The sequence below is a fragment of the Triturus cristatus genome, chromosome 11, assembly GCF_964204655.1.
Source record: "Triturus cristatus chromosome 11, aTriCri1.1, whole genome shotgun sequence".
NCBI classification, from domain to species: Eukaryota; Metazoa; Chordata; class Amphibia; order Caudata; family Salamandridae; genus Triturus; species Triturus cristatus.
This window is the reverse complement of record NC_140594.1, coordinates 349,196,597-349,340,775: the sequence shown is the minus strand read 5'-3', so window position 1 is coordinate 349,340,775 and position 144,179 is coordinate 349,196,597.

Here is a 144,179-nt window from a genome sequence, read left to right as displayed (position 1 = left end):
GAAAAACTCATTGATTACAGCCTGTTTAGACTTTACTTGAGCCTGTCTAGTTACTGTGGCTGAGAGAATCTCCCTCAAACAATTTTAAATTTGGACAGTGAGGGAAGCTTCAAATTACATAGATTATTCTTTGTTGATTTCTTATTTCCAAAGGTGATCTCCAAACTGAATTTTGCAAGGCGAAGCACTCCTCATCCTCTGAAAACTCTATTCCCAGGCCTTTTTTAAATAATGGATGCTACCAAATATGGCACCCTAAGGTTTCTGCCTTATCTTCCTTTTGGAAGTGCAGGTCCTGAACAGAATTTTTTGCTCTGCCTTTGGCCGTCTGTGACATCAGGATGCATCCATTCAAGCGATTTGACCTTTGAGGTGAAGGCCTCTATTCAGAGGTCCAATCTCCCTCTCTTCCTGTATGAAGAAACCAATTACTTGATATCCTGGCAGCAGCAGAAGACTTTTAGGCCCAAAAGTAAGCCAGTCCTGGGTAGTTTAATGCAGGCAGTTCAGCACTATTTTTAATTTCAAGATTTTGATTGAGATATTTTTATAAACAAAAATAAGATAAAACAGAGGCAACATCGAGATGCTGGAGTAGGCAGTTACATGGGACATAATTAAGAAAGCAGCATACTTTGGAACTGGTAATGATATGTGGGTTCTATAGGAGCATAAGATAAACAAAAGCATGAGCTCAGCCTCATAACACAATATAGAAGAGAGGGTAAAGAAATTAAAGATAGCAAAAGAAGTGAAAGAAAATAGAGGGACCCTCGTGTCGATCTCCAACAGGTTGTTATTATATCAGCCAACTAGCAAAGAGAGTGGATTAAAAAGTATAACACAGTACATCATAGTATCACCTATACAGCACCTACATTACAACATAATAAATACATGTTAATGTTCACATAAAAATTAGGATACCTATTTGGTACATGTAGTGGGTGACCTACTGTCTCATGGGGGTTTTGCCATTGGGAGGTTGCTGTCCATGGACTCCCAGATGTTGTTCATATGTGGTTTCCAAGGTGAGTTCTGGAGAGAGATATTGTCTGCTCCTCTTAAAAAAGTAATCCAGTTCAGCCAAGCATGAAAGGAGGTAGCAGCCATGTTCTTCCAGTTAGTCAATAACATTTTGCAAGCCGAGGTCAGTAGTATGTTTACAAGAAGTCTATCATTCTGTGAGTGGAACTGGTGGTCTAGGAAACACTGAATTAGGGAGAGAAATTAATTTTTAAGACGTGTCCCGTACAGAGAGTAAATAAAGTCAAAAACACTTTCCCAGAAAGGGGAGACCGTCCTGCAGAGAAAGAGTAAATGGCAAAGGTCACTCGTAGCTGCATGGCAATTCCAACAAGTTAAATAATCTCTAAGAGCCATTTTATGAAGCCGAGCCGGTGTCCAAAATATCCTATGGAGGAGCCAGTTCTTTGTTTGGGCGAGGGAAGGAGAGATCTTGTGGTATATGGTGGACTTCAAGATTAACTGCCACTTGTCTGGAGAGTGGACCCATGGCTATCCCAGTTTTTTAAGACTTCTCCCGTGGTCAATGTGTTTTTTAGTTTTAAGATGTGATAAAGTTTGGAGTACTGGTGACCTGACTTATTGAAGGAGAGCATTGGCTTAATAATGCCGGGGTCTTTGTTCGGACAACGGATCTTAGAGAAACTGACTTTGAGCTTAAGAAAGTCATAAAATCTCATAGCCTACATCACTGAGTTGAGGTCCTCAATGACCAGACACTCACAAACACCTTGAAGATCCGTTACGAATTCCTCGATTATTACGCCTCTCTGTACACTTCTAGAGTAGGGCACGATCCCACTGCACAGGAAACATACCTATCTGAGATCGCATTGGTCTATCTAGAGAAAAATATGCAGGAATTCTTGGCTGACCCGATCTCAGAGGACGAGGTAATTAGTGCCATCGTGGCCCTTCAAGGCTCCTCGGCCCCTGGTCTGGATGGATTTACAGGGGACTTCTATAATTCATATAAGGACCTACTGGGACCTCAACTGATTGAGGTATATACGGAGGCCCTTGAGAGGCAAATCCTGCCCCCTACACTTCGCGAGGCTGACATTATACTCCTTTCCAAACCTGGTAGGGACCCATCGCTATGTGCTCATACCGACCCCTGTCCTTATTAAATTTAGACTATAAAATTCTGGCCAAGATTCTCGCCATGTGCTTGTCCCTCCTGATGGAATTCATTATTTCCCTGGCCCAATCTGGCTTTGTCCCCCAACGATCCACTTCCTTGAATCTTAGGACGCTCTTTTCGATACTCCACAGGATTAACCCTGAGGTCTCAGCTTCCGCCATTTTGTTGGACACCGAAAAGACGTTCGACTCCCTAGAGTGGCCCTTCTTTGTGTCTGTCATACGCCGCATGGGGATGCCTAAGGGATTTATTACCACCACTGAATTATTGTATACCAGCCCCACAGCTTTTCTTTATCCCGTGGCAACCGACAAGGCTTCCCCCTGTCTCTGTTATTGTTTATTCTCGCTATGGACCCCTTAAACCGGCATTTTCAGGAGAAGCACTTACAGATGGGCCTTCAATTCAACACTGGCCCTCTATTGGTTTCACTCTATGCGGACAACACCATTCCTCATGTCAGGGAGCCTCACGTTAACTTGGAGCCCCTTATAATCAGATTTGGACAACATTCGGGCCTAGGCATCAACTGGCACAAGTCAGTTATATTTCCTTTAACTTCAAGCACACCGCAGTGGGAGTGTGAATTCCCCCTTGAATGGTGCACTGACTCCGTTAAGTATTTAGGCATTTATATCCATTTAGACACAGGTCATATCCTCCGCCTGAACTATGGACAAGCAATCAATGCCCTCGAGGCTCAGGTGGAAAGATGGCTGCGATTACCACTGTCCATCGCTGGTAGAGTAGCACTAATCAAGATGATTGTGCTCGCTAAATTTTGATATCTCTTCAATAATATCCCCATACCCCTCCCGAAAAGTTTCTTTTTAACACTGCGCTCGCATTTAGTCTGGGGAGGCAGGCAGACCAGCGTGCGTTGGCAAGTACTGACCCTTCCATATGAAAAAGGGGGATTTGGAGTACCCAACTTTTAACTATACTACTTAGTGGCCCAATGTAGCTACCACTTTGCTTGGTTCCACCCAGACGCTAGGATCCCATATCTCCGCCCGAGGCAGATTTTGTACTGCCTGGAAAGCTGTCTGCAGTATTACCCAGGGGCGTACCCAGAGACCTCAACGACATACAGACGGTGTCTACCACCAGTTGGACTTGGGAGAAACTGAGGCGGGTCACAGGCACTTCTACACTATACTCATCGGCCTTACCTATCCCCAATGCCCTCTGGCTGCCGATCACAGGGGAGAGACTGGTGCAGTGCACCTTGGCTAAATTCGACATCACTAAAGCGGGGGACCTGTTCCCTGGTGGACATGTCTTCTTGGTAACAGACGAGGAACATTTCTGCAATGCCACCTCATGGATCGCTTCTTTATGGTGCAAATACGCTCGGCGCTGCGGGCCTCTCTGCCTGGTTTTCCCATTGAACCAGATTCGTTCACCCCTCTCTCCATGGTCATTGAGAGTCAGAGAGGGATACAACTCGTATCTATGCTATATAAGGCAAGCTCTGATATCCTTCCGGTCACCGACGACAAGATCCGCAAAAACTGGGAAGACGACTTAGGACGCCCCTTCACGGACGACCAGTGGGTCAAGTGTTGTACAGTAACGAAAGAAGTCTCTTTAAATAGCCGGCATAAACTGCTCCATTTTAAATTTCTGCATAGAATGTACATCACCCCGGCAAGATGCCACAGGGCTGACCCATCCAGATCGCACAACTGTCGTAAAAGCAATGCTCCATACACTGATTTTTCCCATCTCACATTGATATGTCCCAAGATACAGTCATACTGGGAGGCTGTACAGATGACACTAGGAGACATAATTGAACTGACCCTCACCCCCCCTCCTGAGATTGCATTACCAGGCTATATAGTAAACTTCCCCAAGGGAATTCAGAGGTTTGCCGCCATTAGTTTACTGCTGGCCAAAAGGGAAATCGCGCTACATTGGGGCCGCAAAACAGTCGCCACACTACAAAGTTGGCAGAACAGTGCAGCATTCTGCAACACTAACAGTGAAGTTTATTCTTCCACATTGCCTCGCTCCTCACGTTCCAAAGACATCTGGGGGCCATTTAGGGTCTATACGGCGGCTTAACACTGAGCTACTGGCTCTCAACTCGAACAGGGCATAGTCCCAACCAGAGTGGGATGAGCGGCTTGTGCACCATAATCACCAATGTATTTTTGCAACCTACCGAAGTTGTTATTCTTGCTTATGTGCATATGTTTGAAATTGCCTTTTTTGCGGGAGGGCTAAATGTTGAGCTGCTGGAGGCGGACAGCCTGCTCTTGTTGACGTGGGCATGCCACCAGGATTGTATTTTACAAGCATTCATTATTTCTCTTATTTCCCTTTTGTTTCTTGACGTTTTGGCTCTTATATGGTCAACATCCTTGTATTGTCGAAATTAATGCAACAATGGCAGTGAGCACTCATGTTTGTACCATTGTAACGTACGAAAATGCTAAATAAAGTTTCACAAAAAAAAGAAAGTCATAAAACCTATGTCTAGTAGATTGTATTGTTGTTGGAGTAGTCTGAAGGAAATCGATGTATCTGGGGTGCCCAGTTGTGAGAAGTTGGCCTGGTATATGCTGTCCACTATTTATAGTGGGCACCTTGCACCAGTCCAAACAACCCTTATTGATGATAGGTTTAAAGACAACCTTTATTGAAAGCTATCCTAGTGGTAGATATGGAGAGCAGCCTTCAGGCTAAATCCTGAAGGAGTGTAAACCAGCTTGGTTTACCAGATTATAACCTCTTGAATCACTAAATGAAAGGAGAACCACACAAGGTATATATAAAATATATGTATTGAATTCTAAACACTCACTACTAATCTCTTTATGAGATTAGAGTCCAAGATACACAATAATATAGTTCTAAACGACAGTGAATAGCACAATATACATTGGGCCCTGGGGCGGACCAAACCATATATTAAGAAAGTGGTATAAGAACCAAGACTTGACTAGACACAGTGCCTAGAGCATGCAGAATCGCTGGGACCCCAAGAAACCACCCAAGGTAGTGACACAGGAGACCCACGGGGGACGCGTGCAGTGTGTGAACACAGGCGCAAGCCCCGAACTATTCTATGGGAAAGTCGCGGCTAGAATTTTAGAAGTTAAGGACACTTAGGAGAGGACTTTGAGCAAACCCCTTGAGACTTAGGGGGTTCTAGGGCCAGCACCGAGGGTGCATAGGTGTCAAATGGTGTCGGGAATCGTCGTTGATTTCAATGGCGATCTGCTGCAAAGTACTGCTGCTGGGAAGGAGAAAAGTGGCCGGTGTGATCCCAGCCTGGATTGAAGATCAGAAGAACCTGAAAGCAGAGGGGACAGAGTCTGGGTCACTTGCCAGTGACCAGGGGCACGATAGACAAATGCCCACCAATGTCGGGTGTTTCAGGTGCGAAGAGGTGAAGATTGACTCTGCAGCCACGAGGATCAGGAGGCGTCGATGACGAGGAGCTGGATTCGAGCTGTCACACAAAGGATGTTGAGTGCTGCGGTGTCAGTGCTCGGATTGAACACAACAAGCCTTGGCAACAGCAACCCACGCAGGAAGAGAAAAGATGCTTCGGTGCGGACCAGCAAGGTCCTGGGGACTCCCCAAGCGATGGAGAGTCAGTGCACATCTGGAGCAACCAGGTAAGCCCAAATAGAGTTAAAGTTGCCTTCACAGGGACCCACCAGTGGACGGTCTAAGGATCGCGAAGGGACCTCAAGAGAAAACACAAAGGGCCAGCTCACTGAACACTCGTGGAGTGTAGGTGGTGCAGATCAGAGCTTCCGAATCCCCTCAACTTCCACAGACGGAGTGATCTTACAGTCACACACGCACACACATATCACACGCTGGTGGGGCCCATTACACCAACATACATCCTACCACTCTTATCCGTGCCATGTATAAGGGGAAACACCTTCCTGATACCTATCCAATCTGCATGTACTTTGAGGGCAATAGCATCTACTAGTTGCTTTTAAATCTGACAAAAACATTTCAAATAATATGCAAATAAATTCAATAAACATGACAAGAAAATAACCACCCGACACAGAGATTCAAACAGAGTATTTTTTTATCTAAAAATTGTAAGCAAAGCCAATTAAATGCAAATTAATTTCTCTCATATTTACCTATTCTGTCTAAATGTCAGATCCTAAGTAAGAACCGGTCCTCAGTAACAGAATCAGAGTATCTGGCCGTCATGTAGAGTCACCGTCCTCTCCGTCAGCATAGGGACCTCGGATCATCAGTTCGGGAAGAAGTGGCACTAGACCTCTCTAGTCTACTAATATTTATACCAAAATTACATTACAAAATGTTACAATCCTCATCCGTTTAGCAGGAAAAGATGTCATCTTGATACATTAAGAAATTTTCCCATGTATTGATAACTTCAAATTCTGAATAGAAATTATAAGTCCATAGCTAATTCGTTACTTCTACGGATGTCTCTTTTGGATAAATTTGTATCCAGTTGTGGGATCATTACAAGTTCACAAATTCAATATTTCGGGATTGCAACAAACTGCATGTTCAGGGGCACTTGGCAGACTTCCTGGGCTTGTCATCATGATCATGGCTTTTCAGTTCATCAGAAGTGCAAGGTCACAGGCAGCGCGAAGCCTTTTTGCAAAATTTCCATCTACTCGAATGCAGGCTGCGGGTGGTAGCCATTTTCTATTAGGCCACATTGGTCAACTTAAGTGAAAATAGACATAAAACAGAATTACTGCACGGAAATGATTATACAGTGTTATTCCCCTGCTAATACCCTTATGTGTATGTATTTATATAGCCATTTGCGACAACAAAAGCCATTAATGCATATTAATTATAAGCGCAAAACACAATAAGCAACATCTATTTCTGTCAGTTCGCTCACCTACTTAGTTCACTTATTATTGTAGCCATGCAATAGCATTCCCACGTGTAATTTTCTTGTTAATAAGGTTGGTTAGACACGACTTTTGACATATCTTTAGTAGTTAATGATTAATCAATAGTACTTTTAATTATAACATGCGAAAATGAAACAGGTATTTGGGTTTAAAGAAAAAACCCTGCTCCATAAATCCCCCCTTTGGTGATATCTTATCACCACAAAAATCAAAAAAAAAAAAATCCCAAAAATCTATTTAATTTCCCCTTTTGGAAGAAATTCAAAATATCTTCTTGTTCATTTTTCAAACCCTTGTTTCCAACTCATCTTCTTTCTTAGTTTCTATATACATGCTTTCCCTCAATTCTTCTAATTCTATTTCTTGTGGATCTCTTTCTGGTTTCTTTTGTCTCTTTTTAACATTTTCTTTTATAATTTTCTTTTTATTTCTTCTATATCTACAACACATACACCCTAATCTAAGGATCAATAATGCAACAATTACACAGGTTAATGGAAATAATATCTTACCAAAAATGGTACTACCTATTTTAGCTACAAAATTCTTAATAGCAATCATCTTATTAGCCATTTTAGTCCAGATACTTTCAGCTTCAGTGGTACTAATTCTTCATTCAAATCAGTGATATTTTTGATATAAACTTTTAGATCTTTGCTTTCGTCAGGAATGTAAGTGCAACAATGTTGAACTTTCAGCATTCCACAGACTCCACCCTCTTTTGCCAAAGGGCAAGTCGATTTTGCATCGCCATAGCACGCAAAGCAACCATTTCTGTATTAACCAAAAGAAAGCCTCCAGCGGTGCTTGTTCTTTACAAGCGATCCACCACTGTTGACAGCTTCCGAATGCCAAAGGCATTCAAAGAAATTCCCACTGCTGGAATTAAAGCTCCAAAAATATCTCCTACAATTTCTGTCCATGTTTCTCTTCTATAGCGCGTTAATAGATTAGTTTGTTCAGCATTGTCTACTCTATCCATGTGAAAAATCTTTGGAAAGACCAGGCCAACATAACATGTGCCAAGCCTTGTTCCCACAAATATAATACACTCCCGGAAAAACTGGATCTTCTCCTCCTCTAAATCCCCATCCGGTTGCAATAAAGTATGTATCATGGCACTCACTAGTCCCTATGACATAATAATCATACTGGGATCTCTTCCTGGTAATGCACAGCTTGCCTTTCTGTGGGGCATCTATAGCCATAGTTGGACTGGCTCCATTTTTCAACTCCTTTTCTTTCTCAATATCCCACATTGTGTCACTCATTTTATGCCCTTCTGCTTTCTTGTGCATGTTCAACCTTCTTCTCTCAACCATGTCTAGAAAATTCTTCTCTTCTCCCTTCAAACTGCAAGTTAAATTGTTCCTAAAAACATATTCTAAGGTTAATTCTTTGGTTTCTAAAAAAATCTCACCTAAAGTGTTAGCTTCTTTTGCAGGATTCAGTGCTTTATTCATAGGCAATTGCCCAAGAATATTATCTATATTAGACATATTATAATATAATTTCCCCAACTGGTAACATATACTAATCAGCACACTACAAGAAATTCCATACGTAGCCGGAAGATGATGATAAGTCACTCCTTCCGAAACAGAGGCAGGTAATTGCATGCAAACATAGCAATCCCTTACTTCCATTGTCTTTACGTATTCATACAACAATTTAGAAAGAACATTGCTAGAAAAATCATTAATTGACCTATCCTTATGTATATGTACATTGCTAGTTCTAGTTGGTACTACCTTCTGTGAACTCTTCCCTATATTAGTTCTGCTCTCAGTATGACCTTCTAAAGTGTCTATAGTAACTCTAAATGAAATCAGTAGAGCAAGCACGCTCCAAAGCAGCATTAATAATCCTGTACAGCAGCAGCACATCTTGCACCATCTTTTCAGAAAGGTACATCTACTTTTAATATTCTCAGTGTTAGCCATTTTGTTAATTTTGACCATGTCTTTTGACTTAGCCTCTTCTACTCCTCTACCGAACTTAAGAGCAGCAAGTACCCAACAGATTTTTACAATCTACTAGTTTTAATATTGCTTCTTTTCTTTTCCCCTCCAAGGGATTTTCCTTGGATTTACTCAATTTGGATTTTCATCACTTTTCACTGTCTCTTCATCATCATCAAACTGTATCAGGTCCTGAACATCCGTCTCTTCTCCAATGTCGGACAAGATAACTCTCAGGATTCCCACAGCTTCTTCTTCAGCAACCTCTTTCATTAAAGCCTCCTCTGGACTTCCTTGACTGTCTGCCTCTTCTCCTTGTTCAGGCAGTGCTACATACGTCCATTCCGGTGACTTGTACCTCTGGTTTGGTTTCCTTATTCTTTTAGTTCTCTCAGGTATCTTTGTTTCTTCTTCTTTAGTTGGATTTTGACTTGACACTTTGTTCACTTGTTCAGCTTTCGAAGAGTTAACTCGTGTCAGTCTATACCTCAGTCTCTTTATCTTATTCGGCCAAAGATCTCCTTTAGCATTTCTCTTTTGTCTTCCTTCTTTATTGTTTCTTTCTCCAAGCCAAGTTCTCTTTCTCAGAACTCGTCCTCCATGTATCTCATTGTCACTTTCATCAGACTCTGTCTCAGTTGCCTCTTGTTCATTAACAGTTTTCTTTTCTTCGACAACTTCCTTTTCTCCAACAGTCTCTTTTTCCACCAATTGAGATTTCCCTACTTCTGTCCCTCCTCGGGTCTCCGACACGCAATCTTCTTGCTGTCTACTTGTCCCTACACCTAGCTTGTTGTTGCTGTTCCCTACACCTCCTCTGGGTTTTTCCGCAATCTGTCCCTCACTGACTTTGTCTGTCCCTTTTTCTTCAATATTTATCTCAGGTGGAACTTGTCCAATTTCCTCATTTGATTCAGGTGTTACTTCAATTGGAATGTTCTTTTCTTTTCGTTCTTTCTTTTTGTGTTGGTCACTGTTAGTTAGAACCTCAGGCACTTCTTCAGAATCTGAACTTGCCTCTGCAGTTTGCACTGTTCTTTTCAGAACCTCTTCTGGTGGGATGAAAATTTCTCTTGACTCACTTTCCCCACTTTCAGGATTCTTTTTCCTTCTTACTGTCTCGCTGTCTGCATCATCACTGGAATCTGATTCTTCAAAGTATTCTTTTCCAGTGCCGTCTCTTGGATTTGGAACTCTCAGTGTGTGACTTGCATGTATCCAATTTTTCACTCCTGCATACTTCACAGCAGTTGTCGTGGTCAATATGACTTGTCTTGGCCTTCCCCACCTTGGAACCAGGCAATTCCATCTTCTGTGGACTTTTATCCATACCCAGTCTCCTGGGTTCAGATCATGGGCTGGTTTCTTTTCAAGTGTGGTGGCGTCTTCTCCAACCTGGTGAAACACAGAATGAACTGCGTCAGCCAGGCCTTTACAGTAATCCAAAATCATGTCATCAGTTATAGTCATCAGCTTGTTGACTGGTACAAATGCATGTCTCATAGCACGTCCCATTTTAATTTCATGTGGACTCAAACCTGTTGTTCTGTCTGGAGTAGACCTAATGGTCATCAGGACTAGAGGCAAGACATCGGGCCATTTCATTCCTGTGGCTAAGCACATTTTGCCAATTCTGTTTTTGATGGTACCATTCATTTGTTCAACCACACCAGAAGCCTCTGGTCGGTAAGCACAATGTAGCTTCTGCTGTACACTCAATGCTTCACAGATCAGACTCATGATTTCATTATAAAAATGTCCTCCTCTGTCTGACTCAATGGTTACTGGGAACCCGTACCTTGGGATGAACTCTCTGAACAGTAGCTTGGCCACTGTTATCCCATCATTCCTTCTTGTTGGATATGCCTCCACCCACCTGGAGAACAAACAGACCACCACCAGGACATACCTCAATCTGTTGACTGGGGGCATTTCAATGAAGTCTATCTGCATTATTGTGAAAGGTCCTCCCTCTCTGCCTATTGTCCCTAGGCTTACCACTGTTTTCTTTCCAGGATTGAATTGCTGACATATCAGACATCTCTGACAGAGACTTTCTGCTATTAGCCTGAACTTTGGACTATACCAGGTCTGCTTAAAAGCTCTTATCATAGCATCCCTCCCCAGGTGTCCTTGGCCATGATACATCCTTGCCATTATTGACAGCATGCTATTTGGCATGACTGGTCTTCCATCCCTATAGACCCACACATGATCTTTTTCTCTAGGTGCACAACCTGCTTTCACCCACTCTTTCATTTCCTCATCTCCTGGCTCATCCTGCAGCTGCTTTACTTCCTCCCATGTTCCCACCTCATTAGTAAACATTAAGGAACAAGAAGATATTTCTCTTTCTTTACTCCGGTTAATGGAGTGATTGTTTCTTGCACAGTATTGTGCTATGTCATTTGCAAATTTATTCCCAACGGTGACAAAATCATCACCTTGACCATGAGCAGCACATTTTACTACTGCTAGTTCTTTAGGCAGCTGTATCGCCTCTAGCAGTTTTCCAACCACTTCAGCATTCTTTATGGGAGTTCAACTTGAGGTCAGGAAACCTCTTTGTAGCCATAGCTGGCCAAAATCATGGACAACTCCGAAGCCATACTGGCTGTCAGTCATTACAGTCACTCTCACATTTCTTCCAATTTTGCAGGCTTTCGTTAGTGCCACTAATTCTGCCACCTGAGCGGATTTAAATCCTTTCAAAGGTGATGCTTCCACAACTCCTGAAACCATACAAACAGCATATGCAGCACTCAATGTTCCTTCATCCGTTCTCAAGCATGATCCATCCACAAACAACACATGATCACTTTCAGGCAGTGGCAGATCTCTTATGTCTGGCCTTGGTTTTGTACAATAATCAAGTACATCCAGGCAATCATGATCAACTTCATTTCTCACTCCCACACATTCAGCATCAGGCAACAGTGTCGCTGGATTCACATTCACACATCTCTCCAGGCTCACATTGGTTGCACCAAGAATGACTTTCTCATATTTAGTCAGCCGACTATGAGACATGAACTGTGTCCGGCTCCTTGTTAAAAGGATTGCCACATCATGAGGTACGAATACCCGTACAGGATATCCCATTATGATTCCCTCACTTTGTTCCAGACTTTTACAGGTAGCAGCTACTGCTTTTAGGCAACCTGGTAAACCCACAGCTACTGGGTCAAGTGTTGATGAGAAGTAGGCAATTGGCCTTCTCAGGCGTCCATGTTTCTGGATTAACACTGAAAGCGCACATCCATTTCTCTCACTACAATACAGCTCAAATTCTTTTTCGTAATCTGGCATTCCTAGGGCAGAAGCTTCACATAGTCTGTCCTTTAGCTCTCTAAATGCAGCCATTTCTTCTGGGTTTTGTTCTAATGGGTCTTTCACCTCACTTTTGGTCAATTTAATCAATGGTTTGGCAATCATGGAAAAGTTACTTATCCACTGACGACAATAACCCACCATGCCCAGGAACATTCTCACTTCTCTTTGTGTCATTGGGGCTCTCATTCCTCTAATGATTTTAATCCTGTCGATGGTTACTTTTCGCAGGCCTTTCTCAATGTTATGTCCCAAGTACTGGACTTCTTTCTTGCAGAATTGCAATTTGGCTGGAGATACTTTTAATCCTCCATCTGCCAAGTGATTCAGTAAAACTATGGTGTCTACTTCACAGGCTTCACGGGTTTTTGATGCCACAAGCAGGTCATCAATATACTGGACCAAGACTGAATTTTCAGGCATTGTTAGACTTTCCAGAGATTTCTTCAGCAATTGATGAAATATTGAAGGGCTCTCTGTATACCCCTGTGGAATTCGGCACCATGCCAAAATCCGCTCTCCAAATCTAAAAGAAAATATTGCCTGGCTGTCATGATGCAATGGAATTGAAAAGAAAGCATGACACAAATCAATGACAGTATACCATTCTGCATCATGGGGAATCTGATACAAAATCACGGATGGATTTGGCACAATGGGACAACATGACACAACAATCTTGTTAATTTTTCTCAAATCCTGTACTATTCTGAACTTTCCATTAGGTTTCTTCAGTCCCATTATTGGTGAGTTACATGGGCTACTCAATATTTCTCTGAACACCCCCTGCTGAATCATCTTCTCAATTATGGGTGTTATTCCTTCGATTATTTCAGGTGTCAGTCTGTATTGTGGTATGTTTGGGTAAACCACTCCCTCTTTTACAGTAATCTTCACTGGATCTACATTTCTTATCAGGCCCACATCTTCTCCAGTAAAATCCCAAACTGCTGCTTTTACTGTCTGTTTCAATTCTGGGGGTAATGCATCTGGATTAAATACAGCATATGTCCCCAAAGCCTCACATTCCCTGTTATCCATGGTCATTCTGTATAGGACATCCTCATCTGGTGTTTCAAAGGTTATTCCGTCTGGAGTACAGAAAATAGTGCAATTCATCTTGCACAGCAGGTCCCTGCCTAGCAAGTTCACAGGACTAGTGTCACACACCACAAATCGGTGCATGTCTGAACATTTCCCTATCTTAACCCTTACTGGTTCAGTAAGAAGAGTTTTAATCTGTGTGTTGGACACACCAACTACTTGGATTGCTTCGTCCGAGAGAGGAAGATTCCTTACATCAGCTGACCTGACTAGAAAAGTAACACTTTCACCATTAATTTTCCCATCTACAAAAGGCCCTGCCTGGTCTATTTCTAGAGTTGCGCCAAGTACGCACTCCTCCTCCCCTCTTCGGCACCGTCAGAAGTCTCCCTCAGAATCACTTCCCTCATTTATCAGGCAGTATTGAGCTACAGCGCTTGCGCGTTTTGGCTTGATTACCTGCTCTTCATCGTAGAACCCCGACTCTTGGCTGTACTTCTGGGATCCTCTCCTCTGTGGCAAGGGTGGTTTTAGCACCTGATTCTGCTGCTTAACAGCCTTCTGCTGTTGCTGATGCTGACCACACCCCTCACTCTGCACCTGTGAATTCAATGATGGATTGTCATCATTAGTAGACGGTGGATTCTTACACTCGGATTTCCAGTGCCCTAATTTTCCACAGTTGTGACATGGGAACTTCTTCTTGGCTTCTTCAATGTTTACTTTCCCTTTTCCTGAACCAAACCTGGGTTTATTTCCTGGGTTATTTGCTTGTTCAACCAACTGAGCTTCCTGTCTTTCTGCAACTTTCACCTGTGCCCACATTGCCTTTTCTTTTAGTTTCCTCTGCTTTGCCTCAATCTCATCACTGAAGTATTTTGCATGTCTCAGAATCTCATCAATCTTCTTGCTCTGCCAGTCTACGGTATGCTGCCTAATCATTTCACTGATCTCAGGCCGCAAGCCATACACAAATCTATATACAAAATGGCTCAGGTCCTTGTCACCCAGATGTTCACCTCCACTGAACTGTTTGAAAGCTAATATTAGTCTTTCATAATATGCATGGACTGATTCTTTCAATTCTTGATGTGTTCGATCTATTTTAACCCAATCTGTTTCCTTGGCGGATACCTTATTTTTCAAGAAGGCCATTACCTGCTCGTACTTCTTCATGACCTCCGGATCTGGAGCTCCTGTCTTTGGATCTCTCGGGTATTCCTTAGTGGGCCAGTCTATGACTATTTTACATTCTGCCCACAGGTCTGCTGGTACAATTATATCAAACAGACTATTCAGATCAATCAACAGCACTTTTGACAACTTCACAAATCTGTCGACTTGCCTATACCATTCGACGGGCTTCTCCCTTAGTCGAGGAAAATCATTTGTAAATGACAAAATATCCTGTCTGGTCCATGGGACATGTACATACCCACCTCCTGGAATCTCCCTCATAGGGTAGGCTGTCACTGCTTTCTCTTTTTCTTTCAAAGGGAATGTCGAGTAAGTTCTATCTGTTCCATCCTCTCGCTTTCTGTACCATCTGTCTTTCCATCTCTCCACATCTCCCCATTTCCTCAATAAAGCAATCATCTCCTTGATCTGCCCTGTTCGGCCTGCATTGTTCAGATTCTCAATGTCCTTATCTGTAAAATCCACTCGGTAAGGCTTTTGTAAAGCTTTTACCTTATCCATGTCAATTCCCAATTCACTGGCTATTCCTTTCAACCTGTCATGTATGTTCTTTGCTCTCCATGTGATACTTTTACACAGCAAGAGGATCTCCCCTTCCTGGTAATTTTTCAGCGTTTCTGTAGGGATTGTTCATACAATCATCTCCTCCATTTCCATACGTAGCCTAGCTACATCAATTCCCTGGGATTCTTTTTCTTTTCTCTGCAAAGTCTTCAGCCAATCATTCAAATCGTCAGCAGTTATTCCCACAGATTTTTCTGCACTCCCTGGTTCTGACACTCTTTGTGGCTCTAGGATTGATCCCCTGTTCCCTTCCACACATCCAGAGTTCAAACTTGAGTTTGTCTGCACACTCAATTCTCCTCCACATATGGTATGTCTCCACTGATTTTCTCCCGTTCTCCATTGTGTTTCTCCTGCTCTCATTTCAGCCTGCTCCGGAGGAACAATCAATCTATTGCCCACATATGGTACTGTCAAACCACTTTCGCCCGTCCTCTGCTTGTCCAAAATCGGCATAACCGGACCTATTGTCACAGGTACCGTAACCGCCTCAAGATTCTTAGTCAGTTCCCTGATTTTCTCTGTCAATTCAAAGGTAGTCCTTGCTAGTTCTCTGGTCTTCTCATCCTCAATTTCATTCTCCCTTTCTATCTCTCTTTCTCTCTCTCTCTCTCTCTCTCTCTCTCTCTCTTTCTCTCTCTTTCTCTCTCTCTCTTTCTCTCTCTCTTTCTCTCTCTCTTTCTCTCTCTCTATCTCTCTCTCTTTCTCTTTCCGCCAGAGAACAACTGCTTTTCAACCCAGGAGTGGTACCCTCTGTTTTAATAATCCACAGGGTGTCTCTCAACGGGGTCACTGCTGTTCCTACCTCTGGTTCTCTTCTATACGGAGGTGGTCTTTTATAGAGCATGTCCTCTAAGACATCATCATCAGACTCATTTGCCTCATATCTCCTGGTCTCTACATTATGTTCTTTCTCTGTACACTTTCTCCCTTCTGACTCCTCTGCCGTTCTTACAGGATATAATCCCTCAGTCATACTGGCTTCACGCCACCTTCTCATCCGATCATGATGAGTTTCACGATCATACTTTCGCCCAAACATATACCTGTAACTACCCCCACCCCTCTGCTTTTCTCGTTCATGCATTTCATCTTCCCATTCCGTCAATGCCTCAAACTGCGTCGGCCTAGGCCGAGGCTCTAGACTCATCATCCGTTCCTGTAAATTCCTCAATATGGCCAGATTAAATGAGCCATGGTCCGGGAAAGCTAAAACCCCATCCTCTCTCGTATACTTCACCCAGTTATCCAACCAAATACAAGTATGATACCCATACTTCGCAACCATCAAGGATGCAGGGGTTTTTATCGGGGGCAGTAACTGTCCTTCCCTAGTCACAATATCCTTATCCTTGTCAAACCAGGTCTTAACCTTACTAAACAAGGATTTCTTTTTCTTTTCTTCAGCGTGGTAATACATTTTCTTATTTTCCACAAGCTGTTTGCTCTTTCTACAACTGTACGATCTCCTGTCCAATTGCAGCACGTCTCACACTAGCGCACCAATCCTGGAGCGTCTACGTCACTGTCTCAGTCCACGAATCCCAGCGCGACTCACACCAACGCACCAATCCTAGAGTAGCAGAGTGGCGTAGCGGAAGCGTGCTGGGCCCATAACCCAGCGGTCGATGAATCGAAATCATCCTCTGCTACCAAGAAACTGGTGCAGATCAGAGCTTCCGAATCCCCTCAACTTCCACGGACGGAGTGATCTTACAGTCACACACGCACACACACATCACACGCTGGTGGGGCCCATTACACCAACATACATCCTACCACTCTTATCCGTGCCATGTATAAGGGGAAACACCTTCCTGATACCTATCCAATCTGCATGTACTTTGAGGTCAATAGCATCTACTAGTTGCTTTTAAATCTGGCAAAAACATTTCAAATAATATGCAAATAAATTCAATAAACATGACAAGAAAATAACCACCCGACACAGAGATTCAAACAGAGTATTTTTTTATCTAAAAATTGTAAGAAAAGCCAATTAAATGCAAATTCATTTCTCTCATATTTACCTATTCTGTCTAAATGTCAGATCCTAAGTCAGAACCGGTCCTCAGTAACAGAATCAGAGTGTCTGGCCGTCATGTAGAGTCACCATTCCTCTCCGTCAGCATAGGGACCTCGGATCATCAGTTCGGGAAGAAGTGGCACTAGACCTCTCTAGTCTACTAATATTTATACAAAAATTACATTACAAAATGTTACAATCCTCATCCGTTTAGCAGGAAAAGATGTTGTCTTGATACATTAAAATTTTTTCCCATGTATTGATAACTTCAAATTCTGAATAGAAATTATAAGTCCATAGCTAATTCGTTACTTCTACGGATGTCTCTTTTGGATAAATTTGTATCCAGTTGTGGGATCATTACAAGTTCACAAATTCAATATTTCGGGATTGCAACAAACTGCATGTTCAGGGGCACTTGGCAGATTTCCTGGGCTTGTCATCATGATCATGGCTTTTCAGTTCATCAGAAGTGCAAGGTCACAGGCAGCGCGAAGCCTTTTTGCAAAATTTCCATCTACTCGAATGCAGGCTGCGGGTGGTAACCATTTTCTGTTAGGCCACATTGGTCAACTTAAGTGAAAATAGATATAAAACAGAATTACTGCACGGAAATGATTATACAGTGTTATTCCCCTGATAATACCCTTATGTGTATGTATTTATCTAGCCATTTGCGACATCAAAAGCCATTAATGCATATTAATTATAAGCGCAAAACACAATAAGCAACCTCTATTTCTGTCAGTTCGCTCACCAACTTAGTTCACTTATTATTGTAGCCATGCAATAGCATTCCCACGTGTAATTTTCTTGTTAATAAAGTTGGTTAGACATGACTTTTGACATGTCTTTAGTAGTTAATGATTAATCAATAGTACTTTTAATTATAACATGCGAAAATGAAACAGGTATTTGATTTTAAAGAAAAAAACCCTGCTCCATCATAGGCTGGCAGTCTTCAGTGGAAATACTGCTCGGGGTCAGGGCTACAAGTATTCCAAAGCTCAGCTGCAGGAGTCGCTGGAAAGCTGATGCTTTTGCAAAATGACGCGGTGTCCAGGGGTTTGGGTTGCACGGTCGCCAGGAGGGATACGGGCCTCAGACTTGCTGTGGGAACTGATCGACGTCTAAGACCACGGAAACCGACCTCCTGTGTTGCAAAATTCTTTGGAGTCCGGCGGGAGTATCAGAGATGCAAACTGGTCAGATGCGTCTTTGGTGCCTGCCTTGCAGGGGAGTAACTCCGTTGCTCCAAAGGAGATTCTTCAGTCATGTAGTTCAATGTAGATCGTCGAAGTTCCAGGATTCAGTATCAGAGTTTTGTCCAGGTGTAATCTAAAAATGTGTAGCCAGGGGTTCCTATCTTATACCCAAGGAAGGGGTTGGACAAACTCTAGGGACCCACCAACGGGAGGGTCACGAAAGAGGGGTGGCTACACCCATTTCCTTTGTCCAGTTTCGTGCCAGAGCAGGGGCTGGTAGCCCCTGCAACTGGTTTGAGCTGGACTATCCATGGGACACTAAATGTGCCCCCAATGCTGACTTCAAAGCACTCTTGAAGTGCACCCACCCAGCCCCAATACACTAAAGCCTGTCTGGGAGATGGTGACACCTCCCTGTGACAGGAAACCTATTGTCCAGGCCTCCCCTGCCAGAGTTTCGTCCAGCAGCAGGAGGGCAGATTCATGTCTGTGGCTGGCAGCATCCATTTTGTGATGCCAGGGTCTGTTAAGCTGGTACCGGGTATACCGGTGCTGTCATATCTCTCCCTCTAGAAGGGTGGGATCATACTCCCACACCGGCTACTGGTGTAGGGGTGGATTCCAAGGTGTTTGACACCAAACACAACATGTTTCCATGCAGCCATTCCAAAGTTAGCATTTACCGTTTGGTTATAATGCATGCACCACCTTACCCAGGCTGCAGTAGCAGACCTGTGGTGTCATTTTGGAAGGCTTCCCAGGAGTGGCATAATACATGCTGCAGCCCCTGGTAGGCCTCTGGGGTACCTATGCCCAGGGTACATAGTATACCATATACTAGGGACTTTTAAGGGTACCCCAGAATTCAACCTGGAGTGTACCTACAGTACTGGTAATCAATTTAAAGGGGAAAGCAGATAGGCTGGGGTCCCCAATAGCAGAATCCCAGCCAAACTAAGTCAAAAACCAGCAAAACACCAGGAAAAAAGTGGGGGCAACCATGCAGTCAGATTCAACCTTCCTACACCAGTTGCTTTATGAAGTGGATGCCTTTTGACACCCATGATTCCCAGAAAATAGTTTTCCGCCGGATTTTGATCTCTGAATTGTGCCAGATCGATATCATGTTTGAGTGATTAAGAGGAGATCTAAGATTTTATCGATTCTTCTTAGTTGTCTTTTAGTATTGTTAAAAATTATTTTACCAGAGGATGTGGGTATTCTGTTACCTGTTAAAAATGTGATAGGGTGAAGTACACCTAAGATTTCTTTTTCAATTATTAGCCAGAAGGGAGTATAGTCTGGAGGTTGGGAAAACCACAAGGAGCCTTGTCTAGTCAGGAAGGCGGATTGATATTTTTTTAATTCAGCCAGATTAACTCCACCAAGGTAAATGGGTAAGCACAGTTTTTTTAGTGATCCTAGCGCGTTTATTTTGCCAAATGAATTTTGATAATAGCTTATCCAGTTTTTGGTGAAAATCCTCTGATAGTACCAGGGGCAGCATACTGATAAGATAATTAACTATCAGAGTGACCATCATTTTGATGGTCTCAGTGTGGCCCCGCCATGTGAGAAATCTAGGATTCATGCCCTCCAGCAGAGTTTTAAACTTTTTCAATGTTAATTTTTCATTATGTCAGAGCGATTCTAATAAATCTGCATTGAATTCTAAGCTCAGGTATTTAATGAAAAGGGATTGCCAGGTTAAACCTGTAGAATTAAAAAGGTCCCTTGAACAAAGATTGTTCAATCCCATAATTTCAGAATTGTCTTTATTGAGTTTGTAGCCAGACACCCTAGCATAGTTTTCATTTGTCTCTAGCAGAGAGGGAATTGAGCGTGCCACATCCTCCGACATAATCAAAATATCGTCGGCGTATGTGGCCACCTTCATTGTCTTTTGGTTGAAAGTAACTCCAGAGATGAAAAGGTCTGAATGGATCCTGTGGAGGAGTGGCTCCAGTGTCAGGATGAAGAGGAATGGAGAAAAGGGGAGCCCTGGTTGGTGCCTCTCCAAATTAAAGGATGACAGAGGGGTTCTATACAGGGCCATGCTCATCCTTGTGAATGTCTCACCTAGGTCGTACTTCAAAAGAGTCTATCGGAGGAAGAACCAAGAGACCCTGTCAAATGCTTTCTCAGCTTTGAGGGTCACAGATACAGTGTCAGAATTGGAAAATGTGGCTTTCTCAATGATGTGACATAGGAGACGAGTGATGGCGCTGGACAGTCTTTTTTTTTATGACTCCCACCTGGGAATGGTCAATGAAGGACAGCAACAACGGTTCTAGTCTTTTACAGAGGAGTTTGACATAGATATTTGTAACTAGATTAATTGGAGAAATTGGCCTATAGTTTTTTATCAGCAAGGGATCTTTACCCTCTTTTGGAATAACTACTATAGTGACTTCGCTGGTTGAGCCTGAGATGGAACCTGAGTCTGAGGAGTGATGGAATAAGTCCAGTAGAGTAGGATTAGGTACAGAGGCAAATGTTTTATAACATTTTGCCATAAAGCCGTCAGGGCCTGGAGCCTTGTTAGATTTGAGGGAGTCAACTGCTTTGGACACTTCCTCAAGTGTTATTGGTTTACTAAGCCATATTTTATCCTGGTCTGTGATAGACGGTAGTATGGTCTCCTCCAGATACTTCTTGGACTCCTCTACTAGGGGGGGGGGGGGAATCTTCCTTGTATAGGGATACGTAGAAGTCCCTAAGGATCTCTATGATTTTATCGGGATTCGAATGGGGGACATTAAGATTGACTTTGAGCATGTTAATGCCCCTACAATTTTGTTTGTTTTAAGTATGAGGCCAGAATTTTCCCTTCCTTATTGGCTTCACAAATTTGTATTTACAAACTTGTATTTATTAATCTAGATACCCGCCCTATCACTCAGAATTCAGTTGTATTTGTTTTTTTTGCTGGAGAGAGTGGAGAGGGTTTGGGTGTCTGGATGGGAGATGTATGTTGTTTCCAGTGCGTTAATCTCTTTCTCCAAGGAATCAAGATCCCTGCTGTGGGCTTTGTTTAATTTAGATTGAATTTCAATTAGGGTACCCCTAACAGTGGCCTTGAGAGCATCCCAGTAGATAGTCGTGGAAGTATCAGGAACCATGTTTTCTTTCAGCTAGTTCTTAATCGTAGATTCAACCGTGGCCCTGGATGTGGCATCTTTGACTGACTCGTCGTTGAATCTCCAGGTCTTTTTAGTGGGTCTCATGTTGGTGCCTGTGAGCGACAGGGTAATGGCTGAGTGATCTGAGATCAGAATGGGTAAGATGTCGGACTGGTCTACTAGGTCAGTATGGGACTTGAAAATCAGAAGATAGTCAATCCTAGAGTATGAGTAATGGGGATTGGAGTAGAAAGTATAGTCCCTAGTATCTGGGTGCTGCAGTTTCCAAGGGTCAAGAAGGTTAAATCTGTTGCAGAGTTTGAGAAGCGATTTATGTGATCTGGTGGAGTGAAGTGCTGCTTTGGATTGACGGTCTATGGTTAGGTCAATGGGGAGATTAAGGTCACCTCCAAAGATAAGATTGTCAGTGGGGATCTGATTCCACGGAGTGGATAAGGATTACCAAAAATCTGAATCCTCACCATTTGGGCTGTACACATTGAGAACGTGATGGCAATTGTTATTCTTGTATAGTTTTGTAAGTATCCATCTACCGTTGTCATCTGTGGCATGAGAATCAACAGTGAGGCCGGAGTATTTAGAGATTAGCGTGAGTATTGCAGCTTTTTTATTGTTGGCCGGGGAGCAGAGGATGTCAGAAAGCCAGCTACTCCCAAAGAAGGCCACCTCTGTATGGGATACTTTTGTCTCTTGTAGAAGAATCATGCCTGCTTTTTTTTCCATTTAAACGGATGATTGAGACCCCTGACATTTCGTGACACAATTTTCAGATTCACATCAACTGGATGTTTACTCATGTTGAAGGGGACAATCAATGCAGAAGTGATGCTTGAGTGGGTTGCTAAGCGCATGGACAAAAACTGTCCGGGGGACACTAAGGTCAGCATGGAAAGAGTCATGTGAGGTCCAAGAGCATACATCTGCTAGCGGACGGAGAGCGTTTAAGACTAGCATTTGACTCCCTGTTCACAGCACAGGACAGCGTCGCATGACAAAACAGGCCCACAGATCAACCCAGGGAGTCTGTAAAACCAGGGTACTGTTTGACTGATGTGTCGAGTGTGAATCAAATGATGAGAGCACAAGATGTAAAGAAGAAAGAGTGACTGAGAATAGAACAGAGAATAAAACAAAGATGCCAATAGTAACAGAAAAGAACTCAAATCTAAGCCCAATCCCCACCCATCCCAAACATTGACAGTGAGGGTGACGAGAGCCGAGTGAAGCTGCTCTGCGGTGTACAACAGTGCTTTCAGTGTGGTGTTAGTTGGATCCTATTTAGAGTTTGAGATAAAAGGTCAGAACCTAAAGTCCGGCGTTCCTACTAGATCTTCTGCGACAAGTTAGCCTGATTTCTAGCATAATCCTCTGAGATGAAGAAAGACCCATTAAACCATTAAGTCAAAGAGTAAGTGGACCTGAACCCTCCGAGAACAAATTAATTCATAATCGGGATTGTGACCGGGGTTTATAAAGACGCCCTATAAGCATCAAGACGACTAGATGCTGGTGTGCTGGAAGGTATGTAATAGGCAAAGTGTCAAGCATAGAGAGTAGGTAGGGACGTGACTGAGTTAATGCTACAGTGCTATAGTGTATAAAATCGAGAAACTGGGTAGCAGTGGCATGGCCATGTTTGGCTGATGTAGTGTTATGAGAGTGAACAGTCGAAAACAACAGAACAGTGCTGCAGCGGGTAGCAATGACTAGAGGGCAGGGCTGGACTGGCCGTAGCGGGACCCGGGCATTTCCCCGGTGGGGGCCGGTTTTGGGGGGCTATGGGGTGCCATTTTTGTTACAGGGCCGTTTCTGCAACAGAGCTGCAATATCGGCCCCTGTAACAAAATCAGCCGAAACCGGCCCTGGCACTCCCATTCCCTAGGGGGCCGGATGAGCACTTTGCCAGGTCCGGTTGTGGTTCCCAGCCCGGCCCTGCTAAAGGGCCCAACTCGATAACAGTGGCATGGCCATGTGTAGCCAGCATAGTGTTATGGGAATGCAATGGAAAACAACAGAGCACTGTCGCAAGAGGACAGCAAAGACTAAAAGGCCCAACAAGCGCAATGTGTAGGATAACAAAGCGGGACACAAAAAGGTACCATCCCAACCTGCCCAAAAAGCAGAAGTATAAACCAGAGTTTTCAAAAATGTTCCTGAGAAAATTGAAGAGGTCAGCAAAGGCCTTTGTAATTGACACTTGGGACAGATAGTGAAGCCGGATGTTTGTCCATTGAGGTTCCTTCCCTTTTGTTTAAGAAATCTTGCAGGGCTCTATGGTCAGAGAAGAAATGTTGCTTACCATCTACTTGAACTCAAGTAGATGGTAGGCAGTTCAGCACTATAAAGCCTCTTTTGACATACAAGAGATAAACCAAATGGACTAGCATAACAATGAGTGAAACTTTACCGTGTTGTATGAGGTAAGTAGGTGGAAATAAATAAGACCGTACCAAACACGCAAATTATACAACATACCCCTTCTGCCAGTATTAGCAATTTTGTGTAACGCCATGTTGCTAAGTAATTAAGGCCTACATGTACTAATGCATTTTCCCATAGACACAGAATCGGAAAGCCTTTGATCCAGCAGGGCCTAAGCTCCTTCCTGCAAAATAACAAATTCCTTGATATTGCACGTTTCGGCCCACGTCATTTATTGGAAGCCTGGGTCATTGCTGCTGTTGATGATCTTTCATTGGCTGCAAACAAGGACAGTGTCATCAGTCTAATTTTACTCGACCCGTATGCTGCGTTTGATACCATTGGCCAGGGCCTACTGCTAAATTGACTGGAAGTGGAAGTTGGTTCTCCTCTTTTATAACCAATCGTGCTTAAACAGTTGCCTAGGCTCCTTCACGTTCAAGATTTCAATCATTACTTGTGGCATGCCACTGGGTTCTGTACTCTTGATAAAATGTTATGATTGTTGATGATGTAAGTTAGACTACATAAGAGGAAAAGCTTCTTTCTTTTCAACAGATGTTCCCTTAAAGATCTCTGATTTTTATCAACAGGTCTAACTTACTTTGTCTTCTCATTGGATTTTTAGTTGTTATAGCCACTCCTTCCCCCTCCTCAGAGCCAAGAGACCCCATGGGTGAACATGCAACATAATATAGCATAGCAGAACTCTAGTAGATGGGGCAAGGTGTAGGGATGCACAATTGTTCACTGTAGAATTGCAGTCCCATGATGTTTGGGCACTCTCACATTTCCAAGGCAAGCCAAGCATTGTTATATTATCCTAACACCACTTGTGTGGGAGATAGGCGTGCAGGTTACACTCTACTCATGGCCAAGAAATTGGTGCTTATAAGTGCACTGACGCATGCCAGGACTCACAACTTTTATTTGGGAGGAAAACCAGTCATCAACATTCATGTTTTAACTTTCTACAGATGCATTACAGTGTAGCTACAACAAATGGGAACAAAGGTTTTTGAATAGGTAAACCAAGTAAGCATTTCCGATTCGATTAAAAAATACAGTACTTAGAAAAGCGTGTTCTTATTGACACACTGGTATGCTTCAATTTTTCAGTTGAATTCATCAAAAAAGTGGGTCTTAACCTGTGGTCTGGGGACCCTAGGGGGTTTGCAACTGTTTTATTAAATTAAATAATATTAAAATTAATAAAGTATATACATAAAAGAAGCAAAATTGCTAATTTGAAAACTTGTTTACATTTAATTGTGAATTGAAATAAATATTTCAACCTAAGGTCATATGTTTGGTGTATGCATGATTTTGTATTTTTGTGTATTGTTTTGAGGTTCAAACCATAGAAATTGCTTAGGTTGGGGGTCCCTGGCTTCCAATAAAGAGACAGTGGGGAGGGCCCTAGTAATGAGTAATGATTCATTGAGGGCCCACAACAGTGAAAAGGTTAATAACCCCTGCATTAAAGTATCCAAAGTGATTATAGAAGGAGAGATGGTTTTTTAGGTCTCGCCTGACCCAGCGCTTGGGCGCTGGTCTGGCGAGACCTTAAGTGAGGGCTTCAAAAAATACTACCGCCGGCGCAAGCTGTGGCCAGCGGTAGCATTTTTCGCCCCAGCTTTTTAGCCAGCTTGCTTGTTGCTAGTGCAACAAGCATGCGCATCCCTTGCGTGTTTTAGCGCGTCATCGTGATCACTTTCGCTTTCACAGCGATCGTGATCGCGATGACTTTCGTGGCCAATGCTTGTTTCCTCCAGTTTCCTCCTTTTTAGTTTTATTTATTCCAATTCGCGTGTCGCCTCTTTCTTCCTTTGCCCATCCAACCTCCATTTTTGTTCTTCCTTTTTCATTATATCTCCTGCCCCCTTTCCACCTAGTGTGCTTTCTTCCCCTCCCTTGTTCCTCCCCTCCTTCCCACGTGCACCATGCAGTCCTTCTGCATCTCACCTCTTTCCCCACATTTCTACCTGCGCCGCCTCTAACCCTATAACCATCCTCCCCACTTTGCTGTCTCTTTCTACACGTGGTCTGTCTCATTTCCCTCGTTCTCTGACTGCCTTTGTCCCAGTACCTCCTGATGCACACCACCACACGCCCCTCTCTTAACCTCTCTCTCATGCTCCTTCTCTCCTACATCACTCCCCCTCATTATACCATGCCATTGCACCTACTCCTCTACCCCATCTCAGCCTACGTCTCACTTCTTCCACATCATTACTTCCCCAGCCCTCCCTTTGCTCCCTCTCACCACCTTTACACATCTTCAGGTGCACACTCTTAAGTGTGCACACACCCTTTTAATGCCCTGTACTCCCTTTCCTCGTGTCCCCTCTAGACCAGCACTCTCATTTAATGTTCTCTCCTCCACTTTCTTCCTTCCCATCACTTCTCTTTGCCACCCATTTCTTACAATATCCCACCCTTGAGTCCCTCCCTCACTTTTTTTCTTCCCTTATCACGCTTTCACATTTCATTTTTTCACCTCTTCCCTCTGCGCCTCACGGCCTTTCTCTTCTCCTCTCCACTATTCCCTCGGAAGCCTTTTCTCTCCCTTTTCCTATGCTCGCTCCCCCACCCTTCTCCCGCCCTCCACGCCCTTCACTTCTCCAGCCTCCGTCTCATCCTCTCATCCGTATCTCATTGTTTTCATCTCCACCGCCATCGTCTCATCTGTATCTCGTTATCTTCTCCACTCTCGCCTCATTGTCCTTATTTTCTCTCCTTCTACTTATCCGTCCTCATCTCCTTCTATTCTCCCTCACCCCTCTATCTCATCTTCCGATGTTCTTTTCTTGCCTTGTAGTGTCCTTCTACCCCTCTACCTGCGCAAAACCCTTCTCTTCTCCACACCTCTTTAATTCTCTCCCTGCTCGCTTCTAGCACGTTTTCCGTCCCCATGGCCACATATTCACCTACTCCCTTCTCAACTCTTTCTGGCCTCACCCTTATTTCCTTCAGGACAGTCTGGATGCTTCACAGCTCATCTGGCCTCGCTAACCCCCCCAACCTCCTCATCTCTTTCTTGCCCCCTCTCCAGCCTCCCTCTCCTCTGGCCTCACTTCTCTCCCTGCCCTCCACATCTCTTTCTTGCCTCCCTCCTCTCCAGCCTCCCTGCCCTCTGGCCTTGCCCCCCTCACCATCTCTTTCTTGCCCCTCTCCTCTCCAGTCTCCCTCCCCTCTGGCCTCGTTGCCCCCCCACCCTCCTCATCTCTTTCTTGCCCCCTCTCCAGCATCCCTCTCCTCTGGCCTCGCTTCCCCATCTCTCTTTCTTGCCCCTCTCCTCTCCAGCCTCCCTCCCATCTGGCCTCCCCTCCCCATCTCTTTCTTGCCCCCTGTCCAGCCTCCCTCTCCTCTGGCCTTGCTTCCCGCATCTCTCTTTCTTGCCCCTCTCCTCTCCAGCCTCCCTCCCCTCTGGCCTACCCCTCCCCATCTCTTTCTTGACCCCTCTCCAGCCTCCCTCTCCTCTGGCCTCGCTTCCCCATCTCTCTTTCTTGCCCCTCTCCAGCCTCCCTCCCCTCTGGCATCCCCCCTCCCCATCTCTTTCTTGCCCCCTCTCCAGCCTCCCTCTCCTCTGGCCTCGCTTCCCCCCACCCTCCTTATCTGTTTCTTGCCCCTCTCTTCTCCAGCCTCCCTCTCCTCTAGTCTCATTCAACTCCCATCTTTTTTTAGTTTCTTTCTTTCACATACATCCTCACCCTTATCTCAGCCACTCCCCCCTCTTTTCTCCACCTTCCATCCTTTTCTCCTGGTCCTTCTCTCCCACTCTTTATTCTCTCACCTCCCCATCTCTATCCTCCCCCCTCCCCATGCTTCTCCATTTCTATTTTCTTTTCTCTCCTTCCACAGCTTCTGCTCTTTCTGTACTCGCCCCTCCCAATCCTGCCTCATCTTATCACCTTTTAGGTCTCCACCCTCCATCTTCCTCTTTTTCCATCAATGTTTACTCGTCTCCCCCCGCCCTTTAGATCCCATTTTCCCCGATCTTTAGATCCCATTTCATCTCCTCTAGTATGCCCCACTCTCCTTCCCCCTATCTAGTCCCCTCCTAAACCTGACACCTTCCTTCTGCTGTCCTCACTTCACTTCCTCTTCACGTTCTCTTCTCTCACATTCTATCCCCACCGAACCTCCTGTTCTCTTTATCTCTCTCTTTGCCTTCCTGGCACACTTCCCACTAATTTTACATCCCCTTTCCTCTTCTTCCCTCCTTCCATTCTCCTTCCCTTTCTCTGCCCTCCCCAATCACCCCAACCACAACCACACACACACAATTACAACCACACACACAATAACACAAACACACAACCAAACACACCACCACACACAACCACAACACACAACCACACACACAACCACAACAACACACAACCACAATCACACACACACACAGAACCACACACACAACCACACACACAACCACAAACACACACACAAAACCACAAACACAACCACAACCACTCACACACACAAAACCACAAACAAACAACCACAACCACTCACACACACCACCACACACAACCACAAAAATGTAAAAAAAATGTAAATTGATACTTGTATAGCGCACTACTCACCTGCAAGGGTCTCAAGGCGCTTGTACGAATACCCCTGTGGAACCTATCCTGGCTTTCCCTGTGAGGTGTCCACTCCTGGGCACCCCCAAGGTGGAGGCCAGGCATCCTTAGCATTGTGGGGGCCGTTGTGGAGATTAAGCAAGCTATTGCCCAGAGTTGCAGAGTGGGACTCCATGATTGGAATAGGCACCGAGGCGAGAATTGTCAGGTCCGTGGAATTTTGAGCCCAAGACCCACCGAGGCGGGGAATTGAACCCTGGTCCCGGGCCAGACCTCTGCATCAGGGTCTGCCGCTCTAACCATTGAGCCACACTTCTCCACCACAACCACACACACACAACCAGACACACACAACCATACACACACACACACACACACAACCACACACACAACCACAACCACACAACCACACACAACCACACACACACACAACCACAACCACACACAACCACACACACACAACCACACACACACACAACCACAACCACAACCACACACACACAACCACACACACACACAGCCACACACACAGTAACACAAACACACAACCACACACACACAACCACACACACACAACCACCCACACACAACCAACCACACACAACCACACACACACACACACACAACACACACACACAACCACAGTTTTTTTGGCTGTCAGCATAAATACACTGTCACCAAACACGATGAACAACTCGGGAAAGTTTGGGAAGTCTCCCCCAACTTTGAAACCACTTGCTGTTGCAGAGTGTGTGCTGTACAAATGGCAATACCTTGACACAGCAGACTGTTGCAAGGAATGCTTTGAGCCTCAGAGGCTGACAGACCTCAGTCTGTGCATTAGTTCACCCTGTCTTGGCGCTGCATAAAAACAGGGTGCCTACTGTCCAGCATGAAGTGAGACATTGTGATCGAAGCTGGAGATGCTGTTTAGCATTCTGCTTAGAACATTGTGTTTCATTTAGGGCATTAAACATAAAGGAGCACTGGCAACGCTGATAAAATGGATTTCATTTTGAGTAGTGACTAAAACTTTTAAAAAGCCTGCAGTACTGAAACAAGCATTTACAATGCAATAGGTCTCGTATTTGCAAAAGCTTCAGCTATTGTCATTGGTCATGACAATGCCTTTTTTAATCTATTTTATAAAACAAACACATAAATAAATGGCATCATTTAAAATGCCAATAGCTAGTGTTGCATTATTATTAGCAATACCAACTGCTCACACTTTTATAATGCGAGACCTATTGCATTGCAAATGCTTATTTTTAGAGTTTTATATAGCGCTAACTTGACCCGAAGGTATCGGGTATCAGAGAGCTTTGGATAGCACCAGTTGCGTCACATGAGGACTCATTCATTTTGGGGGGATTAAGTGATTTGCCCAGAATCACAGGATGTTTAGCGTCATTGCTGAGACTCGAACCCGGTTTCTCAGATTCGAGGTCGACCGTCCTAGCCGTTAGGCTAGCTCTTCTCTCCAAGAAGTGCATTTGGGGTGCTAGTGAACTGCAAAGGTGGTTAGCTCTTGTGTTTCATGAACGAGATCCAGATTATGATCTAGGGGTGTGCAAAACGGTGGTATTTTATGGCTACATATTTTTACACGCTTTGTGACCTTCAGAAACAAGTTGCATGTAAGTTTTGAGGAGCAATAACGAGCTAAATCTTCTTTCACTGAGAATTTCTCTTGAGAAATTCTCCCACAAAAATAACGTTTTGCAGGACTTTCACAGTGTTCACGGCCCTTGCGACTTCAAGCTGTGAAGCAATTGTCAAATTTGCATTCCACAACAGAACTGTAACTCTGCGCATCCATCATATGAACAAATTCAGTTTGCCTTAAAAGGGTCCTGGCTAGAATGTTTTTTCCTCTCATACATCACGGTGGCATATTAGGTTTAATAGTTGAAATATGTGTTTGTTACATCAATCAAGAGAAAAAAATGGGGAACGGGGGTCAAAGGAAATTAAGTAGTCAGAAAAATCTTGCTCCTGTTGAAGCCCCATGTAGATAATTGCTGGCACTGAAACTGCAAGTCATGGCAAAAACGATGTACACTACTGGCCCTTAATTATCTACCAGCATCCTGAAAAGTGGTGTATTAGTTAAGTGTTTGTATTTTCCATGAACATGATAGCAGCGTTGTTATAAAGAGTTAGTAGTACTATTATTAAAGTGCAATAGATCATTTAAACAGGACCATGTCTTGTCCCTGAACTACAACCTGGACCATGTGAATTATGCACTTATACTTGCGGTCGGTTTTCTTCATACCATGGATTTATCCAACGTCTGTTGCATAATGTGCAGATTTGAACAAAGATAAAAAAAGCATTTCCACCTGAAACGGACCAAAAATTACTCAAAAAGGTGCCATGCATAGTGCCAAACTGTGACAGATGCTAGTTGCTATGTTCAGGTGCTAAACTGTTACTAATGTGATAAAGGCTTTTGTGCAGAGAGTAGAGATGTATGTTGAAATGATAGAAAGGCAAAGGAATACTGCCATAGAATGTGTTGCATTATGCTACATACTTAGGGCCCGATTTAAATTTCGGAGGACGGGATACTCACAATGGTGACGTATATCCAGTCCTCCGAAACCCAAATCCCGTAGGAAATAATGGCATTTAGATTTTGGCGATGGGATATCTGTCTCCGTTGTGACTGAGTAACCCGTCCACGGAAATCAGGCCCTCAGTCTTTACCTGCCTCATAATTTAGTGTTATGTGCCACATAATTTAATTTGGTCTTTAATTTCTGATGACGCTTTTTGTGAATCATGCAGTTGGAGCTCTCGACGTATGTTTCATTTAAATTGTTTATAATTGCATTGTTGCTTCAGATGCAGCACTTCCTTCAATGCGGCGCTCCAAGCGACTGCTTAGGTCAGGTATATGGAAGAGCCACCTCTGTCTAGCACGTTACCTAATGTCCCTCCGCTCTCAACATAAGGGGATATCTAATTGCAAATCACAGTCCGTAATTAGAGCAGTTCTGGACAGAATGTCACTAAATCGCCACCATTGAGCCAAGACAAGCCGAAACCCCCTGCTGAATCCTCGAGTTATTGAAAGAGCTGGCGAAGCATGTAATGGAAATCCTTAGATGCAAAAGGTGCAGGAAATTTGCAAACCTGGAAGAAGCGTCTCAGAGCCCACACCTGAAGGCACTCAGTGGCCTCATACATTGATGATGATGGCAGGATAGGCTGCCGTCTCACTCGGGCTGTAGTTCACCGATGAGTCATGGTGTGATGTCTGGGACACAGCCTGTTGTGATCTGGGAATGAAACCATTCATTCACAACAGGGCACGTGCGATGCTTTAACCATTGGTCAGTTACTCTGCTGTACCTTCCCCTCCAGGACACTGCAGGTAAATATTATACTTAAACATTGCAGGTAACTGCAGCCAGTCAGTCAAAAACAAAACAGCAACAGGATTTATCATCCAAAATGAGGAGCAGCGCCTGTGATGCAAGAGGTCTACAGAATGTTATGTTATGTTATGTTATATCCATTTGTAAAGCGCAAAGCTGCCCCAGCGAAGAGGCGTCCCGGCGCTAACAGAAATTTCCAAGGAGAGACGGGTTAGATTGTAGGACATAGGTGGGTTTTAATGGCCTTTCGAAAAGATAAAAAACAGTCTAAATGACGAATTTTCATAGGAAGGGAATTCCACAACTTGGCAGCTAGGAAACGGAAAGATTTTCCCCCTGCCCTAGTTCGTTTCACACGAGGAACAGTAGCCAGGATCTGCTCAGTCGAGCGTATCTGGAGAGTAGGGACATAGGGGAACAGCAGATTGGATAGGATCTCGGGCGTAGAAAGTTTTAAAATTTTAAAAGCTAGAGACAGAGTCTTGAATTATATCCTCTTAGAGATGGGTAGCCAGTGAAGGCGGCGTAAGGCGCCCGACACAGAACACATTCTCGGAAGTCTAAGCAAGACTCGTGCGGCTGTATTTTGAACACGTTGAAGACGGTTCACTTCCGCTTTATTGTCACCTAAGAGAAGGGAATTGGCATAGTCGAGTCTTGATAAAATAGTCGCCTGTACTATTATTTGACGTGTGGCTGAATCAAAAAACCCTAGTATAGGCCTCAGACCCCGTAGGAGTCCGAAGCAGGTGCCAGTGATTTATTTGGTGTGATCTTGAAATCCCAGAGCGGAGTCGAACCAGAACCCAAGATTCTTTACCACCAGCTTAGGGGTTGGGGCAATGCCCAAAGATGAAGGCCACAACTCTGTGCTCCAAAGCCCCTTGTCCTTCCCCACCAGCAGCACCTCAGATTTATTGGCATTGAGCTGGAGGCAGTTCTTCGTCATCCAGCAAGCAACTGCCTCTAGACCATTCTGAGTAGCATCTTGAACATGATCATCAGAGAGGGCTACCACCATCTGGGTATCATCAGCATAGGAGACCATGGTCAAACCATGATCTTGCGCGACTTCTGCCAAGGGTTGGACATAGAGGTTAAACAAAGCCGGACTTACTGTCGAACCCTGGGGAACCCCTTGCTTGATGTAATGAACAGAAGAAGCAAAGGGGGCGGCAAAGACCTGAAATGATCTATCGGACAAAAAAGACCGAAACCAGTCCAGTGCCAAATCGTCAACCCCTACCTCTTCTAGACGGTGCAGTAGGATCTGGTGGGAGACCGTGTCAAACGCGGCGCTCGGGTCAAGCAATATGAGCGCCGCCGTCTGACCTTCATCCAGAATGGTCCGCAGGTGTTCACTCACTGCTAAGAGCGCTGTTTCGGTACTATGACCGGGGCGGAAACCATTCTGAGAATGGTCTAGAATCTTGTTGTTATTCAAGAAGTCCGAAAGAACTTTATTGGCATGAGCCTCCGCAATTTTGGCGACCCAGGGCAAAAGAGAAATGGGCTGGAAGTTTTCCGGCTCAACAGGGTCCAATGAAGGTTTTTTTAAAAGGGGGAGCACCATAGCCTGCTTCCAGGCTAGAGGGACCAATGCCATGCTGAAAGAGGAATTCATTATCTGCCGTAAAGGTGTAAGCAGCATGGAAAGGCAGTTTCTGAATTGGGCCGGCCTCATAGGCTCGTGAGGAAAGCCCGATTTGACTTTAGTACTCAAGGCAAGAAACTCGTCCTGAGAAATGGCAGGTATTACAGCCAATGTGGTGTTAGGCTTAGATATTGAAGAGGTCACCAGGTCCTTGGAGCGATTCGGGAAGGATTTATAAATAGCTTCTACCTTTTGAACAAAATAGGTGGCCAGATCCTCGCATTGTTGTTCTGATGTAATATTAGAGGTGGACGGATCCTTCCTTCTTTTTAAATCACTGAGTATTTTAAAAATGCATTTCATGGGGTTTTTGCTAGATGCCATCTCGTTGGTGAGATAGGCGGCTCGGGTCTCATGTATGGCTTTATGGTAACACTTGATAGCGTCCCGATACCGCTTTTTATCTGTGGGGTCATAGTCTTTTCTCCAGGCTCCTTCTAGCTGTTTACATGTTTGCAAGAATCGTCTGGAAATGCTTCCATAACTTACCGGTAATGACATTATTGCTAGTCCTTCTCCCTCGCCTTCCTTCCTTACAAATGAGGCTTCTTTGCTTCCAATCAGAAATCCCCATACCAAAATAAAAGCTCCCTCCACCCCTTCACCTGCTGTACTTCAACAAACTGAACCAAAAACTCAGTTGTTCCCCTGCAGGAGGGCGGAAAGGAACATGAAGGAGGGCGATGGAGAAGGACTAGGAGTAATGCCATTACTGGTAAGTAATGGAAGCATTACCTTCAAGTCCCTCCCTTGCCTTCCTTGCTTACAAATGAGACATAGCAAGTAAAGAACACGGACAACTGAGTTGTAAGAACACCCAAATTCAATTTAAAAACATAGATCACATAACCAATACATATCTATTTCTTCATAGAGGACAAAACTCTGTTGCCAAAGAACAAATATCAAGGCGCTCTAGCTCAGCAACCCTGTAATGATGTACAAAAGTGGATGGGCTAACCCATGGATCCGCCCTACAAATATCCACAATTGAGGTCCCCTGTAATTCAGCCATTGTCGTAGCCATACTGCGTGTAGACCTGCCCTGAATCCCAAGAGGGGGAACCACACATGTCACCTCATACGCCAAGAGAATCGAAGAGCCTGTCCATCTACTGAAAGTAGCTGTGGATGGATTCTTCCCTTTTCTTGCTGGACTAAAATTTACAAAAAAGGAGTTCCCTTTTTGAAAGGTTTTCACCTGATCTAGATACTCCAGGTGAGATCTCTTAATATCCAAACAATACTACCTGTGATCCTCGTCCAAGGAAGAAACTGGACAAAATTCAGGGAGAATAACTTTCTGCCTTGAATGAAAAACAGACTTGACCTTCGGAGTAAAATAAGGTACAGGAACCAAAACCATTTGATCCAGGAAAATCTTACAATATGGATATATGCTGGATTAAGCCCCTAATTTACCTACATGTCTAGCAGAAGTAATTGCCAGTAATTGCCACCAAAAAACAAACATTGATTGTCAAAACCTTCAAATCCAACTGAGCAAGAGGCTTAAATGGGGAACCAGTCAGGTTATTTAAAACCAACTGCAGATTCCAATAAGGAAAGGAATGGACAGGTCTGGGAAGCAGATTAAAAACCCCCTGGAAGAATCTAGGTATCAGATTCTTCTCATCCTTTGAATTCCTCCTTGAGCCCTGTAATGCTTATATAGCAGTCCACTGAACCCTCTGAGTAGACACCGTCAAACCTAAACTAGCCCCATCTTACAAGAACTGCATAACTTGAAAGAGACTATCCGGGATAGGATCCACCTGCTTTACTAGGCCGAAAAAACCCTCCAATGCCTAGTATAGGAATGGAGAGTAGAAGACCTATGTGATGCTTGCCAAGTCACTGCCAACTACTCCGGTACACCCAAGACAGCTAAACCTCTCTGCTCAGCCTCCAGGCTGTCAAGTGTAACTTCCTCAAAGACCCCAAAGGGAATGACGGGAAGCTGAGATGAGATGGGACAACTGGGAAACTCTGACCCCTCTTCAACAATTCTATGAGTGGAAACCAAGTCCCTGGAAGCCATCGGAGAGCAATCACCAGCCCCCTGTCCCTTTTGACCCTCACCAAGAATGGCCCAATCAAAGGAAAGGGCAGGAATGCCTAGATCAGAGATAGATTCCAAGGACATGTCAGTCCCTCCATTACCCAAACGTGAGGACAACTTCCCCTTGTGGAAAAGGTGGAACCTTAGCATTCTCCGAAGAAGCAAACAGATCCAGCTCCGGCTGACCCCACTTCTGAACAATGAGGGTGAATAGAGCGGGGAGAAATTCTGGGAACAAGGAATCTCCCTGCTCAGGTGATCTGCCCTGACATTCTACTCCCCCTTAATATTGAGCAACAAAAACGAAGGCACATGTGCCCAATCCAGGCTCTTACTGACTCTGTCACAAATCATCATCAGCACTTCTTAATAGAGTTGAGCTCTGCCATGCAAAGCCTCTGAACCGGAAGTACAGTCCCAGCAGCAAAGGACCGCCGGACTCTGTTGCTGTGCCTGAACCCCTGCTTGGAAACTTTGTCAACGACTACTGCATGCTGCAAATGAACTCAAAGATTCCCATCCTACTGGACAGAATGTGAAAATGAAGAGCGACATCCCCTAGGCCAACCATGTGCGAAAAATAGGTAAGTCTGCTAGAGACAAAAAAGAACAGTTCGGGCTTGGTCTCTTTTTCAGAGCTCAGAATCCTGTAGCTGGGCAAGACTGAATGTTGTATCTGTCCATGAGTTCCAGAAGACCCTTCTTGTAGGATACCTTCTTGCAGAGGGTCTGCTGAAACAGATTTGCTGCTGCAGAGAATGTCCAAACATGAGCAACCTGTTTCTTCAGCTCTACTAAATCACAACTTGGCCATAATGAGGGTTGGTTTGTCAGACTCTTGGTCCTCTGTTGGCTGGAAGTTCATTTTTTTTTAAGTCCTACAACTTTTCAGATATTGTAGGAGAAGTCCAGGTAGACAGAGACACAGGTTCCAGGACCTCAGGGACAGCACTTAAGGTTCAGGACTCACTCGAGCAGAGTCCACCAGCAGGCTCTGTCCAGGTCCAGTTACAACTTGTCAGGTAGGGACGTCAGGAAGAAGGTCTCTTGTAGCTTGCTGTGTTCATGTATCCACACAGAAGGTTAACCAACTGACCATTGGAGCCCACTTGGTTTGTCCTGGTACAACAGGGAGCAAGGGTAGCCCTTCATGTCTCCTCACAGGTCTCCAACAGCAGGTGTAGTCCTTCATCTGTTCTTTCGCAGTTCCAGAAAGGTTTCTGAGGAGGGTATGTTGTAGAAAAAGAAGCCAATTTCTTCAGGAAATGCAGGCAGTGTATTCAGGCAATAACCCTGTGGCATTCTTAGGCCAGGCACCTCAGTTCCTACTGGCGAGGACAGTTCCAAGGTAAACAAGATTGGGAATCCATGACACACATGACCAGGCACCATAGCTCCAGCTGGTAAGGCCACACACATGGAATCTAATGCATAGTAAATTCTGCATGTAATTATAAAATGGTCTCACATTTATGGTTGGCCCTAGCTAGTAGATGGTGTAACTACTTGCAGCTCACAAAACAATAGAGTAAAAGTTTCATGGGGCAACCCTACCCACTTTTTCAGCAGCACCAGTTCGCCTACTGCAAACAATCTCATAGTGCACCCTACTCCTAAAATCCAAGGTGGTAAAACCCTTTCACCCATGCGCTGTGCAGAGTTTGTGTGCCCAGGGAAATGAGTAGCCCCCTCTTTAGTGGTTACTCAAAAATAGACCCGGGGGTTGTTTTTCTCCCACTGAGTTTGGAGCCAACCTGGCTAGGGCAACAAAGGTATGCCCTCCCCAGGTCTACCCTTACTTTTACCTGTGAAAGGATGGCCCATTTACAAGTTAATGAAGTTCCTGGGTTCATTCTATCTAGTATTCTAGCAAAGGGAAGAAAACCACCCACAAAACCAAGCATCTTGCCCTGCTATGGTAGCAGTTTTCACAGCACATTATGGTCAAGCACTAACAGGATAGCTGCTAGTAGGCTAATGCAAAATAGCCTTTAAGAGCTTCTGCAGGGAAAAGTTAACTTTATAAAAGTTACTTTTCCAAAATACTTATTAAAAATCTATCTTCTAATTGAAATTGATTTTTAATAAGTGTTAGGAAAAGTGGTTGAACTGTTTTTTCGGACTTTTTCTGTTAAAATATATTGACTACTGGATGACATGTGACTCCTACACATTGTAATCTTTATTGTCTTATGTAATATTTCCTATAGACTAATTTGCACACTTATTATTCGTTGTCTCTGTATAATGTGCGTGAGGCATAAAGCACTCTGACACCCTACACCGATATAAGTAATGCTATAAAACAAAATACATGTGAGAGTGGTTATGGAGAGATGAGGGGTACTATTGGAGGGTGGTAGTGAGGGAATCCGTGGAGAAGGAGGTCATGGGGGTGGGGGCACCAAAAAATATTGTCGTAATAGACGCCACCAGCACTAAAGCCGGCCCTGTGTGGTAGAGTTACCAGTATGGGTAATATTAGCACGTTTCTAGATGGGATTTTTAAGAGGAAAGGACGTTAGGCAAAGATATTAAAGGACAATTGAATACAGTTGTTTTCCATGGAGATGAAGAATTTCTTGAGAGTGCAGCATTTTTTGTAAATAAGTCTTTTATATCAACTCGAAATAAATTAGGTGGTGGAGAGATTTAATGAATTATAAAAACAGAATATATAGCAAGATGTTGTGGTTAGAGTTGGAAAGAAGAGTTACAGAAAACAATGGATGCATAATACATGTCTTTCCAGGCAACTATGAGTGGAAAGAATAAAACTGAATACTATATTATGTCTATGTTGAATGAGATTGGGAAAGGGTGAGGTCAGTGAAAGTAAGAGTGATGAGACTTGAATAAAATTAGGAAAAGAAAGTTGGAATATCCTATGATAAAATCAGCCATCAACACTAGTGTGAGTAGGGCAAACGTGAAGGTAAAAGTTCATGTGGAAAAGAGTGACTGGTCTAACTTCACTAAACTTCCAAGACTAAACAAACTGTAAAACTGCAGTGAAAACACAAGATGAGAAAACCTGAAATCCTAATTGAGGAATGTTGGACTTGGCCCTTTTTGCAGGGTCATCCCAGAACTTTTTGCCTTCCTCCTGTATTTTTTTCTGACCGGTTGTTGGCGGTTTTATGACTCTGGGCACTTTACTTCTGCTGATCAGTGCTAAAGTGCATATTCTCTCTTTTATAAATTGTGTTATGGATTAGTGTTTCCGTGATTGGCTATTTGATTTACTTGTCAGACCCTAGCACAGTGCACTATGTGTGCCCAGAGCCTGTAAATCAAATGCTGCTGGTGGACTTGCAGCACTGATTGTGCCACCCACAGGAGAAGCTTGTACATGTGACTCAGGCCTGCCATTGTAGAGCCTGTGTGCAGTCTGGGACTGCCATGTCGACTTGGCAAGTGCACACACTTGCCAGTTCCTAAACCTTCCCTTTTCTACATGTTAGTCACCACTAAGGTAGGCCCAAGATACCCATGTGGGCAGGGTGCATTGTATGTGAAAGGTATAACATGCCCTGATGTGTGTGGTAGGTCCTGATAGTGAAATACCGCGAATTTCATTTTTTCACTATTGCAGGGTTAGCTGTTCCCTTAGGACAGAATGGGGAGTTTGTTTATAACATCTCAAAAACATAACTGACCCTGGGAACAAGATAGAAATATAAAGTTTAGTATGCCTGAACTCAGAATGTTAAAGTGCATCTTTTAGTGAGGGTGATTTTTGCATTCTGTTTGAAAATACCACTTTTAGAAAGTAGGTATTTTCATGCCTAACCATCCAGTGTGCCTCTGCTAGGTTTGTGTATTGCATGTCTGGCTTTTTGATGACAGGGGCTGGAGAAGGGCAGCGGCTCCAGAAGTCTGACGAGTCAGGGCTGAGCTGAATATGCCTGGTCTGCACTTGGAGTGGTGGGAGGAGTAGCACCTTCACCTGAATAGGGCTGTGCCTGCCTTCCACAATGGTGGCTCCGGCAATGGTGTGTCTGGAGCCAGGGCTCACACCGACAATGGAGGTTGTTGTGCACTTCCAAAGTGCCCCACAGAACTGGTTACAGACACTCTCTGCCTTCAGAGAACAAAGGATGTTGGTGTATAAAAAGAGGGGCTCAGACCCCAGACTTTTAGATCACTTCTGGGAAATCAAGAGGAACCTTTGCCAAGGAGAAGAGACGGATAAGCTGAGGAGGAATACTGCCCCTGTGCTGGTTGCTGTCTGGGGTTGGCCTTCAGTGGCAGTGCTGTTTGCTTTGTCACCTGCTTGAAGAAAAGATCTGCAAGGGCTTGAAACTGAGCTTGCCTCCTATTCTGAAATCTCAGGGACACAAAGACTTCACGACCCTGAATTTCCTTGCTGGGAATTCCAACATGCATAGAGATGCCTACTGCTGTTTAGGATCTCTAGAGACTGTTTGTCGCTGGGAGCTGGAAAATCGTCGCAACATCGAAGAAGCATGCCGCATCCTCACCTGTTTTCCGACACATCTCCGAAGAAATCTTCACAGCACCTGCTGCGGCTCTAGAAATCACCGCACAATGCATCGGGTGCAACGATCTCCGAAGTCCGAGATCAAACCGATCCCAACGCATGCCTGCTGTGCGGCTGCACGAAACCACACATCCTACCGGATCGACGCATCTCATCTAGGCGCCAAGACCGTCGAATCGTTGGGGATTGCAGTAACAAACAAACGCATCAACTCTCCATACAGTAAGAAAACGACGTATCACCACTTCTCCAGTAAGGAACTAACGCATCAACTCCCCTGCGCTGCAGTAAGGAACCGACCCATCAAATCCCCCAGAGCAAGGAATCAACGCATCACCTACCCTGAGTATAAGGAACCGACGCATCACCTTTCCTGCGGCCATTTTGTTTGTTTTGCGTGATGCATCTAAGGTACTTTTGAAAAAAGTGTTGCATTTACAACTTGCATTGAACTGAACTATTTCTACCATTTTAAAGCCTTATTTTTAATACTATATTGTGGATATTTGCTGTTTGGTCTTGTTTTTATTTAGATAAAGATTACTTATTTTTCTAAAATGGTGTGGTGTCCATTTGTAGTGTTTTCACTGTGTTACTTTATGTGTTTACAAATGCTTTACACACTGCCTCTGAGATAAGCCTGTCTGCTTGTGCCAGGCTACCAAGGGGTGAGCAGGGGTTATTTTAGAAGTGTATCCCCCTTACCTTGACTAGAAGCAAGGGTCCCTATTTTGAGAAAGGTACCTACCTCTGCCAACTAGAGATCCCATTTCTAACAAGGAAGATGTGTAGGTCAGTGAAGTGAGTCAACAGAGTTAGTTGAAGGTGCAATGAGACTGTCTGATAGGGATGGAAAGTGTCCCAAAAAATAAGGGGTTTTACAACAAGGGTTTACACAACCGTAAACAAGAAAGTGGTAGACAAACATATTTTCCTCAATGGACCAGATAAACTAAGACATTTATATTTTGAATCTCTTTATTTTGATTTCAGACAAGAAAAAGCAGTGCTACAAGTACACACATTTGCAATAGCATCTTTGCAAGTTAACTTAGCAACACTATGTAAACGCACCCTTCCTTTTCCCTCCCCCTGAACCCCCACATGCAAAGATATGTATGGTATTTAGTGTGGCCCACCTCGTGATTAGCCGTGTCTTCCTATTCTGAAGAGTGAGTGTCGGTGTTAGCGTCCATAAGGTAGTTGGGGCAGTGATTTCTCAGACGTTTGCGGTAAGTGAGGTGTATATGTGGACTCCAAAGCTCTTGGTGAAATCGCTTTCTGCAGTAAGGGTCAGGGTCAGGGCCAGTCCAATCTGTCATCACCTGCAAGGTTTGAGTGGGAAGGTGAGCATGTTGGGTATTCCCAGAATCGAGTAAGCAAGGAATCAAGGCAACTGTGTACATAAATGTTTGTCAATGTCATCAAGTACTTGCGTCCAGTAAGAGGTACGTTTTGGCAATCCAACAGCAGGTATTGTAGTGGTTCCAGGGGTTCCCAACCGTACCAGCAGTCAGCGCTGCACGTGGGGTTACCACTATGCAGGAATACTGGTGTGAGATACCAGTAGGTGTCTATTTTGGTGGCAGTCTCAATGCTGGCTGTGTTGCCTGCAGTGTGTCTCGGCTGGTGGTACACCTCCCCCCCAATCCTGCTGCATCAGCTGTCACCCTAGTACTAGTTCCCAGTTCTGTTGGCCCACTGATTTAACTTGCAGGGGATATTGGCGTAAGAGGCCATAAATTTTATTTACTAGTTGTCTATCCAATGTCTTTGTTATCGACCACTTTCTGAAAGCAGTACAGGAGCGTTGCGTTCCATGGAAAACCATCAGTCGGTGCAGAGTCGATTAAAGGGCAAGCAGCCCTCTTCATCAAACATGTGGCCTATGGATCTACACCCAGGCCTTTGCCATTGTTGGAACGCTGCTTGATCAAGGCCCAGATAAAGTCCGCGTTGCCTATGATCAGTGTCAGTGTAGAGGGGAAAGAGCTCAAGCCCCTCCTCTCGGCCACTCGTTCCAAACATTCAAGGTGGTTTTGGTGACTGGGGATAGGTAGAGGCTTCTCGGTCGGGGGGTTTTATGCTCAAACTGAACTTTCCATAAGTGCTGCCCTGCCACAGCCCTATCAATAAATAACCCGTTCTTCTCAGGTTCCTCCTCCAACTATTCAACCAGGAACCGAGGTTGTGTCACCTGGCAATATTGTAATAAGTTTGGTATTTCCTGGCCTCCCTTGTTTGGAGGTCTGTAGCTCTGATCCCTTCTCATCCAAGATCTACCCCGCCCACACAAAGCGGTTAATGTCAAGTTGTAGGGCCTGGATGGATTCGGCAGGAGGATCCATCGGTAAGGCCTGGAACAAGAACAATGTCTTTGGTAGAGCTAACATCTTCAGTGCAGCCACTCAACCCAGCCAGGAGAGAGGGTATGATTGACATCTTGTCAAATCAGTTTTGATTTGTTGGCAGAAGGACTTTTAATTTAGGGTGGCAAAAGCCTTGGCCGTAGGGGCCAGTCGAATTCCCAGCTAAGGAATTCAGGCAGCTGCCCATTGTATGGGCTATTGGTGGACAAGTGTCGCCTTCTTATCCTTTGAAAGCAAAAGGTTGAGTGCCTGTGATTTAGGAACATTGACACAAACCCTCCCATTTACCTGAATGTCTCTAATTCAGCTTAAAAGGCCGGGAGAGATGTGATCAGTTCATATAGGGCCACTATTACATCATCGGCATATAGGCTAATTTTGTGCTCCTCCCTTCGAATGTGATTCCCTTAATAGCCAGGTTATCCCATTTCTGTTGGGCCATAGGTTTCATGTACAACGAAAAAATGTACAAGTGAAGGGAGCACCCCTGACGTGTACCTCTGCGTATTTGGAATGGGGCTGATGTCTGCCCGTTCACCCGTACAGTCAGTCGAGTGGCCATAGTTACTGAGAACCCACGTGCAAAAGCATTCACAGAGGTCAAAGTCCTACAGTCTCGCTTCTAAATATGGCCAGTGAACCTGGTTGAATGCCTTTTCGACATCTATTGCAAAAGCATTCATTCCCGGTTAGAGAAGCTGAGCTTTGTCAGTGTGGAACAGAGACCGCCTGGTTGGGGCAACGAGACCTGGCATTATGGGGTCAACACGGGCATAAAAGATGCTCGTGAATAATTTTCCACATTAAGAAGGGATATTGGGTGATATGAGGTGCAGTCATGTTCATCTTTCTCTGGCTTTGGGATTACCACTACAGAGGCTTCTAACATACAGGACAGCACTGTGTCTGGGGCATTGATGGAGTTTAAAAGTCGGGTCAAAATGGAGGCAAGCGTAGTGTGGAAAATTTGATTTAAAAAAGCGCTTGGAAGCCACCCGGCCCGGGGATTTAAGGAGTTCTGTCGAGCAATAGCAGATATGACTTCCTTATCCAGATCGGTCAACTGAGAGTAGTCGCCTGTTCCGATGTCAGTCTTGGGGTTCGAGCTTCTTGACGGTAGAGGCCTGGTCCTTTCAGAGGTAGAGTCTTTATCAGTGTATAACTTGCTATGAAACTCCCAAAACTCTGAGGAAATTGGGCCCTTCCCAGTAAGTTTGGTGCCGTCCATGACAAAAAGGGAGTGAATGCTTGCTGCTTGTCTCTGTGCCCACTGTCTGTTGGCTAGAAAGTGCCCACATTTGTTACCCTCCACATAAAAGGAGTGCCTGAGTCTGAGGGCAGTGTTTTCTGCTCTGGCGAAATTAAGCCTCGCTAGGTGTTCATGTGCTGCTTCTAGCTGGCACCATATTCTCAGGACCTTGGTGCACTTGTGTATGCGTTGAAGCTCCCGCACTTGTTCAGTCAATCTCTCCCATTTCTCCTGACGGAATTAGTTCTCCGCTACTGAAACAGTGATCAGCTCCCCACCAATGACCGATTTTGGGTTGTCACAGAGTGTGGAGATGGAAGTGTCAGCTGTATTATTTAGTGACAGGAAGTCTGTGAGTGCTTTGGTGATCTGCTTGACTACTTCAGGTCTGTGTAGGAGGGTTTCCTACACCTGCCAAGGTCCAGGAGAGTGTCTTGTCAGTGGTAGGGTCATGGTGAGTGAGATGGCCACGTGGTCAGATAGGACACAAAGTTCTATCACAGATGCTGTAACTAAGGACTGGGGTTCCCTTGTACCCAGGAAGTGATCTACTCGGGTGTATGTTTTGTGTGCATGTGAAAAGAACCTGTAGTCCTGGGTGTGCAGATGATGTCCCCGCCAAAGGTCTCCCAAGCCCATCTCCTGTAGCCACTGTGCTCCCTCCTGTGATAAGGCCCCTGTGTGACCCTGTCGCTGGGCGGATCTGTCTAGATCATTATTAAACACTAATTTGAGATCCCCCCATGTTCACTAGTTGGTCCTGTGTGGACTTCACTTCCACCATTGCACAGCGCAGGAAGCACTCCTGAGCCTTGTTAGGGGTGTATACAGATATGTATTTGTATTTTATTTTTGTATAGCGCATATACACCGACAGGTCTCTTTGCGCTTGACAGAGGAAAGCAGCATCCGGGCAGGGGTGGTCTCCATGGTAGTTGAAAGTATTAGGAAGTGTCCCTGAAAAGAAGAGTTTTTAACTGTTTCCGAAACAGAAGCAAACCATATTCTTTACGTAGAGTGTCCGGCAGCTGGTTCCAGAGTTGTGGTAGAAGGACTGAGACAGCTCGTCCTCCTTTGGAAACAAAATTACCCCGGGGACAGGCCAGCTGGGCGGCTTCTGCAGAGCGAAGCGTCCGCCCTGGCACATATTTGATTAAGCGTTCCCTTATGTAGCCTGGGGCGTGACCATAAAGGGCTTTGTGAGCAATACACAATTCTTTAAATTTTGATCGCTGTCTAACCGGCAACCAGTGCAGCCTACATAGCAGGGGTGAGGCATGGGTCCTCCTGGGCAACCTGAGGATCAACCTAGCAGCATCGTTCTGTACCACCTGCAGTCTGTTCATAAGTTTCTGGGGAAGTCCCAATTAGAGCGCGTTCCCATAATCGAGACGCAAGATGATAGTTGCCGATACAATGGACTTCATAGATGAAACTGAAAGCAGGGGAGCCAGTTTCCTCAGTAGTCTCAAAAGACCAGTACATGTGCCCACCACCGAATTGACTTGATGACTCATGAAGAGTTCGGAGTCGATCTTAATTCCCAAGCTTTTTACAACTGGTGATGGGCTGGGAGGGGCCCCAAGATCTTTGGGCAAAAAAGGCCACTCCAGAGGTTGTCTTTTACTGGAATGACGAGAACTTCCGTTTTATCTGGGTTAATTTTCAAGAAGTTTGCAGTCATCCAGTTAGTGGTAAACCTTAGGATGTTTTGGACTGTCTCTTGGGTATGGGCCGAGTTATCGATCCTCAGAACAAGCTGGGTTTCATCTGCATAGTTGAAGACTCGGCATTCCATGTTGGCTAATGCAGCCACTAAGGGCTGCAGGTATATGTTAAAGAGGAGCGGGGACAATGCAGAGCCCTGAGGGACCCCGCAGAAGATATTTCCCTTGTCCGATATCTGATCGCCAAGTTGGACCCTCTGCGGACGTCCTGATAAAAATGATTTTAGCCAGTTGTAGGCAGGCCCCCGAAAACCTAAGTCGATCAGCCGAGTCAGTAGTGTTGTATGGCTGACCGTGTCGAACGCCGCAGAGAGATCTAAAAGTATCAGGGCGCTCGGCTCTTTGTTATTGGCCTTTATCCTGAGGTCGTCGAGTACAGATAGCATGACTAGCTCCGTACTATGGTGGGCTCTGAAACCAGGCTGGCGCGGATGGAGTAGCTCATGATCTTCCAGAAAAAAAGAGATCGTCTTCAAAACGTGTTGCTCCATGACCTTCGCCAGAAATGGGAGCTGAGAGATGGGTCTATAATTCTTCAATTCGGCCTTGTTCGCTCCTAGCTTTTTTAGTAGGGGGATAACTCTAGCCTCCTTCAAATTGGAGGGTACCTGACCAGTCGCCAAGGAATCATTCAGGAGAGTAAGAATCTGACGATCCAGGACTGGGAAAGCCATCCGGAAAATCCTTAGTGGGCGCGGGTCGGACGGTGAGCCTGATTTAGTTTTATTTATCAGTGCGTCCAGAGATTCTAGGTCCAATGGAGGGAAATTTGTGAGGGATTGATCTGGCAAGGATAAGGGTGTAGCCAGCTCCTGAGAGCTCAGGGTGATGGAAGGTTTTCCAATCTCCAGAAGAATGTCTGTTACCTTCTGGAGAAAGAAAGTCTGTAAAGTATTGGCGTCAAGGGGTGTTAGTGCCGCTTTTACGTTGACATTTTTGCTGAGCTCGTTTAAGATCTTAAATGTTTCCTTCTGTTTATTAGGAGCATCTGTTATCCGTGCCTCATAGTACTCGGCTTTCCTAATAATAACAGATTTTTTATAGAGAGTTAGTGAGGCTTTAGAGGTGGTTAGGTCGGTGGGATTATAAGCTTTCTTCCACTGTCTCTCAGCTTTACGAAGGCTCTGTTTGCTTTCCCTCAAAGCTTCATTGAACCATGGGGCTCCCTTGCGTTTGAGTTTCGTTCTTTCCCTGCGTTCCGGAGCTAATTGGTCAATAGCCAATTGAAGAGTATTACTAAGGGATGGGCTGTCGATGTTAGTGTAGCCTTCCTCAGAAATGGGTGCAGGTAATCGCTGTAGTGTGTCCACTAGATTTTCCGTCTGGATCCTATGCCAGCTCCGCACTCTCCTCCATTCCGGTGTGGGTTGTGTCGGGGAGCTATCCAGAGGGACCCAGCAGGAAATTAGTGAATGGTCAGATCCAAGTGTGAAAGTGTGAGTGCCAGTGGTCACTGAGTAGGCTAGTAGACTACCTTTGATTTCATCCAGTTCTGGGGCCTACTGTGCCATGGAAGGAGCGGGATGCTAGTATGGCCACTCCTGTGGTTTTGGAGGGAGTGAATGAAAGAGATTGGTGTCGGAAGGCACAGGAGTGCATTCTCTGGCAATCGTTAGCGACTAAATGAGTTTCCTGAAGGAGACGTAGGTCTGCCCTGGACTGTTCCAAATATGACAGTATGGCATGGGGCTTGATGGGTCTATTAAGTCACTTCATATTAAGGGAGACAATCTTTATGGTTATTTGCATAGTAAGGGTGCAGTGGTCATATTGTGAAGTGACGTATGGGTGAGGATCCAGGCTTCCCTTCAAAGTGGCCAATGCCGGTTGTGGGTGGGCCAATGGAGCAGCGTGTGAGAAAATATTGCAACACTACCATCTGCGAGTTTCCACATAAAAAAATTATAAAAGGAAAAATTACTGATAAGAACAACATAGTCTGTAAGGGAGTAATCTCAAATGGACTAAGTCCCGAAAGGAATAGAGTAATCGGGTAAGTGTGTGTGGTGGCCCAGCCTGTCTGTTCCCCCCCCTTTCTGCCCATCCGATCCATCTGCCTCAATCAGCAGAGTTGTGCCACAGTCTCAGCTATCTTTTCGTGTGTTCTAGACACCCAGAGACACTGGAGAGCATCTATAGCACTGCCTTACTCTTTAATGCAATGGTCATGGAACCGCCGTAGGCGAAGCTCTGGAACCCCACCATCACCAGCACCTGTGAGACCCTTGTTCACGCTGACCAGCCTGTGACTCAGCAGAAGAGGAATCATTGATGTTGAGTAGTTGACAGGCATCCTTGAAAGAGCTGAACTGATGCAGTTTGCCATTCAGATGCAAGATTACCCAGAATGGGGTCCCCAGGAGTACATGATGCCCTTACTCTGAAAGTGAGCAGTGATGGGACAGAATTTATAACGTTTCTGTAGCATAGAGGCCACTAGATCTGGGTATAGCATCAGTATGTGACCCTTCAACTGCACTGGATGCCGATCTTTGGCCACCTGAAAAATGCATTCTTTGAGTTGAAAGTCATGTACGCACACTAATATGACTGCTGGGGGCGCAGAGTTTGATCTCATTGGACACACTTTGTGCACTCTGTCAATCTGAATGTCCTCCTATGGTGGTGATTCTAAGATGGATCTAAAAAGATCCTTAATTAACATTCCCATGTTTTCCCCCTCCGCACCTTTGGGCATGATTTTGATGCGTATGTTATTAACCTTGATCTGTTTTCTAAATCTTCGGCGTGGGCTTGTAAGTCAAGTTGCTGATCCCATGCTCCACAACATTGCCCTGTTATGGAACATCCCTTACATCACATAGGATGAAGGCCATGAACGGCCACCAGGTAAGGAACCTGGAATGCCAAATGAGTATGATAATAGTGGTGAAGCGGAAGGGGCTGACTTGCGTCAAGTTCTCATCCAAAATTACTTCTCTTGAGTGTAAATATGGTGTGAGATGTGATGACTTTGACTATTACTGCAACTCTTGTAGGGATGTTCTGAGGAAGATGTTAATGCTACATACTAGAAATAAAAGGGTCTGGAAATTTCAGAGAAAAGGTGGTTGTATTGTCAGCTGTAAATTGTGCCTTGGGCAGTGTTCTCTAGAAGTTGGCAATGTGATGTGTGCCATATGTATGGTTTCTTAGATAATCCCTCAGTGTTGGTCTGCTTCAGGTACCTTCACTATGGCATCTTCATTTGAACATTTCAGAGTTGTGAGTTTAGAAGGTATATGATGTCGTTCGGATGTACAAACTGGACATGGATTGGTCCTGGAAATGTCTGTCGCAGAATTTGGGTGTTCAAAGCCGGTAACAAAACAGCTTGCATGGCGATAGGATGGAAGTTACCTGGCTGCCATTGGACTTGTTCTTTGTGTTGTGGTGGTCCTAATGCAATATGTGTGCCATCATGTGATCCAACACAATGTGTTGGGCCCAATTCATGAGAGTTTCCCTTCACATTGGCTAAATCCTGAGTGTGTATGAACTGTATGTAGCTGTTGATGTCTCCTCATTGTAGGCCGAAGTGCTTGTGGCACATCACTGACATTTGTTTATGACATTCCACTAGATGCAAGAAACACTGGATTGAAATGGACCTGTGGTCAGAAACTATTGTTCTGACATATGTCTGTTTAAATATTTTATTTGATGTAGTATTCCTTTGTGGGGTTGGCAGTTAAGGCTCCAGCTGATGATGTAGACCTAATTAATTGTTGCCTGTTGTATAGGATATTGTCAGATGTATCTCCTCCTTCCAAGTTGTGAAAGTCTGCAACTGGTTATGCCATCACTGACACAGAATAACTGAGTCATGTCTTTTTTGCTGTGTTTCTGACATGTCAGCCTATGATTTGAACAACTGAAAAAAGATGTTATCAGACGAGAAACGTGTATGTATGTGTTATTGTGACATGGTAGTGATCCTGAGTTGTTAAATGTTAACATACAACATATCCATGCTCCCAAAAGTCCCTAGTTTTTACATTGCAAAGTTCACATTGTAGTACATTTACACTGTGATATGTGAGAATTGCAACAGGAGGCAATGGTTTGGTGATATGTGTTTTTAATGAAGTGAAGAAGGATGAGATCAAGAAATTAGCTAAAAATTACACAGTGCAAACAAAACATGAAGTCTTCAGTCATGGTGGATGAAAGCTTTGTAGTAGAGTCCAAATTGTCTGGAGTCCAAAGTCCAACATACTCCTCCCATCAGATATGGAAAGGTGGGCAGGAATAGTCCACAAAGTGAATGTGTAGCACACAGGAGGACATTAGGTTCAAGTTTTCTTCCTGGCGGTGGTGGGCGTCTTGCTATCCCCGCCTCTTGGATTTTTGGGTGAACGTCCCCTCTTTTTGCCAGAGGGGGGATCTGCAGCTGCTGCGATAGGGGTGCATGCAGGCTTTTCATCCTGTGACAGGGCCTCCCTTCCTGTGGCTGCTGCAGATGTTGACAGCCTGGATTTTCTTTGACCACAGGAAGGGGTAGATGCTGCTGGAAAAGCCCTGCAGAGGATGGTGTTTATGTCCCACAGCGCCCCAAACAGAGAGGCCATGTTGGTGTTGATGACATCCAGCTCAGTGTGTATGCTTGCCACCTCATTGTGTATGGAGGCAACCTCCTGGAATGTGTCCCTCTGCAGCTCCTTAGTTTTCCGGATTTTGATTAGTACCTGGCCCAAGACACTTTTGAAGTCCTGGTAGACTCCCAGGATTTGGGTACTGGCAGGCTAAGTGTCCGTGGCTACAGTTGGCTCACTCTGCGGCCCACTGTTAACCTCCCACTACACCTACCCCTACAGCCCTGTGCCCCTGGCACAGACCACGCCCTCCTACTGGGTCCTGGTTCCTCATTGACTGGGATGGTAAAAGCCGGCTAAGAATCCAGGACTGGGGTGCACAGGATGGTACTGACTGTGCTAGGTGCACAGGTTGGGGGCGCAGTGATTGGCTGTGTTACAGCTGTGGTGGGAGGTGTTGTGGGCACAGTGAGCCCCACTGCTGCCGTCTGCCCAGGCGGACCAGATGGGTCAGAACCGTCATCCACATCCACCTCTTCAGGAGCATTGTCGTCACTGAGGGCTTCATTCTGGAGTGGGGAGGAACTATGTTCGGTTTCCAACCTCTGTGCAGGTGCTGTGGTAGAACCTGTTGAGAAATAGAGAACATTGTTATTGATAAAAGTGAGATATCTACATCCACGCTATTTGTGTCAAAGTAAATGGGGACCAAGAATGGAACAACATAGATAGAGATTAGTATAGTCTTCTATTTGCGTGGAGTTGAAGTTTGTTACTAGACATTTGAAGACATTCAATAGATGTAGTAGATTTGATCAGCTCATTAGATGTGCATATATGTGGCATTTTGGCTTAAGGGATAGACATGCCATCTCCAAAGCTCTTCTACAAACACAGTGTAGTCATAACATGTGTATTTTTCCATTGCAAGGCCTAGTTGTGTATAATACTGACAAACATACAGCTTGCCTGTATATTTAGCATTATTCATCATGTGAGGTGTGCAGAGTTGAGGGTTCACTTGGCACTGCTAATCAGCTGAGTTTCCTTCATGGCTTACATACATTAGGGGTACAACTTTGTTAGGGTTTCACTCATGCCTTCAATAGTTTTAGTTGATGAGACCAGGACACCATCAAACAAAATATTCAGACATATATCTGAATGGAGCATTGTCTGTACATTGCACAGTCCATGATGAGGGAAGACCAGTTGTAGCATGGCAGACAAGTGAGAAGGGGCAAGGACATCTTGGTTAAAGTTAAAGTACAGGGCCTCATGGTAGTTGTACTAACTTAAATCTCATTTTACCAACACTTGACAAATGGTAACCTGAATGATGAGTGAAGATCAGTTGTAACATGGCAGACAAGTGAGAAGGGGCATAAGCAGTCTAGCATCTTGGTTAGCATTGTCTGTACGTTGCACAATCCATGATGAGTGAACACCAGTTGTAACATGGCAGACAAGTGAGAAGGGGCATAAGCAGTCTAGCATCTTGGTTAGCATTGTCTGTACGTTGCACAATCCATGATGAGTGAAGACCAGTTGTAACATGGCAGACAAGTGAGAGGGGGGGAAAGCATCTTCATTAGAGTCGCAGTTACAGGGCCTCATGGTAGTTGCAGTCACTTTAATCTCACTTTACCAACACTTGAGAAACGGTTAGTGTACCATACCTGTTGGCAACATGCATTTGGGAGGGACCATACTTTTAAATATTTACTCATATAATGGGTCCTGGATTGATATGTTTATGGTAATCCACTTACAGGCAGCATTGCAGCATGTGGCATGTCAGGGAGTTGGATACATGCACTCTCATAGGCAGCAATACACATTAACACAGACAAACCAACATCTCAGATACTGATTCCGAGTACTGCATGTTAGGAAAGTAGATAGAGAACACAATAGCAAAAGCAGAGTTGAGAGCAAACAGACTATTGTTATATTGTGACAGTTATTGAAGTGTAACTTATCAGAGTTCACTCCCTCAGGTATTCCTGTCAAGCCCTCAGAATGCAGGAGTGCCAAGATCTTCTCCTCTGAGGGACAGAATAGTAATGGTGTGCTGGGAGGGCCACTGCCAGTCCTCTAAGCCTCCAATTGGTGGTTGTTATACTTGGTACGCACCCTCAACCTGTGGTTGTTACACCTCTTCCTAATGTAGGCGTGTGTGCTCAGGGTGGTACCAACAGCATTCAATCTGTTGACTATCCTGTCCCACATTTCAGTTTCCTACTGAGAGGAGTGTGCCGGACTTGGGAACCAAAAATGTGTGGCTCTACGCGAAAGATTTCACCCACTATGAATGTCAACTCAAGCTCAGCAAAGTGTCGGTCTCTTTTGCCAGGCATGATGAGAAAATCAAATGCAAGTTACTATTTAAAAGGAAAAAAACAAGTAATACAGGTAAAAAGTTGAAAATTCAAATTACAGGTAGTGGAGAGTGGGAATGGGAAGATAGAAAATGGGTACCTCATCTCAAAATGCACGAAATGGTGGTGCCTCTCTTGTGGGCTGAGGTTGGGAAGCAAGGGATGCTGATCAGGGATTGGGTCCATGGTTAATTTGTAAAAAAATAAGTGCAGTGGCTCTCGTGAAGAGGCCGCTTGACCCAGTCCATTTCTCCTGTTAGCTCTGCCTAAAAGAGAACCAACTACTAACCGTGAAAGTGGGGAAATGATGTGGCATAGTGCCAGAGCTGCAGACTTCAGAGCTGGAGAACCAGGTTCAAGTCTCTGCATCGGCTCAACATCCTGTGATTCCCGGCAAATCACTTAATATCTCCAGTGAATAAATGTGCCCTAAACTGGTGCTCATAAAAAGCGCCGGTATTGAGGATTAAGTGGTGGTGCTGAGCACCGGAAACCACCGGCTCAAATTAAGCACTGGATGGGGTGTGTTTTATAGTGTGATTTGAAAGTTTTGTCCTCTTGGCCAAAGTACATCAGCTGTGTAGTTTTTAAATCCATCCAATGGTCACTGTTGTGGTGTTTTTTTGCGAGCACACCTCAGCGGTCTACTGCCGTTGGGTGACCGTTGTTTGTTAACCGCAGCTGGGAGACTGCCAGTGCTAATGTGTAGTTGTAATACACTCGGCAGATAGACCGCGGACCTGACAGCATCGGTGGATGCAACGCCAACAATACAGACCACCGTTGTCCCAGCAGGAATAGCACCATGGCTGGGGTCAGTGTTTCAGACAGCACAACTCTTAATACAGCAGGCGGTAGACCGCTGGCGCAAGAGTGTCATAGATGGCATGGATGCAGAGTTCAGGCAGCTGGACCGCCAAACTCACAACCAGGCCCTTAGTGATTTGCCCAGAATCACAGAATGTTGGGCGAACGCCAAGAGTCTGACCTGGTTCCCCAGTTCCAAAGCCGGCACTTCCAGCTTTTTCTACATCCTCTCCCGAGTCCGCACAACTCTACACGCACATGAAATTTGTGATTATATACTTTTGGTTTATAGTGTGGGTGTGCTAGTGATAGAGCGCTTATAGCACTCTAAATTGTATGGGTGCACTATACTCATGGTTTAAACGCACTCACATGTATTTTTCTATCGTTTGCAGTGTTTCATGATTATTAAGATGCATTTATTCTAATTATATTAGTTTCGAAAATGTAGTGTGCACATTTAAGTAGGTTTTGGATGTATTATAGAAATGTATCATTCCTGTATGTGTAATGTGCAGGATGAAATTACACTTGTGTAATGTAATTTGTATTTAGTTTAAGTTGACTAAATTGTAGGCCCAAATTGAAGGTTGTTTTGAGTTTCGTTTCTCCTTGGTTGCTCAAGAATGATAATTAAATGAATCCTTTTTGTGCTCCAAGACAGTATGTTCTCACCCTGCTGCAGGTGCTGGAATTCAACCTCGTTATTCTTAGATTTAAGGAGATACTCGGAATGTCTTTGAAGAAGTCTGGAAGGCGAGAAGAGAGGACGTCTTTCGTGTCTGGCCTATCTGGCAACCAAGGCCACTGGAAAATAAGAAATTTAATTAAAGGCTTCTGTGGAAACTTACTGAAGAATGGTGCCAATGAATATGACATATTGTGGGTTGAACATTGTCTTTTTGTATAATGTGCAGGGACAGATTCGGGAGACTTCTGCTTATTTTCGGAGGAGAAGGAGCATCTTAGAGCGAGCTCCATAGCTTTAAGCTATCATCAGACCCATTTGACGTGAGTACTTCTAGGAAGTCAACACATGCTGACACCTTTGGGATAGGATATTGGGGAAACAGGTAGGACTATATGGAGAGTAGAGTTGGGAAAGATATTTTTGGTTTTCTGTCAAATAAAAAGAGAATTGGACTCAGCTTCTATACTTTGTTGTATTTGATTTTGGAGTTAATCATATTATGCCTCTTATGCCGAATGCATTATGTACGTAGACTCGGCTCTGTATTGATTTTTATGTACCTATATACTCTGATATTGAGGTGTGTTTATATTCAATTATTCTTGGCCTTCTAATAAATCCACAAAACTGGAATTTGGAGTATGTGGTCCTTCAAAGCATGTCTAATTGAAAGTATAATCTGGAATTGTTTTACTCCCCTCCACACTTTTTAGCAGGCAATAAAAGACCAAGGGGCATATCAGCAACAACCGGCGATAATTATCGCTAAGCGAACTTAGTGCTAGGATAATTATCACCGGCTATCGCGGAATTTTATCGCTGAGATAGCGTGCTATTAGCAACGCTTATCACAAAAAGCCATAAAATTCCTGGCGCAAGCTGCCAAATGTGCGATTATCGCTGGAAATCCAGTGATAATCGCACAAGGTTTGGCGACAGCTTGTTGATAGGCCAGGGCATACTTAACCATGATATTCACCTTCCATTGGATATCACGGCTAAGTCAAACTAAAAGCAGGCGTAAGGAAAGTAGCGATAACCGTGGTTAGCGCTACTTTTGTTATCGCTATGCTTGTTAGCGTGCCCATTGATAATTGGAGAAATGTTGGTTAGCGACATTTTTCCAGTTATTTTGGGAAGGAATGGCCACTTTGCATCTCATTAGAGATGCAAAGGTGTTCGTTACGGGAAAGGGCGCTAAGGCAAGGATTCACGCGATAGTGTGACCTTGCGGATAAAGCGATAAAATTATCGCCGCTTTTCGGCCGAAAACGGCCGCAAAAGCGGCGATAATTTTATAGCGCCACCTTGTTAATATGCCTCCATCTGCCTTGAACTTAGGGGCATATTATCAAGGATGGCGTTAAAACTATGGCCGCTTTAGCGGCAGGAAACTGCCGCTAAAGCGGCGATAATGGGCTTGATAATATGCCCTGGAGAATTCCAATAGACGCTCATGTTCACACCAGAACATGGGCTCCTATTGGAATTCTCTGCGGCATATTATCAAGCCCATTATCGTCGCTTTTAGCGGCAGTTTCTTGACGCCAAAGCGACGATAATTTTAACGCCGTCCTTGATAATTTGCCCCTCAGTAGGGCAGGTAAGGAGCAAAATTAGCGTCACCTCTAGCTACCCTTGAACTGATGATGTTCAAACATATCAGACAAATATCTGTAGGTTCACTACTGTTCCGTTTTTATAACAAGCACAGCTTCTGGGATGGCTGCGAGTGCTATTTTTGTATGTCAACCTTGTCTCTGTTTTTACTTTCAACTATAGTTAGGTCTTGACCTCTAGGAAACAAACGCTGACCTTTAACCTCAACTCCAGCCTATGTGGCCTCTTGATCATAAACCAATGTGCATGGTTTACACTGAACATGGGAATGATCAGCTGTCAGTTTATTCAAATGACATATGTTGTTTACTTTGACCGTAGACACGGTTTTAAATTATCTAGGGGTCCCTGCATTCAAAGTCCAAGGAGTGACTGGCCACATGAAAGCGGGCACAGTGAGTGACTCCCCCAACAGGCGTCTCTTTCCAATACTGTCGATACTGTGCTCCCAGCCAGAAGCAAAAATTCGATACTAACAGCTAACTTGTTTCCATGTCTAAAACGCAAAGTGCAGCGACGGGATCAGGCTGCAGCATCATCGGTAATCCATAGGGCCATTAATTATCCCGAGCCCCCCTTCTCCTCCCCCTCGGGCCAGCTGACTGCAGGTTAATTAGGTTTTGAACTAATAGCTGGAATGACACGGGCTCTGAAATGAAGAATAAAAGACTGCCTCCCAAAATAATGCTCGGGAATTAGCTGGCAGGTTTCCTCATTTTTCTCCTGCTTGCTTCGCCTGTCTCTGCGGCTTTGTCACAGAGGGGCCATTAATCAAACGGGCTGATAGTTGAGCCCCAAAATATCCGACAGTGAAAAGAATGAACATCTGAGATAGGCGGGCAGAGTGAACGGCTGTGAACGGGATTTACACAAAGATTTCCTTTCTGCAGTGAAAAGCCTGGCCCCATGTTCTTCTGTTTAGGGAGCTTGGTGACTTGTGGTGCTCATTTTGAGGGAGGATTAATAACTCATAATATAGATCAACCGTGCACCTCGATCATCTGACACAGAACTCGGTCATCGTGTCTTGATGTCTCTCAAGACCTGGCTGTTCGAGCAGTTGCAGCACCCCCTCTCCCCCCCAGCGCCTTGAGACCCTCACGGGTGAGTAGTGCGCTTTACAAAAACTGATTGATTAACTGATTGATTAAGTACACACCAGATGTGACAGCAAAGACCCCAAGAAATGCAGCGATATCTTTTCATACAAACTTTGGATGAGATGTGCTTGGGTTTGTGCAGAGGCAAAATCATGCCAAGTGACCTAAAATCTTAAAAAGTTATTTACTGTCCAGCGCAAAAGATAGTTTCAGAGCTCAAATTACACTTTCTTCGCCGTTGCTCCAAGGAGGTGTTACTCAGGGCTTCACATGGGATGAAAAAATGGGGAGGGGCGGGGGTCTCTCAAATGGGCGTGACCAATTAAGTTAAGGGCGTGGCTTAAAAACACGGAAGCTTAAGATCTGTGCTTAGCATTGTGTGCCGCCCGACTTGTATTTTGCTGTTTCTGTCATTGCCTCCAGATATAATGCAACAAGCAATATTACACCTACAACAAGCCTGTACTATTGGCTTTGTCAATGCTTGTTAGTTGCATTAGATAAATAAGAGGCAACTTTGGCTTGTATATATGTTGAAAAAGCTTCCACTTAAAGCCCTGGTGACACCACGACTATGTTGCTGCTCCTGAGTTTCAAAAAGAAAAGGGAAATCCAGAGAAAAAATTACTCTCTTAAAGGATTTTCCTTCCCCTACAATGCTCACCTGGCATGATCGGTGACATAATATCGATGCATACAATATTGAAAAACAAAAATATAGGAAAATAAATATCTCCTTCCTATACGTAGCTGCTAAATGCAAAAATATCGAGAACACAAATATCGTTGTTAAAAATATTGATTTTTACTTACATAGAAAAAACAAATATCAGAAACAAAAATATCACAATTTTTAACTCTTTCACTGCTAGCCTTTTTCCCCCTAGAATGCTAAGCCCTTTTTTTGGCTATTTAGGGTAGTTTGCACCCAGGCTTCCAAAATGTACATCCTTTTTTATCAAAATCCAGGGGAGTCCATAGGATTCCAAAAGTACCCAGGATTTGTGGATTCCAATGGCAGAGACTGAGGAAATAGCCAAAATAAAGCTACATTTTGTTTTGGGGAGAAAAATGGGAAACAAAATGCTCTGCAAAAAATGTGGCCATTTATTTTCCTAAATGGCACGAAAGGTTTGCTTTGCTAAAGTTACTATTTTCAGAAACATGCACAGCGGAATCAAAAAAACTATTTTTTACCACAGTTTTGGCATTTTTCAAAAAGGTGAACCCATTTTTCCTAATGTTTCTGCTTTTAACCTACTTCCAGTTAGTGGTGGAAACTGGGATGAAACCCATGTGTGATCTCAGAAAGGTATGGTTTTCTAAAAAGTAGTCAAAATTCTTGGGAGCACATGTATGAACATCCCATTTAGCGAATCTCAAATTGCGATATTTGAAGTTTGAGATTCGCAAATCGGGATGTATTTAAAAAATCGCTAATGTTTAGCGATTACCTAAAATTCGCTAAAAATTCTCAGAAACATGGTTTGCGATTCCTTAATTGCGAAATTCGCAAATTAAGAAATCGCAAAAGCGGGAATCTGCTATACAGGTGCAGCTTGATGACATCACAACCAGGAAGTGATAGTGATTTGCTGCACCTGATTGCCTGAGCCACAGTCAGAGGCTGTTTGGAGAGTGTGAGGAGTCATCACAGGAGAGAAAAAACCCCAATGGAGTCCCAGAAGCAACATGAGGGCAAGGAGGGTGAAAAGAGGAAAAGAAAACACAAATTCTCTGACAAGGAGCAGGAGGTCCTCATAGAGGAGATGGTATGCAGCCATGAGAGTCCCAGAATCAAGGAAAAGAAAGATTTGGCTGGACATTCAAGAGAAGTTAATGCTGTGGGTGTTACTCATCGCACTGTCTAAGAATTGCACAAGCGATGGTATGACATACGGCAAGGGTCTAAGGAGAGGGTGGCCGCCAGACTCAAGGAGGCCAACAAGACCGGTGGAGGACCATCCACATCAGCAGGGCCAACACCCAATGAGGAACTTGTGGAGTCCACCCTCCTGCCTGAAAGCGTCGGTGGTGTGGCTGACATTGACAGCTCCGACCCTGCATCCAGCAGCCAAGGTAAGATGCATGCAAAATATATCTGCCCTGATCCCCATCCCATGCACACTTTCACGAATGCGCAAAATATACACAACACATGTCACTCCGGTCCAATGTTTACAGCACACCCAGCAATGCATCATGGGAGTTGTAGTAAGATGTATGACAGTGTGTCCACATAGGAAATCAAATGGAACATGTGGGTCGGTGATAAGGGAATAAGACAGTGTCAGAAGTTAGCCAAGACAAACTGTAGAAACTTTATTGAGTGCAAAATGCAGACAATGACACAAACTCACGTATTCCCCTTTACATCCACAGCACAATCCAGGGCACTTGATGACAGTGCAGAGGGAGATGAACTTGCAAATCCTGAGGACCAGCATGATGATGGGGACCAAGTGAGGAGATGGTGCAGCAACAGGAAGCGCACACATGTGCCCCCACTGCCTCCATTGGAGGACGACATAGAGCCCACAGGGGAGGAGAGTGATCAAAGAGAAGCAAGGCAGGGTGTGTCACACATGTGGAGGCAGGAAACCCCATGAATGAGTGTTGCAGTAATGGAAAGACGCAGGTTAAGGCCCAGGAGCAGCACTGCCACTGATGAGGAGCACACAGTATTTGCAGGTCTTGAAAACAGCATGCTGCAGGTACAGCGCCTGCAATATAAATCATTAGTAGGAGTAGCATCGCACCTACATTGACTGAAGCAAGAAGGCGCAGTGCCAGAGAGGGTGCAGTACCTAGGAACCCCACGGATGGCACTCAGCCTGGATCCCAAACAGCACCAATTCATCACCGGAGGAGGTGAACTGGACAGTGACACATTTGCGTTAATGGGTGATGCAACCCAGCGATGCATATTGAACACTTTCTTGTGAACTACCTGCACTGTGTGCATAACATGTGCTGGGTACAGCAACAGTGAATGCTTTTGAAGTGTGAATAAACACAACACAGATTACAATCATTTTTTTGGCTCATGTCATCATTACTCACCTAGAAGTAGTTTAGCGTGATCTCAGTCCTTCTCTGACGTCCGGCAGCTGCCCCAACTCCTGATGCTTGTCTGCCAGGGGGAGCAGGGCAATCGTCTTCTGATGTGTCTGTATCGGTCACATCAATTGTGGTGCCTTTCCTCATAGCCATGTTATGGAGCATTGCACAGCTTGCCACGATTTTACAGCAGGTCTCAGGGCTGTATTGCAGTGCACCTCCACTTTTATGCAGGCACCGGAACCGGCTCTTTAGGATTCCAAATGCACGCTCTATGACGCAGCGTGTGGATATGTGTGCCCTGTTGTATCTCCTCTCATTTGCATTGGCTGGATCCAGGTATGGGGTCAGGATGAAGTCCCGCACTGCATAGGCACTGTCACCTGCAGGGATAGACACAATAGGTAAGTCAATGTCCCCCCCCCCCCCTCAGGAGATGTAGTGGATGTATGGATGCGTGCCATGTATTTACCTAGCAGGTATCCCTCGCCAAACTCTCCAGCACTCAGACGTCTGTGTATCCCACTATGTCTAAAGATGAAAGAGTCATGTGTTCTGCCAGGGTATTTGGGTACAATGTCATTGATGATATACTTAGCATTGCACACAATCTGTATATTCAGGGAATGGTAGCATTTACGGTTTCTGTAGACATATTGATTTGCTGATGGGGGTGTGATGGCCACATGGGTCCCATCGATGCAGCCAATGATGTGGGGGAAACGGGCAATCTGGTAGAAGTCAAGTTTTGTTTGCGGTAATGCCTGTTGGGTGCTGGGGAAGTATATGTGATGTGATAGCCTCTGTAGCATTGCATCTAGAAAGGCATGGAAAAAGCGCGACAGGGCACTCTGTGACACCCCGCCAACCTCCGCTATGACCCCTTGAAAACTCCCTAAGGCCAGGAGGTGCAGGGAGCACAGGACCTGCACATGGGTGGGAATTGTTTGTGTCCTGCGTGTTGGGTGTTCCAAATAGGGTTTCAGCTCCTCAATCAGGTCCAATATGGCCTGTGGGTGCAGCCTGTACTTGTCATGGATGTCCTCTTCAGTGTGCTGGAACAGAGTGATGCGCAGCCTGAATATACGTTCCTGTCTCATTGTCCTCTGTGCAAGAGCCCGAATACTCAGCCTCCTGGCTATCACAAACAGAGCTGCCATTGTGGAAGGATCTGTTGCATTGTGGGCTGGTTTAAGTACCTTGTACCTGGTTACCACCTGCATGCACTTGGTGTTAATTGCAATTTCTTAATTTGCGAATTATTAAATTTCGAAATTCGCAATTTTTTCATACATGTACTTGCGATTTATTAGATTGCGATACCCTGTTTGCGAATTTGGCAACCTGAGAAAATCGCTATTTAGGAATTCGCAAGGACATTCGCAGATTTTTGGTTTCGCAGATTTAGAAAGCGCAAATTTGGCGATTTCTTAGTTTGCACTAGGAATGTGTCTCATACATCTCAAATAGCGATTTTTTATTCGCAAACGCTGTATTTTGTGTTTCGCAGCGTTTGCGAATAAAATTTGTTTCGTACATATGCCCCTTAATTCAGCTAAGGGTGTAGATCTCTAAAGGTTTTCCCAAAGAAACTAACTATTGAAATGAAGAAAAAAATATTGAAACGTTTTCACTTGTATCTTCTTGTAACGATATCTGATTCACAAATGCAGTATATCATTACGCCCGGTGGCCCCTTCTGGTTTTTGGGATATACAGGGTCTGTATGTTTTCTATGATTACAAGGTACCCAGAACCAAAAACTGAACTGCACCTTACAATAGTTTTTCATTGTGTACCCGGTATAGAGCAATTCATATAGTAAAATATGAAGAGTTAAAAATAGGTATCAAGAAAACCTATCTATTTCTGAAATAGGCCCTAAATACAGAGTTTAGCAGCAGTGGTTATTTGTACATCTCTGAATTTGTGGGTATGCATACTAGCTTGTGATTCAGAGTATATTTTTTAAAAAGTATTCTTTCTTTCACACTGGCTTGCATTTCAAAAGCACAAATTCAGAAAAAATACAATTGGTAAATAACAATTGTTCTACTAATCTCTGGGGCACATGTATCATGCTATATTGTGATAGCAAACACTGTGAATCGCAGAAAAACAGTGTTTGCGAACGCAAAATAGACTTGTGCTATGTGTGACACATTTTCGCATCGCAAAATAGAAATTTGCAAATTTAGCGAATGCCTATTTTGCGTTGCCCGAAATCTGCAAATTCCCATTGCGAATTTGCAAGCTGCAACACACAACCACCGAAATTCGCAAATAGAGAAATCGCAGAATGAGAATTCGCAAACCAATGTATGAAAAATTCGCAAATTGCGATTTTGTGAAATTCGCAATTTTGCATTTCAAAATTACCACCAACTCAAAGCAGGTGGTAACCAAGTGCAACCTGTATAAACAAACCCACAATGTAACAGGGACTTCCACATGGCAGCGCTGTATGTGATAGCCAGAAGGCTGCGAATTCGGGCTGCAGCACAGAGAAGAAGGCGAGAGGAACAGATCTTCAGAGTGCGCATTATTCTGTTCCAGCAGACTGACGAGGAGATCCTGTCAACCTTCAAACATTTCTCTTTTGCTGGACTGCCTTAACTCTAACTTCTCCTCAGGTCCCCCTCTCTCCTCTCACTTATCTCAGCTTCTGAGTCTGCCCCCCCCCCAGCTCTCTCTACCCCTTTTGTTGTTTTATTTCTCCGTTCACGCCACCTACTAATAATGCTTTCTTCTGTAATAATTAAGCTTTCATCCATTCCCTGTGTTCCTGTTCCATGGTTTCTCACCCCCCTGCGCTACTCTAACATTCTCTGAGCACACCTGTGCACTATCTTGACAGCGGAGTCCGAGCATTATGTCCGACGCCCGGTGGAGCTGCTTGGTTTAGCTATTGAGGAGATTGGCGCTGGTCCATCACCTCGGCCGTCACCTACCCAGCTGGACATTGGGCACAGTTTCTCCCCGTCTCCCTGTTTCTCCCGTCCCTACCCCTCCCATGACGAATTTTCTGTAACTCTGCCCTTTTTCTTTGGTTACTAAGTTTAGATTGGTTTTGATTGCTTTTAACAAATGTAACATGTTAGCCTGTAACTCTGATCCTCATTGTGTAACTTATGTAAAATGTGTAGCTTACAACTCACTGTTCCTTATGTAAAGCGCTCTGATAACTACGGGTCTAGCCAGCGCTATATAAAACTCAAGATAAATAAATAAATAAATATAAGCGATTTCAAGCCAAGTGCCCCTATAGCAGAAATATATCTCTAAACTAAACCTACTTAAAGTAATAAACACAACAGCAGGAACACAAAGCAAGCAGGACTCTAGGGGCCTCATGTAGGTGGGCTTGCATTTACCACTTCATAAATACCGAATCATACCGATTCGGTATTTATGAAGTGGTAAATGCAATGTAGGTAATGAGTCGGTAAATATTACCGATTCGGAAAAATTCGGATGGGAAGGTATGCCTCATTATTGAATCGGTAAATACCGATTCGGTAATGGGGGAGCACATGCAAGGGTGGCAGGGTGTCACATTACACCCTGTTGCACCCCTGATTCGGCCATGTGTGCACATGTGGCGCACATACATGCCCTAAGGGCATGTATGTCTGCCACATTGCACACTTAAACGTGCACAAAAATGCTTTTTGTCACCTATTCGTCATTTACCACCAACCTTTAGTTGGTGGTAAATAACGAATCCCCACACCCACCACACACTCCCCCTACATCTCATTTCATGATTCGGTATTTACCGAATCGGTAAATTTACCGAATCGGTAATATTACCGATTCGGTCATTTTACCGATTCGGTAAATACCGAATCATGAAATTCTCCCCCTACATCTCAAAAGCCAAAATACCGGTCGGTGACGGTATAATTACCGAAAATCGGCCGTTACCGACCGGTATTTGGCTTCCTACATGAGGCCCTAGGAGTCTTCACTGCTGGTGCTTCTTTAGCCCTACCGCATCCGACAAAGGGTGCTGCATTGCTAAAGTTGGAACAAGAAACAACCCTGAAATGTCAACTGTGTTGAAAGCGTCACTGGAATCATTGTAACCGAGCTTAGCATGTTGGTGACTGAATGTCAGTGACCATCAATATATACCACAAATGACCTAAAACCAAACTTAATAAAATGTAAATGCGGACCCGCATCAACATACTTACAAACTCATCTACCCAACTAGAAATCATTTCATTTTCCCAAATGCGCACACTCGTACATCGTCCAAAATTATTTCCTAGGAAAAACATTCTCCAAACCCCTTGTCACAAATTGTCAAACCAGCACGAAAACTGATTCAGCATTATTGCTTCCTCCAATTGATTACAACTGATTTAATTTTATTCTAAGAAAGGTGGTGTGTCTTGACCTAGGTCCACACTTGAATATTTCACACACAATTCAAGGGCTGGTTAAATGATGTTATTAATTGCTATTTATGCGCCATGACTTCTCACTGTGCATGGAGAATGAGTATTGGAAGAGTTCTTAGTAATGATGTGTTTGCTAGCTCTCAGTGAATACGTAAGAACTGGTTTAGTGATGCATTTGTGACTGTCCCACCTTAAACCTGACAAGGACGCAAACTGTAGTTTGAGCCCAAAGCAGGATTACAAGTACTGAGGATTTAACACACAAACAAGTTGCCTGGAACAATGTTATCCCTTGGGAAAGAGGTTGGAAAGAAGTAAAACTGCAGAGATCAGGTGCAAAGTCTGATGCTACTTGTTGACCTACTTAGGTCATTAAAGTAGTTTAAAGCACTAAACGTGAATAGTTTAAACTATGTTGTCAAAAATTAATTGCATAGATTTCCTTCCTGCATTATATGAACGAACACCAATGGCTATAGTTCCAATGCTTAATTTGAGCCAGTGTAGCCGGTGGCGGCCACCGGCACTCATTTCAGGGGACCAGCACTGAATTTTTCTCTTCAAACATTTCCCAGAGAAGGGAAACGCTGAAAGAGAAAAGGAGGAGCAAGAGAAAGAGGGAAAACTGTGACAAAGGGAGGAAGCAGGAACCCACAAGAGTGAGATAAAGGGGCAGGGAGTGTCTCGCAGTGGTATACAGGGTCCTGGTATGGATTCAAGACAACGCAGCATTGGTATTCGACAAGCTGACAGCTGCGTGCTTCTGAGCAGAGCTTTGGGCACCGGCACTTACTATTTTACAAACTAAGCACTGCATAGTTCTTAATGTTTTTTTATGTCATAAGCTAAAAGAGAAACCAATATCACTCATGCAGTTTAATATAATCTGCATTCCAGCAATAAAATAGCATACGAGGTTATCTTAGAAAGAAAGTTGAGAACAGATTTTTCTCCAGACCAAAAATTAGTGCAGGGTGGCTTACCTCGATGTTAAGTTTTGAGCAATAAACTTAAAGCCTCAGTCACTCCACCCAAGAATGAAAAAAGATTGTAGCATAAAGTCAACATGTGAATGAGCAATGTTTCAGACAATCCATATTTTGGACAGCATTTCATTTGACCAGTTATTTTAGTCGGAGAAGTTGGATTAAAATAAAGATGAAATTTAAAAAAAGATGTTTCTCATAATTTGCAAGTTTGACAACTTTATGTAACTCGGAAAGTGTTTTTTCCAAAATTCATTTTCTAAAACTAGTCCCAATTCATAGCTTCAAACAGAATTGCGTGCACTGATGTCAGTGTCAGTGATCCAAGTTGAGTAGATTTTCTTAGAGCAAAGAGTCGTTTCCTTCTCAAAATATATTTTTCAACTTCCCTTTAACCTATTTTATTTGCATCTGCTCCAGGCTGGAAAGTCCGCTCACCTCTAACTGAGACCGCTCATTTAGCACCTGTAGCCCTTCTTATGGGTAGAAGTCCTGAAAAACATTCAGATCAGCTTTAAGCAATGGGATATTCAACATATCTCTCTGCATCAGACTGTATGATTGCAAGATAACCAAGGTAGGAATTGCAACAACATTGCTAGCATCCAGATTCCCAATTATCCTTGCTCCCAGCACTGGGTACAACAATTACTAATGACCCCCAGGGAACAAAACAAAGATTTTGAATAAGTTGCTCATCTCAGAGTGAAGTGGAAATAGTTTTGCATGTAACAGATGCTTCCAAGATTTAATATCTCCTACCCCTAGAACATCTGACATGGTAGGATTAAAACAGTCCCTCCCCCTGCATAAATTCACATTTGTATGGTTTTAGCTTTCTATCCTGATAGGGTTGCGAATTGATCAAACATTTTCCTGTAGCTTTCAACATTGTCTTAATGTTATCAGAATATAAATATGATCAAGTAATCAGTACATAATCTGTGCTTCAATTTTAGGTTCTTATAAGAGAAGGGGGAAAAAATCATCCAGATAATGTTTTTAAGCTAATGGTTTTATGGAAAAGGCATAAAGTAGATAGAGGCCCACCTGGTTTAGTTCCTCTGTATATACTAAAGACGTCTGACACATAGCTAGCTATCACTGCCCTGATGTCTTGTCTTTTATAGAGTGCCCAAGTTTCTTCTACAAAATGAACCAAGATTTACTCTAATATTTATAATCCCCAAGGCCAAATGCATTATCAACGTCTGCTAAGTATATTCCAAGAAGGAATTTCTCTGAGATCGCTATGTCAAACGCATAGATTAGAGCAGGAGTCAATGTGGTTAGCTGAAGTTTGGGGATAAATCCCTGTTGATCTTCATATACTCTATACCCCACCACCCTATTAAGTCTGCCTGCCAGGATTGCGGCTTAATTCTGTTGCAGTTAAGTAATGCAATAGGTCAATAGGATGGACAGTAATGGCAGTCCTTCTTAGGTTTATTCAACACAGTGAAGAATTAACCTTGAACATCTTGGTTATTTATCTCTTTTAGCTCTGAGGAAGTCAGTGTTATACATCACAGACAGAATGTGTGCTGGCTACAGTATCGATTTTTGGATGCAGTACAAGATTGAGAATAAGACTGGCTACGGTATTGCCTTGGATGTGTTGCTAGATTGACAATAAAGAGAGGAGTATACCTACAACAGCATATTTGTGGACATTGGATATTGGACATTTGATCAGGATAATTCTTCTTTGTCTTGTGGGGACCTTTGTCTTTGCTTTGGAAATGTTTAGTGGCCATTTTCTTATCCTTTGAGCATTTGAAACTGAACACTGTAACTTATAAATACGATTTTGCACAGACGTCGACCCTACCACCTTTTTATTGCTTATTCAACCAAGTGGTCGGAGAAGATTGTCAAGGCTTGATAACAGCAGCAGCTCCTCCTCTAAGGCGGAGTAGCGTCACCCCACTGCATTTGAGGAGTGGATAAAGGAAAAATAAAATTATAATAACGCTATGCTATTATCATTTTATTTTTACGGTTTACAGGGCAGGTCTTGGCTGTGTCACAGCCAGCAAGGGGAGGAGTGGTGGGCTCTTAAATGGGCATCACTGTTTAGCCAGCCGTCTTGGGCCAGCCAAACAGTCATGCGCACTTTGCATGTTCCCCACCAGGCTGTAATACACAGCCTGGTGAGGAACCTGCACAGGCTCCTACTGCCTTTTTTCTGTGTTGAGAAAAAACTGGTCCATACTGAGTACAGATACCTCCCTGTCTAAAATCATCCCGTGAAAACCTAAGGTGGTGTATCGTAAAGGCAATATAATCAAGCAAAAGCTTTGCCCAAACTATGTAAAAGGAAAAAAGGATACATCTCAGACAAATAGAACATACTTCCCGATTAAACCGAATGGTTTCCATGTCTGTGGTAACTGTTCAGTATGCTGCTTGGGAAAGAACAAAACCACAGAGTTCATGTATAACACTAACAAAATCCACCAAATCATGGCTTGTATTAATTGTAATACTACCTACACAGTTTACATCATTGGTTGTGCCTGGAGAAAATCTATATAGGTAGTAGCATACGTTGTCTCAAAGTAAGGATCCAGGAGCATGTACATGCGATAAAAAACTTTGATGAAAGGTATCCAATCGCAGTACACATAAAGGAAGAGCGGCCAGACAAAAGAGATATTTGGATTCATGTCATAGAGCATCTTGCCAGTGGTGAGAGGGGAGGCAATAGAGAACTCTCTTTGCGCCAGAGAGAAGAAAAAAGGATATGTAAGTTGCGGTCTACACAACAGGGATTGAACAGTAATTCAGAGATGCATTTTTTTCTATAAAATGTTCTTATGCAACATGTGCTTAGAGATGTATTATATATTTTTACAGAATGTTCATATCTAACTCATTCTTAGAATACATGCATCATATGCTTGGAAACATTGACTATGTTACCAGTTAAATGTCATCTATAGTACTGATTTTATTGGACTCCATGTTTGACTTTGACATGCTGTAAAGATGTTAGCAATCAATAATATAACCTTCTATGTAGGGTGTCGCTATGATAACAGCATGGCAGTACGTAACACACTACAATTTTAATCCTGATATGTGGTAAGTGTTATTTAGAATTGCATTGCCATTTGAAAAAATGGTGCCTCAGTGCTTGTGGCACCATCATTTCATAATTTTCATGTCAGATTGTTGGGAATCTGTATGGACTAGTACACAGTGATAATATAGGGATGTTCAACCATGGCAATTGTGTAGTTACTGAGTCCTTATATCCTTCAGTGAGACAATATAGATTACATTAATAATTGAAAGCTCAAGATCGGATTTTAATTTAGATCGCCTTGGCTAAGGTTCAATCATTAGAGATTAACAATGCATGCATGTAATTGCGCATGCGCATCTTCAGTGAAAGAAATGAATATGTATATCGATTATATCTACTAATCCCAGTTTCATTTTAAAACGAGCCCCAGACAAAATAGATGTGTTTCCTACCACCATTGGCAAATGCAAGTGGTAGGAATTAGAAAAGACGTTTGAAATACTATATAAGACTCATGAAAAGAGTCGACTGCGCTTGCGCCGTTAGGGAGGGAAGATTTAAAAGCCGGGTCTCTAATGAGGCTCGTCGTAGCGGTGCAATATAGGGAAAGAGGGATACAAGCCCAGAACATGTTCTGAAAGGTGAGCGTAGCATCGATGAAAACGCAATGTTGAAAAAGTGGGTTTTGGCGTGTCTGTATGACTCGATTGCACTTTGTATTTAGCGTCGGTCGGAGCAGATTGATTGTTTCTACTTTGACATAAAGCATCATGGAAGCATGTTTTGGACGAGTATTATAATTTTAAGGCACTGGCACTCGTTCAATCTGGTTTGCTTATACCCTAATGCTTGGCATGGGTGAAATATGCTTTTCATAAGTATTATGACTTTCAGGCACTCGTTTAAAATGAGATGCCGATACATGCCTCATGATACCACAATCCCAGGCTGTACGAGTCGGCATATAAAACGAATCTTGTCCTATACTAAAATGGCTCAAAAATGAGATATGCGCTTGAAAAACAGTAGCTTTTGACTTAATGCTCAAGACTACCGTAGACTATGCAATATAATGCCTGTACAAAAACTGAATCTCTCATGGAAACAGCATGCTCTCTATCACGGGCTTCACTGTGATAATATTTATTGAAGCGGTCGCTGTTTTGTAAAAGTTTTATGTGAATATCGAATATGGGCGCGTAACAAGAAAATAGATGCTAGTAGCTATGTTTGGTCGCGTGCTGCTTTAAATGCACAAAATATGTTGCAAATATAGCAACATCATAAACCATTATTTGAAATAGGGCCTAGTGTCCATGTGCCCGCAATAATAGTGGGATGTAACATTCGGGTAGCAGTAGCAATGTCTGTGTATAACATGTCTTTGTTTATATAATGTAGCAATTGACGGCTTAATAATATATATATATATATTTTTATATTTACGGTTCGACATTGACCTTGTACCGTCTAGGAGAAAACTTTCTTATAATACCAGCCCTACTTAGGCTTCTAATATAAAAGACGCACAGGAATGGCTGTTCAAATAAAAACTTTTAAATATAAACATGGTATATTGCAAAATCGACATTGCTGTTAATTATATACAAATGAGACACATGATTTTTGTATAGGTATAAGAAATGAACTGTTTGAATACTGACGGGCACGATTACAGATAAAGTACAGTATTTGGTTGCCCACAGATACGTATTAATGATTGGTTACAAATAATGATCTGGCACAGATAATGACAGGTTTTTTGCAGTTAAGCTGACATCGTTTTATATATACAATGTCTTCTTGTACGTTTGTTAGAATAAGCACGCAGCCAGAGGGTGAATTTGTAGTAACGAATAGATTTACGTGCTCTACTTCGCAACTACGTAGTCACTTCTAAGGAAGAGTCGACGGAATCATAGTAATTGTTTGGAATTTTAAGGTGTCACACCAGAACGAGTGGTACTATTTGATTAGTTTTAAGTGTGCCTTCCGGACTACCTCTTAGTGGTCCTTCCAGAACTGCAAGTTGGACACTAGTGAGAATAACCTTTGTAGGGTTATTGTGTTATACATTAATATCTTTTTGGTTCTGTATATGAATGTTGTGATATATGTCATTTTTTCGTGTTTTCTCCTTCTTTGATCAGGAGCCATTGTCAATGTAGATTATAAAAATGTCTTGATTTAATTCATCAAGAAATAATAATTGTGGAGAGGGTAATTAAAAGTGCTCTACTCAGAAATTATTTTGTATTTATTCCTTTATACCACTTGTTATTGTATAAAACTACTTCGCAACTACAGCAGTTGTCATGTTCCTAAATAATTTATTAGGGAACTAATTTATAAGTACTATGTACAAACCTATTATATGTACAAATAGATAGGCGTATACCTGACGTGAAGTTTCATTATTTTTGTACATCTCCTAGAAGGAGTACCACATGGTTTGCCCATTTTGAGGAGAGAGAACAATCATGAAATGAAACAATTTTATTGATGAGGTAACCATACAATATAAAAATGGTGTTTGTTTATAGCCTTAAATGTCACGGGTTGGACTTCACTATGCACCTATTCAAGCTTGCTGATCTCCTAACAATACTGCATAAAATATCACAACTTCAGTTTATCTGAACCCCTTATTTAAAGCTTTCCCTTCCATCTTTAAATGCATGTATACAAAGAAACTGTACAAAATATGTTTTTTTGAAAAATAGTAAATCAGTACTTGAATATAAGTTTCCCATACTGCCTTACTGATGAGGTTCTAAAAAGAAGAAGTTCTTATAATTGAAGTATGATTAGGCAACTCATTATTTTAAATCAAAAATGATGATTGGTGAAGTAAAGCCCATAAAGAAATCATGGCATCATATAGAGCAAAACTTGGTGTAATATACAAAAGAACAAGTTGATTGCTCCCAAATATATCAATGTAAATATGTAAATAGAGTATTAATGTGCATATACGTGTATGTGTCACATAAACACTCCTAATTGTGTATATATATGTGTACATAAGAGGTTTTCAAACTTTGTATGTTGTCTATATTTTTTGTAGCCCTGAAGAAGTCCTCTAATAGGACGAAACGCGTTGGCTACCAGTGAAAAGAAAAAAAGAATAAAAGTATAAAGAATAAAGAAACTTGTGAATATATTTACTTGGTGGATCTGATTACTATTGATCAATGTGTGCGGATCAAATCATTTCCTGTAAATTATTGAAGTGAAAAGTATTTTTACATATTAAGAAACTATGAGGTCTTGTTTCTTTTGATCCTTGCACCAAATGTTAACATTTTCCCAAGGTACAAATAGGTGTGGTTTAAATCCAAGACCTCTTTTGTAAATCATTAATCTCCCACTGCCTGTCTGAGCACCGATCCACATAGCTCAGACCAATCACAACGCTGCATTGCAGTGGTGTGATTTGCTAGGGGAGCCTGTTTATGTTCAAGCAGGAACAGAAGAGGACGACGTGAGGCAAGGCAGTGGTCCGGCAGCACGGTAAGTAATTTTTTACTTTTATTTGTCTAACCCCCCTGTCCCTGACCACCTGTGCTACTTGGTGGCATACGCCACTGCTTGAGAAATGATCTTCAAGAAAACACCTCCTCAAAGATAGTGGTAAGCAAAGGCACAAAAACATTTATGAAACATTTACATGTTTCAGAGAGAATCACATCTGGGCTTATTAGCATTTCAAGGAGTGTCTGATATAGCCCTTCTTGAGATATTAGGGGCGATAAGAGTTGAGAGCAAGTTGCAACTAATTTAAAGAGAGACCCTGCTTTAGCAGGTATACAATTAAAAAAAGCTCTGAGACACATTTTAATGCAAATTTCTAAAGCATATCCCTATTTCCAAAGCTGACTTGTAGTATTATCATTGACAAGCTAGATAAAAACCACTTTTTCTCCATACCCTAATACACTGATCATTTTTGATCGTAGATATTTTTTGTAAATATTTCCATTAGATCAGATTGCCTTTTGTATCTGATTTAAGGTATGTTATAATCCTCCTTATGTGAGGAAGTTTCTTTAATGCCACTTTCAAACTTTTACTGCTCTTTTTCCAAAATGCATTTATTTCCCCAACTTTCTCTTGGAAAATATGAGTGCAGAGAGACACCACCCGCTGAGCAAGCTTTTAGAGAGTTCTATAGGGACATAATGATTCAAACTCAGTAATGCCAGTTACAAAATCTAAAACTTCTTTAGCAGTTTATTTTCTGAACCTGATATTTAGAAATAAAGCTCTGTTAACATTTAATGACTTGGGGATAAAAGCAACTGGAGGTCAGGTTAGATTCAGATTAATGAATGATCAGATAAGTTTCAATGCTCAAACTCACTTTGAGTAACCATAGTCCTCAGAACCTCAGAAATAAAAAGGCATCAAACCTCAAGTCTACTTTTATTTAGTGAAATAAAAAGTGAATCTCCTCACCTCTTTATGTCTAGTTCATCCTATTTCAAAAAGATGAAAATCACTAATGAAAATCACTTGCTTTTTAAAATATGAGAAGGGAGTCTTCCTGAAAAATAATATTGTACTTTAAAAATATTTTGTTTCCCTTTTCATTTCATTCCTAAGCCACTCATGTCGCAGTAATTAATCTCAATCAATAGTCAATATTACTTTCTTGTATCCCCCCATTTGCCAATAACCCGATTCAAATTTACCTAAAAAACGAAGGGGTAAATTTACAAGCCCCTTACGCCATATTTGCGCCACCGTTGCGTCACTTCTGTGACGCAGCGGTGGCGCAAAGCCAGCGCCATGCTGCGAGCTATTTACAGCGTGACGCATCTAGAGAGATGCGTCACATTGTAAAGCCATGCACCCCATTTGGGCATTTCCTGCACGGGGGGGCGTTCAGGCATAGGAATGCCTCTGAAAACTGGCGGAGTGAAAACTACAAGATTTCACTCAGTCGCTTTTACAGCCATGCTGCGTCAAAACCCTGCGCCTGCTTGAAGCAGGCGTAAAGATTGACGCAGCATGTTAGGGATAGGGGCGCAACTCCAGCAATGCGCCGCCTTTCTGCGGGGGTTGTGCGGCCCGCATCTGCCCATCCGTGCGCCACGGTGTAAATGCGGCGCATCAGTGGTGGCGCACGGGTGGGCAGATGCATTGCAACTCTTCTGACGCATCCCTGCTGATTAGCAGAGATGCGCCAGAAGTTGTCAATCTGCCCCGAAATGTTACTTTAAATCTGTTACAAAATTTCCAACATCAAGTATCCCATATGATCTTGCCTGATCACCCACATATCTTTCCCACCAACCCTAAATTTAGAGCTCCCTCTATCTCTCTATCACCCCCACGTAGACTTCCTCCTAGAAGTATTTTATTTCTTTTATTTTCTGTGTTGACCCAGTAACTAATTATTTGGATACACCTTTATCTGTTTGTAGACGATAAAGAATCCATGTATTTTTATGAAAGCTTACATGATTCTGGTGAAACCATGAAAACAAATGTGATTTTGAACATGAACAACTGCTGCCCACTGTCAAATTAAACAGAAACCTGCACCCAACACAATCACAGTAACCTGCACCAACAGGGCAGATAATACAATTAAGTCTCTTGTGGCCACTGAGTATCTTACTAAAAAAAAGATATGAAAGGATCTTCTTATAGGCATGTAAGTTCAATACCAATCCCACAACCTGTAATTAATAGTATCTGTTAAAAATAAAATAATAACTAACCCTTGTTACACCACTCAAATATCCTCCTTAGACAGTACTGATCCTTCCCCTAAGTCCCTGTTGTGTTGACCCCATATTTTACTTAAATGTTCTGAAAATGCCCTTTTTGTTAATGAATGGGAAATGTTCCGGAGACCAAATATATTTTTTACAGAATGTTCTTCACTCATCATAATTAACAAATAAAACAATCAAATATTCTCACAGAACCTTGTCACTCCACGATTGTTTGTTTCCTATTTTAGTTGGCCTTTGGGAGCCACTGGATGTTGACCACACTCATTTTCCACCTATTTCTCTACTGATCAAACTTGGCTCATATGAAATGGTAAAAGTATTCTGAGCTACACTTAATTTTTAGTGGATCAATTTGTGGCTAGTGGGTGATGGATGACATGGGTCTCTTTAAAACTTTTAAATGCTAATCCATCACCAAAGACATGGCTAAAACGTTAGGGAGGGAAAAGGAGGGCAGGATCTACGATCTGGGTGACAAGGCCGGCAAGCTTCTTGCCTGGCTTGACAGGAGAGACCTGGTGAACCGCTTGGTTCCTGAGCTTGTAGGTGCACAGGGAGGGTCATAACAGACCCGAAGGCGATTGCCAATGAGTTCTCCAACCATTACCACCAAGTATACTGTTCTGGTACTGCACTGCTGGAAGAGTACTCGGAAACACTGCTCACGGACATACGACTTCCTGCTCTTTTTGTTGGAGTTGGAGCTATTGGCACTATAAATGCCAGTGTTTTTTACCTATGCAATAGATATGCCCTCCCCACCTTAATAAAATAAATAACTCTGTTGTGTTTTTTCTATGTAGCAAACCTGCAATGGTGCCATGGAGTTGGGAGTAAAAATGGCAGTTCCAACTCCACATTACAACAAGCAGTGTTGTGAAGGTGCAGTACCAGAGGCTGTCGCTGGGTGTCCCTTGGGACCTCTTTTGGCCACATATGGTACTGCATCCTACAACTTGACTAGGCAAAAGATAAGGCACAGCAGTGAGAGCAGGTGAGCTGGGGATCCCAGTTCAAATCTACTCTCAGGCTCCACATCCTATGATAATGGGTTGCTTGTTTAAGTCCCCCCCGAGTGAGCTATTTTGTAAAGTACCAAAAAAGGGACCTGTGGCATTGGAGGGGTGGTGAAGACCTGTGAGACAGGCTGTGGGTGGGGGAAGGGGGAGGTACAGGGAGATTAAGGGATATGAAGCAAGAAGCAGTGCTATGGGAGGGGTGAGTGGGAGGCCCACGAGATAAAGCGATGGCAAGGGCAAGCAAAAGATACAACAGAAGTTTCACTGCTCAAATAAACAGATCAGTTAATGAGTAAAGAGGCAGGCCAAGTAAAAAAAGAGTTCTCTAAGTATAAATAACCTGAACAGTAAGAACACATGTCAGAGGGTCAGTCCTCATGGGAGGATACAAAATTCCAAAAGGAGGAACTACTAAGTGTATTCACCAATGAGAAGCCAGCATTTCTAAAGGACAGCAACAGGAACCAATGAAAAAGACGGGTGTTTTTTTCAAGCCCATATCCTAGATACAGCATGTCTCGAAGACACACACAAGCTCTGCCTAGGCGGGACCAAAAAAGGAAGGTTTTGACCTGGCAGAAAAGTTAATTTTACCATGTCAAGTTGGCAGGTTTAAAGCTGCCTGACATGGGTGCAGTGGCAGGCCTAGAGTCACGTTGTCACTGGATCACTGTAGTGATGGCACAATTAAGTGCTGCAATCTACAAGTGACATTTAACTTACCTGGTTACCTCCTGTACCATATACTACGAATACGTAAGTTAAATGAGGCAACCGAGTATTAGTCAATTGCACACATGCTTTCTGAGTCAGAGCATATGCACTGGGGCCTGGACAGCAGGACCCATTGCACTATAGAGTCAAAAAACCTGCAGCCTCAGTCCAAAAACTTGGGGGTGATCATGCACAAAGAGATCCTTTCCTACACCATGGATGCACTCAGGTGTGCTGGATGGTCTATCTCCAGGATCTGTTCCCAGCTCCCTCTTCTTCGACAAAATAAAAGGAAAGATGCACTTCGTCTGGTGGGCCCTTTCCCTGTGTGTGGGTATATATATATATATTATCTACTGGCGGTCGCCAGTAGATAGTTATAGTTAGGACCGTGTTTCCATAGGAAATCTGAAAATTCTATTTTGAATAACTTTGGCGCCGGTTGACGAATCCTCGCGAAATTTTCTAAACTAATGGGGCGCTCCGCTCAGCTCCTACCCTGAAAGTCTCGGGGTGATTCGTCAAGCGGGGGCTGAGAAAAAAGGGGGGGTCCCAAAACGCGTTTTCCCCATGAATTTTCCCATAGGACCTTTAGTCGAAGGTACAGCCCGAACGGCTGAACAGAATTACTTGAAATTTGGCAAAGAGGTAGTCCTCAGGTCAGGCATGTGCCTTTTGCATATGTGGAGTCAATCTGTTCAGTATTTCCTGAGAAAATTGCAGTTAAAAGTACATAAATATCTATATGCGCGCACCGTGCGCGCACCCTAACGTGCGCGAGCGTAATACTGATTGGTGGTTACATGTCAGTCAACGTTCGAATCGGTCAAAATCAGGAAGTGTCATCCGCCATTTTGTTTGTTTTGGGTGCGACAGTGAAAAAGAGAGGTGGCGAACGTGAAAAGGGGGCAGGGTAGAGAGTTCCTGACCCCCTAGCCTTTGTCAGGGGGTCCCTAACAAAATTAAAAATCGCGGGGTGCGCGCACGGTGAAAAACCTTAAAAATATATATATAATAATACATACATAACTTAGCATTTAAAAAAACGTACAAATTCACTTAAAAAACCATAGGTTTCACACACGTTATAGTTAGGAATTAGCATTTAAAAAACCTTGCAAATTCACTTAAAAAACCATAGGTTTCACACATGTTATAGTTAGGTGGACATTTCACTCGTAAAAAACCAATGAAATTCCCCCGTTATAGTTAGTTCAGATAACCATAACTCGCGCGACCGCCACTTTATCACAAGGATGATGTCATCAGTGATGTCATGAGTGATGCCACTGACCATGTCATGAGTGATGTAATATGTGGCGTCATGAGCAGTGGATTGCGGGCGCGCGAATAAAAGTGCTTAGTGCAACTAAAAACATCTCCAAAAATTGCTGTGTATAATATAAAACCCGTGGACTTACAAAACCTAATCTAATTGACACCTTAATGTTAATAAGAACAGCGTCTAAAAAGCATTTTACTAAAACACCCATAAAAAGTGCATCAGTATTTATCTAGTAGATTATCATGAAAAATAGTACAAAACAGTCACCAATTAATAAAATTTAAATATACACTTTGTAATAGATGAAACTAATCCCTTATTTTTAACTTATATTTAACCAAATGTACATGCTGGACAATCATTGAAAATACTTTTGACTTATAGTTCCAAAATATCGAGATGTTAATTACTACTAAAAATTGTGCATGTCCTCTGTGGTGTTCAAACCATTAGGTGCCTTACTATCTAGATCTAAAATGATACGTGTCTCCAATTTTGTTAGTAGTTTTTCCCTATTGCCCCCTCTCCTTAATGGTGCAATAGCATTTATCCCGTAATATGTAGGCAGCTCAGGTCATTATTATGTGTGGCTTTAACCCCTTCCCCGCTCATGACGGAACCGTTCCGTCATGAGCCACGGTTGCCGTGTGCTCATGACGGAACGGTTCCGTCATGACAATCCTGTTGGCGGCCGCTCCGCCTGCGCGGCGCTGTTTCCCCGCCTGTGCGAGGGGACAACGCAAATGGGCGGAGTCATGACGGAACCGTTCCGTCATGAGCACAGCTCAACTGTGGCTCATGACGGAGCGGCTCCGTCATGAGCACAGGCCCACCGCGCTGCCCCCCTGCCCCCCCCAGCGCTGCAGCGGAATGTCCGCAGCAGCGAAGGGGTTAAAGTGTCTTGCGACCGGATATGTACTATCATTGTTTACGATCGCCCTGAGATGCTGTAAAATTCTGACATACTTAAATCCAGGGGTAGCACCCAATATACCCTTGAGGGCTTGGGCAAGTGTAATTGTAATAGTAGAAAGCCAACAAGGGATTTTATTTTAGGAAGATTCAATTCTTTTGTCCAATGCAAAATACTCTTTATGTGAGCTCAAGACTGATACTCAACCAAACGTTATTAAATTAAATTTAGTTAACGATATATAACAACACACACGGGGTATTTTTTGAAGTGAAAAAATCACTGGCTTTTTATATAGAAACAATTGATATCCATTTCCAAAGCATACATGCACAGTTGATTGTTCTCTAAATATGAGATAGATCTCTGTTTACTTCATCGGATTGGATATCTGTAATGTCATGAATTGTGGATAATATTTATGTTTTTTCCCTTCATGTTACATTATACATTTACTTGTTTTCTGTACTCCTTTTTATCAATTGTTTCTATATAAAAAGCCAGTGATTTTTTCACTTCAAAAAATACCCCTTGTGTGTTGTTATATATCGTTAACTAAATTTAATTTAATAACGTTTGGTTGAGTATCAGTCTTGAGCTCACATAAAGAGTATTTTGCGTTGGACAAAAGAATTGAATCTTCCTAAAATAAAATCCCTTGTTGGCTTTCTACTATTACAAGTAAAATTCTGACATGCACCTGCAGCTTACTGCTTCCCACATAACGTAAGCCACAGGTGCACGCCAGGACATAAACAGCTTACTCTGTTTTGCAGCCGTAGCTGCCTTTGATGGCCACCTTAGTATCTGAAAATGGGACAGCATAATGCGTAGTAGTAATGCCAAATTTGCAGGCACTGCATGAAGAACATTTGTAGAAACCCTGCCTTGGTTTGAGCCATGTGCCTGATGAACTCAATTCTGGGCTCATTTTAACTAATTGGCTCCTCATGGATTTTGGTTTTCTGTAAGTTATTACTGGTAATTCTGGGAGTCTATTTCCTACTACTCCATCAGTAAGGACAATAGGCCAATTCTTCCTAATAATCGACTTGATCTTTCTTTCTTGTTTGTTGTAAGTCGTAATTAGGCGGAGATTATCCTCCTCTTTAATTGCGTCCCCTAATGTCTCTTTGGGTAGAAGTAACGTCTCCCTTGGCCATTCTTGTGCTTTCCTAGTAGCATTGCTAAGCACTCTTTCGCTATAGCCTCTGATACGCATTCTATTAAGCGCATCTTGTGTGCAACTTTCAAATTCATGTGGTGTGCTACAAATGCGTTTAAGTCTAAGTGGCTCACCATAGGGTATGCTGTCTATGAGGTGTTTTGGGTGTCCACTGCTTGCATGTAATGTGCTGTTTCCTGCTGTGGCTTTTCCGAATAGTGATGTCTCTAATTTGTTATTGATAATCATGAGTTGTACATCCAAAAACTCTATCCTAGTGCTGCTTATGTTGGAGGTAAAAACGAGATTGCTAGAGTTAATATTCAAAGTTGTAATAAACTCTTGAGCTTCCTCCTCATCTCCATCCCAAACAATAAAGACATTGTCTATGTAACGCAGCCACTGTCGCACATGATGCACATTATGAACCCTTTTCAGGACATTCCTCCCTCCAGCCAACATGTAAACAAGCATAGCTGGGGGAGAAACAAGATCCCATCGCTACACCTCTAACCTGTTTTAGGGTTTCTTTTCCAAACAAGAAATAGTTGTTATTCAAACACCATGCAATCAAGTCCAATAACATTTTGTTGTGCCCATAATATTCAACAGGTCTCTTATCTAAAAAGAATTTAACAGCATTGAGTCCAGTTTCGTCATTGATGGTTGTATAAAGCGACTCAATGTCAAACGTGATTAAAATTAGACCATCTTCCCACTTAGTGTCATTTATTTTGTTCAAGAAATCTCCTGTATCTTTAACGTAAGTCGGTAATTTCTTGACAAAGTCCTGCAAATATTAGTCTACATATTGTGAAATATGTTCAATGACACTGTTGATGGCAGAAATGATGGGTCTACCCGGTGTTGGAGAGACCATTTTGTGCACTTTAGGGATTAGGTACATGATAGGAATGACCGGGCATTCAACATGCAAAAAATGTAATTCAGTGGATGAAATTAATCCCTCTCGTTTATATTGTAATAGTTGTTTTTAGAGGCCCTCTTTCGCCTTGTTGTATTCCTTCATTTTAGACCTCATGTAATATTTTTCATCATTTAATTGTCTCATGGCTTCCGCAATGTATTCTTTTTTAGGCCATAAGACAATATTTCCTCCCTTGTCTGACTTGTTGATGATTATTTCTTGATTGTCACCTAGTTTTTTCATTAATTTAGCATATTGTATGTTCTTGTAGTTTTTCTTGAAATTATCTTTCTTTTTTGTTGCATGACACAATCGTTTCAGATCTTCTGTTACACATTCATGAAAATGTCTATTGCGTCTTTCGGCATTATAGGAATAAAGGTGCTTTTTCATTTAAACTGCCTTTCACCTGCACCCTTTTGTGCAATGTCAATTGCCTGTAGCCTTGATTGAGTACTTGACTCAGTTGTCTCATTTGGTTGCTGAGTGTCATCTCCAGGTGTATTTAGTTTGTGAAGAGTCAATAGGGTCGAAGCATCTGATGCTAACAATGTTTGCAAATTGTCATTGTTGGATTCGGGGGTTGTTTTTATAGCCTGGACTCCTGCTTTGATTGTAAAGAATTTTTTTAATTTTAATTTTCTTATGAAGCAGAATATATCAATTCATGTGCTAGCGTAGTTGAATGTACTTTCAGGACAGTAATTGAGTCCTAATGCTAAAAGCCGCTTCTCTGCTTCTGTGAATGTGACATCCTATAGATTTATGATGGTTTGATCATTTAGGTTGTTTCTTGAACCACTGTTGTTTTTTCTTTGGTTGTTTGTTTTTGCTTTTTGCGCCTAGCTCTTCTCCTTGCGTTTCTCTTTTTTCTTGTTGTTTGTTCCGATTTCTCGGACGAAGAGTCTGTCATCGCTCCTCCACTAAAAAATCGATCTCTTCACCCAGTCTTAATACGATTTTAGTGTTTTGACCTCCTAAGTTGCTGTATTCGGAGCCTGATGTACTTATGAGTGACTCTGTCTCCATCGGATACTTCCTATACAAGGCTTTGTTGTTGGGGTACAATAGGGTTTCTGTTTATTCTCTTGTCCTCGTAGTTCAATTTCTTTGCATGCTCAAACTTTCGTGAAAAGGTATATATTTGCCCATGTTCGTAATCATCTTGGTCTCTGGCAAACTATATATATGATCAAGGACCCTGGTGGTTTGAAACGCGTCATGGCGGCTATACACAGAAAAATAAACTAAGATTGCACTTATCAAGTGGAGTTTGTGCCTTTTTTGGTTCTGAGCAGTGAACCGCTGGAAGAAAGAAGTACAGAGGATATATATATATATATATATATATATATATACATATATATATATATATATATATATATATATATATATTACCTACTGGCGGTCGCCAGTAGTTAGTTATAGTTAGGACCCTGTTTCCATAGGAAAACCGCAACATTCTATTTTGAATAACTTTGGCGCCGGTCGACGAATCCTCGCCAAATTTTCAAAATAGGTGGGGCGCTGCGCTCCGCTCCTACCCTGAAAGTCTCGGGGGGATTCGTCAAGCGGGGGCTGAGATAAAAGGGGGGTCCCAAAACGCGTTTTTCCCATGCATTTTTCCATAGGACTTTAGACACAGCCACAGCCCGAACGGCTGAACAGAGTTCCTTGAAATTTGGCAGAGAGGTAGTCTACAGGTCAAGGAAGTGCCTTTTGTAGGTTTGGTGTAAATCTGTTCAGTAGATTCTGAGAAAATAGCCTTTAAATCAATATATATATCTGAGCCAGCTTACGGTGCGCTTACGGTGCGCTTACCGTACGCGTACGGTGACGTGCGCGAGCGCGATTCTGATTGGCTGTTCGATCTAAGTAAACATTCGAATCGGTCGAAACCAGGAAGCGGCGGCCGCCATTTTCTGAGGGGGGCTGCAAAAACCAAGACAAAAAACATCTACAGGGGGAGTATATTCAGTTCTTAAACACCCAGCATCCATATATGTGTCCCCAAACAACCCCCAAGGCCAAAAAAACAAATTTATTTTCTTTCGAAAAATCGCCGATTACGCTTACCGTACGCGTACAGTAAAAAATGTATAAAAAAAAAAAATTATCCACACTTTCCCCACCCCGTGTGCAAATGGTGCCCGTAGGGCTCCATTTGTGCATGGCATATATATTTAAATGGAAAGTACAAATGAATAGCGTTCACAACGAAGCGCATAATATGTCCCCCATGTGCGCACGGTGCGCGAAGCGCATCGTGCGTACATGGCCCATCCTGCGTAACGTGGGCACGCGGTGCGCGCAGCGCACCGCGTGACCTCCGTGCGTGCACGGCACTAACTGCGTAAAGTGCGCACGGAACGAACTGCGTTAACTGGGCGCGCACGCCACGAATGGCGTAAAGTAACTTAGCATTTAAAAAACCGTACAAATTCACTGAAAAAACCATAGGTTTCACACACGTTATAGTTAGGAATTAGCATTTAAAAAACCTTGCAAATTCACTTAAAAAAAACCATAGGTTTCACACAAGTTATAGTTAGCTGTACATTTCACTCGTAAAAAACCAATGAAATTCCCCCGTTATAGTTAGTGCAGGCAACTATAACTCACGCGACCGCAATCCTCTGCTGATGACATATGTGTCTTTATGAAAAAAAAATATTTGTAATATATGTATAGCTAAAATTTAATGGAAGAAGTGTGGAAATGTGGATTTTCCTGGTCAGTTATGTCCCCTATCTTGGACCCCAACGGTTCTATATGCATGTTACAAGTACATGTATGTTCCCTCCAGTTCCAGTTTCTAAGACGCAAACATATGTGTGTCTACCGTCAACATGTTCTCTGTCAGATCCGCCATCAATGGGCTGGATATTCGATTCCTAAGTATAAAAGGCCACCGACTTTATATGGCCAAGTTACTCCATTTTTACAGTTCAGGCGAGTAGGCCCGATTCTGTCCTCAAAGCCTTTCCCTGCTCTCTGTCTCTGACAGCTTCAGCTTGAGCTCGCATCTGTATCCATGAACTTTGTCCTACTCTCTGTGCAGCTAACGGTGCCTGCCTCGGCCAGTTTTCGCCTGTCTGCCAAGAAGTTGTATTTCACCTTCGAATTATCTATTTTGCTCTTCAGCCGATGCATTCTTGCCTAGTAGTTTAAGTAAACATTCCTCCAGTTACCAAGCAAAAGGCCAGGCTTCTCTGTCTTCATGCAAGTGATTCATAGCCCTGTTGCTATGGAAAGTTTTCTGCCCCTCGCATCTCATATAGACACTTAGACGCTTGTACACGCACATAGTCAGTATAGAATAGATTCTGTCCGAGAGTCTCTTCCTTGTGGATAACATAGTTCTTTAAACATAGGATGTTAGATATGATTTGGGATTAGGATGACTTGACCCCAGACTTCTCGTCTCCACATGTAGAGCTAAATGTCAAGTCCCCTTCACCCCCTAGTTACACGTCAATTACACGTCATGCTGCTGCGCGCGCATCTATGCCAAGTATTATCTTATAGATCCACCTATGTCTGATAATGCAAGCCAATTATGTTTCTTTTATTCCTTATTACGCCTAGTTTCGATTATGTCACTGTTACGTCATTTTTCTTATCAAATGTTACGCCTTCTACATTCGTTTCATTGTAATGCACTTATTATAAAAATGTATGTCTGTTAATAAGTTATTGTACTTCACTTCCTGAACCCTCGTGGTGACGGAACCTGAAGGCCGCCACTCGAGTCGGCCATTTTGAATGGAATAAAGCCCATTAGAAAACCTCTTATACCACGGATTCTGCCTCTTGTTATTTTGAGCTATTTACTTTAATTTAAGATTCCGCATGAAATTCAGTCCGGTAATATTTATTTTATTTACCACATAATGGCGCCCGAATAGGGACACTTTCTCATCTCACGCGCCGGCGGTGCGTTGCAGGCCCGGTCTCCTGCCACAGCTGGACGGACCATAAACGCGTACCAGCAGGATTTCCTGTAAGCTCCCTCCGGTCAAGCGGGGGCGACTGAGGCTGCGATCAACCCAGACGAGGCGGTGAGAAGTGCGAAGTATCCCGACCAGAGCCTAGCTGAGAGAGCAAGATCCGAGGTATACAGAGGCCCACCAGGTTTTCCGAAATTCCGACGTCCAGAGGGTCCGATGTCCGCAGTTATCGAGTCCTGTCCATTCTCTGAGGCCTTCCGTTTCAAGGAGCTACTCGGTGAGTACCATCGCCGGGGAGGCATGTTGACGTGCACATAGGTTGTGCCGGTCAAGACGGATTTGGGTACACAAATCCGGTCTGCACTGTTTAGCAGTGTATATGTACTGTTTAGCAGTATATCAAGTATTCCGAAGTATTCAGTTATTGTCAAGAATTCAGCGTGGTGATTAGTTAAGCAGACTGTCATCATTGTCGACCATTATTAAATGTTTAATGTTTAATGTTTAAAGTATTCAGAAAATGTCTTGCATATTGTGGTATGAATGACTGTTCATTGTTCACTGTTCATTATTGTGTTTCTCGTATTAAGTAAGTTCAAGAGTAAGTATCAGATCAGTTGTTAATATGCCGCTCTTCTCGAAGTTAAGACAGATTACCACCAGAAAAGGGGTGCTTGAAGAAGCAGTTCCTATTCCTCCTAGAGACACTCCAGGACATTTCATGTACCATAAACATGGCATAGATGCCATATTGTTTCTTGATCTATGGGTAGATTATACCAAGGGATTACCGGAAAGTCAAAGGTGGCCCATAGCGGGAACCTGGGATGCAGAGTGCATCATGAAAGTGGAGGAAGAGTTATGGAAAAGAAAGGTCAGACAGTCACAGAAAGACGCTATCGAGTTATGGCGTAAAGAATCTCATAGACGAACAGAAAAAGCACGTAGACAAGAAGAGAGGAGTAAAGAAAGTTCAAATAAAGTTCAAGAAAATCTATTAATTGAGGAAGGTATCCGAGTGAAATCAGAACAAGTAAATAGACAAAGTAATGCTCTTATGAATGGTATGTATCCCCTTCTAGCCGAAGGATTACCTAAGGCTGCTCCAGAGATACCAAAAGACTTGCCACCCCCATTATTTCCAATTAAGGTACATCCAAAAGGGCGTCCCAGAACCGCAGAAGACGTTTTCCTTTCCTCATATCTAGATGATGCAGCCCCCGAGTATGCTAACGCCACACCACATAGACCGTCTGGCGGAGGGGTTCAACGTCAGGATCAGGTATCTGTCCCCGTGCAACAGCAAGTCCCGACGCAAGTTTCGGCAAGCACATCTGTTTCCGCATCTGTTTCCGCAGTCGACTCTACAGGGGTATCGACACCCATAGTTGCTGTGTCACGTTCAACGAACCCTTTCACACCCGACGCCCCAGATGGGGCCACGGGAGGTGCTAGCAGTACTTTTACACCACCTAGAATAAATAAACTTGTCTTTCAAGAGTCAGCACATTCACGTACACCTAAGTTCGTAAGTGAACGTGCGCTTAAGGAACTCCTTGTAAATTGTAGATATGACCCGGTGGTTGGTAAAGAGGATGAAATGGTCCTGGCATCATTACGTATTAGGCGAGCCGCAGAGTATTTAGCAAGGTTACCAGGGATGACTACGCATCTGGATAACATATATCATTTTGTTCAAACAGGACGAGATCCAGGATGTATTAACAGAGCTATGGAATTCCAGAAAGTAGAAATACAGGGGGAACTGTTACGTTTCCTCATAAACTGTGTGATCAGAAATCAAGATCGTCCGGGGGTAGACATGAACGTAATGCTTACTCTTACAAGATGGAGTCAGAATATATCAGAAGGGAGACACGATAAGCAAAATTGTATAATAGCCATGTGCCGAAAAATCCGTAAAGAAATAGAACGTATTCATGCAGAAAGATTGGGAACAGACGAGTTTGAGCAAGATGAAGTGTCCGAATCAGGGGACTCTGCAAGACAGTCAGAGACCATAGCCTATGTAGGCAGAGGAAGATCCTGTGAAAATACTAGATGTTTTTCTGATCCCATACATTCTGTATGTCCAAATAATAGCAGAACGTATCCAACGCCTGTAATAAATCTGAAGTCTCCTGAACATTCGTTTCAAGCCGCAGATAAAATACTACGAGAACGAAGGGGTTACCACCTCCTCGATTCCATGGATGAGCAAGAATTAGCCAGATCAGCCGTTCACTGGATCGTTAGTCCTGAAAAATATGGTGATGAGACCGTAGCACACACGTTTCTCAATCTCAGTACAGATGAACAACGTTTAGCTGGAATCTATATGATTCAGCAACTCCTCATATTATATAAGAGCCAACATGCTGATCCTGGTCCTTTACCTGATATATTAACGGAACTACTCACGAACAGATGGAGAGGTTCTAGTAACAAGTTAATTAAAGAGATATTAGTGTCACGTAAACAGTATGTCCTTTTTGTAAGTCCGGATTCTCTCTCGCTGCCCCATAGAGAAAGAACGCCGTACTATATGGATAGACAAAATCCTTTACGAGAAGTGCACCCAATAAAAGGCGAAGACAATGAGTTTCACCGTGTATTTGTTTACACACCCATATCAAAAATGGAATTATTAGAAATGAAGAAAGTAGTACCTAGCCATGATAAAGACCCAGCGGGTTTCCACCGAGAAATTAAAGACATGTTACTGATGGGAGAGTACACCTTTCCTGATATTATGACGATATTAAAGGTGCTTTTGCCTGCTGGCATTTATGAAAAACTGAAAGAAAAAGAGTGGGAAGTGGGAGACCAAAAGATAGACTGGACAGCATTAGCAGAGGAAGAAAGGGGCCGAACTGCAGGTTCGGGGCTCGGGGATAAAGTTAAACTATTACCAGGTTTACTAGTACAGGTACTGCCACGTTTATTAACTACAAAAAAGGAAGATTGGGGTGCAATCACAGCCTGCAAACAAAAGCAAGATGAAGACACAAGCGATTATTATGCTCGATTTGAAAAATGTTTTGGTATAAATAGTGGTATAAAAGCAAGTAGTGACTCATATCCACATTTATTTGTGACAAAATTAGTGGAAAATGCATTACCTCCAGTAAAGAATAGAATATTGAAATTCGAGAGTACCTGGCAAAGTAACACTCCGTCGCAAATGCTACAAATGTTACAGTATCATCACAATAGAATTAGGGATGAACAAGAACACGAGCATAGACGCATGAAGGATACAAAAATGAAAATGCTAGTTTCTCAGACAGTACCAGCAGATGGTCACAAAAAGAGTGTGACACATTCTGGTGATTCTGCAGTTCCTGTAAAAGGAACCTGCAATTACTGTAAACAACTGGGCCATCATGTACACGATTGTCCAGTCCTGAAACGTAATATAGCTACAGGCATTACAAAGGAGAGACCACGATTAGTTAGACAAGATCAGAATGAACAAGGAGCTATGCTGCATGGACAGTCCGTGCCAGTTCAGCAACAGTCCATGCCAGCCTCACAGCAACCCATACAGTTTGTGCCAGCTGCACCACCGTTGCCTGCTACTGCCACACAAACCGCAACACGACAACTGTATCAGACTGCACAGTATGAATACCCTGAATACCAGCGTTACGCATGAACCAGCCTAGAGAGGGAAGTTGACTTACCACTTATCGAGATTCCTGTAGATCAAGAAGGACCTTATGTACATAGTGAATTATTAGGTCAAGATAGAAAATTCTTACTCGATACAGGGGCAAGTCGAACAACTATAAAACGTAGTGAAGTTCCAGGGGCACCCCTCTCAGGCTCTCAAAATGTTTCCCTTGGTTTTTCAGGAAAACCTATTGTTAATGAAGTATCAAAGCCTCTACCACTTACGATAGGACCTTTGACACGAACTACAGATTTATTGCTTACTAAATCATGCCCAGAAAATCTGTTAGGAATTAAAACTCTGAAAGCACTAGGAGCCATAATATGTTGTTCTCCGGAAGGAGTAAGGTTGTTTTTACGTGATTTTAAAGGTCACTATGTGTCTAGAGACATGGATCCCCGACTACAGACTTTACCAGTACATCTATGGGCACAAGGCCCTACGGATGTTGGCTGCATGAACATTACACCCTATCGAGTCACACTGAAAGCAGGAGTGGTACTACCACGAATGCGACAATACAAGTTACCGCATGATGCTGTAGTGGCTTTGCTGAAAATCATTGATGAGCTAATTGCCCAGGGAGTAGTTGTAGAAACAGACTCCAATGTATGTAATTCACCGATAATTCCGATTCTTAAACGAACTGATCCTACTGCTCCACCAGTGTACCGATTGGTTATTGATTTGCGTGAACTAAACAAGTGTATTGTACCACAATTCCCTGTGGTCCCTGATATATCATCGTTATTGACAGCAATTGATTCCGAAGCAACATTCTTTACTGTAATTGATCTCAAGAATGCCTTTTTCAGCGTCCCAATAGATCCGGAAAGCCAATACTTGTTCGGATTCAGTTTAAATGGGCGCAGCTTTAAATTCTCACGCGCTCCCCAAGGATTTACAGAAAGCCCCAGCATCTACAGCCAAGCACTGAAACGAGAACTTGACAGTATCCACATGCCAGTCAATACAGCACTGCTTCAATATGTCGATGATCTGCTGATCACCGCGAGAAGCGAGCCAGAATGTGAAAAAGCTTCTCTGACAGTTTTACATTTCCTAGCCGACAAGGGGCACAAGGTGTCCCCTTCTAAGCTGCAATTCTGTGTTCAGCGAGTTATTTATCTTGGTCACTCGCTGTCCAAGGAGGGAAGGCAGCTTACACCAGATCGCATCCAGTTAATTGCTAACATGTCAATACCCCAGACACAAAAGGAGGTGCGGGCTTTTATAGGCCTCACTTCATATTGTAGACAGTGGATCCCTCAGTACGCATTTCTAGCAAAACCACTCATTCAGTTAACCACACAGGAGGCAGCCACATCGACTGTTCTCCCTTGGACTCAGGAACATACACAAGCTTTTGAAAGCCTAAAGGAAGCTTTATGTCAAGCACCTGTTTTAGCAACACCATGTTATAGCAAACATTTTACACTCTTTGTTACAGAACGCGAAGGTACTGCCTTATCAGTACTCACTCAGGATCAAGCAGGATCACGCAAGCCATGTGCTTATTTTTCCAGTACATTAGATCCCGTAGCTCAGGCTTTGCCTGCATGCCTGAAATCAGTGGCAGCGACAGCTTTAGCAATTAGACAAAGCGATGCCATAGTATTAGGACACCCATTGACAGTACAAGTACCACATGCAGTAGAGGTTCTTGTGAACCGAACACAAACACAACACTTGACCATAGCAAGACTTACTGGTTATGAACTGACATTGTTTCAACCACACATAGAGATCCGACGGTGTAATACATTGAATCCTGCTACACTATTACCTGTAATTGGAACAGACCCACTAGCTCATGATTGTGTTGAAATCATTGAAATAAAGACGAAACCTAGACAAGACTTGACAGACGTTCCATTGCTAGATCCAGACCTGACGTTATATGTAGATGGTTCGTGTATGAGGACAAGTACAGGAAATTTAGTTGCCGCATATGCAGTCACAACAGACACTGAAGTTATTGAGACAAATTGTATAGATACTTTGTCAGCCCAAGCAGCAGAACTTGTTGCTCTAACACAAGCCTGTATTCAAGCCACGGACAAGAAAGTCAACATATATACTGATTCACGTTATGCATTTGGAGTCGTACATGACTTCGGAGTGCTTTGGCGGGAGAGGGGTTATTTAACTTCTCATGGAACACATATTCAACACGGGTCCCTCATTCATGCTCTGTTAGACGCGATTCATTTACCGACTGCAATATCAATTATGAAATGTAAAGCACACACGAAGGTTACTGATATCATTTCTCAAGGCAATGATTTAGCTGACAGAACAGCCAAACAGACTGCTCAGAATCGCACATCCGACATGACAAAGCCAATAGTTCAGACACCAACACAGTGTATGACAATTAAGGATCCCACACTTGATGTAATTGACATACAGACACATGCCACAGCAGAAGAAATAAAGAAGTGGACTGAACTAGGAGGGATCCAGACAGATCAAGGATGGATGACGAAAGAGAAATCTGTATGGTTTCTCCCTGATTCCATGGTTCAAGCCATTATAGCTACAGTTCACAGTCCAGCACATTTAGGAGAGAAGGCTATGCTAGACAGCATTCAGCACATTTGGTTCAACAAACATTTACGAGCAGCAGCTAAACAAAAAGTTCGTACCTGTATGATATGTTGTCAGTTTAATCCAGGAAAGAGTGTTCCCGTAGAGCAGGGTGGATTTCAGCCTCCTGACCATCCTTTTGAAGTCCTCCAGATGGATTATATTCAGATGGAACGTTGTCGAGGATTCAAATATGTCCTCGTAGTTGTCTGCGCTCTCTCCCGTTGGACAGAGGCGTATCCCGTATCAGATTACACTGCCCCGACTACTGCCAAGCAGCTAGTTCGAGAATTCTTCCCACGGTACGGTTTACCACGTGTTGTATATTCAGATAACGGCCAGCCTTTCTCATCCGAATTAATGAAACATGTCTCACTTTTGTTGGGATATCAGTGGAAATTCCACTGTGTCCGACACCCCGAGGCAGCAGGTCTCGTGGAACGACATAATCAACTTTTAAAAATCAGATTGTCCAAAATATGTCAGGAAAAAGGTGTGGACTGGATAGTAGCCTTACCAGTTGCGCTATTCTACATGAGAATGGTAGCACACTCTCGAACAGGGCTATCCCCGTATGAGGTGATCTTTGGTAGACCACCGAATATGTGGGGGACGCCTATACCCCGTAAAATAACTGATGTTGACTGTAATATGCTGACAGATTACCTGGCTTCCTTGATGTCTGCACTACAATCTTCTCGTTCACAGGTGGTCGCAGCTTTTCCTGACAACACTGAGGTGAAACCCCATGACGTGGTCCCCGGGGACTTTGTCCTGGTTCGGAATTTTGATAGGAAAAGCCAATTGGATCCTAGGTGGAAGTTGCCTAAGCAGGTCCTGCTGACGACCAGAACAGCTGTGAAGATCGAAGGACGGAAAGGATGGGTGCATTCCACCCATATAAAAAAATTTCATGGACTACCTTCAGATATAGACACTGTGCCCTGCACTCCCTCACAGACTGATTCAAAACTTCCTTTTGTTGAACAAAATGACTCTCAGTGCTATAAACAGAAACTCAGGTCCAGATCTAAACTGTCGGACGATTTGATTGTTTAAGTCCTCTCCAAGGTGAAGCGGTTGAATCTGTCCCGACATGTATCCCTTAGGTCTGAATGATGCAGAGTCCAGAATCATAATGAAACGACATGCTTATTGTAAATTACTGCGTAACCACTGTATTGTGACATTATTAATTTTGTTTTTATTGAGTATTTTAGTAATTATTACGAGTATGATTTTGCACATATATCATCCTGTTTCTAAACGTGTTTTCAATATAACTGATGAACATTCTTTTAGTGACCTACCGCCACATGAGTTGTCCTATAGACTTGCGCTGCGCAATAACACATTCATTAGTATGTTACATCATTCCCATCAGACTAGTAATGCGACCAATTGTTGGGTGTGTGGCCGACTCCCTCCCTATCAGAATAACAAAGGAGTTCTGCCTTTCTTTCCACATCCATTTACACGCAATGGCTCCTGTGGAGCATGGTTTAGTTTATTAAATTCCATAGACCCAGACACAGCAGTTTATCAACAACATTGGATATGGGGAAATCTAAATCTAGTTTTATTCAAAGTCTGTCACCCTAATAAGGAGGGTCACCCCAGTAGAACAGGAACTGATTTAGAAAATGAAGTGTATAAATTAGGTAATTTTACGCCTAATCTTATGATTTTGAATGTCAAATCCGAAGTTGAACTAATTCTGCCCACTATGTCAGTATTTCCAGTAAAGGGTGAATTATGTGTGAGAAAAGTTGGTTCCATACATATGGGCCATAGCCAATGCGTTACTACAGTAGAATATAGTGATCAAGGCAAATCTTCATTTAGAGCTTCTCGCCATTCTTACTTTATATGTGGTCAGACGGCATATATGCGTCTGCCTCTAGATTGGGATGGTACCTGTTACATAGCATTCCTTCTGCCACCTGTTTTCCTAGCTCCTCCTGATTATTATCGAAATGTTCATTTAGTACACAATAGAGAGCGAAGAGATCTCCCAGTTGTCGATTATACTGAGACGGCATGGGACAAGTATGTAGATTTCAATAAAGGTATCTTTCCCTATATAGGTACAATATCAAATAGTAAGCTGATACGCAGACTCACCAAGACTCTTGAAGCTGTAGTAAACGAGACTATAGCCGCCCTAGGCAATCTGACAGAGGAACAATCAGTGATGAGAATTGTTGTTCTCCAGAATCGTCTTGTCCTTGACGTCATCCTGGCCGATAGGGGCGGAGCTTGCAGGGTCATCGGATCCAGCTGCTGCATTTTTCATACCAGAAAATTCGCCATCTGTATATAAAGCTATAACACGCCTTCATAAGATTGTAAGCCAGATACACGAGAATCCAGGCACTTGGACGTGGTCCGGGTGGTTTTGGAGTGTGATATCAGCCTGGGGATGGAGAGTTCTATCCTTCCTAGGTATTGGCCTTCTTATGCTTTTCAGTTGTTGCATATGTTTGCAATGTGGACCAGCGATTTGTGGTCTGTGTGCCACATCGTGTATTCCACATCAAGGTTTTCGCTCAAGATCCCGGAAGAAGAAGGAAGAAGAAATGATGCTCCATGAGCAAATCGATGGAATGATGAAGATTGATGTCTCGTGAAGGGCAAGAAGGGGACAAGGAGGGAATGTGGAAATGTGGATTTTCCTGGTCAGTTATGTCCCCTATCTTGGACCCCAACGGTTCTATATGCATGTTACAAGTACATGTATGTTCCCTCCAGTTCCAGTTTCTAAGACGCAAACATATGTGTGTCTACCGTCAACATGTTCTCTGTCAGATCCGCCATCAATGGGCTGGATATTCGATTCCTAAGTATAAAAGGCCACCGACTTTATATGGCCAAGTTACTCCATTTTTACAGTTCAGGCGAGTAGGCCCGATTCTGTCCTCAAAGCCTTTCCCTGCTCTCTGTCTCTGACAGCTTCAGCTTGAGCTCGCATCTGTATCCATGAACTTTGTCCTACTCTCTGTGCAGCTAACGGTGCCTGCCTCGGCCAGTTTTCGCCTGTCTGCCAAGAAGTTGTATTTCACCTTCGAATTATCTATTTTGCTCTTCAGCCGATGCATTCTTGCCTAGTAGTTTAAGTAAACATTCCTCCAGTTACCAAGCAAAAGGCCAGGCTTCTCTGTCTTCATGCAAGTGATTCATAGCCCTGTTGCTATGGAAAGTTTTCTGCCCCTCGCATCTCATATAGACACTTAGACGCTTGTACACGCACATAGTCAGTATAGAATAGATTCTGTCCGAGAGTCTCTTCCTTGTGGATAACATAGTTCTTTAAACATAGGATGTTAGATATGATTTGGGATTAGGATGACTTGACCCCAGACTTCTCGTCTCCACATGTAGAGCTAAATGTCAAGTCCCCTTCACCCCCTAGTTACACGTCAATTACACGTCATGCTGCTGCGCGCGCATCTATGCCAAGTATTATCTTATAGATCCACCTATGTCTGATAATGCAAGCCAATTATGTTTCTTTTATTCCTTATTACGCCTAGTTTCGATTATGTCACTGTTACGTCATTTTTCTTATCAAATGTTACGCCTTCTACATTCGTTTCATTGTAATGCACTTATTATAAAAATGTATGTCTGTTAATAAGTTATTGTACTTCACTTCCTGAACCCTCGTGGTGACGGAACCTGAAGGCCGCCACTCGAGTCGGCCATTTTGAATGGAATAAAGCCCATTAGAAAACCTCTTATACCACGGATTCTGCCTCTTGTTATTTTGAGCTATTTACTTTAATTTAAGATTCCGCATGAAATTCAGTCCGGTAATATTTATTTTATTTACCACAGAAGACATGGGCAAATAAGTGTCTAAATACAGTATTAGCATCAGCAGAGGATTGCGGTTGCGTGAGTTATAGTTGCCTGCACTAACTATAACGGGGGAATTTCATTGGTTTTTTACGAGTGAAATGTACAGCTAACTATAACTTGTGTGAAACCTAGGGTTTTTTCAGTGAATTTATATATATATATATATATATATATATATATATAGAGAGAGAGAGAGAGAGAGAGAGAGAGAGAGAGAGAGCACACAGTCTGCTCTGTTGATGGTGGTGGAGGAACTCGTTAAAGCAGGGAAGATCAGCTGCCTTACTCCCCTTGGACCTGAGTGCTGCCTTCGACACTGTCGACCACCACACGGGCCTTGTTTCCTGAGGGAAGAACATTCCAAGTATTGGAAAACACCACCCTCTCTAAAACTATGTCATTAACATGTGGGGTGTCACAGGGTTCCTCATTGAGCCCCACACTGTTTAATGTGTATATGGAGCCACTATCTAGGATCACCCAAAAGTTGGATATCTCCATGATATCCTATGCTGATGATACGCAGCTGGTGATCTCCTTAGACCCCATAACCAACAGGGACTCTGAGAGGTTATCACCCTGCATGGAAAAAGTCATGAAGTGGATGACCAACAGTTGCTTAAAACTAAACAGGGAGAAAATGGAGTTAATGATCCTCGAGAACAAGACAATTCCCAGACCATACATAAGCTGGCCTGAATGCTTGGGCAGCCCACCCATCCCTAAAGAATCAATTAAGAACCTGGGTTTTTGGCTAGAAAAAGATCTCGCTATGACAACACAAGCCAAGAAAGTTGTGGCCACCTGTTTCGGACTACTTAGAAGTCTTTGAAAAATCCTACAGCGGTCCCCAATACAGCTCAGGAATATGGTAGTCCTTGGTCACTTTGCGTATGGACTATGGAAACTTGCTATTCCTAGGGTCACTGAAATATGTGACCTACAGACTTCAGGTGGTCCAGAATGCGGCAGCAAGGCTGCTGTGTAATGTCCCAGCTCGGGAGTCTGCAAAAAGCACCTCAAAGGGCTGCATTGGCTCCCAGTGGAGGCCAGAGTCAAATTGAAGGCACTGGTCATAACGTACAGAGCTCTGCACAATAGGAGCCCTAGGAAAATCAGAAATCTGGTGTCCATATAAATCCCAAATAGAAATCTGAGTTCAAGCTTGGAGGGACTACTAAAACTAACAAGTGCCAGGAAGGCGAGGTGGGGAGGTAGATCCTTCTCCCACCTGGCCCCCAAACTCTGGAACTCTCTCCCATGGAAATATCGTGGAGTTTCGGAAAGCAATCAAAACGTGGCTGTTTAAGCAGTACCACTAATCTCTGTACGGCCTCAACCTGCACCCTGTCTCTTAGCGCTGGGAATCTCTAGGGCAGCTATGCTCTCTACAAGTCACAAAAATAAATAAATAAAATATATAAAGATATATATATCTAAAATATGATGTGAGCATAGCTGTGAGCAGCTAGGCAATCAACATTGAGTTGTTAAGATTCAAGAACTAGGAGGGGAGATAATTCAATATTTTGGCATAGCCTGGGACGGGTCAGGAAGGAGCCCATTATTGAATGTCAGTGGGGTAATGGTGGATTTTATTGGCTGATGTTTTGATGGATGAAGTGAGTTATCCAAGTCACATCCTTCTGAACATGCAGCCGGCACCCACAAATATGGGGCATGCACCTCAAAGCTTAGCCAGCAAAATGAAGCTCCTAAGATGTTTGAGCCTTGTGATACCACATAGGTGTAGACCCTATGGGTTGTCCATATATATGCAATCGATTTTCTAAAATACATTTGACCCCGGTCCGGGAGACATTTCTACATGGTGAACTTGGTGGGCACTAGCAAGTGCACAAAAGAAGGGCCTTTATGTCTCACCTAGCTACATTCACATAGAAATGTGTAACTTCAAGTGATCCATTTAGTTATTTATTTAATTTACTACAACATGATGTTTAAGAGTTGAATATGTATAAAGGTTTGTAACCATTTTTGGGGAGTCACTAACAAAATATTGAGTTGTAAAAAGAGAAAGGTATGGACCCTAATATTTAATGGAATAAAGTACTATTTCCATACCATTCTCTGACTCAATATCAAAACCAAGAATATTGAGATACAGAAATATTGTGCCAAAATTATCGATCACAAAAATATCATATATATGAATGTCTATATATTTGTATACACATATAACCTCAAACTATTTTTTTTAATTTTAAGGTAATTCTATATATCAATTTTCTATTTGTTTTTAAATATACCTATATATATGTGTTTGAGATAACAAAATATGTTAATATGTATTTACTGTTGGTTACCACTAAAATATAATGACAACATGATTACGGTCTGTCAATAACATTGATGCACAATTAACGCACGTAATTTTGGATACACGATTGTCAGATAGTGTTTCTTTTATGTTCAGCACAGGTGATTTGGCAACTAAAATATAAAAAGAGAAAGCGGACTGCGTTTCCGCATGTGATCAAGGGTACGCTGTATACCCGAAACGCGTCATATGGCTTATCAATAAAATAAGTTCCAGCCACGAAACTTTGGGTCCGTGACTCTGTATTTCATGTCCAGGAGTCGCTTATGCAAATATATATATATATATAAATATATATATATATACATACCTTTCCACCTCCTCGAGTCTGCCGGGACACAACGCAGCGGTGCACGCCGGGGTTCGAGGTATCCCTGTTACAACTCCTAAGCCACTGCACAAACTTTGCACGTGCACACTCCTTCCAAAGAAAAGTACTGCACGAAATCCTGGTGCTTGGGAAAAGTTCTTTATTTGCGGTACCAAGCCGGAAAGTCCAATGCGTTTCGGCGTAAAACGCCTTGTTCACGGGTAATTTCTCGTTTTCTTTTCTCATGCATAAATACAAACATCAGATCACGTGCAATGTGCCTTAAGTGAAAACATAGAAAATAGACTGCAGAGTGAAGCCATATACCTTCTAATTGTCGTCCATCTTATAATGGGAAAGTTTGATATATCTTGTGTTTTATATGCACACCCTGAAATAAAGTTCTTACAGTTTTCAGAATGATCTTATATACAACCGTATATTTTTAACAATGCCTCTCAATAATGCTTATCAATTATATTTGAGCAGTTCTACTTTTATATAAAAAAGGAGAGCAAAATTCTTGTTGTTATAGATAGCATCTCCTTAGAACAATTTATATACGTTCTTGCATTCAATAAACGGATCTGATAATCTCATGAACAGAGGGTGAAACAATTTCATAACAACGACAAATACGTTAATATTTAGTGCCAATCCCTTCCATAGAAGCTTTCCCTTATTTCATATTAATTAGGCAACGACAAAAACACCTATCCTTACGCATTGATACGAGCAAAACAACATAATGGTTGTTTCTGAGACATCACATCCAAAATACATCTCCTGCATTCGAGTAAAATACAATTGATATAAATGCACATTTATCTAAATTACTATATAAATCCCAAGTGGGATAATATATTATGTGCATTATAAAATTAGTGCTCTCCTCAATTATTCCCAAGTGAGCTTAAATTGCAAAACAAATCTAATAATGTCTTCTTGAATGCACATAGAAGTGTTTCTTCACAGCAAACTTGCGCCAATAATTCTCTCCACCTAAAAGAAGGAGGAGGGGAGAGAAACAAAATCAAATCATATGATTTGATCTTAAGCTTATATTGGCTCACTTCTAGCAGTCTAAAAAACGGTTTAGTAGTGTCATTCTAAGCGTGAATAGTGCAATTTAAAATCATACTATTAGTTAAAATATTTAGATACAGATAGCATTGTACACAATAAATCAAAACCCATGTTACTTTTCAGATTTTTCCAAAATGTAGTATTCTAAGAATTTCATGAGAATTTCAGAAACTGAGAATTTAAAAAAATGAAGAGGAATATAAAGTTTCGGGTACAGTCTGTGACATTATTGACCATATTTTTTGACAATATTTTTCTATCTTTCATTATGACAGAGCTAACCATGAACAGCATTCATCAATATAACCATATTAATCACCCAGATACCAAGACAGTTCTTCTTCAGAATTAAGGCCTCCCGGAATTTTAGTATCCAGCTCCAAAATATAGTTGAATTCCAACTGGCGCAGCCTACGTATCCTATCTCCACCTCTACTTGTGGGAGGGTCCCGATCTATCACAAAAAAGCGTAACAGACTACGATTGCTTTTATGAAATTCCTCAAAGTGGCGTGCCACTGCAGACAGTTTGTCTTTATTTTGTATCACCCGAATATTTTCCAAAATTTGTTTCTTTGCAGGAAACATAGTACTGCCTACATACCTTTTTGCACATGGGCAGATTAGGACATATACACAAAAATCAGAGAGGCAAGTTAGATGCTTTTCTATAATTCTTTCTGAATTTGTCACTGGATATAAAATCTTCTTAACGTTGGAACTAAATTTGCATGCTTTGCATGACCTGCAAGTATAAAAGCCTTGAATATCCGAATTGCTCGGTTTTGTGAGTGATACTTCGTTATTGCATAATCTGTCTTTCAAAGAGTTAGCCTTCCTGAATGAAATAGTTGGAGAGTCTTTCAATACTCCTTCAAGGGTTGATTCAGTTTTTAACACTCCCCAATGCTTCCTTAAACATTTTCTTAGGTCGTACGAACTTGAGTTATATGTTGTCACATATTTGATAATACTATCATCTTCTTGTTTGGCACTAACTCTGGGAACCAACAGTACTTCTCTTTTCAGATCTGCTGCTTTAACACATGCCATCCTGACAGAATTGGCCCGAATTGGCCCGAAGGAACTCTCCATATGGGATACTCTGAATAACATCTTAGGATGTCCACTTTATGCATGCAGAAGAGTGTTCCCTGCAGTTTTCTTTTGGTAAAGTTTAGATGTTAACGGCCAGGGTCGGTAGCCCCTCAACAGAGAGAAAGTTGCTTGTGGATTAATTATGGGGGCATGACCTGCTCGCCTCATTTGGAGAAAAATAAAGGATCTAACCTGGAATAAACATTGAGGGGCGAGCAAGGGATTTGAGAGTGGTATTTTAACTACTCTTGTGGACTTTGTAGGCCCGGGTTTTTAAAAACATTTACTATCCATTGCAGTGTTTGAGCGAATGACACCTTGGGAGTACATTTATTGGGACTGTATGCAGTGCAAAGTGAGCTACTTTAGCGATAAAGTACTGTACAGAACTTTAAGTGTTGCACTGTATTCCATGCAGATTTTCCTTAAACTCCCTTGCTGCATTCTGGGAATTAGGTCTTTTGGACTACAAACGAGGTAGTCTACCTTTAAATTTGACCACTTGGCATCATTATCAGCTCTCCAATGATATATGTATCTATATTACCTCCAGTCGCCAGTAGGTAGTTATAGTTAGGACCTATTTTCCATAGGAAATCCGCAACATTCTATTCCCAATAACTTTGGCACCGATTGACGAATCTTCACAAAATTTTCAAAACTTTTGGCCAGCTCCGGTTCGCTCATATCCTGAAAGTCTCGGGATAATTCGTGTAGCGGGGGCCGTGAAAAAAGGGGGGTCCCAAAACGTGTTTTCCCCATGCAATTTCCCATAGGACATTTAGCTGCAGCTACAGCCCAAACTGCTGAACGGAATTACCCCAAATTTGGCAAAGAGGTAGTCCTCAGTTCAGACTTGTGCCTTTTGCTTAAATGGTTTCAATCTGTTCAGTAGGTCCTGAGAAAATTACAGTTAAAAGTACATACATATCTATGGACGCGCTGGATCTGCGCACCCTGAGCGCACCCTCCCGATCACGCGCTGAATGCTAATTGGCTGTCAAGTGGTTGTCAACATTCGAAACCAGGAACTTTAGGCAGCCATTTTGTGCCTCGGTAGAAGCGAGGCTGATGAAGTCTGTGGAATAAGTGTGCAAAACGTATAAAGGGAGCAGGGTAGAAATACCCTGACCCTCTAGACCTGCTTCGGGGGTCCCAGAAGGACTCTCAGGGCCCCCCAATTTTTTTTTAAAACCACAGAGTGCGCGCAGGGTGCGCGGATCCTACCGTAAGAAAGTAAATAAAGAAAACGGAGCCTTTTATATAATTAGCCCCGGGGGGCCAAATCCCAGGAGCATATTATTCAATTTAAAGGGGGCCCAGAGGGCCCCCCAGCCCTGGGAACCACCACCCCCCGGGGCTACAAAATAAATTGGGAGGGGCTTGAAAGCCCCTCCCAGTATAATTTGTGGGAGGGCTCAATGGCCCCTTCAAGCCCCGGGGACCACCACCCCCCGGGGCTTTATGTATTGAGGGAGAGGGGCTGCGTGGCCCCCCTCCTGGAGCCCTCGATGCTCCATGGTACCACCACCCCCCAGGGCCGGCTCCTGCAGTGTCCTGGGGTGCCCACCCCCAGGACACTGTTGTTTGCTATGAGAGGGCGGGAGTGTCCCGCCCTCCCATAGCAAACTTGGTTTGCATTTTGAAAGAGAACAGGGAAACCTGCTCTCTCTTTCAAAATCCAAACCATATTGCTTTTCCACACGGGGAGCTGCATGTCAGCAGCTCCCCATGTGGAAAAGCAATGCCGGCTCCCGAAGGACGCAGGGAACCGGCTGGGACCGTGGGGGCATTGGGGCTCCCCCCACAGTCCCCAACGTTTTTTAGAAGCCCCGGGGGAGGGGGTCCCCGGGCAGAATAAAAATTTGTGCTAGGAGCTAATTTTTTTTTACGGTAAAATTAGTCGCACATCCAGCGCGGCTCTCAGCACGGCCCCCTGGTGTGCACGCGTTGGATGCACGACTACTAACCTGCAGGGTGCGCAACTCCAGCGCATTTGGTGCACGACTTCTACGCGTCGGATGCACGATTCTAATGCGTTGGGTGCGCGACTGCAAGCAAAAAAATAATAATATAAGTATATTTAAAAGAATATAAAATAATAAAAATAAGATATATATATATTTTTTTAAATATGTGTAGTGTAATTTAAAAAAATATATATAAAAATAAGTAGATGAAAAAATGTAGTTAAAGAATATTAAAAAAATTAGAACAAGAAATACATTTAAAAAATATCATTTAAAAAGCCTTTGAAATTTACTGAACAAAACATAAGTTTCAGATATGTTACACTTAAGAATTAGCATTTAAACAACCTTTGAAATTCACTGACAAAAACATAGGTTTCAGACATGTTATAGTAAAGAATTAACATTTTTAAAACCTTTGAAATTCACTGAAAAAACCATAGGTTTCAGACATGTTATAGTTAAGAATTAGCATTAGCATTTAAAAAACCTTAGAAATTCACTGAAAAAAACATAGGTTTTAGGGGTGTTATAGTTAGCTGGACATTTCACTCATACAAAACCATTGAAATTCCTCCGTTATAGTTAGATCAGCTAACTATAAGTTGCGCGCCCGCAATCCACTGCTGATGATGTCACATATTAAATCATTCATGACATGGCCAGTGACATCACTGATGACATCACTGATGACATCTCAAATGACATCACTGATGACATCACTGATGACATCATCTAGTAGATGTAATATGTGACGTCATCAGCAGGCAGTGGATTGCAGGCGAGCGAGTTATAGTTAGCTGAACTAACTATAACGGAGGAATTTCAATGGTTTTGTACGAGTGAAATGTCCAGCTAACTATAACACCCCTAAAACTTATGGTTTTTTCAGTGATATATCTATATAGATATATTGATATATAGATATATATATGTATATCAATAGGCATATATATCGATACATATTATATGTATATATTATACTATATATAGTGAATTTTACCCCTCTGGTGTCTAACGCTTTCTCTACTGTTGCACACACTGTAGTGGGAATAGTAAATTTGACCCATTCTGTGTTCAACGCTTTCCCTACTGTTGCACATTACTGCAGTAGGAATAGTATATTTATTGTTATTAGATTTTATTAGTTTTTTTAGTATTTAAATATTATTATGAGTTTTGGTATTTCATTTTATATTTTTATATATAAATGTATGTAATTGTTAACATATTTTTAGTAAAAAAAATTTTTTTCTATTGTTTACTTTTTATGTACAATTAAATCGGAAATATTTTTTTCAAAAATGCAGTTTGTTGCACATATTATTTATTTTATGTGTATGTATATATATACATATGTACGTATTATTCACATACAGCACTGTTAGGGTCCCCCAAAATCCCATTCTGTCTGCCCTTACATGACGGTCAGACCGCCATGTAAAGGAAGGGGGAAAGGGACAATGTAGGGATTATGCTACCGACTGATGCTTTGACGGGCTCTTTGAGCCTGTGGGAGACATTGGTCGGTCCCTCCACCCACTGCGCTCCAACTGACTGCATCATTATGCGGAGGTCAGACCACAGTCTCAGATGTCGGACGGACTGTCACCGACTGCCAGTCGGTGACTATCCACTCAGCATCATATTCGGGCCCCTCGTCTGAATTTCTTTCACCTATCACAATTTGGTGACCATTTATCTTTAATTATGCTGTGTGGTTTGTCTTTCACCTTGGCTGTCGGCTGAGCAAACAGGCATTATGACCTCGCAACTCAACTGCAATACATGATTACAGATAAGCAGCTCTGTTTTTTCCTTATTACACGTGACTATATACGTCCGAATTTGTCTGTAATAAGGCAATTAGAGACAGGCTTTTATACAGGGCTCCCAAGTATTATAGGGTGCAATGCTATAAAGTCATACACCTCCACTAGACTGATCAGGGACCTCTGCTACAAATCACATTCTAAAGGGACCCAATGTCGATTCACTCACACCTTCATACAAGTAGCAATAATTGCAACATCAAAAAAGCATTTTCCTCTACAGTTCTCAGGATTTGCCATCTACTAATAAGTAAGAGTCGTTGTTGGCCTTTACTGGCAGGCTGTCCATATAACTATTCAACATATGGCCATTATTGGGGACAGATTGATAGTAAACAACTTCAGTGCTTAGCAGTATAAGGGCCTAATGCGCTAACTCTTTTTATGGACACAAAACCTGCAAATCTAAAAATACCAGGCATTGGGGCAGCTGAAAGACTGGCTGCAAAGTAGGCAGGCTTGCAAAATGCCCTTCCAGACTGATTGAGGTTTGTTAGACGCAGGTGATGAGAACTTGACATCCCCTCTTGGTACAGAAGAACAATTCAACGTATCAATGGTTTGCTTCAGCAATTGCGGTCACAAACCATGATCTGATGCCCACTCCTTCAAGTGATGGCATCCCGCTTGGAAAGTGGAGGATGTCCACCTATGAATCTATGAGTCTGGCATTTAAGAGAGCAGACAGCCGGGACCATTGCATATTCCCCTGACGTCATTCACTGAATTGTAGCGTTTATTTTTTAAAGCAGCACCTGTCCCTTTAAGGGAAAAAGCATTCAGTGAATGGGAACGCAGGGACAAGTGCTGCTGTCCAGTGCGGTCCTCCATCCCTGCACTGCGCTGCAGTCATCCATGGACCATCTCAAGAGACCCACGCCTCATAAATATGAACGAGGACCTGGTTTATGTGACGCCATGAAAATTGTTTTTTTGAGATGTAACTGACTAAGGTGAGATGGCAAAGGCGTCAGTGGCCATAAAATACCGATGCTTTGCTACCTTTACACATCAGACCCTAAGCTTTGAAAAACTACAGGGTGCACTCAGCACTCTCAAAAGAACTCACCTCTCGCACAGCCTCAACAGCAGCTCTCTAGCAAGAGGCATCACCCAATAATGAAAAAGTCCCAGCAGATGTCGCAGATATGAAAATGTCCATTCGGGAACACCTACTTTTCGGTTTCAAGTATTGTAGGCAGACTAGCCTAGTATTAGCCCCCTTGCTTTTGAACATTTTTTATCTCAAATTACTTGCCTTCTCTCGCTCCCATCTGCCATTAGCAACAAAGCTACAAATCGACCTTTCGCAGCACTATATTTTCTTTAATTTGATCAATCTAGAGCTTCCTCTTACCAAAGCAAGAATAAATAAAAAAAAACATCTGGCCCACACCCCATGCTGCACAGACACATACATCATTCTGCACGCTGCAGTGTGAACCACCGCCTGCTCTCCTACCAAGGTGCTTCATCTGCTGCAGCAGAAGAATTTCCCATCATTCACTTTGTCCTTTCCTGTCCGGGGCTGCGGCAAGCCACCTGCTACCGCCCAGGAGCTCAGTTCAAATCTCGCGAGGCAGGGCCAAGACGTGCGGAGCCCGCCACCCCAGGAGACAGCGCCTCGCCGGGGCAGGCCTCATTGGCAGCAGCTGCCCTGTAACCCGCACTCCGAGCACGTAATGAGGCGTTCTGCAGTTCTGCACCTGAGTTTCCAGGTTGAAGGGGAGATTCGAGCACACTCCGACACATTCTCTCAGGCCTTGATTACGCGTGTGCCGATGTTGCTGCAATAATTCTCAAACCTGCTAAATAACGGTATATACTGGGGGTTGCTTATTGGATTGATACATATTTCCAATTACACGTTTCTGCATTAAAATGTAGGCACTGGTGCTTTCTGCATCAGAATCCGCATTTCCAGAGACAGTTTAAGGCATGGGCAATGTGGGCAATTGCCCAGACTCCCCACCTTCAAAGGGCCCCCCTGGGAAAGTGAAGGTTCTCTCCATCTTAGGTGTTTTTTTTTTCTCCATCTTAACTTTTAAGGTATTGTTCAATAGTATGTGGCATCTTGGGGCTGCAGTTAGCAGAAATTGAGCAAAAAAAGCAAATCGCTTCTGGTCATGGGCCTCTAAATGATGTCTTGGCTGTGGCCATCAAGATCCTTACAGTGACACTGTGCATGTCACTGTGTTTTCCAGGCCGGTGTCCCTTTGTAAATCTAAACTGGTCCCCTGAGCTACCAATATCTACCTCTGGAAATTCAATGGTCAGATTTTTATTGCGTAAATACCATAAAATCTTGCACACTCATGAATCCAACAACCATTTATACAAGGGTTTGCATTGTTGTTGCAATTTACAGAAGCACTAATAATCAAGGCCTTGTAAGAGTAACAGTTTTCCTGCTCATGGGAGTTGAAGGATGCCCAGACAGTGATGTTGTTCATAACATAACGTGTAATTGTAAAGTGCACATTCACCCTAACCGGGTATCTTGGCGCTGAATAACTGATGTTTATTGTTACCCAACTCAATGGTACTCATAACGCTCTGTAAGCACAACTAATGCTTTGGCTCATAGATGTTTGGTTAAATCACATGTCACATTCTCTCTCACTCCCTTTTATTAACCACCTTTTGCAGAACTCTTTCACACTGCCTTTTTCAATTCCCCCATTCTTTCTTCAAATCATGGTCCCTGACCCAGAAGACAAGTAAGGTGCCAGCCCTAGACTGTGGTCATGGTTTTATATTCTGATGAAAGTGTTCCTCCTTTCATCTCCAGAGCAAAAGGCCACAATGGTTTGTCTTTGGAAGGAATTAGCAATCCGTGGCAGTTTACTTAGAGGAACTGACTTTTGAATGTTTTCCCCTGCCTTCCCATTCCCGAATTGGACACTGTCAGCCACCCAAGTGTGCAAGGTAAATTTTGTATGCATTCTTTGGATATCCTGTGTCCCAATTCTCTTCTTCTCTCTGAGCCATGTTCTGCAGCCGGTTACCCTTAAAAGGAGTCCTGTTTGGTATTCATAGCTTACCTAATTGTATTTGTTAAGCATGGCACTCAGCTGGAAGCCACCTCGGAGCACTTTGGGTAGAATAGCGGAAGAGATTGTGCAATGGAACCTGAGCAGAAGCTGAGATATTATGTTCTCGGATGACTTCAACCAGAATTTTAGGCCGTCGAGGGGAAACGATGGTGAGGCTTTTGTATTCGGTTTATTGGCTCCCACATGCAAAACATGTAGAAGCTACAGTGTAAATATGGATATGTTTCTCATCTAAAGATGAAGATTAATGTGAAACCAAGTTAAATCTGCTGGTAACAGAAAATACCATACCCTACATTTTCACACACAACCAAGTGAAATTGGTTCACTGATGGTGTGGGTGTTTGACCTGTCAGCCTTATGGTAGTCTTCCCCCAAATATTTTGCCTCACTCCTCCATATTTTTCTGGTCGAATTTTTGTTGGCCTTAGGACTCTGCACTTTATCACTGCAAACCAGTGCACAAGTGAGTGTGCTCACTCCTTACAACATGGTAACATTAGCTTAACCCCAATTGGCATATTTAATTTACTTATAGGTCCCTAGAAAAGTGGTACTACTTGTGCCCAGGGATTGTAAATGAAATGCTACTACTAGTGAGCCTGTAGCACTTATTGTGCCACCCATTTAAGTAGCCCTTTAAACATGCCTCAGACCTGCCACTGCAGCCTGTGTATGCAGCTTTAAACTGCCATTTCAAGCTGGCAAAATTAACTTTTTGCTAGGCCCCTTCCTTATGTAATACATATAAGTTACCCCTACGGTTGGCCCTAAACAGCCCACAGGGCAGGGTGCAATGTATTTACAAATGAGGACAAATACTTTTAAGTTTTACTTGTCCTGATAGTGAAAAGCTCTTAAATTTGTTTTTAGTATTACAAGGCATACCCTACCATAGGATAGCATTGGAGTTACCTTATTACATTTAATATTCTGTAACTACCAAACAGGACCAGATGAACAGTTTGTTTTTTGCCTTTTGTAATCAAAAATCCTCTGTTGTGGTAAAGTCAGATTTTAAATTACAATTTTGAAAATGCCACTTTCAGAAAGTTGATATGAATACAGGAAAATACAAATTAGAGACAATATAAATTAAACACGAATCATAGAGAAATGAAAAAAGGCTTATGCAAGGGTACCCATAATCAATCAAGCAATATGTGCTGCAAAAACATCTTTTACTAAAAATAGATCTAAAATAACAATAAGACAATGGACAAAAGGTGCTTATACAGTTACACAACAAATATTATGATAAAAGACACAATTAACAGTGTAAACTGTGAAACAATTGCAGAGGAAAATCAATTAACATAGAAACTGGTCCGACAAATCACAAGAATGGAAGTGGCGATGAATACTTTCTCTTCAATATATACCAAAGACAAGCGCCAACGGCGTTTTGACTAAACTAATTTGATGTGGTTATCATCAGCACAGACAATACAAATATCTGAGCATCCAATTAGAAACAATTTTCATGTTCTAAATAAAAATGTTCTAAGTCAAGAACACATTCAGCTGTGGCCAAGGTGAAGCAACCGCATCAGTAATTTGTTAAAAATCAGGAGTCCAGCCTTAAAAGTGATCCGGGACCATATGGGCAAATCAAGGCCTCCACTTGGGATTTGGTGCAGCCTTGAAATCCGGCCCAATAGAAATTTTGATAGAGCTTTTCTTTCGCACTGCCCGATTTATCAAGCATGCATCCTTGTCTTTTTCCTGTATTCATGGCAAATGTCATTTCTTTTCATGTAATTTGCTGCTTGAACCTCTGTTATTATTATAACCTTAATTTGCCCCAGGTTCAGGTAATAAGGCTGCCCCTGTTTGATGTAACCACTTTTACAAATTTGGCATTTTTCTGCATTAGCCATTTAGCGTCTGCAGCTTGTCTTTGGGTCACATGACTGGGTGTAGTTGGCAGTTCGGCCTTGCGTTTTCTCCTAGACAGCTGCACACAATAGAGAGCTTAGGTGTGCGTGGATGTGTCATCACTGGCAAGATGGGAGAGCAGAGCTGGGAACAGCGCTACTTATACTTGAATAGACTGCGTCCTGCCTTCACTCAAAGGATTGCATACCCCATGTAGTTAGCCTGGAGGCAGGACATGGGAGACAGGAAACCTGGACACTTCAAAGTGAAACCTCTAGAAGCTTCTCCCACTTCAAAAGAGGCACCAGGTATAAATATTGGACCTCAGACACCAACTCTTTAGTACACTTCTGGACCTGGATCTTCGACAATGACGCAAGACCTCACAGCGCAGCCTCGCAGGTCCTCGGTAACAATGTATCTTCTCAACTGGATGGCGCATCCTCGATACTGGCCTTCACATTGAGTGCCCTCGACAGTGATGCAGGACCTTGCACTGCAGCCTCGCAGCTCCTCAGAACTGACGCACCACCTCGGCTGAGCAACACATCCTTGCTGTGAGACTAGGCAGCTCTTCTCAACCAGGATTTAAGAGACTCTTGCTCTGCCGGCCTAACTGGGTCTTGATCTGCAAAATGCATGCTTATCCTCACCAAAATGGAGCTCAGTATCGGAATAGACCAGAAGAATGCAGTTGTGTTTCAAAATACAGCCACCAAGAAAAATGCTGAGGACAGAGTGCTAGTAAACTATAGATGACTAGAAACAACTACAGTCTCCATTTTAAAATGTATAATACAAACTGTTACACATAATGCTAATATATTCTCATTTATATTTTCAAAAATACATTTAAGACAGTAAAAGTTTTATTGGTCTTAATTATACATAACATGCAACTGCACAGAAGATAAACGTTTAATAAAATATATATATATTTTGGAATGGTAGTGGAGTCAGTTTATCACCAATATCGTCTGCACATGATATCATGCAGAACAACACAATAGGCAAAATCATGAGATCTCCAAATGCTCTAGTTTTTCTTTTCATTGCCAGTGCCTGCTCTAGGGTCAACAACAAAGGAGAAGCTACAGTGAGAACGAAGGACTCTGTAGCTATCCATGGACAAATGGTGGTGCGGCAGAGGACCATGATCCACAGAACATTATGCGATACCGGAAGGCATTGTGTTTCATTGCCTATATGGTCTCCTAGTTTGAGGGCGGGGGTGAGAGAAGTTCGAGGGGTGTTTGATTTGAAGTTTTGTTTGAAACTCAATAAAATATATTATAAAAAAAACAAAGGTGAATTTAGAGGGTTAATTTATATAGACAAAGATTTTGGGTAAAGGAAGAAAATAGACAGACTATCTATCACCAGCAATAACAATTGTTCATTGCAGATATCTTAAACAAATGTTGCTGAAAACAAATAGATGCTTTTGCAGGGCCCAAATTAAGAACATATTCAGACTGCACTATGATGTCGTATTCGGAGCAAATAAATAGTAACCCTGGGCAGAAGGGAGTAACTTTTTAAAGTGAGAAAAAAAGTGCTGCACAAATGTATCAGAAGGCACGGTAAAATAAGCCATAGTTCTATGCAATCTGAAAGTGACACTTGTGATGACAATGTATTGATTGCTTTACCATGTTCAAAAGTGAAGCCAAAGAAGAGGACTCATTTCCCATCATCCATCTGCACAGGAAGTATCATCACTGGCTGTCCCATCATTCAGCAGCACAGGAAGTACCATCATCGGATTTCCCATCATCCATCGGCTCAGGAAGTGAATTAAGTGCAAAACTGTTGACACTTAGCGGAGGCTGCAGCCCAGATATGTAGCAGATAAGCAGCTGGCGCACCAAAAAAGGCACACCCCTCTAAACCTGTACGCGCCTTGCACCAGTCCAGTGCCAGGACCTCTGGTCCCCTACTCAGCCACTTCACCACCTGTCGCTACTTCACACTGACCCTATGCGACCTGAGACCAGTCACATTTCCCAATACTGTTGATTCCCCTTGCAACTCAACACTGAAGATGCTTTCTCCTATGCCACCTGCCACTTCACATGTACCCTCCTGCACCCACTTCACCCCCCATGCACCTCACACACCCAACATACTCAAAGCACTCCACAATCACGACCATGCACACACAATCCCCAGTACACCACACCACTCCTTGTTCTGCATGTTTCTCAACACTTGCTCCCTCACTAAACACACCACTGAAATTTGAGATCTATTACCCAACAGCTCACCGGACCTGATCTTCCTGACCAAAATCTATCTGAGTCCCTCATAGGCCCCCGTCATGGTCATGGCAATCCCCTCCCTGCTCCTCTCCCAGATACAAAATCGAAAGACACAAGCAGGACAAACAGACCCAGAGGCAGAATCTCTGTCACCTTCGGAGTATCAATCTAATGCTCCTCCACCTCAGAAAGCACCACCAGCAACATGGAACACTTGATCTTCAAACTCAGTGGTACCCTCGTCTACCATCCTCCTAGACACTTCACCAACTTTTGCAGCAGCATCACAAATGTCATCACTCCCGATCCGCAACACCAGCGCCTTCATCCTCCTCTGCAACCTCGACTATGTGCTGGAAGATCCTGCCTATTCCACCACACCCATCCTCCTAAAAGGCCTGTCCAACCTCAGATCCTCCCAATGAGTGGAAGTTCCCAAACACATCACTGGACACCTTCTAGGCCTCATCTTTACCAGATTCAGAAACATTATAGTAGACAACCCTACACAGATCACCTGATTTGACCATAACCATATCAACATCACCATACTCATCCCCACCACTGCAAAAATGCCATCACCAATTCTTCACAACAGGACTATAAAAATATCACAGAACCATCCTGTTCTTCAGAACTCCTACACCACCGACCTTGACACAACAATAGCCTAACCAAATCCATCTCCAACTTCAATATCTAGATCATCACCTGCTCAGATATCCTAGCTCCTCTCAAAGCCAACAGACTGCAAGCAATCTGGTGCATGGAAGAGCTCTGGTTCCCCAAATGCCACTTCATGCAACTTGAACGCAGATGGAGACAAAGTCAGAATAACAGTTATATTATGTAAAAGGGTACATATTGCAATTCACCAAATGACAAAAGTAACTGAAATGGATATTCTTCTATCATGAAAACTTTTGCCAAAACCCATTTCACAAGTTAGGTAGGAACAATATCATTGGCTATACAACAACCTTTTCCTAGCACACAAATGCTAAAGAAAATGGTCAAATGGTGAATTGCAATATGTACCCTTTTATATAATATAACTTTTTATATAAAGTTTATCTTTTTGAAGTATAAAGCCTTGTATTATTGTTTCTTTGACTGATTATATTTCAGTGTCACCATTGATTCGTTTTTTCAATGAATTAATTCACTTCCAACATTTGTTGATATAAAGTCACCTCTTGGGGCTTGACATTAATTGATTTTGTTAAATTGAGTTTTGATATTGATTTAAAAAAGAGTCCCTTGAAGGCATCACTAGTGGGCTTGCAGCATTGGTTGTGCCACCCACATGAGTAGCCCTGTAATGTGTCTCACATGTGCGTGTGTAGTTTTAAACTGCCATGTTGACCTGGCAAGTTTACCCACATGCCAGGCCCAAACCTTCCTTTTCCTTACATGCAAGGCACCCTTTAGGTAGGCCCGAGGTACCCCTATGGGCAGGGTGCAGTGTATGTGAAAGGTAGGCCATGTACTGGTGTGTGTTTTACATGTCCTGATCGTGAAATACTGTGTACATCGTTTTTCACTGTTGAATGGCTGTCTGTCCTATAGGCTATCATTGGGGCTGCACTGTAACATTTTACATGTGTAACTTACAACTGGGACGAGATAGACAAATGGGGTTTAGGCTCTCTCAACTCAGACTTTATTAACACACCTTTTGGTAAAGATGGTTTTTAAATCGTGTGTTTGAAAATACCACTTTTAGAAAGTGGGCATTTTCTTGCTTTACCATTTTGTGTGCCTCTGACTGTTTGTGTATTCAGGGAATGCCCCTCTGCCCCACGTGCTGGGTTGCCCGAGATTGTTGGCAACTACGCTGCAGGCTCGCAGCAGCTGCAGGGGTCAGTTGATGGTGTAGACCGGTGAAGGTCTCCTGTGTGGATAGCCCCAATGGGCCCTCCCCCTCTGTTGTACACCTAACTTGTTTCATGTCGGGAACATTGCAAGATAGAGCAACCTAGAAACTTTCTACATTTCAGGATTGCCACCATAATGCGCACTGAGGCCCCTGGACAATACGATATGTTTGCAATACCGTGCTATCTGGTGATTGGTGTATTCCCTACTGCATTTCATACCCTAATGTTGTGTCCTGCAGGGTCAGGAAAACAAGTACTGTTAGTTTCAGAAACTGGATACGGTGCACAGTAAAGATGTTCTTCTGACATGGGACATATATATGTCTTTATTCTATTGCCCTTCCTTTGATGTTATGCCTAATGATTTCATGATGGTCTTATGACAGGTGCAGCTTTCAAAGTATTTACTTCAGTGTTCCACATGTGATTTTATGACAAATTGACTAGTTGGCAAAGTGATTCATGATCTACGTATTGTTATCGCAATTGCATAGTTGGCAAAGTGATTTATGTGATTGTGATCTATATCCACAATATATTAAATATTTTGTTATATAACCTTGTGGAGTTCCTTTTGTGGTGTGCCTAGTGTGTGTGTGTGTTGCGCAAACACTTTAAACATTGACTCTGGGATAAGCCTGACTGCTCTGCCAAGCTACCAAAGGGGTGAGCAGGGGTTATCTTGAGGGTGTAACTGCCTTACCCTGACTATAGTGATGGGTTTTGCCTGGCTGAGGTGCATGCCCTAGCCAACCAGAAACCCCATTTCTAACATTCATCAAACGACTGTACAAATGATGAAACAATATATTTAATTTGGAAACAAAGATAAAAAATCAAAATGTTAATTGCAATAGGAAGGTTGGAGCTTTTCTAAATTCAATTTAGGCCATCATCATCCATACTATACTCTGTTTGATGCACTTGTGCTTCTCCCGCAAATCAATCTGAGCATACTAATTTACTTTTTAGCCTCCAATTTCAAATTCCTTCACATTTACATAACGTTTAAAAAAAATTCAATTAGCATTTTGTTTCTCTATTCATATGTACTTTATTAATCTGTTAATATTATTTAGTTTTCTAAAATCTTGCAGGCCCCCCCCAGTAGGCTTCCTGGATGCCCGGACCACAGGTTAAGAACTGCTCTATAAATTATAGTTTGGTATACACCAAGCTTTGTCAGAATGACTAGTCATACAGATCTAACATCATAAGTAATAAGCTTTTGGGTGCACCACTATGGAAATTCAGAGCAGGAACAACAAGTGTCTTCTTATTAATGTCTACCATATCCTCTTTAGGAAGACCAAGGGCCCTATTATGTAAAAGGGGCACACTTTCCCTATTTGCACCCGGGGCCCCTTAAAACAGGAGCGCTGGGCTCAAACAGGGAAAGTGACCTCTATTACATGGAAATGAGCTGCCCCAGGGTAGCCTCGATATTGTGCTGCCCTGGGGAAAGGGCATTTATATGACAAACGGAGAGGCTGATTTGAAGCCGCACTGTGTTTCACAGTGCAGAAGGCAACCCGTCTGCATGTTTAAGGGGGAGTAGAGATCCCCTGACAGGCAGGTGCAGTGATTGAGTCCACCCGCGTGAAGGGGTATGTCTGGGGGGGGTCCATTGGACCCATTTCACTCCCTCCAGAAAGCTGCCTCAAGGGGACGCACGGACAGTGCACCTCCTGACAGCTTCTTTTCCTCTGCGCCTGCATCTATATTATGGTGCGGGCGCAGACGCATAGGTATTCCTTCATTTGCCTGGGCCACGCCCCCATGCAATTGAGGGAACGCCCTCTGAAGAAAGTGCTCGCACAAGTTTCTGCAGCCCCTTCTCTAATACCACAGTGACCCAGGGGCGTGCAAAGCGGGGGCAACCGCCTGTTGCGCCCATAGGGCACTTCCATAATACGGCCCCAAAAATACAATTCTGCCAATGCAACGCCTTGCCATGTAACGCTTCACTGGATAATTCAATCATAATGTTTCAGTTATTTGCAGGACACTATAAAAATTTGAAAATGTTCAGGATTTGCACACATAAGCAAAAGAGAAAAATGGGAATAGGGCGCGGTCAGAGTGAAGATCTTTGGACTCTAACCTGACAATTGAAGACCAATTCACTGGCCAACAGCCAGGTTAGAAAATAGTGCAACACCTTTGAGTCTTACTTACGGTCTATAATTGTATGTGTTATCGGAGGGTATGACTCAACAGTCCTATCGTTTGCATCGGAGATCCTGTTGCCCTTTCTCAGGAACTGGCCATTCAGGAAATCATCTAATTTACTTATTAGGCCAATTGACCTCTGAATCTGATGATATAATTAGGCCACTTGCCTATGCAACATAGGGGGTTATTTACTAACATTCTGCATTGGATTCACCTATGTCAAAGCATCACAAAGCATTGCAGTGACTTATTTATCAAAAAGCCCTGCGGGTGCAGGGCACTATTGTGGCATGCCCTAAGGCCCAGCGCAACCCTTATTAAACCTAGGGTATAGTATCTGCGAAAGCAGTTTTTGGGAAATTGTACTGGGTCCAAAAGGCGAAATCCTGCTGAATGACCACCAATTTAAGGAAACTTGACTGTTGCTTCACTACACTTACACATGAGTTAGTTCTTTTGCATTACACCTGGAAGACTAGCAGAACCGATTAGAAAGAGTTTAAAAGTAAACAGCTTTTGCCAGGGCTCGAAATGGGGTGAAAAATCTAGGGGGTCTCTCAAAGGGTCGTGGCCAATGTAATTAAGGGCGTGGCTTAAAAACACGTAAGCTAAAAATCTGTGTTTAGCACAGTGTGTCGCCCAACTTGTATTTTGCTGTTCACTTCATTGCGTCCGAATATATGATACAAGTCATGTCATACCTACAAGTCAGGACTATTGGCTTTGTCAATGGCTGCTAGTTGCATAAGATAAATAAGCAGCAACTATGGCTTGTATATAATATTGAAAAAACTTCCACTTAAAGCCCTGGTGACACCATGGCAATGTTGCTGCTCCTGAGTTTAAAAAAGAGAAGGGAAATCCAGAGAGAAAATGACTCCTTTTAAACGATTTCCCTTCCTCTACAACGCTCACCACGCGCACATGGATGTGCCTGCTGTCACTGCAGTCCAGAAAAAAACGGACCGCCTGTGCCAGGGCACCACACAGAGCCCAATAGAGACCCGTTTCGAGACCCCATTTAAAAAACTGCCGGTGCTCAGACCCGGTGAGACCCGGCCCATTTAAAGCCCTGGCTTTTGCATTCAAAGAGGAGCCTGTGAGGCTGTGTCTTTAGCACGGTTGATCGAAGCACTAAGGCACTCCACAACTTGCCACCAAGGGTATTTTTCTACACATCCCCATTCGGAAGATTGTTGCGCTGATGCACCAGGGGCACGCAGAGAAATACTTCATCACGCGCCCTGCAGTGTATTATTACTTACTGAGAGACAGTCTGAGATGCAAACAGATAAACGACGTATCAAGGCACAATATGCCGGCATTATTCCGAGACGTGGCACTAAAAGACAGCAACACGCTGAGACGCAGCGCGCGGGAAAAGACGTCCTTCTTGTAACGTTCATACAGCAAAATAAGTGTCTAAAGATAGGAGCGCTGTGTTATACAGCGGAAAATGCAATTCAATTTTTTTATGCAAGATAACAAATAGTTGAGGGAAATCAGCTCTTATGGAACCAAAATACTTCAGATGCCGTGTTTTGTGAGACTTTTGTAAGCATGAGCATCAAAGGCTGATAAAAGAAGAAAACACCGCATTCTCAACTGGGTAAATTCATCTATTAAGGAGTTTTTTCTCCATGAATAGTGGATTCGGAATGTGAAATTTCAGCATTCTAGAATCTTGTCAGTCCACATTTGCGGAAGTGCCAAACAAATCCAAGCTAGTCTCCACCCCCATACTTCACAATTGATCCCAAATTATCAAATGCTGTAGCTACCTGATCCAACCTTCTAGAATGTTCTAGGGGCCAAACGTGCTTTTCTGAGTCCAAGAAACGAACAGTATGTGAAAGGAGCATATATATACAATGTTGAACTTCACTTCAACGTGAATATATCCTGACTCCTGCTCTTGCGCCCAGATGCGGGTCAGGGAGTGAGCTCAGCGTCTTGCAGGGCTGTAGATTACTTGGGTTCTAAACACTGGGGTGACCACACTGTGATGCCTCACTGAGGAGCCACCACCATAAGTTCTAGCTGTAGATAGGCTTTGTTCAGGGACAGAAATTAGTTCAAGTGGGAGGAAGGACGGCCACTGTCTGGGGGATCAAAACTTGTAATTTTTATAGCTCCACAGAAAGGCACATGCCCTTTCCAAGATTCCCTCATCCTCATTTAATCCAAAACAAAAGTAATAGAGGTCCTTAATAAATGAAAAACTAGACTACCTGTAATGAGGTAAGCCCCTGACCATCTGTGCAGCTGACCCATCTAACCATTTTCTTTTCTCCTAAGCATCCACTGAATTGTTCCTTTTTGGCCCAGTTTCAGGGACAGTTGATCGTGTCCATTAAGGACACCCTTCATGTTACCTAAGGTTGAGGAGATTCTAAATTGGTCTTCCCATCAATTAATATGTAGGCGTAGCCCCCCTTGACACTTATTATCCAGATCCTGCCTGGTGGCAGCAGTATCTACACCGGGCGCGCAACGCCCATAGGGCTGAAAGTGTTCCAATCCCCCAAACCCCCCGTCATGTTTCTCAGCCTGGGCTGCTGCAGCTTGAGCTGCTGTGGGTTCGGCTGGGCAGTGTCTGGAGTCTTATCTCTGGCACGCCCCAGGTTTTCACAGGTCTTTGAAAGACGATTTTCATATTTACATACCTTTGTAAACTGTTTAACAAGGCATAGTTTTTTTCTCATTCTTGACCCCCTGGGCCCCACTCTGCCTATTACTTAGATTTGGATTTTACCTTTACTCCAGTAGCCTGAGAATGCATTTCATGAAAAGAAATATAAAGTAGGGTTGTCAAAAGAAAAATACCAGCCATTTGTTCGTTTAAAGAGCCTGCAAAGGCCTCGTCTTGACACTAAAAAGGGTTATAAATAAAATCATGTGTATTCATTTGTAATGTGACTTTTCTGTCTTTGTTCCCTGTAATTGTCAGTCATGGATCATTCAGGCCGCCGTAGAACACAATTAAAAATGGTTTCTATTTATATTTGCTGTTCCAAGTATGCACAGATAAGTGCTGAAAATAGGCTTTAGGTGACTGCTAATTTTTGTAATGTTTGGGACATCAATATAATGAGCTGGCAACCCTAATCACAAGACTGGAAGTTTGTTGCAGGATGAGCACAATATTTATTTCCTCCACCCTCGATACCTGAACAGGGCCAGATTAGGAACGCAAAACGGCCTTGGCAATTGACGAGCACCAACCCACATAGGGGGCGTGGTGCCTTTAGTGGCAGCAAGGGGCGCAACCAGGTTAGGAACTCTTCCGGGTTAAGTTACCCGGAAGAGTTTGATCGTCGTGGACCCAGGAAGTGCGTCACGGGCAGGAAATTGGCGGGGGGTTTAAGAGCCCAGGAGCAAGGTTGAACCCCCTCTTTGTCCTCTCTTCTCGTGGTCGGCGACATCGGGGCGTCGCGAAGTTACCCGGGAAGCGTTCGTGTAGGCGGTGCTGAAGCTGCCCACAAGGTGAGAGGGCCTCATTGGCATAGTTTTATTCAGGTTAAACAGGTTGTAGAGTAATTTATAGAATTTTAAGCGTTTGTGGGGATTTTCGCGATTGGGGGTGGCAGCGATAGCGCGCGTAAAAGAGTCATGCTGCGTTGCTGCCTCAGGTGCAGGAAGTCAGGGTGCGAGCTTCCAGGTCGCGTCCACACCCCGTGATGCCGGGCAAATCACTTTATCCCCGCGTGCCCGAATGGTGTAATGCAAATGCGGGCTATGTAAAGCGCTCCAATACCTTCGGGTCGTTTTCGCGCCATATAAATATGCTAAGCATGTGGTGTTGCATCGGCACTGCCCGCTGCAGCGATGGATTGTTACGTGTAAATACGGGCTATGTAAAGCGCTCCAATACCTTCGGGTCGAGTGCGCGTTTTTGAAATAGGCAACAACTTCGGCAGCAAAGCACGCTAGTGTTACATTGACACTTTCCACCGCGGCGATTGATTAATTCGCGTACAGGGCCAACAGAACTCAGAAGGCAGCATTGCTTCACGCTCGGACATCACCGAGCAAGGGTGGGAAATAATCCCTGCCAGCGCGCATGCATGTTTAGGGAAACGCACTGCGGATGGGTGCACACGCACCGCATCGGTACAAGGGGCCATGCTCTGCAGGTGGGGGTGCAGGCAAGGGAGAGCACGTCACGTAGTAAATGTCAAGAGAAAACGGGCGGAATTCTTAAAATTAAAGTATTGCACAAAATTCCAGGTTGCCAGCTAGCTCATGGATAACAAGCTTTTCAGAGTGCGTATGTATGACATTGTCACATTTACCCCTAGTATTATCTTCCTATCCGCAATCAATTAAGTCTTGACTGTGCATAGTTCCCATGGGGGCTGTTCAGTTTGTTTTCGGAAGAACGTTTACATCAGGAGTGTACAGGGGAAGTATCGCAGCGCTGATTGTTGGGATAATGTAGGGCGCGTCAGGCCAGTACAGAATTTGAGGCGTTGCGCAGCACCATAACAAACACGCACGTAAGCTGTGGGGTGCAGGCGTAAAAATAGGATAAAGCATGAGCAGAGGTGAGAACGGGTTGATTGGAATGCGGCTTAACAGGGGACACCGTGGCAGAGAATATCCCAGTGGTCCTTGGGTCAAAGGAGGTGGGGGTTAAAGGGGCAATGACTAACTGCGATTTGTTTCTTTAAGTACAGAATGCCTCCAAAACGGGCCCAGAAGGGCAAAGGCGCCCCCGCCACCAAGGATGATTTCCACTCTCTGGCAGAGCTCTGGGAGGTCGCAAAGAAAGGGGGCATCGATTGGGCGCTACGCACGTTGTCCGAGAAAGGAGAGGCGAGCGGGCAACAGGACGTCACACGGGCCAAGCGGGCAAAGCGGACACCGGAGCGCTTCAAGGATGCACAGCAAGACAAATGCTCTAAAGTCACGGACTCTCAGACTGGTACCCCAGGTGAGGCAGGGTTGAGAGGGCAATCGGCCTTGGCCACGGACATGACACAGCCCACATGCTCAGCGCACTCAGCGCAACTGAACGAGACAACCACACAGGCGTCAGGAAACGCAACGTCCTACAATTTAGCGCAGGCAGCGGGCCCCCCAGTGGTGGTGGGGCAAGGTGGGGCAGCAGGGTCAGCAACACCAGGTGCAACGACGCAACTGGGGGCGGTAGGGCCCCTAACACCTCAGTCTGCTTCCCCGGTGGTAGCGCACCAGGGCAGCGGGATAGCCCAAATGTGGGTCCAATCAGGAGGGGTGGCACAATCCCCTGTGGTAGTGGCGGCAACGACCCAGGGACCTGCCATTAATAGCGGGATTTCAGGGCCAGCGGCCCCCATAACAGCACCCCCCCTTGCCGCGGGGACAACATTAGTGGGGTAGCCCCCTCTCACACACAGTCCGCTGATTTATGGTTCGGCATCTCTAGCGGTGGCCCCATCAGCGGGAATCACTTGGCATGTACCAGCGGAGACCAGAGAAAAAATATTCAGAGGGGAGTTCGTAGATGTCTTTGACCTAATCAATGCGGGGGTAATCCCGGGCAAAAGCAGGACAGGGAAGGAAGGGGAGCTGAAACAGAAGAGAGTGTGGGTGAACTGGACTATTAAGAATTGGGTCACGGGGTTCGCTATTTATGCGGCTATCATGGTCGAAAGGTATCCCCAAATGGCAGCTCAATTGATCAGTTACATTTCCATGATTCATGGGGCCGCTTCGGAATTCCCAGGGAACGGGTTGGCTGCAGTATGACAACAAATTTAGGCAAATGAAAGCAGTCCACCCGGCAGTAGCTTGGGACCAGCGGGAGATAAACATTTGGCATGGGGTTTTCTATTCAACAGGGCCAGTTAACAAGACGATGCAGCCCTTTCGGGGTGACAGAGGGACGGGTGATAAAAAACAGGCCTGTTGGCAGTTCAATAAGAACGAGTGCAACAGGGGCACAGCATGCAAGTTCAAACATTTATGCTCCTTCTGCTGGAAGCTGGGACACCCAGAGAGTAAGTGTTACAAAAAAGGGGGAAGGCCACAAGAGCAGCCCACACAGAACCAACCCCAGACCAGGGGACGAGGTGCACAAGCACCCTAAGCCATTGCCAACGCCCATACAGCACCATGTTTTGACGCACCTTCTTAGTAAATACCACAGGATAGAAGAGGCTCAGTTCTTACATCAAGGTTTCAAATTTGGCTTTCACATCCCATCCGATGCTACCCCAGCAGCCACCCCACCGCGCAATCAACGTTCAGTCCTACGAAACCTGGAGGTAGCTAGACAAAAGATTAGGAAAGAGGTGTCCTTAGGGAGGGTGGCAGGCCCCTTCCAGCAGCTGCCTAGGCATGACTTAGTATGCTCACCCCTGGGTTTAGTACCTAAGAAAGAGGAAGGAAAATTCCGGTTGATCCACAACTTGTCAAGTCCCCCAGGGCTGCCAGTAAATGACAAACTTGATCCAGACCTATGCATGGTTCGTTACACCACCTTTGATGCGGCAATACAGAAGCTGCAGGGGCTGGGTGAGGGAGCGCTAATGGCGACATCTGACATTGAGGCGGCCTTTCGCCTCTTGCCAGTTCACCCTGAGGACACCAGGCTTCTTGGTTTCACCTTTGAAGGAGAGTTCTACATGGACTTGTGCATGCCAATGGGTTGCTCTATCGCCTGCGCAGTGTTCGAAACGTTCAGCAGGTTTCTGGAATGGGCGGTGCAGGAAATAGTACCGTCAGCTGAGTTGGTGCATTATTTGGATGATTTCCTATTATTTGGGGTGCCGGGCTCGTCAGCGTGCAGGAAGGCCCTGCTAGGCTTCCAGCACCTGGCAGAAGCACTTGGGGTCCCCTTGGCTGCAGAAAAAACTGAGGGGCCGGTGACACGTTTAACTTTTCTTGGGATAGAAATTGACACAGAGGAGGGAGTGTGCAGACTCCCCCAGGAGAAAGTAGCTTCTTTTGGGGCTGCTGTGGAGGCTTGTTTGACGGCGCTCAAAGTGACACTTCACCAATTGCAAATCCTGGTGGGGCAGCTCAATTTTGCACTCAGGGTGATACCTATGGGCCGGGTGTTTTCTAGAAGCATAGCAAGGGCAATGCCTGGTCTGAGGGCCAAACACCACCACACCAGGCTTTCTGCCGAAGTCAAAACCGATTTGGGGATATGGAAGGATTTTCTAGTAGACTTCAATGGAACGGTCATTTGGCAACAACCCGGTCAGGCAAATGCTGAGTTAGAACTATTCACGGATGCGGCAGGCAGTGTAGGATTTGGAGCGGTTTTAGGTACCAGGTGGTGCATGCAGCATTGGCCGATTGAGTGGGCGGTTTCTGGGCTCACCCGCAACATCACCTTTCTTGAGCTATTCCCAATCATTGTGGCAGTACATTTGTGGGGTGACATGCTGGAAAACAAGCATATTATATTTTGGTCTGATAGCATGTCATCAGTAATGGCCATCAATAATCAGAGAGCTACCTGCCCCTGGGTCCTACGCCTGCTGAATGATTTAGTGCTAGGATGTTTGCAGCGCAATGTATACTTTACACCAAAACACGTGCCGGGGGTGGATAACTCAGTTGCTGACGCCCTGTCTCGTTTCAAGTTGACAGAGTTCCACGCCAGATGGCCACAGGCAGACAAACAGATGACGAACTTCCCGGCGGGTTTATGTAAGCTTGGTGCCCCACAGCTCCTGAGTTGATAACTGCATCATTGGCCCCCAAGACTAAGAGTATATATGAGAAGTCGTGGCAGGCATACCTGTCTACCATTGGGGGGTCGGACGCGGTAGAGAGATTGTCAACACAAAGTGTTCTGGTATTCATAGTAAGACAAAAAGAGGGCGGCAAATCGCTGTCCATGGTGAGGAGACAGTTATCAGCAATAGCCTTTTATGCAGGTCTGGGGGGGGGGGGTGGCAGACCCTACAAAGGACCCAAGAGTAAAAAGGGCAATGAGGGGGTGGGAACGTCTGGTGCCAGGGACAAAAGACAATAGGAGACCGATTGATGCGGGCAGATTGTCAAACATCTTAGAAGTATTACCGCAGATCTGCTTCTCTCCTTATGAAACACTTTTGCTGAGACTAGCGTACTCATTAGCTTTCTTTGGGGCCTTCAGGGTGTCGGAATTACTCCCCGGGTCAAAGGCAGATAAGGAGGGAGGCTTACGCTTGGAGGATGTGATCTTACCCGGGGAAGCTTTGAAGCTCAGAGTTCGGAGGTCCAAGACAGACCCGTTGGGCAAGGGGATGTGGGTCCAACTGGGGGCAGTGGCGGGGGCTAATTTTTGTCCGGTAACCTTGGCTCATGGGTTTTTCCAGATTAGACCGAGGGGGGTGGATCAGAGGGCGCTGGTTCATGCGGATGGCACCCCCCATACTAGATTTCAATTCACCAGGATATGCAAGAGAGCATTGGAAAATTTGGGGTTGGAAACAACGCACTTCACGTCTCATTAATTCCGCATCGGGGCAGCCACAACGGCGGCAGCTTTGGGCCTTCCGGGCGACACGATTAAGAGGGTGGGACGATGGAAGTCCTCATGTTTTGAACATTACGTACACCCTCACCTCGCATGATGCCTGCCTCTCCCCCTTTTGCACCCCCCCCATTCCCCCCCAGTGGCTGATTCTGTCTCCTTTGCAATTTTGATCCAGGTATCCCGGATCAGAGAACAAGGGTTTGTTGGTGCGGCCACTCCTTTATACACAAAGCAAGGCTCTTCTTCAGCAGAGCACGCGAAGGCAGATGGCTGGAGGGGGTCGACCACTACTGGGTAGGGGTCGGTGGACAGCGTCTAGCAGACGTGCCAAAGAACTTGCAGGATGCCATGGCCAGGGGCATGCCGGTCCCAGATGTGCTGGTGATTCATTCAGGTGGAAATGATATGATTCCAGCGGGAAGGAAGGGAGTTAAGGAAGCACTGTTCTCGACCCTGTCTGTGGTGAGGAACATGTTTCCGGACGCAAAAATATTTTGGTCGGAGGTGATCCCACGCCAAGTATGGGCTGATGGGGCACCGGCTAGGGCTATCAATAAATTAGTGAAGAGGTTGAATCAGTCGGTGGCTGAAATTCTGAAGAAATCTCGCATCAGTACCATTAGGCACAAACTAATACAAGTGACAAGTCTTGGGCTGTACGCACCCGATGGAGTGCACCTGTCACAGGCAGGGATGGAGTTGTTTGTACACACCATCTTGGGGGCTCTGGTGGTGGAAGTAGAAGGATCGAGGGGGGGAGGGCGAGTCCGCCAGGGAGCGCCTCGCCCTGTGGCAGGGTCCTGGACAAGAGACATGTCAGGGACTCCGGTTGGCGGCGGCTGCTTGGCCCCAGAACAGGGCGCGCAGCCTATTGTGGGCTCCGGGCTGGTGGGAGAGGGGGCTGACCTGTTGGTGGCCCTGGACTCTCTGGCCCTACCCAGGAAGCCGGTGCTAGTTATCAGCAGTGATGAAACTACCTGCGGCTCTGTTGGCCAGTGGGCGGTCAGCACTAAAGAGAGCAGGGTATATTGGTTGGGGCCTGCTGGCACAACCCGCGGCAAACGCCCAGTGGAGAGTCAAATGTAAATATAAATGTAGAGATGAAAATATATAACCTGATATCTTATTGGCGTGCTGTGGTGTAGTGAATAAAGCAATAATAAAGTGTTGAAGAGATTGACATCGAGTGAAAAAGTTAAACTGGTGGTAGCATTTTAAAATTAATAAAACTACGCTGAGAAGACCAAATACAGTCTGACGTGTCTTAAATGGGGATATTCGACACGACAGGGGTGGGGGAAGGATGAAGGTGAGGTGAATTGCACATTGTCTGCCAACTATGACGAGCACCAACCCACATAGCGGGAGTGGTGCCTTTAGTGGCAGCAAGGGGCGGAACCAGGTTAGGAACTCTTCCGGGTTAAGTTACCCGGAAGAGTTTGATCGTCGTGGACCCAGGAAGTGCGTCACGGGCAGGAAACTGGCGGGGGGTTTAAGAGCCCAGGAGCAAGGTTGAGCCCCCTCTTTGTCCTCTCTCCTCGTGGTCGGCGACATCGGGGCGCCGCAAAGTTACCCATCCCGAAGCTCAGAGTTTGGTTAGGCGGGGTCCTGGACAAGAGACATGTCAGGGACTCCAGTTGGCGGCGGCTGCTTGGCCCCAGAACAGGGCGCACAGCCTATTGTGGGCTCTGGGCTGGCGGGAGAGGGGGCTGACATGCTGGTGGCCCTGGACTCTCTGGCCCTACCCAGGAAGCCGGTGCTAGTTATCAGCAGTGATGAAACTACCTGCGGCTCTGTTGGCCGGTGGGCGGTCAGCACTAAAGAGAGCAGGGTATCTTGGTTGGGGCCTGCTGGCACAACCCGCGGCAAACGCCCAGTGGAGAGTCAAATGTAAATATAAATGTAGAGATGAAAATATATAACCTGATATCTTATTGGCGTGCTGTGGTGTATTGAATAAAGCAATAATAAAGTGTTGAAGAGATTGACATTGAGTGAAAAAGTTAAACTGGTGGTAGCATTTTAAAATTAATAAAACTACGCTGAGAAGACCAAATACAGTCTGACGTGTCTTAAATGGGGATACTCCACACGACAGGGGTGGGGGAAGGATGAAGGTGAGGTGAATTGCACATTGTCTGGCAACTATGAGTCGGACTGGTCACAGGGGAGGGTGGCTGGGCGGTGGGGCGGTACGCGTGGAAAACACTGCAGCTGCTTTTGATGCAGGGGGCTGATATTGCAGCACTGCTGCAATATCGGCCCCCTGTACCAAAAACAGCCCCCACTTGTCCAAAACCGCCCCCACCCTTCTGGCCCACCGAGAAAACGCCCAGTGTCTGCTACGGCCAGTCCAGCCCTGTCTCTGAATACTGCCATAATAGCAATAGTTTAACTTATATCTCAAACCCTACTCCAGCCCTCAATAACATGCTGAGATACTTCAAGTGTCTGGGAATGCACCCTGCATTCAGACAACTCACTCCTCATTCTCACCCTTCACTTTCACACTCACAACAATCACAATGCACTCACACTGATCACCATGCACTCACACCATTCACCTTGCTCTCACACTGACCACACATCACTTATGCCACTCGCCATGAAATCACACGGCTCTCCCTCCCCATACACGAGCACACCGCTCCTCTGCACTCACAGTGATCAATCTGCACTCACAATACACTTGCACTGTTCACCCTGCACCTCACCCTGCCATCACACGAGCACACTGTTCACCCTGCACTCATGGGACACTTCACTCACCTGTCCCCCTCACTGCTCACTCTGCAATCTCACTCAAACAAGCCAATCACTAACCATACATTTATTCGTCCCACTCGGCACTTACATCTGCACCCAAAATCCTATGGTCACCTCCCTCACCCTGCAGTCACTCCTCTCACCCTACTCAAACACTGTTGCATCGCCCACCGTGCACTCACATGGGCACTCCTTTCACCCACACAGCGCAGAGGGTTAATGGGCCTGCTACAAAGAACGTGTACCATGCAGATCACAGAACTGAGTGTGAGTAAACTACGAGGAGCCCTATAAAAATTAAATGTTTGTCAGAAAGGGGCTATAGAAAGATGAGGTGTATTCCTGTCGAGTGGTAGTGAGGGAATTCATGGAGAAGGAGGATATGGGGGAGGGGTGCCATAAAAGACTGTTGCACTGTGCGTGACCAGTGCTAGGGCCAGCCCTGGTTTGGAGTCTTAGCCCCCCAAAGATTGGGCCTAGTTGTGTCCCTGATCTACATCCATAGGTGACACCAACTGGCATCCTCATGTTCATTAAATTGTGAAACCTGTCACAAATGGCAGGTCTTTCTGTTATTTCTTGAATGCAGGTGATTGTGAATAGTGTTTGCACAGTCCATGCAGTGAGGGCAATTACAGCTCTGCACCTTATTCTTCTTAGAGCCACGCTCCTTCTGACAGGCCTGCCGCTGCAAACACCAACAGGTTCTGCAAAGTGTTCTTATATTTTAGAAAGGTTGACTTTGGCTAGAAAATATACATTCTGCAGTGAGAAAGATGGAGGAAAGACTTTTGGTTAATGCCAAATAGGGAGATACATACTTCAAGCTGGATCAATATGGCGAGCAGTGTGTTCTCTTTTGTAGATGCAAGCAGAGTAACATAGACAGATATCAAAACACAGAAAAGCTTGGCTAGCTTCCATTTTAATAAAATGAAGTGCCTATGAATATATTCAGTTCTGCCCCACGATGTCACTGTAAAAAGAAGAGTTACTTTTGTTATGTTATGTTGTAACAATATATATAGCGCACTAATACACTTAAGTGTCTAGGCGCTTATGGTCTGATGCTGTAAGAGGGAAGCTCATTTTTTAAAGCCAAGTTTTAGGATGTTTCCTAAATTCAAACAGGGATGAAATCTTCCTGAGAGAAAGTGGAAGAGAGTTCCATATCCTGATAGTACTATGTCTAAAACTTCTCCCCCCCAGTTCAACTCTGGAGTTGGGCATTAGGAAAGCATTGGCCGACTGTAGTGATCTGCTAGGAGAGTACCAGTTAAAAGCGTGCCAAAGAAATTGTGGGCCTTCTCTGTAAAGTGCCTTGTGTGAGATACAAAGTGCCTTGAATTTCACACGCTGGGCGACTGGAAGCCAATGCAACTCTTAAATCCCAGCCCTAATGGACTGGTGTTTGGGAACGTCTAGCACTAATCTGGTGGCGGCATTTTGTACCGATTGTAGTCTTCTGAGCTGATTGGACTGCACGTTAATATATAAGGCGTTACAATAGTCCAACTTTGATAAAACCAGGGAAGTTAAAACTGTTTTTCTGGTCTTTTTAGGGATAAACGGAAGAATTTTACGCACGGTTTTGAGGGTAAACAATGCAGAAGACACCACCTTTGAAATCTGAGAATTAAAATTAAGCTTTTCATCTATTATGACCCCCACATTTTTAGTCTTTGCTACCGGTGTAGGAAGGGGGCCCAGAGTACTTGGCCACCAAACTGGTGACCATAGAGGAAAAAGCTTTCATGCTTTGGTTGAAATGAACCCATAACTTGTTAACATATACTCACAAACATAATATGTTATTTTTATAAATAAAGGTGGAAGTAGCTGCACCAAGCATTAAAGTGGTAATGTCCAACTATTGAATATTTTGATACAGAGTTCAGATGCAATTTGGTTATAGAAGTAGTGCCTGCATTTTAAGCGAATAAACATTTCTATTCTGACGGCAGCACATGTAGGTTTTTCAGAAGTCCATTTGCTGTTTCTAGGGATCTTTGGATTTTACTGAATTTCCAGATGCTCAAATTGTATTGCACGGTTCATTTGCTATTGCACCGAATAGTTTCACTTGCAATCATATGAGAAGGTGATGTAAGAGTTCTACAAGGGACTCTTAACTTTCCTGGATCTCTGTTTACCAGGCTTTTCCCAAATGAAATGTGCTTTCTTACTATGGAGGTCATCTGTTGTTTACTGGCAGGGTTGCAGATTGTCCTACACCACAGATTTGGAACACCTTAATATACTCTATTGAACAGTACTTTTTAGGAGTGCAATCTGTGGCTTCAGCACCTTTCCTGGGGAAACAAGATGGACGCAATGAGGATTCACTTGGTTTTGTGATGAGTATGAATCACACACAAGGTGATGGGAGAAATGCTTACAATAAATGTAACCACTGGCAATTGCTCAGTGTAGCATTCCAACACACCATTCTTTTGCCCACCATGCCCCCTGAGATTAGACCCTTCCATATGCAAATAAGTATTGGTCCTGCTCCAATAGGAATAGTCAAGCCTGAATTGCCATTGCAGGTCCTCTGCTAAATGGAACACCAAGAAATCCAAGACCCTTTCGGCCTGGTCTGGAACAGAAGCGAGATAGATTTCCATATGGCTGGATCTAGTCTAAGGAGGCATGGTAGGTAAAACAATGCGATCCCAAGCGATTTCTAGTGGTTAGACTTACTGACAGTACTTAATTTGAGCCCACATTGGGGAAGAGAAAGGCATCAAAATGGTAAAAAAAAAGGGCATAAGCAGAAACTTGCAAGAGTGAGATAATGGGGATCGGAGTGTCTGGTAGTTAATTAAAGAGGCCCCAGGTGCTTTTGAGACTACCAGTTTGGTATTAGCGTGCCAAGAGCTGAACAAAGCTTTGGGCACTGGCACTCTTTATTTTATAAACTAAGCATTGCTTACTGATATCATTCCTCCTATCACCTTCTGTGTGTTGTATGTGACGAGTAACCCTTTTGACCAGATTTATCACCTTGCTCTCTTTAAGAACGGTGCCTATGCACGAAAAGCCAATTCACACTTGTTCTGTTTTCTGTAAAGAAGACCTTTGCAATCCATGAATTTATGAAAACCACGCACGAATACTTGGAAAGAGAAATTCCACCTAGAAGATGGGAGAAAATATTGGCAAGCGGGCATAATGGGAGCCTGTCTCACCTGCGGGACAGACTGTCATAGATAATCCATTGCTGGGTGATTGTGGACCACACCTCACAAGCAAAGCTGACTACTTTGGTAATACGGTGGCTTGAAAAAAGGAGGCATTGTGTGTGGCAGATAAATATAAGGGAATATGCTGAACAAACTCATTCTCAATCCCTCCAAAACTGAATTCCTCCTCCTATCTACCGCTCTCTCCCCACCTCCTGTTCAATCCTGGATGAACCAGCTGAATTTACTCAACAGTAAACCCATCATTGTCGACTGCGCTAAATCCCTAGGTGTCATAATTGACAAAAGACTCAACCTAATCTCACACATCAACTCCATTGTCAAGAACGCATGTTATCAGCTGCGCATTCTGTGGGGGATTTGTCGGTTCTTCCCGGAGAAAGACTTAAAAACCTTGGTCCAATCGCTAGTTCTCTCTAGACTGGATTATTGTAACTCTCTTCTGACTGGCCTAACCAAATCTTACCTCTCCCCCCTCAAATCCATCCTCCATTCAGCAGCTCGCTTCATTTCAGGGTCCAAACAAAGTGACCACATCACTCCTATCCTGTCTTCTGTCCGATGGCTTCCCATCTAGGCAAGAGCTATTTACAAAACGGCCTGATCACCGACAAAGCCTTGCACATTTCCTCCCTTCGCTATCTGGTGAACAAACTGACATTTTCTGGAGGCTGGAGACCTTCTCAGAAGGCGGAAAAGCTTCTGCTCTCAGCCCCCCTCCTTCAAATGGGGAAAAAGCGATGGCTCAATCGTTCTCAGGTAATGCGGTGAGAATCTGAAACTCACTTCCTCCATTGCTCCGTGCCACCACCTCCATCCGGATCTTCAAAGCTGACCTCAAATCTGTTCTATTCCAAAGACACTTTCAGAACTAATTCCTTCATTCTCAGACCCCGCCAGGAAGTTCGTTAGTCATTGTAAATTGCTGTGTTTGATAGTGTGTTCTTGCCTTCTATGTTTTTCCCTACCTTCTCTTGCCTGCTGTGTTTGATACTGTGTCCTGCTATTTTTGTAACGTTCTATTTTGTAACATTTCTCTCATGTAACATAACTGGTTCTATTGTACAGCGCTCTGACACCTTCGGGTAAAGTCCGCGCTTTATAAAAATGCATTAAATAAATAAATAAAAATAAAAAAACAAAACGAGTGGGGATACTTTCAAAGGTCTAGATAGCTGTCTATATCCAGCAGACACCACCAACAGCCCTGTGAGAAAGACATAGGGGCCGATTCCGATCCTGGAGAAACCGGGTACGAATCGTCGGACGGAGCGTTTTCTCCGTCCGACTCGTACCCGGTAAAAACACCATACAAACATGCAAGTACGATTCGTACGGAAACACCATTTCCGTACGAATCGTACAAAACACCGACCGACACAAAAATACATCCGAATGTGATCCGGGACAGAGCATATGCGACATGCGGACGGAGTTAGGCAGCCGTTTACGTACCAGCAAGTACGATTCGTACCGACAGCACTCCAGACGGCAATATTTTTACGGCACCCAAAAAGTGCCAGAAAAGCCAAGTACGCCGCGAAGCGTGAGGAAAAGGGGGCCCGGTACGCGCCGAACACCCCCCAGCCCCCCGCGGATGTACGCGCCGGACCCCCAGCCCCCCCGCGGATGTACGTGCTGGACCCCCAGCCCCCCCGCGGACGGACGCACCGGTCCCCCAGCCCCCACGCAGACGGATGCACCAGACCCCCAGCCCCCCGCGGATGTACATGCCGGATCCCCAGCCCCCCGCGGACGGACGCGCTGGACTCCCAGCCCCCCAGCGGATGTACGCACCGGACCCCCAGCCCCCCCGCGGATGTACGCGCCGGACCCCCAGCCCACCCGCGGACGGACAAGCCGGACCCCCAGTCCCCCCGCGGACGTACGCGCCGGACCCCCAGCCCCCCCGCGGATGTACGGTCCAGACCCCCAGCCCCCCATGGATGTACGTGCCGGACCCCCAGCCCCCCCGCGGATGGACGCGCCGGACCCCCAGCCCCGTATGTATGGTGCGGAACCCCACCCCCGTATGTACGGTGCAGACCCCCACCCCCGTATGTACGGCACGGACGCCCAGCGCTAAGCGTGGGTGGGGGTCCGTGCCGTACATCCGCGGGGGGCTGGGGGTCTGGCGTGTCCGTCCACGCGGGGGCTGGGGGTCCGGCGCGTACATCCGTGGGGGGCTGGGGGTCCGGCGCGTACATCCGCGGGGGGGCTGGGGGTCTGGCGCATCTGTCCGCGGGGGGCTGGGGGGGTGTTCGGCGCGTACATCCGTGGGGGGCTGGGGGTCCGGCACGTACATCTGCGGGGGGGGCTGGGGGTCTGGCGCATCCGTCCGCGGGGGGCTGGGGGGGTGTTCGGCGTGTATGTGGACCCCCAGCCCCCCGCGGATGTACACGCCGAACCCCCAGCCCCCCCGCGGACGGACGCGCCGGACTCCCAGCCCCCCCGCGGATGTACGCGCCGGACCCCCAGCCCCCCCGCGGATGTACGCGCCGGACCCCTAGCCCCCCCGCGGACGGATGCACCGGACCCCCAGTCCCCCCGCGGATGTATGCGCCGGACCCCCAGCCCCCCGCGGATGTACGCGCCGGACCCCCAGCCCCCCACGGATGTACGCGCCGGACCCCCAGCCCCCCCGTGGACGGACGCGCCGGACCCCCAACCCCATATGTACGGTGCGGAACCCCACCCCGTATGTACGGTGCGGACCCTCACCCCCGTATGTACGGCGCAGACCCCCAGCGCTATGCGCTGGGGGTCCGCGCCGTACATACGGGGGTGGGGGTCTGCACCGTACATACGGGGGTGGGGGTCCGCACCGTACATACGCGGGTGGGGGTCCGTGCCGTACATCCGCAGGGGGGCTGGGGGTCTGGCGTGTCCGTCCGCGGGGGGCTGGGGGTCCGGCGCGTACATCCGTGGGGGGCTGGGGGTCCAGCGCGTACATCCGCGGGGGGGCTGGGGGTCTGGCGCGTCCATCCGCGGGGGGCTGGGGGGGTGTTCGGCACGTATGCGGGCACATGTTCGGACATCTACATGGTTGCTATAGAGGTTCGCTCCATACGGTGTTTTTACCATAAGGTTGTGCATTTGGACGGACAGGACTGATCGTACTTGCGCGTTCGGACTTCGATTTCCCGATTTGTAGGTAAAACTGTCCGGGGACGTGTCGGACACTTTTTCCGACCCGGGGACGTGTCGGGGAATTTTCCCAATGCGATTCGTATGGAGTTTTTTACATACGAATCGTACTTGCCAGTTTGTACGGGACTTGTACGATTCGTATGTAAAAAAATCCGGATACGATTCGTACGGGGAATATTTTACAAGGATCGGAATCGGCCCCATACTGTGCATTTCATTTCTACAAACTCATTAACAAACTGGTGTTTTGAGTCCCTCAGGAGCCAACACTAGCTTTATAATGCTTCTAAGAGAGAGAGTGAAGCCCAGATTAAAGCGTTATCACTAAAAGAAGTTAATGTATGTGATCCCCTGTAACGCACACATCATCTGCCCTATGATAACTCCTGGCTGCATGTTTTGTTTGTAGAAATCAGCACGGGTATGTACCAGAACACTGCATGCTACTCAAGTAATACGTAAACATTCAGGAGGGTACATCCGGGGTCCACATATATAACTCTATTAGATACAAGAGGTTCAATCACTAGTGCAAGGATCAGAGCACCACACACTACAGTCACTGTTAAATACATGAACAATCAGGGGGGTACATCTTAGGTCCACACACTGCTCCATTAGATACAAATAGTACAGTCACTAGTGTAAGGATCAGAACCCCACATTCTACGCTGTTAAAGCATAAACAAGCGGGGCTACTTCAGAGGCCCACGCACTAAATACAAATGGTACAATTACTAGTGTAAGGTTTACAACACCACACACTACACTGTTAAATACATGAACAATCAGGGGGTACATCAGAGGTCCACACACTGCTTCATCAGATACAAATGGTACAAACGCTAGTGTAAGTATCAGAACACCACACACCACATTGTTAAAATACAGAAACAATCGAGGGCTACTTCAGAGGCCCACACATTGCTGCATTAGATACAAATGATACAATCACTAGTGTAAGGATCAGAACACCACACACTAAAATACATAATTAATCAGGGGCTTCTTGAGAGGCCAGCACACTGTTCCACGAGCTTTCCTCACATGTCCAAGGGATAGAAATGGTGGTCCTACAGCAGAGGATGGAGGAAGAAAATGTTTTTTCTTTTTGCATCAGCAGCAAGAAGAGTAAAATCTGAATCTGCATCGCACAACATTAAAGCCACTTTAGGCTCTAACTGAAAACAGCTACTAGGATCACCGAGATACATTGTGAAGAAAGCGTAGAAACCAATACCCGGGCAGATGTTGATCCTGAGGCCAGTGCCATAGCCTACATCAGGTCACTTGAGGCTCCGAGAGCTGGCAACCAAAGACTGCTCCCTGAGCGGGCCTACACATTACAATTGCTAATTAAAAGCCGTAAAGAAAGTATTCTGGTTGGCTGTTCCGCTTCAGGTGCTAACCAAGTATTTTGTAGATATAATAAGGTTATGTCACTTTCAGAAAAACCGAAAGAACAATATTTTACTCCAACACTGCTTTGATCTAGACACCCGACTATTGGAGCTGACTGAAGTTCGTACGTGGTTGTACCACAGGGCATTAACTCTGCCTGATGTTCGTAAAGAGAAAGGTAGCATTGGTGCTGATGACAATTTTTCAGAGTATCATTACCAGGAAAAGATAGAGTGGAGACACATAAGAACAATGCGTCTTCTTTGAGCATTTATTCTAAATCTAAATCCAGTATTTGTACAGCGCGAACTACTCACCCTTATGGGTCTCAAGGCGCTGGGGGCCGTCGTGGAAATTAAGGGCAGATGTAGGAAGCCAAACAGCGATCGCAAATGCCGAAATTCTGCGAATTTCGGCCTTTGCGATTGCAATTTGGCTTTGAGCAATGTAGGTAAGATTAAACCTACTCGTAAAATAAGGAATTGCAAAAATTGCGATTCCCTATTTTGCGATTGCCTTTAAGGAATCGCAAATTGCAATTCCTTAAATGCAATGTAAGTAGCAAAAAAGAAAGTGCACTTTAGCCTGAAGGAATCGCTAATTACCACCAATTTCAAGTTGGTGGCAATTAGCGATTTCCTTTAAAAAAGCACTTTTTTGCTTTTTTAAAAGTGCTATGTGGCACACATTCATGCCCTTGGGGCATGTATGTGCGCCACATGTGCACACATGTACATTTCAGGGGTGCAACAGGGTGTCCTTTTGGAACCCTTGCACCCTTGAAATTGTGCCCGCAATTTGCGATTCTCTATTGGCGAATCGCAAATTGTGAATGTCTTCCATTCATTCCTATAGGCCTCCTAGCCCATAGGAATGAATGGGTAGGTATTCCTTATTAGCGAATCTCAATTTGCGATTCGCTATTAAGGAATATTAAGGAATCGCTAATATTTTAGCGATTCCTACCTACATTCAATTTTGCAAATCCTTAATAGCGAATCGGTAACATTCGCTATGAAGGATTCGCAAAATTGATTTTACCTACATTTGGCCCAAAGTGAGCAATTGCCCAGAGTCACATGGTGCTGAGCTGATCTGCCACCGGAGCCCGAACCGTGAGCCCCTTGCTCCAAAGTCAGCTGCCCTTGCCGCTGCACCACATCTCTCCACTATTTGATGCATAAAAAGGAAATCAGCAATGGCATATGGTTCTAAACCCCAATATTCATGGTCCGAGACCTAGAGCTCAAGTCGACTTATAGTTGCCAACCCAAGAGAGTGAGATCTCACACAATACTATTACCCAAATAATTGAATATGATCTCTCTACTCATTTAGTAACAGCAGCCCATAAGTGCTAGGCTGCGTGGGGGAATGCCTGGTGTTTCCGTAGAGCATCGTTGATAATATGAAAAATGCGCATGATCCAACAAAGTTGCTCACACTAGGACCATCACAGCACCATTCATGAGTCCCTGTACTCCTTTACCATAATGATGAGAAGAAACACAGTGCCTTGCAGCACTCTGAAACTCATATATTATTGTATAAACCCCTACACTTTATAGCTGACATACACCTTTTGACCAGTAACTAATTGATGAATTGCTAGACCAGCGACAACCACTGGCTAGGCTTTTGTGCGTCCACAATGAGGCGGCAAGTTGCGAGAGCCACACACTACAGAAAACAATATGCAGTATCTTTGAACCAAGCACACGACAACACAAGCCCATATTAATTTCACACAGCGGCAGGGAAAACAGAGGGTATAGCTGGCAGCCGTTGGCACATAAATCAATGCAAGGGCTCCCACTACAGCTACTGCAGTGTCTCATGCACAGGAACCAGGCTGCACAAAACAACAGAGTTGTGCTAAGCAGTGGAAGCATGTTTTCTTCATGAGAGGAGGCAGATGAAGACACTGAACTACTTCCAAGAGCACAGTTACAAATAGAATCCAGTGCACAATATCCCTCAAGGTACATTCTGCTGAATCAGCAGCACTTAGATAATGGGGGATGGCTATCACTACAGCAACAGTCCAATTCAGAGAAGGCACATCCTAATAGTGCAATAGTCAGTCCAAATATTCCCACCCATGCTATGTCCATGTCAAGAATGTACATCTATCAAAACCTCAGCACAACTCCCCCTTGCACTCACTATCATATGTATTAGTACAGAACCCCTAATGTACACCTGTTACATCGGAAAGTGCGATTGATCGTTCTTTTAACTCAAGAACAATGTCAGTTCTATGGGGATTTGGTGATATGTAGCAGCCATCAGGGAGATAGTTAAGAAAACCAGGAGACTCCATTAAGCTTTAGACCTTGGGCTACTAACTCCCACATCTTTATCATTCTTAACCTCGTTTTGTTTCAAGCTTCTCCTCTTCCAAGGGCTAATCTAGTTGGAAAAAGAGGTTATCTCTGCAGAAGGGACCATTTATTTTAATACCTGGAGGAGGTTTTAGTATTTATTGATCAAATTGGGCCCTACGAGGAAGTTATCTGCTCGATATGTGGTCGTGTGTAAGTAGATGTGTTTATTGATTTATAAACCAACATGCGCCTTCATAAATAGCAACTTTAAATCATTGTTAGAGCGAATATTGTAATACAGGTTTATGAACCTCTCTAGAGAGAAGGTACATTATTATCTCTCAATTATTTCCACATTTCTGGCGAAAAGTGCATCAGTCTTTTACCACAAGTGTAAGAAACTGGGTTATTGGTTGAGAGGGTTGGTAGTCCCACTCAAGCAACAATAATCCTTGTCAGGGCGAACCACAAAAGTCACTAATTTAACATGTGCTTAACCCTCAGGTGACTTGGCACAAAAGCAGTCACGATTAGCTTAGAGGCAATGCGTAAATTATTTATCCAGCACACAAACAGTAATAAAGTTAAAACGCAACACAAGAAAACCAATTTAGAAAATAGAGTAAATGTTAATACATAAAATGATACCAGAATAACAAAAATCCAATCAGTAGAATCGGAGATACGGAATTTCAAACTTTAAGTGAAAATAGTGCTAAGAAGCAGAAGGAGGCACTCACTATTATCTGTATGCAGTAGATGGGTGGAGGGGGGTCCCAAGTTCAGGCCAACAGCAATGGTGTCCAGGTTAGATACAGAGACCAGGTTAGTCTGACTGAAGAGTTATCGTCTCAAGTCCTGCGTGAAGAGTTCCGTTCATATTGGAAAATGAGGCTTTTGATGTGAAGAGCAAGTCTAGAGTCGCAGACAGTTGTAGCAGTAGCATGAAGAGCCAGTCATCACTGGAGCTTTGCGCTGGCTGTTACTGTGGACTGTAATTTTTGTAGCACAAAGTGCAGATCTCGCATTACCAGTTGTTACGGACGGTCACTGTCGGCTCAAAGAACAGGTCTTATCAGAGCTTCACATTGGCTATCATCACAGGCAGCAGACTCTTGGCACAAATGGACCCGATCGTGGTCGCAAAGAGCCCAAACTTCAGGGTTTTCACCTTGTTCTTCAGGAAGAGTTCTCACTGATGCCAGCCAAGGGTCCAGGACTGCATGGGGCACCTTTTGGAGATCAGGACTCATGCCAGCAGAGGCCAGCAGCAAGGCTCAGGCAGGTCCAGTTGGTGCTGGTCAGCAGGGTAGTTGCAGGGAGGCCTCTTGACGCTTGTTGTCACCTTGTAGCTCACATAGGAGGCCATCTCACTGACACTTGGAGTCACTCTGGGTAACCTAGAATAAATGCAAGCAGGTCCAATATTTCTTCTTCAGACAGCAAGGCAGTCTCTCAAGCAGCAGGGCAGTCCTTCTTCTGATGAGTGGCTCTGAGGGTCCCATTTTTATACCTAGTGCCAATACTTGTGTCAGGAAATTTCCTTATCTACCCCAAAAACTGGTTCTGGTCAGTTCTTCCCCTTCCACTGATCTTGGCTCCAAACTGTCTCTGGTGACAAAAGGCAAGGCAGGCCTGGTGTCAGGTTCCTTTGCATGTGCTGTGGGCAAGGTCCTTTGAAAATTTTATCAGGGCATCGTATAGCTCCTCCCCAGCCATCCTGCCAGAAAGACCCTCTTCTAGCTACACCCAGGTCCCATTGATTCACTGTCTGGGCCCAATACACATTCCTGATGGGGAAACTATTAACACATCCAAGCAGCTGGAAACCCCTAGAAGGGCCTCAAAAACCTTAGCTAGGAAAATGGCAACTTTCTAAAAGTGTTGTTTTCAGAGTAGTAACTTAATATCCTACTTTACTGTTCAAGAGGTTTTTAAATTACAATTTATTTAAGAAAAGCAGCATATCTCCATCTGCTTCCAAACTGAAGTTAGCACTTAAGTGTAATAAGGCAATCTAGTGTTACTTTGTGGGAGAGATAGGCCTTAAAACAGTAAAAAAACGACTTAAGGAGTTTTTCACTGCCAGGATATGTAAAACCTAAACACGTCCAATTTTGTGAATACGATGCACACTGCCTTATGAGCCTTTATGGTATACCTTAGGGGTGGCTTATAAGCCAAAAAGGAATGTGTAGGCCTGGTTAAGGATTCATTTTGCCAGGTCGAAATGGCAGTTTACATTTGCACTACAGGGTGCAGTGGCAGGCCTGAGATAGGTTTTCAAAGGTTACTTTATTGGGTGGCACAATGAGTGCTGCAGCCTACTAGTTGCATTTAATTTACAGGCCCTGGGTACATGTAGTACCATATATTAGGTACTTATAAGTACATTAACTATACAAATCAGGTGTAGGCAATTTCTACCATGCTTTAGGGAGAGAGCACAACCACTTCATCACTGGTTATCAAGGTCAAAGTGCAGCGTCCTAAAAGCTGCAAAACCCGGTTTAGCAAAGGAAGATAGAGGAAGGCAAACATTTGGGTTGAGGCTGCAGAAAGGGCCAGGTCCAACAACAAGGTTTTATTCCATATTCTTTCTCAGCAGTTCAGCTTGCATCTGGAAAAGGGACAACCTTTCAAAAAAGGATGAGAAACGCATAGAAAACATCAAGAGCCACACTAGAGTTCACTATGGAAATACCTTCCTGTTATGCTAAGGCAGAAAAGAGAAGCGGACTTCTTGGGTCTGTCAGTTCCCTTTTTTCTGACAGGTTATAGATTTCCATGACATCTGTACACTGTAAAATTAGGATTTCAGATGTAATCATGCATAACATGTTTGATATCATTATTCTCTCAGAAGGTTATTTGGATGGATTCCTGGGTGTCCTATGATTCAATCCAGGGGTGTGGTTTGGTGATCATAGGATGCAGTGCAATTGAGTCGTGCCTCTATGATACAGCACAGCCTGATAGGTTAATGTCCCTGCAATGCAGTGCAGCATAGTGAAGTAATATTCTTAGGGAGCAGTGTATGGTGCTGGGTGTTTCCCTATTATGCAGTGTTGTATCATGATTTTTGAGCTGGTTTAGAGTTTGGATAATGAAGTAGCGTCTATTCAGAAGGTGAAGGACATTACTTCTGCCATCCCAAGAGTACTCCACCTGACAAATTGAGAGTGTTCATCGAGTCCAGCGATTATCTCTGTCTAATAAAAGATGCTGCTATAACCGTAGTTGCTTTTAATGTGCAAAATGTTTGGTGAACATCCGCAGTCAGTTTTAACAGACGCACATGAAGCTTTTAAACTTTCTTTGTTTTTCGAAAACAAACTCATAAAGCGGAAGCTTCAGTTTGAAAACAAAAACATAATTGCCCCTCACCGTACGAGGTTTCTCCTAGGGTGTAGGGGTAATTATTCTTTTTTTCTGTCCCTCACCACCTGTTTTTTTAGGTCTTGCATCTAGCGTTGCAGTGCGCAACACTGCTCGTGCAGCTCGAGATTTCTTCTAGGGGCTTCAGAAAGCTGACCACACGCTTGTGCGTGTGGTTTTGTTATTGTTGCAGGCTATTGGGGGTTGCGTGCATCTTTCTAACAAAGACAGCACGCAATTGGGCAAATGCGGGCGCATATCCCGCATTTGCCCCACCCATGGCCTATTGGTGTCTGTTACCCGCACGGCCGACATCTGTTTTGCATTATCGTGCCCGATAATGCAAAACAGATGTCTCGCTGTGGCGCGTGCCCACGCACCACTCGTTTTTATTTTCCAATTCCGAAGTCGGTCCTGCAGGGAATCAGAAAGCAGATGCTGCGCTTAGTCTACGGCAAGCAGGCAAGTGGATGTTGCCATAGAGACCGGATGCCCGTTTTTAAGGGAACTACAAGTCGTTCGATTGTGAAAATGCAAACCTAAGAATTGCAGAGTTTCAATGTGGCAGATTGGAATTCCTCGAGGTCACGTTTCACTGCTCAGCTTGACAAACTGCCTTCTCATCCTCTATGTGACTGCATTAGTTCAGCATTTTGCTGTCAGTTAAGTAAGTGTGTGTATTTTGTGGGCGAGGTCGTGCCTTCATTGTGCGTGCAGTTTTAATACTACATACTATATATTACATTTGAAAAGCACAACTCTGCAGCGGAAGAGCAAAAGTCACCACTCTGTCCTGCCACCACTCTTCAATGAGAACATCCCGGGGGAGGGGGAATTCCATGCCCAAGAATATGCTGGTGGCTCTTCTGAAATATCAGGGACTGGTTCTATCCCATTGCGCTAATTGACTGTGTTGGTGAAGAGAGACTGCAAAAAAATGTCAGCGCATTATTAGTCTGCTGGCACATACCACCCACCCTCCTCATCTGTACTTTTCTAGACAGCTAACCAGAAAATGCCTAAAATGGATCAGTACAATGTGGCGGTGAACAAGGGTTCAATATTTTTTTTAATATATATCTGTATTCATTTTCAAAGAAGAGAGACAAATTGAAACTAGATTGTAGAGCAATACAATTATAACAAATCACACTGACATTCACCCAGGTGAAGAAGGGCGACCAGTATATAGCAACTTAGAAAGCAGTTCTGTCTACCATATCTCCACTGTTCTTCCTCCATGAGGGGGCTCTGTTACATTTAGAAGTCGCACGCTGGTAAGGAGACACAGGAAGTGGGAAAGTATAACAACTTTATTTAGGAATGAGTTACCGGTATAGGATCTCCACTAGTGGCTATAGATAAAACCAGTTCAGAGTACTCTGGCTTCTGGTTCAGACCCCATCTATGAAATGTATATCAACACCAATAAGTCTCAGCTTCTAAAACAGTGATAATGCAAGTACCCTTTCATGCATCAGAATAAAGGAGGCCTTTTTGAATCCAGTAACAATAAGAGGAAACCATGTTGGAGAGGGGACATGTCCCAAGCACAATGCTGGCAGCCAACAAGGTCAGGTGTGTGGTTAGAGCAAGCTGACTGTCACCCAGCAAAGGGTCAGTAAAGCAACACCCCTTCTCAAAGTGACCTTCTTACAAATCCGTGAGGTCCTCTCTGATAAGAAGGAGCTATGCTTTCCATTCTAACAAGCCAATTACTTCATTTGCATCATAAGATTCACACGGACATGCTTTCACCAATGTCCTGTATTACTAAATGTGACATGATGCATTACTATGCTCAGTCTGCCTGCAATGCCAGTCATCTCTAATACTATTGCAGTACATTTTGTTGTAGTGGTGTTACAGCATCAGAAAAGTTTTAATAAAAATGAATAGTGCTTGGAATAGGAAGAGTGATATTAAAAGACCATACAAAAAAGGAAAGAACAAAATGATATGCAAAGAGTTATGTAGTGTAAATGAATTGCTGAATTACATAGTTGTATTTTAGCATATGTAGTACAATAGATTACACATATTCTATTTGAATTTCCTAGACATCAAGGTTTAAGCCAAGCGTATGCGAATGGAGTTTGTTTACTCTTGTATTCTAATGGGTTAGCTCCCTTATACGGGTGCATCTGTTCCCAACCACTCCTGCAAAGATGTCATGCAAGGCCAATAGTGCTGGTCCACCAGTTCACAGTTTATCCATGGACAGTTCACGATTTTCCAGTTGTGTATTGAGGCCTGCGGTCGTGCTACATCCAGACAGACAATTAGTAAAACAAGGAGCTGGATATAGACTTAGTAGTGTAAATAGAGAATGGATCTAATTAAAAGTGGGTGTGGATGACAGAAAGGTATGGCACGCTTGGCCAGGTACCCCTATATTCTGACTCCTGGCCTATGAACCTGGGGCTATGGACCCTGCCTTTGGTCTACTAATGAAGTTCATTTTAGAAGTAAGTGCTTAGATTGATGGTTTGTGCACTTTGATTGACAGCTGCTCCTTAATTATTTTGGATAATTATATTGTATTGTAATTGTAATTGCATTTATATAGCGCTTATACCCCTGACGAGGCGTCAAAGCTATGAGCAAGTTTCACAGTTTCGTGTGATTCCTATGATGCTTTTAAAACCCATGAAGACATTTGTCTGACCTTTTTGACTCCCACACATGATTTAGGGTTGTATGCAGTTCTCTGCTGTCCCGCATGGGCGGCCGGTCGTTTTCTTATCTTGGTCCATTGATGTGGAACTCCCTCCGATTGCACTTCGGACTGAAACCCGTTACGAGAACTATCGTAAGGGTTTAAAAACCTGGTTCTTTAATATGTAAAGCTTATCTTTCTTGGTCTTCTTCTGCCCTGACAGGCGGCACCGGGATACCCTTGGGTAGCTGTGCCCCTAAAAAGACTAAACTAACAATAACAGTCTGCATGCTCTTTCTAATGGATGGAGGGCCATCAATTGACCAAATATCAGCCGAATAAATGTAAGATTTCCTGATGAGCCCAAAGAAAGATTTTTGCTCTTAATTTAAATGCTTACATTGGAAATGAACTTCCTGAGTCGATGACAACTACAAACAAACATTTGCAATGCAATAGGTCTCGCATTACTGAAAGTTTGAGTTGTTGGTGTTGCAAATAATAATGCAACGCTAATGGCTCAAACTTTCAGTAAGTATTGCGAGACCTATTGCATTGCAAATGCTTGTTCTTGGTGGTGATGGGCAGGGAGAAAAGGCGTTACACCATCCACTGTAATAAGGCGTATGGTGTAATATCTGGTGTAATGCATACCAACAAAACATGCTCTGCTGTATTCTTGGGATAATAACCCACCACACTGCACTACATTCTTAACTCATTGTACCCTAGGAGTACAAAGGGCCCAAATTAGAATTAGGCAGACTGGGTACTCCATCGCAAACACAACAGCGTTTCTGCCCGCCAAACCCTTGGTCTGGCTGCCCCATTTATAGACTGGAAGACCTTTAGTATTCCATAGTTATCATTACATATATCACGTTATAAGCAATGCATGGCTGGGGCACAACCTGCTTGTTGGGACAGATATGTTGTTACTCAAAAAGGACTGAATTCATAAAACATGGATGGTTTATTATTATAGTCTTCTTAATGGCGTCAAACGTTAAAATATTATGGCACATAATTAGGCTGTCCGGTTTTAGGTTTAAACCTATAATAACTGATAAAACCCCACTGAAAGAGAAATAGCCCTCACCAGTGAAAACATATAAACACTGAAAAAACACCTGCACAACCACAAACAAAATGCAATTCAAAGAAAGGAAAAAGAGAGTGAAAGTCATTTTCTTTCTTCCTGAAGGGGCCAATAAAACGTAACTTTGTTATACAAGCTAGCAGTAAGAAAGTCTGGGCTAGCATTATTCTGCTTGAGTTTTATTGTTTAGGGATGCCTCTAAAATATTGTTTCGCGGTATTTGGTCTAAAGATGCAGGTTTTAGAAGCGTGTTTTAGGGCTTGTTTAATTATTGTATAAACTGTAGAGAATCAGGAAATATCTAAATCATATTTGATATTTTGGCTGCGTTTGGCTCTTTCACTGATAGGTAAAATAGCTAGTTTCACAAGAATCTCTCCCAATATGTGTCATCACATTTACCCAAAGAGAATGGGTAAAAACCCTTAATACATCAGCTCCCACTTTCTAGTGAGTCAGTATTGATAGTAGGCGAATTGTCAACACCTCAGTCTTTAAACATTCAATGCAAGGTTTAGTGACAAGTATATGTTAAAAGAGTGCTATCACCAAGCATCTGGGAAAGTGGTTAAAACATTACACAATCCTTTTAGAAAACATGGCCACTGTGTCACTTGGAATGCTCTGCAAAAAAGGTTCTTTCCAAGTTCAACAAAGATTGGAGTGATATTGTTTGTATTTGCATTGATTCAGCTACGTATATGAAAAAGTTTCGTGATGACCTGTCAAAATTGATACCTGAGCTGAAGGGCTTCCCTGTAAGAGATCCTTGCCACTTGTTAGATGGTATGCTGAAAGCTTCCTTACAATCTTCAGAGTTAATGAGTAACGCTATTGACTTTTTAGTCCATTCCGGTGCACTGTTTTCTTATGCACAAGAACTAAAACGTAAATATTTATCATTTTGTGCTTTGTGTGGCATCAAAGAAAGAGTCATCCCAACTGTGTCCCTTAGCTGATGGTTCTCAGTCCAAGGGACTATGAATGCTATATTATCCATGTGGCAACCGTTCACAGAATGTTTGCTGAGTGATCATGCTAAAGGCAAGAAATGTGAGGATCTTTGGTCACATATTGATAGTGATGTGAAAAAGTACACTATACTGCATTCTTAGATTTTTACAGGAAAACATAACTGCTGTAGTGGCCATAATAAAAAAAACTAAAGTCGGAAAACACCCTTGTCTGCCAAGTGTTCAGCATAATTGGTGTAGATGTGAAACATCTCCTTGAGAGTAGGCTGGGCGACACCTTTAGTGACTTTGCACTGCAACATGTTCCATGTTAGATTGCTTGCCGCTTGGCAAGCAAAGCAATAGTGAAGAGCAATTCAGGAACTTTTATTTTACAATGTATGAGAAATTACTTGCAATGATGCATAGAAATGTCCCTTCACCACCAATGGCATTTGAAGTCAATGAAACCTCACTGTGGTACCGCTTCGATAACTCTGATGGCATAAGCGCCCAGATCAGCGCAAATGTTGCAGAACCTGCCCTGAGAATCACAATCTTCATGTGAACCAGTATTGGCATGGAAAGCTATGTCAGTGGCCAGAGTTAACAAATTGTGTACTGGCTGTTTTGGTGTTGCCCATCTCAAGTGCCAATGTTGAGAGGGCCTTTTCACAGAAGTTTACATGGGAAGGAAAGACCGAGCATACAAGCCCAAAGACTCACTGAAGAAGTATTGTATGGTGTACTACAATAAGTTTAATTTTCAAAAATCTATTTGGACCCTAATATACACTATACTTACACTGTCTATATACCATGCTCTATCAGTGCAGAAAGCAAGCAATAATAAAAGCAAAACATTCTATAAACCCCGGAAAAACACTGTTTCTGTAGTTTTTAATGGCGCGACAATGTGAAACCACTGAT